Here is a 138,336-nt window from a genome sequence, read left to right as displayed (position 1 = left end):
CAAACACAAAACTCGTATTGATTCAGTTACAAAATGTCCCTTAAAGAAATAAATAAAATAAAAACAATCTAAATAGCCGTCAGTGTTCACAGCTAGGCTATACCAATTTAATAAAAATGACAATATTGCCAAAATTAATTTACACTTTTAATAATATATCAATCAAATTGCCAAGGGGATACTTACAGAACTTGATGAAGTAATAACAAAATTCATGTGGAAAAGAAAAGATCTGGAATATCAAGGAAAATGATGAAAAAAAGGTAAGACAAAAGGGGGAATAGCAGTTCCAGTCCTTAAACTATATTATAAAGTAGCAATAATCAAAATTATTTGGTATTTTTTTTAATAGAGAGATCAATGGAACAAGGAAAAATCAGAAACAATAGAATTTAATACCTGAGTAGTGGATAAAGTGGAAAACAAACTTCTGAGGAAAAAAATCCATATTTGATAAAAACTACTAGGAAAAACCTATGAAGCAGTTTGGTAGAAATTAGAATTAGACAAATACCATATATCACATTTTATAAAACATTTTAAACATATATATTACCTTCATATTAAAGATTATACTATTTAAAAATTAGAAGAGAAATCATAAATCTCTCATAGCTATGGTAGATATATTCTTTATGAAATAAGAGACAAAGTCAATTACAAAAGATAAAATAGATATCCTTGATTATTTTATGTCCTTTATTACATGATTAATGAAACTGAAAGATTTCTTCAGAGACAAAATTAATATTCTTAGGATAAAAAGGGAAGTGGTCAAATGAGAAAAAATATTTCATATCAGATTTCTCTGAAAAGAGTATGATATCAAAGATATATCAATATATATGTTATTATACATGTATATTATGGCTAATAACCATTCCCTAGTGGATAAGTAATCGAAGGATAGGAACAATTAGGTCTCAAAAGAAGAATTACAAAGTATTCATAACCATATTAAAGACTGCTTCTCATTTTGTAATTTGACAAAAATTACCAAAAAAGGAACAATAATTAATATTGGAAGGGGTTATAGAATGATAACTATACTACGACATTGTTAATAGTGCTGTGAAATGATTTAACTATTTTGAAAAGCAATGAAACATCCATAACTTTAAGCCAGAAATTCCATTATTGAGCTTAAACCCCAAGAAGTGTTTCATAAAAATATTCTAAAATATTTATAGCAGCATTTTATGTGATAGTTAGAAATCTGAAAACCAAGTAGATTCCTCCATCAATGGGGAAATGGTTAAACAAAATGAATGGGATGTAATACTGCTATGCTATAAGAAATGATGCATGTGATGAATACAGAGAAGCATGAAAGAATCATACAAATTAATGCAGAGTGAAGCAAGCCCAATCAAGAAAACAATATGCACAATAACTATAACAATGTAAATGGAAAGAATAACTATTTACCAAGAAATAAAAAATAAATATAACAAAATCATAAAGATCAAGCAGGACTGGAATGAAGAAACATAAGAGCACTCTTCTAACCTCATCACTTTTTGGAGATGAGAATCCACAGGTATTATATATTGTACATACTTTTGGAGTTTTTCTATTGATGAGTTGTGCTGATTGTTTTATCCTCTAAAAATACTGTTTTATATATGGAATAGCTCTCTTGGAGGAGAAGGAAGAGGGATTCTTGGGATAATTATTGTGATGTTAGAAATAGAAAATAGCGATAAAAACTTATTTAAAAAGAACAAAAACAGAAAAAGAAAATTAATGAGTCCAGTGATAGTATGCCTTGTTCAAGAAACAGCCAGAAGGCCAGTGTCATTAGATCATGGAGAACACAGAGGGGAATAATAATGTGTAAGAAGACTAGAAAGGTAAGAAAAGCTCAGATTATCAGCAGCATCTATTTAAAAGCATCAGTAAGCATCATATGTAATGGAGACAAACTGCAACCATTCCCAATAAGATCTGGAGTGAAACAAGGTTGCCCACTATCACCGTTACTATAATATTGTATTAGAAACGCTAGCTTTGGCAATAAGAGCTGAGAAAGAGATTAAAGGAATAAGAATAGGCAATGAGGAAACCAAATTATCACTCTTTGCCGATGACATGATGGTATACTTAGAGAACCCCAGAGATTCTACTAAAAAGTTATTAGAAATAATCCACAACTTTAGCAAAGTTGCTAGTTATAAAATAAACCCACATAAGTCATCAGCATTCTTATATATCACTAACAAAATCCAACAGTCAGAGTTACAAAGAGAAATTCCATTTAAAGTAACTACTGATAGTATAAAATATTTAGGAATCTATCTGCCAAGGGAAAATCAGAAACTTTATGAGCAAAACTACAAAACACTTTCCACACAAATTAAGTCTGATCTAACCAAATGGAAAAATATTAAATGCTCTTGGATTGGCTGAGCAAATATAATAAATATGACCATACTACTTAAACTAATCTATGCATTTAGCTCTATACCAATCAGACTCCTCAAAAACTATTTTGATGACCTAGAAAAAATAACAACAAAGTTCATATGGAAAAACAAAAGGTCAAGAATTTCAAGGGAATTAACGAAAAAAAAATCAAATGAAAGTGGCCTAGCTGTACCAGATCTAAAATTATATTATAAAGCAGCCATTACTAAAACCATCTGGTATTGGCTAAGAAATAGACTAGTTGATCAATGGAATAAGTTAGGTTCAAAGGACAAAAACAGCCAATAACTTTAATTATCTAGTGTTTGACAAACCCAAAGACCCCAGTTTTTGGGATAAGAATGCATTATTTGACAAAAATTGCTGGGAAAATTGGAAATTAGTATGGCAGAAACTAGGCATTGACCCACACTTAACACCATACACCAAGATAAGGTCAAAATGGGTTCATGATCTAGGCATAAAGAATGAGATTATAAATAAATTGGAAGAGCATAGGATAGTTTACCTCTCAGACCTGTGGAAGAGGAAGGAATTGATGACCAAAGAAGAACTAGAGATCACTATTGACTACAAAATAGAAAATTTTGATTATATCAAATTGAAAAGTTTTTGTACAAACAAAACTAATGCAGGCAAGATTAGAAGGGAAACAATAAACTGGGAAAACATTTTTACAGTCAAAGGTTCTGATAAAAGCCTCATTTCCAAAATATATAGAGAATTGACTCTAATTTATAAGAAATCAAGTCATTCTCCAATTGATAAATGATCAAAGGATATGAGCAGACAATTTTCAGATGATGAAATTGAAACTATGAAAGAGTGTTCCAAATCACTAATGATCAGAGAAATGCAAATTAAGACAACTCTGAGATACCACTACACACCTGTCAGATTGGCTAGAATGACAAGGAAAGATAACGCAGAATGTTGGAGGGGATGTGGGAAAACATGGACACTGATACATTGTTGGTGGAATTGTGAACACATCCAGCCATTCTGTAGAGCAATTTGGAACTATGCTCAAAAAGCTATCAAACTGTGCATACCCTTTGATCCAGCAGTGTTACTACTGGGTTTATATCCCAAAGAAGGGAAATGGACCTGTATGTGCTAAAATGTTTGTGGCAGCCCTCTTTGCAGTGGCTAGAAGCTGGAAACTGAGTGGATGCCCATCAATTGGAGTGGCTGAATAAATTGTGGTATATGAATATTATGGAATATTACTGTTCTGTAAGAAATGACCAACAGGATGATTTCAGAAAGGCCTGGAGAGACTTACACGAACTGATGCTGAGTGAAATGAGCAGGACCAGGAGATCATTATATACTTCAACAATACTATACGATGATCAGTTCTGATGGATCTGGCCATCCTCAGCAACGAGATCAACCAAATCATTTCCAATGGGAGCAGTAATGAACTGAACCAGCTACGCCCAGAGAAAGAACTCTGGGAGATGACTAAAAACTATTACATTGAATTCCCAATCCCTATATTTATGCCCACATGCATTTTTGATTTCCTTCACAAGCTAATTGTACAATATTTCAGAGTCTGATTCTTTTTGTACAGCAAAATAACATTTTGGTCATGTATACTTATTGTGTATCTAATTTATATTTTAATGTACTTAACGTCTACTGGTTATCCTGCCATCTGGGGGAGGGGGTGGGGGGTAAGAGGTGAAAAATTGGAACAAGAGGTTTGGCAATTGTTAATGCTGTAAAGTTACCCATGTATATATCCTGTAAATAAAAGGCTATTAAAAAAAAAAGAGAAAAGAAAAGCTCAGATTATGAAGGGCTTTGAAAACCAAAGATTTTAAACATAATATTAAAACTAATAGGGAACTATTGAAGTTGATTGAGTTTGGGGATAAAATGGTAAGATCTGTACTTTAGAAAGATGAGCGGAGGATAGATGGGAGTTAGAAAAAGATTTAAGACATAATCAACTAGCAACACTTCAAAAATGGCAAAGGCATCACATGGATAAATACTTATACTGGAGTAGCGACAATGTTAGTGGACAGAAGGGGGCATATATGAAAGGTATTGGGACTTAACAACAGATCATACAAGGAAGTGAGAATGAGTGAGGAATTGAGGATGACTTCTAGGTTGTGGTTCTGGGTGATTATGAGGATGGTTGTGCCTTCACAAAAGTAATAAGAATAAAATTAGGAAGAGGGGAGAGTTGGGAGGAGTTTAAGATGCCTGTGTTATTGCCACTTTGAGAGGTCCAATAAGTAATTGGAGATATGAGAGTAGAGCTTGTGAGAGAGGTTGGGGCCAGATAGGAAGATCTAGGAGATCATAATCAGAAAGATGATAGCTGCATCTACGGAAATTGATGAGATCATCAAGTAAATAGCATAGAAGGAGAAGATAAGAGGGTCCAGGAGAGACTTGCCTGGGGGACGCATGGTCAGTAGGAAGAAACTTTATGAGGATCCTGCAAAGAAGGTTGAGGAAGGATAAAAGTCACAAGAAAAGGAGAGAGAATTTTCATGAAAACCTAGAGAGAAGGAAGCTTCAAAAAGAAGAGGGTGATCTCTGGTATCAAGAGCTTTAGAAAAGTGAAAAAAGATGAGCATTAAGACATGACTTGAATCGGACAAGTGAATGATAAGTGGCAACTTTGGAGAGATCTGATTCAATTGAATCAGGCTATAGAAAATTAAGAGAGTGAGAAAATAAGAATTAGAACCACAAATTTTAAATGGTCTTCTCAAGGAATTTAGTCTCCAAAGGGAAGAGAGATATAGGACAATAGCTACTGGAGATGGATGAATGGATGGATGAAGTAATTCTTGAGAGAGGAGAAAAGATGGGTATGTTTATAAGCAGCAGGGGAAGCAGCCAATAGACAAGGAAGGATTGAAGATTAGTGAGAGAGTGGGGAAGATAGAGGGAGCAATCTGGTGGAGACAATGAAGTGGAATGTGATTGATTTATATATATATACATATATATAAATTTACATATATGTGTGTGTGTGCATGTGTATATATGTATATATATATGTATATATATATATATATATGATAGAAGACTTCTGAGTGATATGAATGAAAGCATGGGAAGAAGAGGAAGTTTTTAAGGAATAATGTCAATCTTTTCTGTGAAACAACAAGCAATGTTCTCAGCAGAGAGAGTAAGGAGATGATGAGACTTCTAAGACTTGCAGAGGAGTGAAAAGATTTGGAAAAGCCACAGTGGTGAGTGGGATAGCTCTGGGCTTCAAAATAGCTTTGCATAGACTTGGAGGTTGTAAAAGAGATTACCTTGATGTGCTGAGGACCCAGTTCAGATTATGAACACCAATTTTAGATGACTCAGTCAGCAAGGCTCGGTGTTTTTCTCCAGGTTCCTTCTGCAGTGTATGAATAGGAACAAATGTAGCGTGGGGTAAAAGGCTTCCAAAACCTGGGGATTGGGAGGGCAAGAGTAGAACAGAAGGATCCAATTTGACTGAGACCGACAACTTCAGACAGCTATTGGTAAATGCCACTGAGCAGCAGTCTCTACAGCAAAGGTGGGAAATGGATCTGAAGCTCTGGGATGGAGAGAATGCTAAAGATGGAGGAAGGACTTCAGGTAGGTTATCGGCACTCCCAGAGAGAAGTTTAGGCAGCCATGTGGAATGGGACAAACGTTGGAATTAGATTTTTTTTTAAAAGGGTAAATTTAGACAGAGATTATCATGCTATTTAGTATTCCTCTAAACTTATTTTTTCACACTCTGAGAGGTATTGCAGTGAAATTCAAATCCAGCCTCAGGCACTTGGTAGTTATGTGACACTCAGCAAGTCACTTAACTCCTGCTTCAGTTTCCTCTTCTCTAAAATGAGAATAATAATAAGACCTATGTCCCACGGTTGTTATAAGAATGAAATAAGATAATGCTTGCAAAGCAATTAACAGTTTCTGGTACTTTTTTTTTTCTTGCTTGCTTTTCCTTTCTCCTTCCCTCTCTCCCTCCTTTTCTTCCTCTTTTCCTCCTTCTCTCTCTTTTCCTTACTCCTTCCCTACCTCCCTCCCTTTCCTTCTTTCCTTCCTTTTCTTTCTTCCTTCCTCCTTCCTTCCTTTCTTTCTTTCCCTCCTTCCTTTGTTTCTTTCTTTGCTCCTTCCTTCCTTCCTTTGTAATGCTGGAGAAACTGAGCAAGATAGAGATTAGAGAGTATTTAATAATTTATTAAATGGAGAGATTTACTGGGATCAAATGAATCCATGATTTGGTCCCAGGGCTGAATGATTCTATCATCTTCAAGAATCCAGCAAACAATGTGAGTTCTCAATGACATATATACATGTGGCTCAGATTCAGGGGGTAGACTGAGGCAGGGGCAGAGTCAGGGTACTGAGATCTGGAACAGGATTCTGACAGGGTGGGGTGAGCCTCTGGAGAGGCGATGACATAATCAGGGGGAGACCTGGGAGACCAGGGAGAGGGACATGGACATGGAGAGAGGCATCTTGATAAGACAATATCTAATATTCTAATAGCTTGGGATGGGGAGAGGCATTCTGATATTCTAAAATGTAAGATCTTTTATCCTTATCAAGTATTCTGATAAAGAGGGAGGGGAGGTTTTGCAGAGCTGAGAAGCAGGGAAACAGAGGCAGGACTGAGTCAGGATAATTAAGGAAACTGAGTCAGGACAATAAAAGAGAACTATGGCCTAACACCTTCCTTCCTTCCTTCCTTCCTTCCTTCCTTCCTTCCTTCCTTTCCTTCCTTCCTTCCTTTCCTTCCTTCCTTCCTTCCCTTCCTTCCTTCCTTCCTTCCTTCCCTTCCTTCCTTTCCTTCCTTTCCTTCCTTCCTTCCTTTCTTTCCTTCCTTCCTTTCCTTCCTTCCTTCCTTCCTTTCCTTCTTTCCTTCCTTCCTTCCTTTCCTTCCTTCCTTCCTTTCCTTCCTTCCTTCCTTCCTTCCTTCCTTCCTTCCTTCCTTCCTTTCCTTCCTTCCTTCCTTTCCTTCCTTCCTTCCTTCCCTTCCTTCCTTCCTTCCTTCCTTCCCTTCCTTCCTTTCCTTCCTTTCCTTCCTTCCTTCCTTTCTTTCCTTTGTTTGGCAAGGAAATAATGAAACTCGGCAAGGTTGAAGAAGCAATTTGAAATCCAAGCTACTAAAGAGAAGATACCATGGAGCAAAAGGTTAAATTTCCCCCCTAGTCATTTATATAAGAAATTGGAATGGACAGTAAGAGTCCAATGCTTTCTCTCAGATAAGATAGAGATATTTAAGAGATTTGACAATGCCTGAAGCTTTACAAGGCCCCCAAAGCAGGTGCAACTGACTAATCAAAGCATCAGAGTGGGTTTGCAAAAGTGGAAAGATTTGATGTGAAGCCAAGATATTTTGATGCCCAGGGCACTGATAGCAGTACATTTACCCTGGAAGCCTTCTGATTCCAATGAAAAATTTAGGAGAGTAAAAATTTTCTACTTTACTCTATTAGACAAAATGATTAATAGTTGAAGTATGGTCAAAGTGCCAGTCTGTACATAGATATTTGTAGCTTTAAAATGTTCTATAATTTTATCTTTCAAAAAAATTATACAATGTGAAATTCTGTTAATGATTTATGTTCTTATTTTGAGTTCTATTTTATTTTCAAAATATAAATGAAATGAAAGCCTGTTTTGATCTTATCTTGCTCCTAAATTTATATATTTAAAAATGAAAATAGCCTTTGCTCCTATGCCCCCATCCCTTAAAATGCCTCAAATTAATTTAATATTTAGTTTCTAGGTTTGTAGATATAGTGCTTAGATAGGTTGAGGCTTTTTAAAGCCTGTTATTGCTTTTTAAAATTAATATATAATGGAAAACATTACAAAGAGGTAATATGTAAAACTCCTATTATTTTAGTAAAATTAATTGATAAGGTTGATTTTAATTACTAAACAGGGATTTGCAGAAATGAAACACATAAAAAATCATGCTTTAATAAGGAGACTTGGGGGAAGGAAGGGCCAAATGAAATATAGAGTTAGGAATCACTGTATAGCTAAGGGATAACCCTTGAGTGCTAGATTCTTGAATTGTAGGCTGTCAAAGAGAATGTTGAATGAAGCTAAAGGAAATAGCAAGAAAAGGGATAGAGTTGAAGACAAAAATTTCAATTTGGCCTGATTTGATTTATACCTACATAAATGAAAAACATCATAATCTATCTTAATTCTATAACTGAACTATAGCTTATTGTGACCTTTTATAAGTTTCAATGACTTGATAAGAATAAATATTATTAAAAGGTATTTATAGAGAGGGAATGCATGACATAGTGGGCAAAGAATTGACCTAGATAGGAGTCAGGAAGACTTCACTTCAGACCTCTGACACATATTGGTGATGTTACTTTGAGCTCATCACTTAGCCACTGAGTGCTTCAGTCAATTATCTCTAAAATTGTAAGTTGCAAAAAAACAGTTATCTATTTGCATTGATAGAGAACATTTCTTCCTTAAGAGTTCCCTTTGCCAGTGAATTCAAAAGTGTGGACAAAATAAAATATATATCATATGCAATGAGAAAGTTTCATTATTCACTATGCTGAAAAAATGAAATATCATTAAATATATTTTTCCCGATATTTTCATTTCCTGTTCCTCCTAAAAGGAAAAAAATCTAATTACTGAATCATTAATATTATTGCCTGTAAGGGGAACATAGCAACTCAATTAATATTCTTATACATACTTATTTTAAATTACCTCTTAACCTTTTGGAAGGATATAGTAATTTCAACAATTAATTGCTTTTTGCCTTCTAATTTTAGGGAAATTGCCCACTAAAGTGACAGATATTTCTTTGGATATATCCACTTATATACAGAATCTTTTAAAATAAATTAGGCATATGATACTTTCCCATTCTATTTGCTTTTTAAAAGATGAGTAAAGTACTGGCATCTGCACAGAGTTCATAAATAAATTTTATATACTGCAAAAGGTAGATGTTTGTATTATACATTAAATGAGATACATTAATTCAAAAACTTTGAAAAACCTACCTCCTATAATTCATTGTCTCAGATTTTTGCCTGTCATGGTGCCATGCTAGATTCTCATATATGGGTTTTAATATTAACAATGATTTCCTATCAGAGGTCTATGTTTTCTGGAATTCTTATTACTAATAGGTCTATCTGACTTTTTGCTGACCTAGTGATTATTTGAAACAGAAAAGTCACTATGGAATTATTATTACAGGAGAGGGAAAATTTCTCCTCAAACATAGGCACTCAGGTTTTTTCCTGGGTCAGAGAGCCTTAGAAAAAAAGGGCCTTTAGAAAGGTACATGGTGAGCAGTGCAAGCAATTAATTATTCTTATAATCATGGTATCCTATGTTTAGGCTGCCATTTCCCATGCCATTTTGTCAATGTTGAAGAGCTATAGTTTCTCTCACTCTTTCTCTTTGGTTTTCTGTCTCTGGGTCTCTTTCTGATTCCCTGTCTCTCTGTTTATGTTTTTTTTATAGGGCTTATCAGAATACTTTGAATTTTAAGGATTTTAATAAGTATACAATATATCTCCAATGTACTTATTCAGTCTCTTCTCATACTTCCCCTCCCAATCAAATTGTATTATTGTCCATGGCCTAATCTCATTCTTTTCCATCTTCATGTATTTTTTCCTTCCCATTCTAGCACCTAGCAGTATCTAGCACATAATAGGGGCTTAATAAATGGTAGCTAATTGACTGACTCTAGCTGATGTATCCAAAAAGAATTTCCTTCCACCCTTCAATACTCTCACTTTGTTTAAGATTCAACCTAGAGTTCAGCAGCAGAGGGCATAAAGTCCCATGAAATTTCCTCTGATCTCCCACTCAAAAGCAATCTCTTCCTCCTTAAGTATATCTTAGCTCTTTATCCAGATCTCTATTTTTCACTTATCTGATTCTTCTTTGCATCATAATTATTCATTAACTTGTTCTTCCTCTTTGTAGATGACAAACAACTTGAGAGCAGGGAATTTATCTTACTCATTTTTGTTTCCTCTGTATCTTGAAGAGTGCTGTCCTTTTGATAGTTGCATAATCTACATTATTTGAAATGAAAATAATGTTTTATTAGATTTTTGTTCTTGTCCTCTACTTGAGGTTCCATGAGATACAATCTATTAGATGGTCCCTCTGTTATCATTCTTATGTAGCCTTCTCAAGGTCTCTGTGCAGAATATGCTGCCTCCAATCAGAAATATAACTAGCAAAATTTGCATTTAGGAAAACATAAACTACAGATAGTGTAATGGAGGGAGGCTTGAGTTGATGCACTGAGGTCCCAAGCACGTGAGGCTAAATAGTAATTGGACTATACTCTATTAATATATATGCCTTTGCAGACATGGGGTACTGGGAATATGGAATAATGCATATCTTGTCAGATAATCTGTTTTGATTGGTTTTGTGAAATTGCTTTTTTATAGTTCCTTGAAAATTTTTATTACAAAGAATGCCTACTTAGGTAGGGGAGAAGAAAGAATATATATGGAAATGAATGTGATATGAAAACAAAAGGCATCAATAAAATTAACATCAAAGGGTAAAAATACAAGCTCCCACATTAAAAAAAAAAAGCTTAAGAATTTGTAAAAGTAAAATTAAAAAGTGATTTGGCAATCATCATCTTCCCCTGTCCCCTGAAACTGGACAGTTCTCAATACTTTCTATATCTACAAGGTCTGACTGCTAAGAAAATAAAATATGAACATTCCTATATTATAGAATATTGGAAAATAATAGAAAATAATAAATGAATTAAATATTCTCAGTGAATAAAGCAAATTAGAAAGCAACTACACAGTGTTGGGTTTCTAGCAATTTTAACTTTTTTTCAATTTTTTTCCCCCAGGTTTTCCCCCCACCTTTTTTTCTAAATGTCATTACCATACAATAGATGGCATTTTTATAGAGCTTTAAAAATTACAAAGCACTTTATATTCTCGTTTTTTAAAAATCTATTTGGCTTGTAATATTATTAATACAAAGATGAAAAAAAGAAGGGGTATGACAGGAACAAATGAGATTTATTTGAAACTATTAAGGGTTGAGACTTATAGCAGTCATATTTGGAATGCAAAAAAAAAAATGTAATCTTGGTTCAAAAAAGCTAAATATGGTGGTATAAAATATGAAGTTCATATATTTAAACGGTCACATTCTCTCCAAAGACTATTCAGCTTCTTCATCACCCAACAGATTAAGCATATATTCTACTCAGCTATATAATAATGTAAAAATATGCTAAACTACTAATAACACAGGACAGTTAGCCAACTATACAACTAGGCCCCATACACTGGACTTTAGCTTTAGGGAGCAGAGTTGTCTCAGTAATGTGTATATTCTGCTCATATTGTGTGGCCTGTGCTTAGTCCTTGAGGAGCAAGATCAGGTATGAAAATGAATTCTGAATTGGGGTCTCCAATACATTTTCTAGCAATCCAGAAGAAAGGCTTCTCAATGTTGTAATTAATTTTGGCTGAAATGTTTTGGAAATTTCTTCTTTTGGAAGACAATGGATTTTACCTTGATTTTCTGCCTTTCATATTTACTTTGTTCCTCATAGCATATAGCATAGGAATGTTAATATACATACTATATCTTTATGTCAGGTGAATTCTTATAATTAACTTTCAATATTATATTAAACATTGTAATGCCACATTGAACTTAAATATAATAATCATCTCCCAGAGCACCAAATTTCTGTTGGCCAGCTATATTCTTCTATATTCTATATTTAATAGGACCTCTGTTAGTATGGAACCTCAGCACCTAAAGTGTCTATTTACTTCTTAATTCACCAAATGATGTTTTACAAATGCAATTTTCTAATATTCCTATCACTCATTAACATGTGTTTGAACTTAAGATTCTTCATTGGTAGAAAATATGACTTATTCCAGAATGAATGAATGAGTAAAATAATATTGAGTTTTTGCTATTCACAAAGCAATGTATTAAGTTCTGGGAATACATATAGAAAACCAAAACAGTCTGCCCTCAAGGAGCTCACATTCTAATACATAATAGTTTTCACTTACAAGTCAACTGGGAAGGCCCTATATAGGCCTTAGGGTGCAGAAGCAAAGCAGGTTATGAATCTTTTAAAAAGTGTTATTTTAGTAATAGAATATTATTGTTCTATATTACATGATAAGCAGGCTGATTTCCGAAAAGTCTGGAAAGACTTACATGAACTGATGATGCTGTATGGAATCAAGAAAAAATTGTACATAATAACAGCAAAATTGTGTGATGATCAAGTGTGATGGACTTGGCTTTTCTCAGCAATGTAACGATTCAAGGCTATTCCAATAGACTTGGGATGAAAATATCATCTGCATCCAGTGAGAGAACTATGGAGACAGGATATGGATCAACATATACTATTTTTACCTTTTTTTTCTTGTGTTTTTTTTTTTTTTCCCTTTTGGTCTGTTTTTTTTTCTTGTGCAACATGACAAAGATGGAAATATGTTTTTAAAAATTGCACATATTTAACCTATATCAAAACTTGCTGTCTTGAAGAGGGAGAACAATTTGGATCACAGAGTCCTAGAAAAATGAATATTGAAAACTACCTTTACATGTAATTAGAAAAATAAAATACTGATGAAAACTCAAAAAAAATCATATTTGTTTTTCATAAAGAAGCACTTAATGGTGTCAAGGACTTTGTTGTGCTAATTTTATTTTCTAGATTTCAGTAGCTGTGGTTATGGAGGACAAAGGGGCGTAGCACAGCACGCCCAAAGGAGGTTCTAATTTGTTAGCTTTGGGGCCTGGTTTGGAAGCAGAACCAGTGATCTTGGGGGTGCTCAATTTACTTTAATGTAATTGCTAATGGCAGCAAATAGTTTAATTATAAACTGAAAAACTAAAAAACCCCACAAAAATATAACTCCAACAACCAATTATCCATAAAGAATGAAGCTATTTATCATTTACAAATATCTTCAAACTGCTGGTCAGTGGCGCATACTTTCTGTTAGCCCATCCTTACAGGAAGTATCTAAGATGTCTGGGTTCCAACCAGCTTGGATCCTCCTCTACTATTCCTTTGCCTTATTCCTTATATGGATAAAAACATAGAATCCCTGTTTAATATTATAGAATCAAATCAGTGAATACTCAGTTATTAATGCCTTGTTAATAATAGTGTTGCTGTGAATACATTAATCTCATTAACATTAATTTGTAGCTCTGTACTAATAGAAATTACTAACAACTAAGCTATACAATGGCAACTCATATATTGATTAACTAAATCATCAATCTGCATTCATGAAAGAATTAGCTTTACTCATCAGTATTCTAGAAATGTTACAATCATTCTAGGGTACTTGAAACCAATGTTAGAATCTAGTAGAATTTAGAAATGACTGCTGACATATTCTTTTCTTTCATATGACATAGTTATTGATTAGTTTTTCAATTTCTTAACAAGCAGACATTTTCCATCATAATGATTTTCTTTTATGCTATAAGGGTGACAGTGAGTTTCACAGTAACATCCTTACCTAAAGGCATTATCTAGTTAAAATCAATATTATCATAAAGAGTGATTTACTGAATAATTTGGGAGTTCATGGCCTCTGACTACATCCTTTGGAGAGATACTATCCATTGGAAATGAGCCAAAGGGAAGCAGAGGAGGTCATTTAATTTTTTTTCCGCAGTGGTGGTAAATGCTTTGCAAGTATTAATAAAGAGTGAAATTCCTTACTAGTTTGATTCAATTTAATTCCAAAAACATTTATGAAATTTCTTCTTCATTGCTTACACTGTATTAGGTACAGAATAGATAAGACATGGTTCCTCTCCCCTCCTCTCCCCCCCACACACACACAAAGAAAGAGAGAGAGAGACAGAGAGAGAGAGAGAGAGAGAGAGAGAGAGAGAGAGAGAGAGAGAGAGAGGATATGACAAACACAAACACAAGAGAGTAAGACTTTTAGGTCTCTTTTATGGGATCTTTGCTAAAAAACAGGCACTTCCTTTTAGGGAAATCAGGGAAAATTTTCAGGAAGAGATGATATTTGAATTGGGCTTTAAAAGATAATTACAAGTTCTACAAGCGAAGGGAACAAAAGGCAGGCAATGTAGTCATAGGAATTAGCTTAAGCAATGACTGAGTAGTATATTAAGCCATATAAATGACTTTGAGTTCAAGACTTTTCTGGCAATCTCATAATAGTGGTTTGGAGGAGGAAGAATGTCATTAATCATAACTTATTGATTCATATTGAGTTTGAGCAAAACTCTCACATTTAAAACAACAAAGATGAAATTAATTATAGAGAAACCAAACTACGATTTTTTTCCTGGAGAAAGTGTAATTAAAAATCATCATTCTTTTCAGTCTCTTTTAACCAGCCTAATTCTTGTAATTTGCAAAGAATAGAGGAAATCTTAACAGAATCCTCTTTGTTACAAGCTAGTCTTTTTTTTTTTCTTTAATTCTTCTTGATTAATGTTTTAATCCTCTTCCAGTTGCATTTCTTCCCAAATTTCTTTCCCTTTATGTCATTTACACACACACACACACACACACACACACACACACACACACTCAGATGAAGACCCTGGTTAATATTTCACAATAAAAACCAGAAGCATATTTCATAAACTTTTTCTCCCCAATTCCACACATCAAATCTCCACACCATCTCTCATTCTCTTTTCTCATCTCTGATAAAAAGAAATGGCATTCCTTCTTACTATAGTAAATCCATTTGCTTATTCCTTCAATCTTATCCACTGATTTCTCCTGCAAAATTGTTCCATCTTTTTCTCTCTATTCCTATTTCAATCTCTCTTTATTCACTGCCTCCTTTCCTTGCCTACTACTTATAAACACATCCTAATCTCATCTAAGATTAAGAAAACCTTCACTTGACTATACTCTCAAAGCATTATATGATAATTCTTTCTTTCACAGCCAAAAATGCTAGGAAATGGTATCTACATCTTTCACTCTTAGCTCCCATTCATTTCTCAAACTCTGGTAATACTGTTCATTGCAGACCCAAAAACTAATTTTTTTTTTTTACAGCCACCTGTGGACATTCTGTTTCAAAAGAAATTTTAAACTTTATGTGAAGGCTGATTTTTGCTGATAATCAGTTATATGTTAAGAAAAAAAAAAGCAGGAGTATGTCTATTATACTCCAGAAAATATATAAATGTTGAATTGCAAATAGCAAAGAAAGAAAGAAAGAAAGACAGAAAGAAAAGAAAAATAAATACCAATAGCAAAATCCATTTGGTATATGAACTCTAGAGCACAAAAACCTGAAAATAGAAAATAACACAGAGATTATAGATAGATACATGATATATACAGGGAAGGGAATAAGCTTTTATAAAGTGTCCATTATATGTCAGGTAATGTGCTAAGTGCTATAAAAATATTATCTCATTTGATCCTCACAACTCCCCTGGAAGGTTAGTACTATTATTATTTTCTCTTACAGTTGAAATTGTGATTTCATGTATAGAGAAATCTGAGATGAGGAGGCTTTCTCTACCAATGTAAGCTTGTACCTTCTCAACAGTGTATAATCTTAAAGAATTACCTAGAGCATTGAGAGGATGACACAAGCAGTCTGTCAGAGGTGGAACTTGAACCTAGACCTATTTAGTCTGTCTCTCTTCTGTCAATACTGGAACTAAGGGAAGTAACAGTAATAAAGAACTGTCCATTGGTTGTAATGTCCAGATATATGTTATAAACTGCTTATTTGTCTGATAGATAATGAATGTGGAGAGGTAATCAGTACAGACTTAAGAGAAGAACAATCTGCTTTCAAAGAAATGTGGCAGCAGCACTGGTGGATCACAGATTGAGGCAGAATCAAAGATAGGATACATGAAAATGTCTGGATAAAAAAGTTTTTATTTACTGAGAAATATACAATGCTTGAAAACAACAGAGTATTTCTAGACCACCACAGTAATCAATGAAAAATGTCTCACTCAATAATACCAGACTAGTTTAGTAAGTGACAAACTTTACTTTGGTGAAAATATAAAGATATCATATAACTCTAGAATAGTGACGAAGTAATCCTATCCATTCCAATTTAGGAAACAAATTAAAATGCAGCAGAATGTGGCTGCACAACTTACACTAGGGAATACAGTTAATAGTTAAATTTATATAGCTTACTATGTGATAAATACTTTGCCATTATTATCTCACTTGATCCTCCAAACAACCCTGGAATGTAGGTTCTATTATTTTCTTCATTTTACACAAGGATAAATTGGGGCAGAGATTAAGTGACTTGCCCATTGTCACACTAGCTGAAGTCATATTTGAATTTGAGTTTATCCTGACTCCAAGACCAGAGCTCTATCCACTGTGCCCGCTGTCTAAAATATCACATATCTGAAGATGACCTTACCAAAGAATAGTAGCCTAGTAGCCATCTTTTGTTGCTAAGCCAGGTGAAAGGCTTCGAGTATAAACATGAGGAATCACTTTTCATCCTCCAAAACGGGTAGGAAACCATCAAATCGAAAAATGTAGAAAAAAAGGATCTATCCAAACAGAGCTTGACTTTTGAAAATTGTAATCTGATCCAACAAAACAAAATGAAACTCACGAATGGGTACAAAGAGAAATTTAAAGCAGACATGAAGCAAAAGGAGATGTATACTGGTCGGTAGTTGGTAAAATGGATAGAACATTAGACCCAGAAATAGGAAGACCTAAATTAAAAATTAGCATTAGATGTCTGCTTGTGTGGCATCGAGCAAGTCATTGAACTTTTGCCTGTTCAGTTTATTCCAATGTAAAATGAAAATAGCAAAACCTTCTACCTCCTAGGATTGCTATGAGGATCAAATGAGATATTTGTAAAAAGCTCAGTATAGTGTAGTTACTTAATAATTCTTATTCCCTCTCCTTTCCCCTTTCACAGTGAGATTCATGGCCAAAAGATAAACCCAGGAATGTGATGAAGAACAGCCATATGTAACTTGGTCCATCTACCTTAAAAATAATTTTTTCAACTTTTTGGGTAACTAAAAATGACTTTTTCTGTGATTAAATATTCCATTTCTTAATTTTTAATATTTTGTTTTCTTATGTAAAAGTCTACATCCAGCTATACACATTTAGTATGTAATAGGGAATAAGGTCATGCCTACTATCTGTCAGGCACACTAATTGCTAAGGATACAAAAAGAGGCAAAAGACGGTGTCTTCCCTAAAAGAAGATTGTGAATCTAATGAAGGGGGTGAAGATCTAAATCTTTTGCCATATTACTTGCCAGTTTAAATTTTTTTTAATACATCTACTAAATAAGTTATTTTCTGTGTTCTCTAACATTGGTCTAATGATTTCCTAGCCATTCAAAAACAAACCAACATTATTTGTACAGTCTGTTCTATCCTGCAACTTTATATCACACTAAAGATTTAGTTTTAAAAAAAAAAAAAAAGGTGTGTGATTAGAAATTAACTAAACATGATACTTTTTAGAAACTACACTTGCTTCCTAGTCCCTACCCCATAGCTCTCTCAGTGAATGGACCGAATCTCCTACTTTGTTGAGCTTCAAGACATCAGAAATAGGGTATACATCTTGCTTTCTATCCCCCCAAACCTTTATTTTATGCAATTTCCTTCATCAACAAAGATTCTCCATTAGCTGGATCTAATCACTCCACCTAAACCCTTGATTTCATATTCTTCCATTTTCTCTGGAATTTTCTTCCATGAGTCCCGGCCATTGTTGTCTACTTGTTCTCGTTCTTCTCCTTCTCCTTCTCCCCCTCTGAAGCTTCATTCTCTTTCACTTTATTATACTAAAAAGGAAAAGCAACTTTATGTGACAAAGATTCAAAGTTTCACTTGCAATCTTTTTTTCCCCCTTTCCATTCTACTTTGTGTAAGAAAATATATATTTTACCTCTCTCTAAAGGCACCAATAAGCTCCTAACTGCCAAAACCAAAGAGCTATTGGGACAATGGAAAGAATTTCAGATTGGCAGCAGTAAGACTTAGGTGCAAAACCTGACTTAGTGGGCCCCTCACTACCTGTTGATTCAGACACTCACTAGAATGTCACATAAATCTGTTTATCTTAGTTTCCTCATCTGTAAAATGAGCTGGAGAAGGGAATGGAGAAAGGAAATTTGCCAAGAAGACCCCAAAGGGGGGCATGAAGAGTTGGACATGACTGAAACAACTAAACAACGACACTTGCTTCCTCCTCTAATAAGCAAAACTACAGGACCGCCCATCCTGGTGTGCCCTCATCAGAGGAGGAGGGGCTGTGCTCTGAGAGCCAAGCAGCCTTGAATTAAGTCAAAAGAAACATGATATGGGGAAGGCTGGAGAAGCCACCCCGGATGTTCAAACGGGCTATTTGTGAGTGACCTACGGCCCAGCATTCTGAGCTCCAATGGGCCTCATCAGCCACAGTCAGACGCGCCGTAGGTGGACTCTAACAGTGACGTCATTTTGTTCCGCTTCCAGAAGTGACGTCATTTTGTTCCTCTTCCAGAAGGAAGGGTAATAACCAAAGAGTGTAATCTTCCCCATTAGATTATGAGCTCCTCCAGGGCAGGGATTGTCTTTTGTACCCCCAGCTCCTGGCACATAATAGGTGCTTTATCGATGCTTATTGACATGATAAATAGGGAAATGTGTCTAGAAAAAGTGACGTTTAAGCTATGATGGATTACATGCTGCGTGGGGGGGATTTAGAACATAAGGTTTTGCAAAGGTAAATGTTGAAAACTATCTTTGCATGTATTTGAAAAAATAAAAATCTATTATTAAAAAATAGACGCTTTTTGACTAAAAGGAAGGAAAAGGAGCGGGACTAGATAAACCCTAAAGACCCTTTCAGCTTAAATTCTCACGTTTCTTATGCTTTTGACTCCCTTTTCCATCTTGAACTTTCTGACCCTTAGAATACCGTGACATCATCCCTTGTGCCTCGCTTCCTCTGATTACAGGGTTGCCTCTAAGACCCAGTGGAATAATTGTTCGGAGAACCTTCCCCTGAACACCCGGAACCTGCGCAAAGCCCCACGCTCCGCGCATGCGCGGGCAGCTCTGGTTCCCGGAGCTGTTCCCGACTTCCTAAGCGCTGAGGTGGCGGTTGCCGGGAGCGGGGTCGCCGAGATGACTGAGAGCGGCGGCACAGGGGAGATGGCCGCTTTGCCGGTATCCGGGCCTCCCAGCAGCCTCGGCAACGGGGCCGGTGGGGCTTCGGCTCAGAGTAATAACCCCCTGTCTCGGAAGCTGCACAAGATCCTGGAGACGAGGCTGGATAATGACAAGGTAACCAGAACCCCCCCCCGTGGGAGGGGCGCCGCGGAGGCGGGCCTGGAGGGGCGGGGATTAGGTGGGGGCGGGGCGGGGATTAGGTGGGGGCGGGGCGGGGATTAGGTGGGGGCGGGGCGGGGATTAGGTGGGGGCGGGGCGGGGTGGGGGCGGAGGGGACGGACATGGCGAGTGGGAAAGATTACCTGGGATCGGAGGAGAGAGAGAGAGAGAGAGAGAGGACTTTGCCGCGGATTCTAAAGAAAGTCGAACGGGAAAGGTTTCCAGGGATCTCCGCACCTGGTCATAACCTCGATCTAGAGCCAGGCCCCTTCAAAGCTTCCCTCTTGCCTCTCCACTGTGCTGAGCCTACCAGCCTCGCCTTTCCCAGTCTCTGCTGTTATGGGGCGGGGTTAAGGGTGGAGCCGGAGCTAGACCACGTGCGCTAAAGGGGCTGAAGGTGCTGTCTGGTCACTGACACTTCCTCCTTCCTTCCCTTTTTCTCTACTCTTCTCCTTCCTTTTTCTCTCCCTCTTTTTTTTTCTCTGTTCCTCTCTCTCTCCTTTCTTAACTTCTTTGGACTAAAAGAAATTGCTGATATGCTTAATAAGAATAAAGGTCCAAAATTATTTCATTACGCTAGAATTATTTAAATCTATTATATATATACATATTACATATATATAAATCTATTATATATATATCTTTTAAAGTGGAATTTAACCTGACTTAAGGGAAATATAATAATCCTCCCATTTCCATAATATTTTAATTAGATGATTGCTCTAAAACACCAATTTGACTGAATTATAATTAGCATTTATATAGCACCTCAAGGTTTTCAAAACAATTTGCATATTTTTCTCATTTATAAATTTGACTAACTTCTGTTTCCTTATGCTAGTAAGAGGAGCATTTTTCCTTTTTTTCTTTACATAACTATTATTTGAATCGGTTCATCAATCAATCCAGGATTGACTGTGTCTTCACGAATTCCCCTCAGCTCACTGGTTAAGACAGGGAAGGTAGAATATTCCTCACTCCAAATTAATAGTTACAAGTTTACCCCTGGAGATGGAGGTAGCTCCATCATTTAGTAATCCCTTCCTTTGAGGTTCAGGCTACTACCCAATCAAAATCCTGGTACCAGTTGTTTACTGACAAGGCCCCTTCCTTCCTCACTGATTCTGTATATGACTTAATTTTTCTCTCCTCTCAAACTACTGCCCTTATATTAGGGGATTTCAGCATATATATATTGATACCCTGACCACTCAATTCCTCAGATTATTCACTTCCTGGGAACTATTCCACCTGCTCCAGCCAAATAAAAAGACATACCCTTCATCTTGCAAATATGCCACCTTCATTTTAAGAATTTTGAAATCCCCGTATAAGAGACTTTCCCTTACAAAACTCTATTCTTTGTCCATGTTATGACCTCTAAACTCTAGACCCCTCAATTCTCTTTCAGGTTGTCTCCCCCATACTTGCCACTCTCTTCACTTTCTAGACTCCTTGGTGAACCAACTCTGTCCTGTCTTCTCTTAACATTCCATGCATCACATCTGCTAGCCTTTTAAGTACCCTTATTCTCTTCTACCTTCATTGCTATACACGTGCTGCAGAATGAAGATGAAGAAAATCATGCAGCTTTCTGAATGGGTCTACTACAAATATATAACCTTGACCAGGTCTTCACTGCTACTAGGGTATCCTACTATGCCTGCCTTATCAACTGATTATACCATCCTGTAGCAGCCCTTCTTAAACTATCCCTCTTCTTCAAACCTCCCATGGATCCTCCTTCCTCCATCCTTTTTGCCATGTCAGTTATAAGCAAAGTGCTTTGTAAAGTTTAGGACATTATGGACATTAGAGTTACTACACAAAATATATGTTTAAAAATATGGACAGGAAATTTTGAAATTTTCTAGTTCAATTTTTTTTTTTGGTAATTGAAAATAAATTCATCTTCCCTATCTGTTAGCCTGACTTAGAAAAAAAAAAGTTTAATTATTATGCTGTAAGTTACTCATCTTGTCAAACATTTAAAAAGTAATATAAATATTTAATTAATGCTACAGGATACAAGTACTCTTTTAGAGGCAGGGGGAGATTTGGATTATGATTTCATTGGTGTAACTCGCAATGAAGAAATGAACAATGAAGAAGTTGATTATAGAAAGGTCTGGAAAAATTTACATGAACTGATAATCAGTCTTAGACAGTTTCTAAAAACCTTAATAGTAACTCTCTATATGAAATTACTTATACTATTTATTTCCCTTCCCTGTTAAGTGTTTAAAAACATAAAATAAGTTATTTTGAGAATGTCTATGCTATGTTATTGAAACTGCAACAGCAAATCTTTTTTTTTTAATTGTGATAAGTTTATTTTTTAATACAGATAGCTTTATGAATCATGTTGAGAGAGAAAAATCAGAACAAAAGAGAACAACCATAGGAGAGGTAAAAAAAAAAAAAAAAAAAAAGCCAGAAAAAAGAAATGAATATAGCATGTGTTGACTTATATTCAGTCTCAGATCTTTTTCTGGGTACAGGTGGCATTTTCTATCCACAGTCTATGGGGATTGCTTCACATTCCTGAACCACTGAGAAGAACTAAGTCTATCACAGTTGATCATCACACATAATTGCTGTTATTGTGTATAACATATTCCTGGTTCTGCTTATTTTGCTCAGCATCAGTTCATGTAAATCTTTCCAGACCTTTCTATAATCAGCTTATTCATCATTTTTTACAGAACAATAACATTCCATTACCTTCACATACCACAATTTGAATCCCATTCCCCAGTTGATGGTCATCCACTCCTTTTCCAATTCTTTGTAACCACAAAAAAGACTGCTACAAATACTTTTGCATATATGACCTTCTTTTCCCTCCAGGATACAGATTCAGTAATGACATTGCTGGGTCAAAGGGCATGCACAGTTTGATAGCCCTTTGAGCATAGTTCCAAATTGCTCTCCAGAATGTTTAGATCCATTCACAATTCCACCAACAATGTATTAGTGTCCCAGTTTTCCCACATCCCCTCCAACATTCATCATTATCTTTTCCTGTGGTGTTAGCTACTCTGTGAGGTGATATCATAGAGTTCTTTTAATTTTCATTCACATATGGTTTCTTAATTGGGGGTATAGATAAGGGAGAGAACCTGGAACCCAAAAGGATTTATTAATAGAAATAAAGTATGCAAAATAAAGGAAATGATTACATATAGAATATTGTGTTACATTCTCAGTGCCCAAGGAAGAGCTTTGATAAATGAGTGTGTCCAGGTAAGACCATCAGAATATTGAGGAAAGTGAAAACCAAGCCATGTGAAGATTGGTTGAAGGAACTAAGGATATTCTGCCTGGAAAAGAGAAGAATTATTAGTTGTCTTCAAATCCTTGAAAGGTTGAAATATGGAAGATGTTATGTTTTTGTCTTCATGAAATTAGTTAACCTTTAATTGTTAAATCATTTGATAAATGCACTGATGGGTGAATATTTAAAGGGAGTGTAACAAAAATGGACATCATTTCATTATATTTTGGCTTGGCATTAGAAAAAAAAATTTTTTAATAAGTAGAATGATTTGGTGTGCTTATTATCCATTGTTTAGGAGATGCTAGAAGCTCTCAAGGCACTATCAACGTTCTTTGTGGAAAATAGCTTGCGTACTAGAAGAAATTTACGTGGAGATATTGAACGCAGAAGTTTAGCCATCAATGAAGAATTTGTGAGCATATTCAAGGAAGTAAAGGAGGTATTTTACTGGATTTGCTTAAAATATTTGTTATTTGCCATCTACTAAAATTTAAAACTTTTTTTCTTTTTTGAACCTGTGACAATATGTATTTGTAGTCTTTTGGTTTCTTTTATATTTAAAGATCTCTGGTTTTGATTGTTTTTTTAAATTTAGTTTAGGTAGTAAGAGATTTTCCTATGAATATATGCTCTAGCTGTGAGTATACTTCAGTGTTTTTTCAGAAAAAAAGAGTCCTAAAATTTAACATACTTTCCATATTGTAACTATTCTTGGCTCTCTGAAACCTAAATAATATCAGACTACCCAGGAAGTACTATTTTATCACACATAAATAGTCTGTTCACTGTGAGAAGAAACCAATTTTTACTTAATGTTTTGCATACCAGTATTTTGAAACGTTATAAGAAACATGACAATAAACAAGATTCTTATTCATCATGTTTACTTCCCAGGTTAATTACTGTAATATGTGCTTATATGTGGTTTCACTACAAAAAGGAAAAAGCCTTGTAAATACTTCAAAAAGTACATTGGTACTTGTCATAAAAATGAAATCCATCATAGTAAATTCAATTATAAACAAAGACAGAAGCAATATACTTACTTCTTTTACAAATTTGTTACTTTTGTGTGGAAATTCTACAATTTCTTGAGTTGTCCATAGGTGAAACTATAATTTGAACTTGCTTGTTAAGCAAAAAACAAAACAAAAAACAACAAACTTAATTTAAAAAAAAAGAATATTGTTAGCATTTGCTAACAAAAGACAATTTGGATTGTCTTTCTTTCATAGTTTTGCTTTATTAGATAAACTATGGCATTAAAAACAAATGTTAACACTAACTTGTTTAGATAGTTTGGAATGTTCTTCCATTGTTCCAGGTATTGGAACAATGCGTATTGACCAGTGGGCTGCAATTTGATAAATATTTTGAAAAAAATAGCAATTGATTAGTTCAGAGCAACTTCAGAACTTAATTTTAGGAATTGGAATAGCTTTGACATACAACAGAATATGGGAAGTGATATTTTTAGCGCTTAGGCTTATGAAATTTTCACAATCCAAGTTACATAGTAAAGAGAACATAAATTTCAGTTCTAGAATGGATTATGTAAGTTCCAATTGTTTATAAATGGATTACTTATTCTCAATAGTTGTGTAATTCTTTATATAAAACTAACTATCCCTTTTTTTGTAGCTTAGTCTGGATGTTTCATTGTTTCCCTTTCTGCTGGCCTATTTCAGTAAGAGTTTCAGAGGTAGGAAAGTTGGGTTATAAAATACCAAGAACCCTTTTCTACTGTTGGAATTCTTTTCTTTGCACTCTGATTTATTGGGAACTTGAATTCAAGAAAGGAATGAGATTTGGCAGTATAAAATTGGTAGGGCAGCAGTATTAAAATTATTAAGAGCAACTACGTTGTTTAGTAGCTGAATCCTGTTCTTAGAATCGGGAAGGTCTGATTCTAATTCAAATTCAGCCTCAGTTATTTATTTAGTTGCATGACCTTGGGCAAATCATTGAACCTTTGCCTGTTTCTTCCATAGTAAAATGTAACATTTACCTCTCAGGATTGTTGTAGAGTTCAAATGAGATAATTATTGCAAAAGGGTTTAGCAGAATGCCTGGCACATAATAAGTACTATGTCAATATTAACTATTATTATTATTCTTAGTAGTAGTCCCAGATATTCCAAATCATCCGTATTTGATCTTGACAGTAAGTATGACAAACTAAATTATTTAACATAAGTTAAAAGAATGCAAAAAACTTCTGCTTCTGTTCTTTGTCAAAAGTTAGTGGAAAGTTTTTCACAATGGAAGATTTCTGTGAACTGACACTAAGTGAAGTAAAAAAAAAAAATAGAAAGAAAATAAATACAATGAGTGACTGAAATGTTTTAAGAAAAAAACAATAAAGCATTAAAAGTGGTTGAACTTTTATTAGTTTCAATGATCATCCTAGTCCCAGAGAACAAATGATGAAATATCTTCTTCTTCCCTTTAGAGAGATGAGCAAGTATGAGTGTGGGATGTGGAATATGTTGTCAGATCCAATTGTGGTTGATTTTATTTAACTGTTTTTCTTCATTCTAAAGGAGGGATTAAGATTAGGTTTATTAAAAAAAATCACTGCTTTCAAAACAACAGGCATCAGTAACAACAACAAAAAAGAATAATTAACATTCATTAACAAATGAATGAAAAAAAGTATTAAATTAAGCTCTTCATATAGAAAAGCAAGATCTTGCTCAGAAGGAGCATCATATTATAACAGGAGAAGAAAAAAAACACGTAGGAGCCTTTAGCTACTAGTAAAATGGACAGACCTGCCTGTATAATGGCAAAACAAGTGATAATATATTTTATTCTGATTTCATTTTTATTGATAAAACAATATGTCTCATATTGCACATTTGACAGTACCAAGGACTATGGCAGCAAGAATGTTTTCTGATCCTTACCTAGTTGTTGCTCCTGAAGAAGTAGGAGCTATTTATTAAGTAAACACTTACTTCTTGCCTCCCAACTGGAGCAGAAAAGATTGTGGAATCATAGATGGAGTGTTAAGAAGGGACTTCAGAAACCACATGTATCATGTTGATTCATGAGAAAGCTGCCGTTGTGGATGAGTCAGTAAGTTGCCCAAGATCATATCTAGTGGTATCAGAGTTGAAATTTGAACTCATTTTCTCTTACTCTAGACCCAGTGCTTTTTCCTCTGTATTAAGGCCATCCATTTTTTTCTATTACTTGGGGCAAAACATTTTTTAAATGATATAAATATACCTAAACATCAGTATCAAAAATTTTGAGTGTTTTGATGGATAGTTTTTCTCTTTTCAAGAAAAGGGAAGTATATATTTCCTTGACAGTATGTGGATATATTAAAAAAAAAGTTTTCCCCCATTTCTTTTAGGAGCTTGAAAGCATAAATGAAGATGTACAAGCAATGAACAACTGTTGTCAAGACATGACAAGTCGCCTGAAGGTAGTGTAAGATTTTTAGATCTCTTTCAAGTCTAGCAAATGTATTATTTATTACATTTACATTGTGTGGCAAATTTCAATAATAATTCTCTCCTGTTTTTCAGATTATTAGAAATTTAAGTAAATGTTTCAGGCTCCTTTTTTATCCTAGGATTCCAACATGATTTTTAGATAAATCAAATATAGTAATGTTTTATAAACTTTAAAGCACTATTTAGCTCTATTATTAATATTAATAGGCAGCTATATGCTATGGTCTATATAGCACTAGTTTTGGAGTGAGATAAACCTGAGTTTAAATCATGCCTCAAACACTTAATAGCTTTAGGACCATGGGAAATCACTTAACCTCAATTTGCCTCAGTTTCCCCATTTGTAAAATGGGAACAATAACTGTATTGTGAGGAGAAAGTAAGTTAATGTTTATAAAGTTGAAGACTAAACAAAGAACTTCAGCCTCTGGTATCCTAGCTGTTTTTCTACTTGGGATGACAAAGCTAGACCAGCTATCTAAAACTTTGTTGCCTGAGCCAATTAAATCTCAAGAACAGTTTGTACCCCTTTAGAGGAAAACTTAGTCTAATCTGCCCAGGCTGAGGTCTTAAGCTTTCCACCCAAACGTTTTTTTCAAATCAGCAAATGCTGGCTGCTATTATTATTGCTATTGTCATCATCATCATAATCACCATTATCAATATCATTTATTCATCCAAAAGAAATCATATGTATGGAACAAATAAAAATTATCCTCATGTTTTGGTTCTCCGCCCTGACCAGACTAATCCAACTCTGATTAAGCCATTTGGATACTTTAGATTTGGAGTTGGAAGGCACTGAAATTCTCATCGTCCATCTAACAGTTAACAAAAGAGACTTACCTAGCTGTATCAGAAAAAACACTGTTAGATTAACAGAAGGAGGCTTACTTAGCCATAACAGAGAAAGACCTTTTGAGAACAGGCAAGTCTAACTTGGTTAGCCTGGGTTGAGTCTGTAAGATATTTCACCAGCAATATATTTTTATACTATATTTTATTTATTTTGTTAAATATTTCTTAATTACATTAAAAAAAAAAAACCTAATGATGATTTTTTAAAATTTTGGGTTCCAAATTCTCTCCCTCCTTCCTCTCTCCAAAAGACAAGAAATTTGATATTGATTATACTTGCAAAGTCATGCAAAATATATTTCCATATTGATCATATTGCAAAAGAAAAACAAAAAAAAAAAATGAAGTCAAATTACAATATGCCTCAATATTCATTCAGAGTTCTTTAGTTCTCTCTTTGCAGGTTGATAGGATTTTTCATCATGGAATTTTTAGGAATTGTCTTGAATCATTGCCTTGATCAGAGTTGCTAAATCTTTCAGAGTTGATCATCCTTATAATATTGCTCTTATTATATACAATTTTTCTTGCTTCTGATCACTCTACTTTGTATGAGTACATAGAAGTCTTCCCAGGTTTTTCTGAAACCAACTTTCATCATTTCTTATACCACAATAGTATTCCATCACATTCAAATATTACAACTCATTCAGGCATTCACCAATTAATAGGCATCCCTTCAGTTTCCAGTTCTTTCACACCACAAAAAGAGTTGCTACATGTAGGTCCTTTTCCTATTTATTTATTTACTTTTTTAATCTCAAAGATATAGACCTAGTAGTTGCCTTCTTAAACAGAGTAAGTTAAACATAATTTTCTTGCTGATTTAGACATCGCATTGATCATAAGTTATCCTGTACTAAAATATGGGATTGTTGAGATGTGTCCTATAGATCCTAGTGCTGAATGGTCCTAGAGTTTGGCTTTTCTGATTCTTGTGTCCACTGTTAAATGTTTATGTGTATGTCTTCCTTGTCACTTCTTGCTGCCTTGTATTTACCTGATATTAGAACAATCTGCAGCCCTTTCTTGTATGTTAACTTCTAGCCTGCTATAGGCTTGGAAGACAGGTAAATCTATCTTATTGTGGTATATTTAAAATGAGAAGCTGTGTACTTTACCTTAGAGCTTAAGGTTCTCTTATAAATTAATGTCCATAGGCTTGTCCAAAGTCACACAGCCAATATTTGAAGTAACATTTAAACCCAGGGATTCTAACAACACTCTACCACATTGCCTCCCATTATTCTCCTCTAAAAAGAGTAACAAGTATATAGTATGATGTTCTAACAAGACGAATTTTCTTTATAATTCTAGGCTGCAAAGGAGCAAACTCAAGATTTGATAGTAAAAACTACTAAACTTCAAGCAGAAAGGTATGTAGTGTTTTCTATTATTTTCCACATAGGTCATTGAGTTATTTAATGAATTAAATGTATGTATTTTGTAGCTATAGTAACTTATATTACATTGGTTATTGCTGCACTATAACTTATTAACCCAAAGAATCATAGATTTAGAGCTGAAAGGAGCATTTAAAGCCAATTAACCCAACCTGCTTATTTCACAGAGAAGGAAATTTTGGCAACAGAGGCTCATATATCAGGGTCACATATCAGGCAAGCGTTGAAGGAAGATTTTGAAATCACAGCTTCCTGACTTCCAAGTCTGACACTCCATCTACTACAACACTGCTTCATTAGCAGGGAAGTGTAGAAAAACAAAGTAGTAGTAGAAGAAACAATTTAGACTTTTTTCCTCACTCTGTTAAATTAGTTCATGATCTAGAGCCTCAGGGTTTCAGTTTCTAATTTTGCAAAGTGGGTACATCATCTCCCCAAAGACAAGTAGATAAACTTGTTGAGCTTTTGAGATTAATTCTAGTTTTAATGTCTACAAAAATATTCTTTGAGATTTGCTATGCCTTTTCTCCCACATAATATTGTCATTATTTAGGCTTCATCTAGATTATAATTTTCATATTTTATCAACACCCATCAGATCCTGCCTCCATTGCGTTATGAGAACATCTGGCTGAAATTTCTTTTTGTTTGCTAAAAAAAATGCTTTTGCTAGGAAGAATAATTTAATTTTTTGTAATTTGATTTGAAAAAGTGGTGCTTATACATAGTTTGTTTCAAGTTTATGCATGCTAATGTGTTGTATGATAAATTTGTTTATTTTACATATGTTCATTATCTCTAAAGTTTGTCTTAACTTGAATCATGGAAAAATAAGGAACTTGAAAGTTTTCTTGTTACAAGTAGTAAATTCTTCTCTGAATTCAGCTTTTTCTACAGTTTGTGATGTAGAACATTTTTCTCTCTCCTAATTGTTGTGGTAAGAAGTTTAATGTTTGGTTATCAGAAGGTTGGATAGGTAATAAAAGTGAAGGAAAGATAACCAAAAAAATAGATTTTATATATTGGAGTTTTTTTTGTTTTTTTTTTCCCAAAAGAACCATGGAACTTTGCTTTTTTATGACTCGTGTAACTAGCCTTAGTATTTTAATCTTATATAAGACGATTGTTTAAAAATTTCAATACTTTTAGGATCATTTCAGTTTTTCTTCAAAACAAATTTTTTTTGATTCTATACATTTATAATTTTTGGTAGGAGAGTTCCTTCAAGAACAAATTAGACTTGGTAATGATGAAAAAATTTTCCCCCATTGTGTTCTGAGTTTACAAATATAATTTTTTAAAGCTTTTTATTTTCAAAATATATGCATAGTTTGCAAAACCTTGTCTTCCACATTTTTCTTCCTCCTTTCCCCCTCCCCACTCTCTCCCTTAAATGGCAAGTAATCCAATATTTATAAAACATGTGCAATTCTTCTATACATATTTTTACAATTATCATGCTGCACAAGAAAAATCAGATCAAAAAGGAAAAATAATGGTAAAGAAAACAAAAAGCAAGCAAGCAACAAAAAAAGTGAAAATACTATGTTGTGATCCACACTCAGTCCCCACATTCCTCTCTCTGGTTGCAAATGGCTCTCTCCATCACAAGGCCATTGAAACTGGCCTGAATCAGCTCATTGTTGAAAAGAGCCATGCCCATCAGAATTAATCATTGTGATCTTCTTGTCTCTGTGTATAATGTTCCTTTGCTTCTACTCACTTCATTTAGCATCACTTCATATGTGTCTCTTCAGGCTAAAATCATCCCTGCTGATCGTTTTTGTAAATATAATTTGAAAGACATAGTAACATCAGTATTGTTATTATGAAAACACTCTTTTTGTACAAAGAAATACTTGAGAACACCAGCAGCATATGGAACTTGCTACCTTTTATTTAAGACATTCTTGTAAAAGTTTTGACAGTTTAAGATAACACATGAAAATGTAGAAACTTTAGTTATTTTTTTTAAAGAATAAATAAAATGAGAAGCATTTAACATAAATTCATAAGTTTTCCTTCAATTCCCTGTAGATAGTAATCAAAAGATGAAACAAGTTAAAATAAGAATTTTAAAATGGTTTTTTTTAAATGCAATTAGAATACTTGAGGGAAATGTATATTACAAAAGAAAGAATTGGAAAGGAAATTAACAACTTGGTACAAGAGATACAAAACCTTGCCCAAGCAACAAACTCCCTGAAAATTCAGATGCACTACATAGATTATGCCAGATTTGACCCAAGATTTTTCCTGCTTAGAAGCCAGTGATTCAGTGTTCTCTTTAAGGGGGAAAAAAAAAAAGCAAGTCTAGTAGACTTAAGAATTATTGATTAGGAATAGAGACTGAACTTCATTGCTATATGGAACTCTCAGGTGAAGAAACTCTTTCTACCAAAGCATCCCAGTTCCTTCTTTGTAATTTATAATCTAAGATGGTGCTTAGAATACTGAGAGGTAAAATTCCTTACCCAAGATTTTTAAACTGTGCCAGAGGAGAGACTTTGACCAAGGTCCTGCTTTAGAGACTAGCTCTCTAGCTAATATCATACTACCATTCTTATTCTTTAAATGTTTGATAAGTTAACTTAATCTACAGAAACCAAGATCAGTGACCCCCCTTTTACTTTGGGAGTTTATTTATGATTTCTTTTTTCCCCTGAGATTAAGTTTTTTAGATTCCTTTCTTTTTGATAAACACTTGCAGGATTGGCTCTCCACTTCAGGGTAAAGATTAATGAGTTAAAAGTACCACATCTTCCTTTTTGTTTTGGGTGAGACAAAGTAGGTCACAAAGGATGAGAAGCCTTTTATGGATTGTGATCTGCTGTGTAGGTCTCATTGTTACATTTTCTTCAAGTCTACTCCCTTTAAAACTTTCCTATGTATTTAGTTGTTACATTTCATTAATGTTGTCAAAAGATAATTTCTGAACTAAGAATTATTTTCATTGGCATTTTACACAAATACTTTATGCTTTACACAATCTTTATGCTTTTGGCAAAAAATTCTAGTGGGCTGCTGTTGCTTTAGTATAAAATACAAACTCCCTAGTCTAGGATTTAAAGCATTCCACAGTCTAACTCCATCCATCCTTTTTTTTTTTTTTTAATTTCTTCTCTCTCTCCTAGTCAAAATGGACTTCATGCAGGGCATCCTCTTTCCCTGAACTGTATACCTTTCTCTGATAAGCCTTGTAGATTTTCTTTTCCTTCAAGGTTCAGATTGAGTGCCACTGCCTCTATAAAGCTTTTAATTCTTCTCTGTCCTCCCTTCTTTTCCTAATGTAATTTATTCTTTACCTCTGTATGTCATGTCCTTTGTAGTAATTAATAATAATAATAATGAGCATTTATATAGTATTACTATGTACTAGGCCTGTAGTACTATTTTGGGAGGTAGATGCTTTCATTTTTATTATTTTTAATTTTTTTTTTTTTTAACTTTCAGAGAACTTGTAAGGAAGAGTCTCTGAGCCCCATTTAATATAAAGGAAGAGAATTGAGATATGATCTCTTATGGTCCTTTCTAACTCTAATATTCCTTTTCCTTTTAAAAATAAGTTTATATTGAAGTCTTCTCTTATATTATCCTGGTTGTCCTTATGGTACAGAGAGCTATTTGATATAACAATGAAGTCTTTTAAGAATAGTTTGGAAGTGGGAGAACTAGATGGCCAATAAGGATTCTATTCAGGCTTGTATTTCTTCATTTCACTTCATTGTTCTGTTTTTCAAAAGATAAATTAATTGATTGATGTTGGTAGAATCCATGTGCCTAGTCACTTTATATTAGCTCAGTTGGCCCTCGCAAACCCCCTGGGAAATAAGTCCTATTCCTCTTTTTTTCAGGTGAGAAAATTGAGACAAACAGTGCTCAAGTAACTTGCTTATGGTTACCTAGCTAGTGTTTTTTTTTTGTTGTTGTTTTTGTTTTTGTTTTTAAATAATTATACCTTTTTATTGACAGAGCCCATGCCTGGGTAATTTTTTACAACATTGTCCCTTGCACTCACTTCTGTTCCGACTTTTCCCCTCCCTCCCTCCACTCCCTGCCTCTTTCCACCCCCCACTCCCCCCAGATGCCAAGCAGTCCTATACATGTTAAATATGTCACAGTATATCCTAGATACAATATATGTGTGCAGAACCTAACAGTTCTCTTGTTGCACAGGAATAATTGGATTCAAAAGGTAAAAATAATCCGGGAAGAAGAACCAAAATGCCAACAGTTTACATTCATTTCCCAGTGTTCTTTCTTTGAGTATAGCTCTAGCTAGTGTTTTGAATCCAGATTTGAACTGAGGTTTTCTTGACTCCAGGCCTGGTGTTAGCTCCACCGTGCCACCTAGCTGTTCCTTGTAAAATATAAACTCCTTCCTCAGGAGTAGAAATAATATCATTAAAAAAAAAAAAAAAAAAAGTGTCCCCGGCATTTAACATTAGCGCCTTGGAAATAGTAGGAGAATAATAAATACTTTCTGAATTGAATTAATTTGAAATGGATGTCTCACTCAGAGTCTAGGTCAGAAAGGGAGGGCTAAAATAGAATAATTGAGTTAAGGATGCTTAATAAAGAGGTACTTGAGCTTCAGGGAAAGCAGAACAGCTATTACATACGAGTAGTACTCGTCTATTGTGCTGGCATAAGGGTAAATTCCCAAGGGCTAGTAAGTTCAGTGCAATATATATTGTTTATAGTCCTAGCAATAGACTAGGCAACTTCATAAACAAATTCTTTGGTAATGATATCATGAAATGAAGACAAATACATATTTGTCCTCAGTTCTACACACATCTTCTGTAGGGAAGAATTCTTAATTAGGTACAGGTTAGTTAATAGTAATAGTATTAATAGCTAGCATTTAAATAGCACTTTAAAGTTTATAAACTGCTTTCTAAAAGTCTTATTTGCAACAATCCTGAGAGGTAGATACTATTATTATTTTTAAATATTTTTAGCTTTCAGAAAGCCCATTGAGGAAGTCTCTGAATCCCATTTACTATTAAATGAAGAAAAATGAGCTAATAGTGCCCTCTACACTGACTCTAATATTCCGTATCCAATTTTTTAAATAAGTTTTTATTGATCTCTTCTGTTTGTTTTATTATCATGGTTATCATGGTACAGAGAGAGTCATTTGATATAACAATTAAGTCTATTAGGAATAGTTTGGAAACAGGAGAATTAGATGACCTTTTAAGGGTTCTATTTAGGCTCAGAATTCTTCATTTCATTGTGTCTGTTTTTCAAAAGATAAATTGATATTTATAGAGTGAAGATGGTAGAGTGAAATATAGCATTTTTGCTTGGGCTCTTCCACAGTGATTTAGAAAGTGTTCCAGATGGAATTTTGATTATGAAAGCGATGAAGAAGTCCCATTGAGCCATTTTTCCAGTCCATGGTAGCTTAAAAAGCTAGGTAGAGAATTCTGCAAACATTGGAGAGGGAGCTGGCCCAGAAGCTCAGTGGAGAAGTCGTGTGGCAGCAGGCAGAAGCATTAAATGTTCTATGACAGGCACAGCAGTAGCAGCAATGGAAAGTAGTCCAGCATTAAGGATGAGAAAGGAACTGAACTCTTGGGGATTCCAAGGTGTAGAGGACCTCAGATATTGGGGAACTCTGAGAAAAGTATACTTGAAGCAAAGATAACTCACATTAGGTTATTAACACAGTGTGATTAATGAGATGATCTTTCTTTAGTTCACTTAGTGTGCTGTATTGATGTAATCATACTGAAGTATTTAAGGGCTGAAAGGACTGGAAATGCGACATTCCATTTTTGACCATCCTCCTGGTGGCTCTCCTCCCTCCACTAAGATCAAGGCTGGTCCCTAGATCTTCCAGAGAGCTAGCCCAGACATTACACCAAGGGACCCTTTACTTTCTAGTAACTCTATTGCCCATTACCCAGTTTCAGGTAATTGTTCTAGGCAGAGATGAGTTGTTGTAGTTGAGCAGGGGCCTCTTCAGTATAAGGAAGAAGGAACAAGTTTCAGGACCATAGCAGTGACTCCCAAGTCCCAAGAGGAAAATGGAGACTCAGTTTTGACTTTTGACTTACAATTGAATAAACTGAGGCTGAAGATTAATCTAAGGGGGAGCTAATAATTCAATAACTCTGAATCTATCAAATCTAGAGAGTTGTAGTTGAGTGCAATAGCAGTCTATGGGAGCTCACATACACACAAAGCAGCAGACCTAAATTGAGTCCAGGAACTTGCCCAGTAAAGACCTGGAAAACAGTAAAGAGTCCTCATTCTGGATAACATTTTGTAGGCACTAAAAAATAACAGACTCCTACACAGAGATCTAAAAAGAACAGGGAGAACTAAAAGAATGAAGCTCAGGCCAGACATCCTCTTTAGAAGTAAGAGTTCAATACTAATCTAAAGCCCAATGTCAAGAAACAGGATGGAAAAATAAGCAAACAAAAATTAAAAAGAATCTGATCATTAAAAACAAAACAAAACAAAGACTAGTGTGGTGACAGGGAAATTTAAGATTCAAATTCAGAAGAAGACAATGAATTGAAAACTTTGAAAAACAAAGCCTCAAAGAAAAAATATTAATTAGACACAAGCCCAATAAGAATTCCTACATAAGTTAAAAAAAGATAAAAGAAAAAAAAAAGAGGGAGGGGGAATTTAAAAAGTAAAATAAAAATAATAAAGGAAAAATTGTATAGGGGAAGGGAATGAGAGCTGTGAAAGAAAACTATGAAAAGAGAATTAAAAGCTTTTAGGAGAGGTACAAAAATACTGAAGAAAGTAACTCTTTAAAATCAGAACTGGTGAAATGGAAACTAATGATACCAGGAGACATAAAAACTGGACCAAAAAAGGGGAGTGAGGTAGGGAAATGTGGAATATAGAAGAAACAACTGATCTGGAAAATATATCAATGAGAGATAATTTAAGAATCTTTGGATTACTTGAAAGCCATGTACAGCAACAACAACAGAGCCTAGTTATCACATTTATGAAGGAAAACAACTGAGAAATCTTAGAACCAGTAGGCAAAATAGAAATTGAAAGAAACTACAGATCACTTCCTGAAAGAAATCCTAAATGAAAACTCCCAGGAACTTTATAGCCCAAATCCAAAACTCTCAGATCATTTTAATATTACCATTAATATTTAAATTATAATTTTCTTTTTAAAAAAAGCAGCGGTTTAAATTTGTTCAGTGATTTACAATTTTATAATTTATATTTTATAACATAGTTATGTATTTATTTAGTGGATTTATGTGTGTAATAGCCCTTTTGGACTATTCCCCAAACTTTCATTTGCACTGGTAGGTTCAGGCCCCTGAATAGTTACTTCTACTTTTAAATACCCTTTGGCTTTATACTTTTACTATTTTGTGGCTTATGAATTTTCACCATTGTCTTTCCCTATAACAATGACTAGTAGGCATAAGTAGATCTTTATAGAGGCATTTACCGGTAGCATGGTAAGAATAATAGCTGTACTCCAAAAAAATCAAAGAAAGAAGAATTAGACCCATATGTTTAAAAAAAAAAAAAAAAAAGAGGGGGTGATCCTTATCAGTAAGGGAATGGTGAACAAATTATTATTTTTTAATAATAACTTTATTTTCAAAATATATGCAAAGATAGTTTTCAACATTCACCCTTGAAAACCTTATTTTCCAAATTTTTTCTCCCTCCTTTCCCTCCACTCCCTTTCCTAGACAGTAAGTAATCCAATATGTTAAACATGTGTAATTCTTTTATACATATTTCTACAATTATCATGCTGCACAAGAAAAATTAGATCAAAAAGAAAAAAATGAGAAACCAAAATGCAAGCATGCAACACTAAAAAAGGCAAAAATGCTATATTATGACCCACACAATTCCCATAGTCCTCTCTTGGGATGCAGATAACTCTGAGATTTCTTTGGGATATAAACATTGCTGGATCAAAAGGTATACACAGTTTGATATACTTTTGGACAGAATTCCAAATTGCTCTCCAGAATGGTTGGAGCAGTTCACAACTCAACCAACAATGTATTAAGTGTTCCAGTTTTCCCACATCCTCTCCAACATTGTTCATTATCTTTTTCTGTCATCTTAGCCAATATGACAGGTATGACATGGTACCTCCGAGTTATCTTAACTTGCATTTCTTTGATCACTAGTGATTTAGAACATTTTTTCATTTGACTAGAAATGATTTTAATTTCTTCATCTGAAAATTGTCTTCATATCCTTTGACCATTTTTCAGTTAGAGAATGGCTTGTATTCTTTAAAATTTGAGTCAATTCTCTATATATTTTAGAAATGAGGCCTTTATCAAAACCCTTGGATGTAAGACATTTTCCCCCCAGTTTATTGCTTCTCTTCTAATCTTGTTTGCATTGGTTTTGTTTGTACAAAAACTTTTAAACTTAACGTAGTCAAAATTATCAATTTTGTATTCCATAATGTACTCTAGTTCTTCTTTGGCTACAAAGTCCTTTCTTTTCCATAGTTCTAAATGGTAGACTATCCTTTGTTCCTCTAATTTGCTTATAGTATCCTTCTTTATGTCTAAATCATGAACCCATTTCGACCTTATCTTGGTATATGGTGTAAGATGTGGGTCAATGCCTAGTTTCTGCCACACTCATTTCCAATTTTCCCAGAAGTTTTTGTCAAATAGTGAATTCTTATCCTAAAATCTGGGGTCTTTGGGTTTGTCAAACACTGGGTTACTATAGTCATCCATGTTTGAAGGCAATCAATCTTATTTTAAGCAGTTTTTTACCCATAACATATTTAAGCTTTCTTTTAACATGCTTTGTTTTCCTCCATTTTTAGTTTTATGTTTTTTCCATGATATCTTAATCCTTTGGCAAAAGTAGTGTAATGTGAAATGTTACTCTTGATTTGTTTTGTTGCTTTATTCATATTTCATGGTTCTGTTGTGGTCTTAGATATAATTCTGTGGAAAAACTCATTTTGAAAACTGGTAATTCTTTAAAATAGTAAACTGAAATCTAGTTAGCAAAATTACTATTTAATCATAATTATAATACATATATACATATATACATATATTTATCTATAAAATAAAATAAAAAAAACATTGTAGGCTTAAAATGAAGAAATGAAAAGCAATGTTAGTTGGACTCTAAAAGGTTAATTCAATCCTCCTTTCTGTTTTAAAGTACCTGGGTGTTATTCTTACCAAATAGTTCACTTTTATGTTCAGTTCAAGGGAAAAGTGCATGGAGAGCATAATTTTCCAACAGTTCTCATTCTCTCTCAGGGCAACCCTGTCTCCATGGTAACATTTAAAACTTGGAAATTGGTCTCCCTTAAGAAGCCATTCTGTTAGAGCTTAAGGGTAACAGTTCTTGGCACTTTCTTCCCTTAGCATTGGTAGCATGTTCCCATGATCTGTTAGCTTGGCTTATTTATGCTGACTTGACTCTTGAATAGACTCTTTGTCTTCAGCCTTGTGGTTTCTTCATTCTCACCCTCCCCTTACCTCTCTTTCTTTTGGACTACAATGTACTGAATACACAGTTTCAGAATAATTCAAATGGCCTAGTTTGCTGTGATCAAAAATGGAGGATGAGATTCCTCTCATAGGATAACAATCAATAATTGATATGAGATGCTTCAGATTTCTAAATTTTTATTTCATTCAGATTTTCAAAATGACCTTTTTGGAAGCTTTTCCCATAGCTTCTGACATCTATTGTTTTGTTGCAGTGCACATAGAAACCAGAAAATATTGCAACTATTATTTTCAAGTAACTTTTAGATTTACAAATCACCCTAACATTTCTTTGGGGTGGTTAGTGGAAATACTTTAATCCTCATTATTACAGATGAGGAATTAAGAGTCAGGAAGATTAAGTGATTTGAGTTTATTGGTATTAATGCCTTCTTTTCAAGAAAAAACCCATCTATATTTTTGTATACAGTGGTATATGTATAGGAGCATCATGGTACTATGGAAAGAGTGCTGGAGATGGAAGAAGAGGGCCTACATTCAAAATCTTACTATTATTGTGTATATTTGTAACCTTAAGTATATCACTACCTTTTTAAACCTCAGCTTCTTCATCTGTAAATGGAGATATACCTCATAGTGTTTGGAAGCTTGGGTATGACAGTATGTATAATAATCCTTAAAACCTGGTCTGGAAAATGAGGTTAGTCTGGATGGTAGTAGTAGAGTAATAGTAATAATAGTATTTATAAAGCACTTTAAAATGTATAAAGCACTTTACATATATTAATTCATTGGATTCTTTCAGAATCTCTGTGATATTGGTGCTGTTATTATGCTCTCTAAAGCAGTGACCCTCTGATAAACAGGTCATACATTTGTGTAATATTCTAGTTTTTCAAAAATTTTCACATATATATATATATATATATAATCATTTGGGGGGAGTAGGGGAGGGTTGTATGTGTGGGTGTATGTATACATACACTTAACAATTTAAGATTTGTTAACATGCTTTGTCTTCCTCCATTTTTAGTTTTATAAAATTTTTTTCCATGATTTCTTAATCCTTTGGCAAAAGTAGTATAATGTGAAATGCTACTCTTGACCTCTAAATAGAGCCTTAGTGTTCAGCTAACTAAGCTCCATTCCTATCCTGGACTACAATGTGCTGAATGCACAGTTTAACTCAAATAGCCTTATTGAGATAAAAAAAAAAATATATGTGAAATGCTTTATGTCTTGTTGAGTGTGTGTGTGTGTGTGTGTGTGTGTACACACATGCATACACATATGTATATAAAACAGATATTATGCATTAAACCAATGACAGTATATATGTATGTATATATGTATTATATATGGCATATGTGTGTAACAAATGATTCCATAATATATTTGGAACCTATATTGTATAGGTACATACACATATTGAAATATATATACACTCACGAATATATGCATATAATCACATTTATTCAGTTGTGTCTGACCCTTTGTGGCCCCTTTTTTGAAATTTCTTTGGTAGTGGTTTGCCGTTTCTGGAATGGTTTGCCATTTCTTTTTCTAATTCATTTTACCAAGGAGGACCTAAGACAAACAATGTTGTGACATGCCTGAGGTAGCATAGCTAGTGTTATGAATGAGGCCTTATATGAATGCAGGTCTTCCTGACTCTGGGCCCAGACCTTTATCCATTGTACCATCTAACTGCTCCATATAATCACATATACATAAATATGTGAGTTATATATGTAAATAGTTGGTTGCTTTTCCAAAGAGACTTTAATTAGTTGCCCTATGAATTAATTTATATTAATACAGTACTAATTGATGCTTTAAGATAATAAAGTAAATAGCCTATGAACAAGGTTTGTTCTGTTTTTACATAAATCAATCCATAAAAGTTTAAAGATGTAAAAATTATTTAAGGACATAGATATTTAAAATTTTGAAGTTGACTTTGAGCTTAGTAGAACTTTGCTGCCACCTGGAGTCCATTGGTATATATAACATGATTCATAATGGATAGTTGATCATAGGATTTTAAAAGTCTTTTCTGAAGCAGTTATTTACCTACAAGTGAAGATGTATCATTGAAAACAAAATGAAATCTAACAATGCAGATTATGAGCATTTAGAATTGTGATTATTCACCTTTAATATTAAGAATCTGTGAAAGTTGCTGGGGAAATGTATAATTTTAGTAGTTAAAATATTTACACATATATGTATGCATGTGTGTGTGTGTATAAATAAACATTTCTAGGACCGACTGTCTTATATATTGAAATCTGAAAACTTTTGAGTATTAGTTGAGATCCAAAGCCAAAAGCTCCCTTCACTGATTTCTCAATCTCCTTAACTCCTTTTTACCTGACCCCACCTCTTGAATTGATTTCTATTTCTTAAAGTCCAATTTATATCACACCCCCTTATCTGTTAGTCATGACATTTCTTTGTCAAATCTAGCATAACACTTAGCTGTTTGATGCTTTTATTCAGTCAGTCGTTACATATTTATTAAGTACCTGTGGCGTACCTGGCACTCTGCTTGACACTGAGGTACAAAGAGACTGGCTACCTTCTGTCCCCCTGTCCACAAGGAGCTCACACTCTAATGGGGGAGACATGGACAGAAACAAGTTATATACAGGCTAAATAGGAAACAGTTAACAGGAGATGCTAGAATTAAGAGGGATCAGGAAAGGCTGCCTATAGAATGAGATTTTATTTTGGTTATTGAAAAAATCCAGGACCCAGAGGTAAAGAACATGGGAATAATCAGAGAAAATGCTGAGTGCAGAGAGGTGGAGTGTGGCATTTTTTAATGGGAAGGCAAGGAGGGTAAAGGGTCATAGAGAAGAGACTGGAGACCGGAAAGATGAGGGGAAGGAGGGCAGGATTATGAAGGGCTTTGGCTGCCAGAGAGGATTTGGCATTTGATCTTGGTAGGAAATTGCTGGAGTTATTGAAGCAGAGAAGTAACATGCTCTGGCCTGTCCTTTTACCATATATTATTTTGTATTTAAGTTATTTTTATGTCATGTCTGTCCACTTGATTCAGTGAGGATAGGAAAAATAGATTTTCCTATTATATCTTCTCTTTTCACCTAATATAGAACTTTCCCTACAGTAGATGCTAGCTAACTTGAATTTGTTCTGCTACAGTTCCCACCTATTTAAATAATATCTTTTGTGGTACCTGCTTAATTTTCCCCTATGTCTTTACCAATTATATACTACCTCTACTCTTAGGCTGCTTCTATCTGCAAAATATTCACAATGAATAGTGACTAGTATCTAGGTTCAGCTATAATCTGTTAAAATAAAGAGACAAATATATAAAAAGATAATAAGTAAAGTTGAGAAAATTGGCAGATCATTCATTGATCTGTATTTTTAATCTAGAATTGTAATTGTTTTCTTGAAGAAGAGATGAATGAATGATTTTGGTTATTCAGGTCTAGTATTCTTTATGTTCAAACTTAAATGACTGATATTTTAATGCTTACGAAAAAAAAATGGATTGAAAGCAACTATGTATTCCACTCTTCTGAAATAAAATTTGTGAGTTAATGAATACAAATATCAGTGGCAGAAATTTTTTTTAAATATTAGTTCACAGTAACTATTTAATGTGCTTTCAGATGACTAGTCAGCTCTTCTTCCTGCTTTATCAAGATAGCTGTGAAAATAACAAGAGTGCAGAAGGTTGCACTACTTTTGTGATGGTGAACTTCAAAATTCTTTGAGGGTAGAAAATAACTTAGAAATTCACTAGGCCTTTAAAAATTTTTTTATTATGCTTTTAATATTAATTTCATTATAAACTTATGGAAATAATTAACTTACTTGGCTTTTTTTAATTCCAGTCAAACATTAGAAATAAGAGCCCAAGTTGCAGATGCTTTCCTATCTAAATTCCAGTTGACTTCAGATGAAATGAGTCTTCTTCGAGGCACAAGAGAAGGACCTATTACTGAGGTAATCCCATTTCAGTGAATTAAAGCACAGTGGTGGTATCTAATAGAATAGAATATTTTTCTCAATTCATTGAAAAAATCTGGTGTTATATGTACTATTGCATATCTTATATCATGAACCTCTGCAAAAGAACAGCTGCCTTTGGAGGCAGCTGGGTAGCGTAGTGCATAGTTAGATCTGGAGTCATCATGTACTTGAGATCAAATCTGGCTTTAAATACTTATTAGTTAAATGACCCTGGGCAAATTACGTAACCTCTGATTACTTTAGTTTCCTCATCAAATGGAAGTATTAATAGCATCTATTTTCCATTGTTACAAGAATCAAATGAGAAAATATATGTAAAAATGCTTAACACGGCACTTGGCACAGAGTGGGCATTTGATAAATGCTGGTTCCCTTTTCTACCCTTCCCAATATAGTTTGTCTCTGAAGTTGGTTCCACATTTACTTTGTGTTATAGCCTACTTAATGTTACCTTTGTACAACATTTCATTGGCTGTCTCCATGCTTTTGCATAAACCATCATCCTCTGCCTAGCCTGTTCTCCCTGCTCATTTCTACTTCTTGGAATCCTATCTTATTTCAAGGCTCAGTTCAAGTGCTACTTCCTACATAAGGCCTTTCAGATCTCTCCATTCTTAGTCACACCTGAAATTATATCATAATTATTTTGTATTTATTTGTATTGATTTGTCTTTATAGCCATTGGTTTCTCTACCTGCTTCGTTTTTTTTTTTTTTTTTTGCTTTCTTGTCTGCCCAGTGTTTAACACTGCCTTCTGTAATAGGAGTACTATAAATATTTGTTAAATTTAATTGAATTTTATCAGGTAGATATCACCTGATATAATTGTATTTCATAATACAATTCAAGGTTCTTCAGTTTTTTGTGTGTCATTCATGCCTTTCATAATTGGTCTGAAGAGCCCTTCTCAGAATAATTTTTTAAGAGCATAAAATAAAATATATAGGATTAAAAAGGAAACCAGTTAAATTGAAATATTTTAATCAAAACTTTAAAAACAGCAATAGCCATAGTCACCGGCCTTAAGAATCAACCTTAAGTTACGAATCTATGAAAATTCATGTAGTATCCAAGGATATTTTGGCATATGAATAAATAGTATTTTAATTTATATAGTGATATTACCTTTTTTTTTTAACTCAGTAATTTTTTATCCTCACATTCTTTTCAGTCTCTTGATCTTTTTGCCATTTAGCCGCAGCTACCAGCTAGTGTTTTGTCTCCCATCTGCATGATTTATTTTAATTTTGAGTCCTGTTCTTTTCTCTTATATTCCCAAATATAATTTATGTGATCAAGGAATAGTGGATTTAGATTAGGAGTTTTAAACATGATCTAATCTAATCTCCACTGACTATAGATGAGAAAATTGAGGCCCAGAAGTATTCCTTGCCTAAGGTTTTGCTGATAGCAATGGTCGCTCAAGTACCCTTGAGTTTAAATCCAGAACCCTCTTCACTGAAATTGACTGCTTCTTGAGACACGGGTTTCTGTTCCTTTTAATGATTTCCTTTTGTGCCATGAAGTCCTATTTTTCCTCTCTTTGTGCTTTAGAAAATGCCAGTATAACCTAAACATTAAAGAAATTCTAAAATACAAAGTGAAGTCTAGAAACTCTTGGGTCCTTAAGACCCTTTCAAGGGTTCAGTCATGTAATGGGCTGAGGTTTGAGCTGATGCACTGAGGTCCCAAGTACATGAGGCTAGATAGTAATTGGGCTATACTCTATTAATATACATGATTGGATTAAGAATGGTCCCTGCCCACTCTCCTTGCAAGTCCTGATGTGTTGTATAGGAAATGACGATTTTGGTGGGTGGAGGCAGAGAGGGAAGAAGACAAGCTGGGAGAGATTGGGCTGAGTTCGAGACTCCGAGCTGCTGGTTGTGTGGCTGCTGGTCGAGCTAGCTTCTTGACTCAGCTGCACACATTGCTATCGCCGATTCTCTTCCACCTCCGATCCTTCTTCACTGAGAATAAAGACTGACAATTTTCCCCTAACCTGAATTCCTGTCTCCTGCTGATCTTAAAATACACGATCATAACACAGTCAGGTTAAAATATCTTCATAATATTAAGATTTTAAAAATTCATAACAAGGCAAATATTGATAGATGGTGACACAAACAAAAAAGCTCTTTGGAGGATACTCAATACCTATTACGAGTTTAAAGGGGTCCTGAGATGAAAAAGTTTTAAGAATCTCTATTATAACATATTAGCTAAGTGCTAATTTGTACAAATTTGTACAAACTATCTATTGAGGCTAGTACCAAAAACCCCCCAAAAATATTAAATAGTACCAAAGAAATTAGAGGATTTTCTTGATAGAAAATATCAACGATAAATTTGAAATTTTAAAAGTAAATTAGAAATGACATAATTGCCTCCTTTCAGTTTCTCCATCTTGTTAAACTAGTTATTCTTTTAAAATTAGTTTTTAAAGTATCAAGCATTTATTTTTTCTCCCTCCTACTTTGCCCTTCCCCAACAAAAATGAAAAACAACATTCTTGTAATAAATAAGCATAGTCAATCAAAGCCCAATATTAGTCATATTTAAAGATTAGTCATATTTCATTCTGCATATTAGTCTGTCACTTTTTCATGAGAAGGTGGTTAGTATTTTTCATTAGTGGTCTTTTGGAATCACAGATAGCTATTCTTTTTTTTTTTTTCTTTACCAAGAAAACCTTTTTTTTTTTTTTTTTTTAAATTTAATAGCCTTTTATTTACAGGTTATATGCATGGGTAACTTTACAGCATTAACAATTGCCAAACCTCTTGTTCCAATTTTTCACCTCTTACCCCCCACCCCCTCCCCCAGATGGCAGGATGACCAGTAGATGTTAAATATATTAAAATATAAATTAGATACACAATAAGTATACATGACCAAACCGTTATTTTTCTGTACAAAAAGAATCAGACTCTGAAATATTGTACAATTAGCTTGTGAAGGAAATCAAAAATGCAAGTGGGCATAAATATAGGGATTGGGAATTCAATGTAATGGTTTTTTCATCTCCCAGAGTTCTTTTTCTGGGTATAGCTAGTTCAGTTCATTCCTGCTCCATTGGAACTGATTTGGTTCATCTCATTGCTGAGGATGGACAGGTTCATCAGAATTGATCATCATATAGTATTGTTGTTGAAGTATATAATGATCTCCTGGCCCTGCTCGTTTCACTCAGCATCAGTTTGTGTAAATCTCTCCAGGCCTTTCTGAAATCATCCTGTTGGTCATTTCTTACAGAACAATAATATTCCATAATATTCATATACCACAATTTATTCAGCCATTCTCCAACTGATGGGCATCCATTCAGTTTCCAGTTTCTAGCCACTACAAAAAGGGCTGCCACAAACATTCGTGCACATACAGGTCCCTTTCCCTTCTTTATAATCTCTTTGGGATATAAGCCCAGTAATAACACTGCTGGATCAAAGGGTATGCACAGTTTGATAACTTTTTGAGCATAGTTCCAAACTACTCTCCAAAATGGTTGGATTCGTTCACAACTCCACCAACAATGCATCAATGTCCCAGTTTTCCCGCATCCCCTCCAACAATCATCATTATTTTTTCCTATCATCTTAGCCAATCTGACAGGTGTGTAGTGGTATCTTAGAGTTGTCTTAATTTGCATTTCTCTGATTAATAATGACTTGGAGCAACAGATAGCTATTCTTAAGAGGAACAACAAAAATGCAGAAAATCATTTTCTGAAATCTTATTTCAAGTAATAGTTCACATAGTTGAATTCCAATATAAAAAAAAAAGTTTTAGCGCACTCTTAAAATTTATTCTAAAATCTATTATAGATTTTAAAGTTAACTATCAGAATGCATCAAAACTAAAGAATCTTAGGTTACAGATAAGAAGTATTAAATTGGGGGGGATAGAGCTGGAATGACTCATGTGTGGCCTTTTCTTTCAGTTCCTTCTTCTTTTAGAGAAAAAATTAATCAGTCCTTTTTCTGATAAGGGACTATAAGGACATTAACTTTAAATTTGGATAAATTTCCATTTTTCCTATTGTAGATTTTTTTTTTTTTTTTTTTTTTTTGCATTATCCCTTCTTGTGAATAGAAAACAAATTGTTCAAACCCTGTTTCTACCATTAAAAATTTCTAGGCTCACTTTTAATTAGAGACAATTTTGATCTAGCTTTCTCATGAGTTATTTAGGTAAGAAAGAGCAAGTAAAATTACTTTTAAAGAAATTTAATTATAAACTCAATTATAACTTTTTCTTTCAAAAATGTTTTCTGTAATATTATTTCCTTGAACATAGGATCATTGAGCTAGAACTGGAAGAGATCTCAGTAGCCATCTAATCAAATCACTTCATTTTAATGAGGATAAGAAAATTCAGGCCAATGTCCAAGATCATACAGAATAATAAATATTAGAAACAGAATTTGAATCCAGGTCTTCTAACTCTAGAACCAGTGTTCTATGCTTTCTCTAGACTAGTGATTTTTAAAATTCCATTTATTTTTATTATCATTTTTAATTAATTAGTTAAGCTATTTCACTCCTCATTTTAAGTGATGCACTTAATGTATAACATTTGCAGCCCAAATTACGTTTCTTTTTTAATTTAAGAGACTTAAAAAACTGAGCAAAATTTTAAAAATTCTTCTGAAATCTTTTGTTAATATCATTTCATTTTATATACATTCTCCTATGATAATTTATGAATTTACTATGTACTGAATGATTTTTTGTTTTTGCTCTGACTGTAATTTTCTTATGCTATTTCCTCTATATTTTATTTGCTCAATTAGATTGTAAATTTCTTATGAGCAGAGGACTTTTCTAAATCCCTTATAGCAACCAAAATGGTGTTCTTTATCCAGTGTGGGACCATAATGCTCTTTAATTAATGATATACTGTTAATGTGAAAGAAAAAAAAAACATATCCTCTTGTATAGAATAAAGAGTTGGTCTTGAGTGTCAAGAGCACCCAAGTTTCAGATCTGTCTCTGATATCAGTAACCTGGTCAAGTCACTTACCTTCTCAATGTCCCAGGAAACTATTGAATTAGAATTGTTGCTTATCTACATTGGTTAAAGGAATTTATTCTCCATTAACTCCCTCATTAAATTATAGGTCTAAACAAACAAACAAAAAAATTTGCTGAATAATATTCTCCAAAAATCTTGGTATTATAAGAAAAACTATATAAATAGATGTCTTTATCCCATAGTTTTAACTTGATTATTATTGCTAAATGGGGCTTATGCAAAAGTCTTAAGTTTTATGGCATATATGAAGTATGAAACATCTTCTTTTCTCTGTTTAGTTGGAAGTTGGAGATGACATGCAGGCAATATAATGAGACAGTGATAAGAAAGGATAAAGGAAAAAAATATATCAAGTGCATTATGCCCTGGCAAATTATGTCATACTCACCCACTCACAAAGATTGTTATGCTTTTACTTGTGTTTGGGCATCTCTTTCATGTTGGGAGAAAGCCTAGATCTGAGTGATAGGTAGCTTTTAGTGCAGCTATGAATCATCACCAGGTTAAGACATTGAATTCATTCCAGTGCTACATTGCAGGAATAGCTTGTGGCTTTGGAGAAAATTAAAGTAAATTCTTTCCTATGTCCTGAAAAAGACAAACCCTAAACTGGTGTCTCTGCATTCCTATCAGCTTGGGGTGGCATGTGACCAGCGCACAATTCCTGAATTTTCTCTAGTCTCCGCTTGTATTTATAGAATCATAACTATTTAGAGGGGAAGGAAGATTTTTTTTTTTATTTTAATTGTGTTTTATTTTTCAAAATATATGCAAAGATAGTTTTCAACATTAAAACCTTGTGTTCCAAATTTTTCTTCCTCTCCTCTTCCCCTCCTCAAGATAGCAAGCAGTCCAACATAGGCTAGATATGTGCAGTTCTTTTAAACATATTTCCATATTTCATTTTGCTATACAGACACATACAAACACAAATCGGATAGAAATGGCTGGGGGAAGAGGGGGAGAGAGAAAGAAAGAAAAAAAAAACCAAGCAAATAACAACCACCAAAAAAAGGTGAAAATACTATGCTTTGATCTACCTTCAGTCTCCATAGTTCTCTCTCTGAAGGTGGATGACACTTTCCATTACAAATCTATTGGAATTGCCTTGAATTGTTTCATTGTTGAAAAAAGCCAAGTCCATCACAGTTGATCATCACATAATTTTGTTATTATGTACAGTGTTTTCTTGGTTCTATTCACTTCACATAGCATCAGTTCATGTAAATCTTTCCAGGCTTTTTTGAAATCAGCCTGCACACCATATGTTATAGAACTATCATATTCTATTATATTCATGTATCATAACTTATTCAGCCATTTCCTAAATGATAAGCATCCATTCAGTTTTCAGTTCCTTGCCACTACAAGAAGGGCTGCTACATTTGTTGGTGGAGTTGTGAAATGATCCAGACATTCTGGAAAGCAATTTGGAATTATGCTATATACCCTTTGATACAGCAGTGTTTGTAATTTGTCTGTATCCCAAAGAGATCATAAAAGAAGGAAAGAACCCATGTATAAAAAAATATTTGTAGCAGCCCTTTTTGTAATAGCAAGGAACTGAAAATTAAATGGATGCCCCCTAGTTGGAGATTGGCTGAATATGAATATGATGGAATATTATTGTTCTATAAGAAATGATGAGCAAGCTGATTTCAGAAAAGTCTGGAAAGACTGACATGAACTGCTGCTAAGTGCAGTGAAACCAGGAGAACATTGTATAAAAACAACACCAAAATTATGTAATGGTCAATTCTGATGGATGTGACTCTTTTCAATAGACTTGTGATGGAAAATGTCATCTATATTCAAAGAGAGAACTATGAAGAATGAATGTGAATCAAAGCATAGTTATTTTCAACTTATTGTTGTTTGCTTTTTTCCTTATGTTTTTTTTTTATCCCTTTTGATCTGATTTTTTTTTCTCAGCATGATGAATATGGAAATATGTTTAGAATAATTGCACAAAATTTAACCCATTTCAGATTGCTTGCTTGCTGTCTTGGGAAGAAGGAGGGGAAAGGAGAAGGAGAAAAATGTGAAGGTGGATGTTGAGAATTCTGCATGTATTTGGAAAAATAAAATACCATTTAAGAATTTCTTTTTAAAAAGGCTACTACAAACATTTTTGCTCATGTGGGTAGGGGAAGGAATTTTAATATATCACTCACACTTTTATAGCATCTTTGATAGGTGTGATCAAGCTTTTGCTTGAAAACCTCCAGTGATACACTGCTCACTACTTTGGCAGGCATCCTGGATGTTCTATGGTTTGACAACTCTTATTGTTAGAAAATTCTGACACATACTGAGTCAAAAGTTTGCTTCCCTCTAACTTCTGCTTTCTTGAGTAACAAAGATTAAGTCTACATACATACATACACAAACATATATATAATGAATATATGTGTGTGCATAAATATACATATGCATACTTTTTACATTACAATCCTTTGGCTATTTAAGGACCATTTATATGTTCTTTCTCCTTACTTCATCCTCCTCATCTTGATAGTATGTACCATCCCTGTCTTGGCTAAAAGTGAACCTGTCTCTTTGAAAAGGAGAACTAACTATATGAATTAAAATTTTACAAAAGCATTCTTTATTGAAATTCATAGTCTTCCTGTACTTTAGTGACATTTTCATTTTAGGGAATACTATGGCAGCTCAACTTCTTTGCTTCTTGGCAAGGAAAAGTTGAATGTTAGAGAAGAGAGAGCTACTAGTAGCACTCTTCAAAGAAAAATATTGTCTCTTTCTTCAGATTAAGGCACAAGACATTTCCAAAGAATGAAGAAATTTTGACTTAAGTAATCGGTCAAAAAAGGTCCTCTCTATCAAGGACCTGCTTTATGCCTAACACTGTGATTAGCAAGCATTCTGAAGCATACAGAGGAAAGAGAAAGCGTGATTATTGTCCTTGAGGAGCTTGGTTGGGGAAAAAATGGTAGACAGTGCAACAAAGTAGGTGCTAAATTGTAAGATAATAACTTTATTTCTGAGACTGCAATTTTCCAGAACTTAATAAAATTAGAACCATGCCATTCACGAACAGAACATATCCAGGTACTTGCTATCCGTAAAAGGGCTTACAAATAGGGATCAGTAATCTCTTTGGATTTTGTGTTGACCATATTCTGTAATGGTGTCAAACCATATTTGATAAACACCTTATTTGACTTTAACAGTCAGGTGAGAGAATAAAATTATTTCTGTTGTTATATGTTTCAAGGAATCATGATATTTACATGTGTGTGGTAGATCTTAAAAGAAAGCCTTTAAAGAAGGTAGATCATTTCTAAATAAGGACCAATAATCATTGAAAAAGTTCAGCTTTATCTCTCCTTCCTGAAAAATCACATGATACAGACTATAATAGACAACTGAGTAAACAAACCTATAGAGTTGATCTGATATTTGGAATGTTATCAGAGAGATGTATGACTAGAAATGAAGGTCAGTCATATGGCAAGAGTGACTATTATTAGCTAATCAACAGTGTATATAATTCCCTCTTATGCCTAGAGAAATCTTTCTGGGTTTTGGACCCTTATATGTAAAAACAGAGATTTCACAGGAAAACATGTACAAGAATCACAGGAGATTAAAAGGTTTAGATGGTTGCAATCTTCTTTGTTCAAAAGAATTATATACATTGACAAGATCACAGAACTATTGATATATATATATATATATATATATATATATATGTATAATAATTATATCTTTTAGAAATTCTTCAAGAAAAGATTGACCTTTGTTTGGTATGTTGTAGAGGGGAATTCTTTTTTGGTTATGGATAGAGTTAAATAGCTGTTGAGGCCCTTTCTAATTTTGAAATTCTTTGATTCTCTGAGTTCAGATGAGAAAGATATAAATTTTGTTTTGAATTAGAATGATTCCATGAAGAAGATGAAAGGATGTTTAAGTATGGTCTCTACAGTCACATTTTAGGTTGAGTATGTGAAATTTTAGCAAAAATTAGCATGCTTTAATCATATTATTTATTTTAAGGATTTTTTCAAGGCATTAGGAAGAGTAAAACAAATTCATAATGATGTCAAAGTCCTTTTGCGAACAAACCAACAAACCGCAGGGTAAGTAAATTTATAATAAAATACATTTACATTGCTTTTGACATTCTCCATTCATTCTTAATTCTTTAAAATTCTTTAAAAAATAATATTTGGGGGGCAGCTAGGTGGTGCAGTGGATAGAGTATCATTTCTGAAGTCAGGAGGACCTGAGTTCAAATGTCTCCTCAAATATTTAACACTTCCTAGTTGTATTAACCATGGCAAGTCACTTAATCCCAATTGACTCAGCAAGATAATAATAATAATAATAATAATAATGATATTTGATATAACACTGTGAGTGAGCATAGATAGAATTATTCTTGTTTATGGAGAGAGGAACCCAGTGTATTTTAGCTCTTGAAATGTTTAAGATTTCATTTTATTTGGGTAACAAAGTGACATTATATAATTGACAGTATTCAAGTGAGAATATTTTACACATAAAAATGTACTACCAGTCATACAAAGTGACATGGCTTTACTGAATTGCAATTAATTATCTTTTTAGTTAGATCTTTAAATGTTGCTATTGTCTCACACTTATGTAATCATAATGAATGTTTTAAATTTTTTAGTTTAGAAATTATGGAACAGATGGCCTTGCTGCAAGAAACTTCCTATGAACGACTTTACAGATGGGCTCAAAGTAAGTTACTTGTTTTTCAGATAGCCAAGGTTCATGAAAAATATTAAGTAATTTCTGACTACATTTATACTGAACTAAAAGTTATGTCTTAAGAATTTCTTTTTCTACAAAAAAAATAGTTTTAAAATATTGAATGTCATTGATCTTCAAGTTAGCCCAGTTTTGAAATTTAGTCATTTTTATTTTTGTAAAGATTTTATCTCATACCAGCTTCCTTTTTTTTTTTTTTTTTTTTTTTTTTTTTTTTGTGCTCAAGTATAATTAATGCTTTGTTTGCCAAATAGTCCAATGTTAGACCAGTAAGCTACTACCTGTGGCATGTTGCTATGACATAGATTGATAAATGTGACTAACTTTATTCATAAATGGCATTTTTGCCTTGCATGATGGCTATAAATCAAGTAGATTCATAGTATAACTGTATGCTAAAAATCAGTTTCTAATGTTGGAAGAGAAAAGTAGTCTTTTTTAATGCAGTGAACATTTATTAAGTTACATATATTATGTCAGATATAACTATTCAATTAAACAATATGAGTTTCATAATTCATTATTAAATGTTATCATGTACCAGATACTGTACAATTCAAGGCGGGAAATGAGGTTCATAAGACAAAATTTTAAAAGATTGAATTTTTATAATATAAAAAAAATATCACCTGTGAGGGAAAAATGAACATGCCAATATTCATAAAAATCATACTTTATGTTTGGGAATGAAATAAATTGATCATAACCTGAGATTGCTACAGGCAAATCTGAACAACTAATTCAGGGAAAACTGCCATGTGTCAGAATATTTGTTTTTCCAAAGACCCTTGCCCTTGTATTATCCACATGTAGAAACCAGTCTTTTGTGAGAGAGATAGATGATGGATAAGGTGCTAGAATTGAAGTCAAGAAACCCTGAGTTCAAATACTGTCTATGTTACTTATTTACTTTGAGGCCCTGACTCTGTCATTGACCCTCACTGTTTAGATAATTTCTTTATTAAGCCTGCAAATTCAGGTGAAGGAAGTTTTTACTGAATCCATCAAATGATTTAAATAATTGAAAACTCTTCCTCCTGTCTCTTACAATACATTGTCTTTCAGTGTTCACAGTGTTTATAATACCCTGTAAAGTAAAACCCTGATAAAGGGTTTAGGTTAACTTGCATTATTGCACCCAAGGATGGAAGCATTTTGGGAGCTTCCCAAAGTTTAATATTTGGATCAGACAACCACTGGCATACAGGATAGGGCTTGATATTAAGAGGACAGTACTTTCCATATGTGCCCTTGAAAATTTTCAATGACTGTGATATTTATAGTTTCCTCAGACTGAACAAGATGTTCCAAAGATCTGAGAACAATTGTAAATTGCTGAGGTAACCAAAGAATTATCTTATTTTGCTGGATTCTGTACTCCTTTGGTACTGACAGGGCCAGATTTGTTATCCCAGAACTTTTTTAAGTTGCCTAGTATACTATGCAGTCAGATGAGGATAGCTGGGAGATCCACCAGAGACCTAAATGATGGACTACAAGATGTGGAAATAGTCTGGCCCTAGACATAGAAGGGATAAATGACAAGTAATTAAGATTAGTTTAAGCAGAAATTCCATCTTCAGGAAGAAGTCTTTCCTGGTCTCCCTTAATACTAGTATCTTCCTTCTCAGATTATCCCTACTTTTTCCTTGTGTATATTTTTGTTGGTATATAATTGTCATATTGACTCCCCTATTAAATTATAAATTTCTTGAGGACAGAAAATGAGCTTGTCTTTTTTTGTATCCCCAGTGCTTGATCTAGTCACTGACACATGATAGGCATTTAATAAGTGCTTGTTAGGTCATGTTAAAAATCTAATATTGAAAAGTACATAGAGATAACTCTATAAATTTTATTGAATAGTTAATATAATTTGACCTGTATATATGGAGTTCAAACCCATTTTCTCTAATTCTTTAAATTTTGCAGAGGAAATGAAAGTATTTACCTACCTTTAATAGTTGTTGTGAAGCCCAAATGAAATTATGAAAACTTTAAAGCTCTATAAAATCCTATCATCATTAAGGAGGCACAGTGGTACAGGGAAATTAAGCCATGGATTTGAATTAGGGGACTTTGAGTTTAGTTCCTTGCTCTGCTAAATACTCTCTGAAGCTTTAGGCAAATCTCTTAATCTCTGAACTACAGAATCTCCATCTGTAAAAGAGGGGGTTGGATTAGATGGCATCTAGGATATCATCCAGTTTAAAGTGTATATCACCCTATGGTCCCATTTTCATTATACATTCAGAAAACTGAAGCATAGAGTGATAAAGTGATTTGCCTATGGTAACAGCTAATAACTGTTCAAACCTTTTATTATTGAACTTTTCATATGCCTGTGTTTAGATTTTGGACATTTCATGGGTGAGGCCATATCTTACATTTCTTTGTATACTCTGTCAATCAAACAAAAATCAGTTATCTGTTATTTTGTATCACACTGTTCTGGGAACAAATATTAAACTACCGTACATTCTTTTAAAGAAGCTACTCAGTAAATAATGGTTGCAGTAAATTGAATTAGAAAGAAAAAACATCATTTTTCTTTAAATTAAAGAGTAAAACAATTCAGCCTATTTTATAACCATGTTTTTAATTACCAGTTAGATGTGATTATTCACATATCTATTTAATCCATGTTGTTTTAAAGTTCTGTCTTCTGTTTGGCAGGCAGGACTTCAAGTCATTCATGCCATGCTAGCAAGACATTGTAATGCTTTGTAATTTCCACAATGCCTTGTCATCTGACAAACTTAGATTTGAAATTCCCCCATTTGACTAGCTTTCAAATGGAAGTTTGGAATATATTTCATCGCACATGTGTTAATCTAAACTTATGTAATAATTTGATATTGATCACAAGTTTGGAAGTTTAATTTAATTGAAAGTGTAGGTCTTAATCAATTTAGTAATCATTTGTAAAGTTTGAAATCTGACATCTAAAGTTATAGTATAATGTAGCATATTATTGAGTTCAACCTTTCTTCAAAATAGTTACTATATATGTTATTTATGGAGTTGATTGTTTTTAGGTGAATGCAGGACTTTGACACAAGAATCATGTGACATAGCTCCAGTACTTACCCAAGCAATGGAAGCCCTGCAGGACAGACCTGTATTATATAAGTGAGTGACATTTTCCTGACTTTCTTAAGTAGAGATTTTTTTTTTTTCCCTTTTGAAGAGCTTATTTTTTATTCTTATCACTGTCTACTACTAGACATCTCAATATTGGAAGATTTTGTAATTTTGTCACTATGGGTCCTTTTGCACTGATGTAAATGACATCTTTATAACTTAGGAAGTGATCTTTGAGAGTTACTGTTGCTGCAAAATTCATACCTCTGGTCCAGCTGGTAATGAGCCTGCCTGAACACAACTAAGCTGATCCCAAAATAGCTGAGATATAGAACTATAGATAGATTATCCCTGAACTCTGGTGAATAGTACCTGCCAAAACTTTTGTGAGCACCTCGCTACCATCAGGAGACATAGGAATTATTTCCATCCCAAATAATTTTGAATGCTAGAGTCTTAGAGTAATATTTCCTATTGTAGATGAGAATGTTTTATAAGGAAAGTATACCTGGGATGTGATATATCAGAAGCACCTTATTTTAATATTGTTTCACCTATATTATGAATCCATAACAACAGCTCTAAGGGTAACGATAATGAAGTATTCATGAATGTCAAGCTAATATACATTAATAATTAACACACTGATTGATAATTAATTTGGATGGCAATATCGATATCATTAGGACTTTTTAGTACATAAAACATATATTTCAATTTAGTAACACATATATATATATATAGTTAAGCTCATACAGGGTGTCCCAAAAGTTATATTACTATTTTAAACTAAAGCTTAAAATCAAACTGCTTAAGTTTAAAAGGTCACTAACACTTGTGAGACATATTGTATTTACTTTCTTATTCCTAGGCTAATTTATAAATCCTTGAAGTAGGGTGAAAAAGTCATAAAGAAGGCTGTGAGGAAACTTTGCTTCTAAGAAATAGATGGGGAAGAAAGGAGAGATGAGGTAATTTGAAGGATAGTATCATTTGAGCTAAGACAGGTTTTCAGAATAATATTTAACATAAAGATGCATAATGAAAGAAAAAGTCCTTCTTTTAGTGTATGCCTTATCATTCCAAAATGACATCTCTCTCAATGTCCTTGAACAATTTGGATATGTATAGATTGGTTTGATTTAGGTGGGCAGATTTGGAATACATATCCAGCTCCAGTCTTTCTCCTGAATCTGTTACCATACCTTCTTGTTTCTTCTTCTGTAAGATCTCTTGTATCATAGCCATTCTCTCTGCTCATATTACCACCACTTTAGATCATGCCCTCATCAATTTTTGCCTTGATTATTATAATGGTTTCCTAACTTATCTCCTCATCTCAAGTCTCTCACTATGACAGTCCATCATACACATTGCTGCTCACACAATTTTCCATAAGCTCTAACTATAACTCCCCTCCCCAACCAATTCCATTGTCTATTGCCTTTGGATAAAATATATAAACTCCTTGTTTAGCTTTTAAAGTTAAAGTCCCATATCTGACTCCTAATTTATTTCTCCATTCTCATTCAGTATTATTCTCTCTAATGTACATTTTACCTTTTAGCAATATAAGGAAACTTACCTTCTTTTTGTTCCTCACATGCAGTATTCCATCTGTTGTCTCTGGGTCCTCATACTTGTCATCTGCCCTGCCTGTAATACACTCCCTCTTTGCCTAATTGAGATCTTCTCTTTCTCAAACACATCTTCTGTGTAAAGCCTTTGCTGATTCCCCAACTGCTAATACCCTTTCGTCCCTAACTACCTTATATTTTAACTGCCTTGGGTATATATGTATTTATTAACTTTTGTTGTATGTATTTACATAAATACTTGTTTCCTCCATTAATAGCACCTAAAGATTACTTTCCCTAGGGCCTAACACAATGCCTACAATGTATACTTTTCAATTGATTTGAGTGACTGACCCCATGTGATAACTCAGGCTCTAGTGGAATGAGCTAGAGCTCTATCTACTTTGATCCTATCCCATTCAGTAGTTGTGTAATGATATGGAAATGGTTTAGATGTATCTCTCTTACCAAGCTCTTTTTAAAGTGGATTCATTTTCTATTATTTCTCTCTTTTTTATGAGTTACTGCTACTTCCGTCTTCCATCTTTCTCCCCTTTACAATTTAAAAGATGAGTTTTTCATTCAAGTTGCCTTGGCTGCCATCTCTTCTCCCTTGGAAAGTAAGTCAAGGGTTTAGTAAAAAAGTGATTTTTAGATTCTTGAAAGAGAATTAGTTTCAAAATTAGCTAGGGGAGTGAGCTGGATATTTTTAAGGAAATTGTAGAGATCCTTCATTGACCTCCAGATTTCTCTCAGACAATGCCCCCATCTTTTCAAAACCAATATTAACCAGACATTGTAGTATAGCTTCTTGTTATGGAACGTTATAATCTCTGAGAAATAAAAGGTATTACGCAAAGGGCAATAGAAAAGTAGGTAGTGGATATAAGAAGGTTTCAACATGTAACAAATAAAGTAATTTGGAGAATTAGAGTAAAGGATGTCTTCAGGGAAATTTAATAAAAAAGAAAATAGATTGGCCATGTGATAAAAGTAAATTTAGGTTTTCTACACTGGCAACTTTATGCTTTCAAAAGAAAGCAAGAAAGTCTTCAGGAACTGGGCGCAAGTCCCCGTGTGACAAACTGATAGAATATGGACAAGTCATATTGTCTTAGTAACAAATAAATAAATAAATAAAATTTTAGTGATATCTTGTATTTACATCACCTAAATTTCCCTTTGGCATTCAAGAACTGTCCTATATAGCAAAGAATATTTGAAAACTTTTATATATAGACATATAGCTATATAGTTATATTTTAGTGTCCACTTTAAAATTTTTGAATCCCAAATTCGCTCCTGCTTTCCAATCCCACTACCACCTATTGAGAAGACAAGCAATCTGATCATTATATATCTAAAACAAATTTCCACATTAGCCATGTTGCTTAAAAAAATAAAAGACAGGAAAAATAAAGTGAAAAAATATACTTCAATCTACACATAGGAGTTCGTCAGTTCTCTCTCTAGAGGTAGATAGCATTTTTTTCATCAAGTTCTTTGCAACTGACTTGGATCATTGTATTGATCAAAATACCTAGGTATTTCACAGTTGATCATTGTTACAATATTACTGTTACTGTGTACTTTGTTTTCCTATTTCTTCTCCCTTCACTCTGCATCACTTCATTTAAGTCTTCTCAGGTGTTTCTGAAACCATCCATCCCATAATTTCTTTAAAAAAATTTTATTTAATTTTTAATTTATAGAATAAAACAAACATTTCCATAATACAATAAAACAGAAAGATGATTGCAATTGAAACTGCAAATCTTTTATGTATAAGCTGCTTTTAAACACATACCACAGTAATAGTGTAAATTTATTTTTTTCCCCTTTTTTTCTTCCCTTCCCTCCCTAATTTTCTCTAACCCTGCCCTGATGATAACTACCATTATTACTGCACAATAGTATTCCATCACAATCATATACCATAACTTGTTCAGCCATTCTCCAATTGATAAGCATTCCTTAGTTTCTAATTCTTTGCCATGACAAAAAAAATGTTATAAATAATTTTATATACATGAGTTCTTTTTCTCTTCTTTTGATCTTTTTGGGATATAGATATAACAATGCATGCTCATAATGATATTACTGGATTGAGGGTATACACATTTTATAGGCTTTTGGATGTAGTCCCAAATTACTTTCCAGAATAGCTAGCTAGTTCACAATTCCATTTACAGAGTTTGTGTTCCAATTTTTCCACCTCACTTCTAGCAATTTTCATTTTCCTTTTCTATAATGTTAGTCAATCTAGTAGATGTGAGGTTGCTTTAATGTGCATTTTTCTAATTATTAGTGATTTAGAGTATTTTTTGTGTAATTATTGATAGTTTTGATTTCTTCTGAAAACTTCCTGTTTATATCATTTTAGTTATTAATTGGAAAATGTCTCTTGTTTTTATAAATTCGTTCAGTTCTATGAGACTTTTTATCAGGGAAACTTGCTGTAAATTTTTCCTCTTTTCCACTTTCCTTCAATTTTGAGTGTATTTGTTTTGTTTGTGTAAAACTTTTTAAATTTCATGTAATCAAAATTATCTTTTTTTTTTTTGGTTTGTTTTTTGCATCCTGTGGTCTTTGTTCAAAAATTCTTCCTTATCCATAGATTTGACAATTAATTTTTTCCCATGCTCCCTTAATTTGATTATGATATCCCCCTTTCTTTTTTTCTGCTTCAATTTTTACTGTTTATATAAGTAATCCTTTGCTTCTCTATATATGCATCAGTTTTTTTTTTTTTTAATGTTTCAGTAATGTTCTGTTTCTGCATCAACAATTTGCTTAGTTATTCCCAAATGGTTGGACATCTACTCTTTTCCGCAGTATTTTACTCAGGCTTAGCCCACGCATGCACACACACACACACACACACACACACACACATACACACCATTATATTTTTGTGTATGTAGGGACTTATTTTTAAAACCAAAGTAGTAGGATTTCTGAGAGTATAGATATTTTGATAATTTTTAACTGCTTAATTACAAAATGTTTTGCATAATGGTTGTCCTAATTCCACCAACAATGCACTATCATTATATATTCCCCGCAATCCCTCCAACATTGAGTCTTCCAAATTTTTGGTCATCTTTGCCAATTTGCATGGTAAAGGTAAAACTTCAGGGTTGTTTTGATTTGCACTTCCCTTATTATTAGCAATTTGGAACATTGTTTCATATAATTATTGATGGTTTGCAATTGTGAATTTGAAATTTTTTTGATTCACATCCTTTGACCACTTATTTATTAGGGAATGACTTTTTGTAGTCCTCATTATATAAGGGAGCAACCAAATTGATGAGATCACCGATCTGTTTGAGTATGGATGAAAACTTGTCTAATTTAAAATAATATAAAAGTATAGCAGATAGCTAGACTTGATAGAAATGAGATTCAAAAATATTTTGGCAGGTAGCAAAGTTCTAACTAATCAAAATACATTTAATATTGATAAATATAAAATCCTAAAATTGGATTTATAAATCATTTGTGCAAATACAAGATTAAGGAATGATGTGAAAGAAATTTATCTGACAAAGATTTGGATATTTTAGTCCACTATTTATTTGAGTATGAGTCAGCAGTATGATATAACAATCAAAAAAGTTAATTTCAGATTAAACTCCCCTGATAGAACGAACTAGTTATAGTTTTCTGAGATTGTTTCTCTTCAAACTAAAAGGAGAATTTCTCCTGCCTATTTTAATTTATTCATTTTTTGGCCATATTTTCCTAAATAAGGGTTCTTGTGACAAAAGTGTACTCTTTAATAAGGGGAAAAAGAGTCTGCATGTTTCCAAGTGAGATTTATTCTAAGATTCTTTAGAATTGATAAGGATTTTCTGAAAACTAGAGATAGGTAGTGGTAAGAGTTCTTAGCATATCTCTTGAGGTGGGTCTCTGTTAGCTATCTGAGCAACTTCAGTATTAGTTTGTGGAGGATTTAGGGAGCAGCCATAAGAATGGCTTCTTGGCTTTTTCTTTTTTTATATAGGAAAAATCCCCTCTACCACATCTATTAATTTTTCTTGGTTCTCTTGGTCATAGAGTAGTGATCATGTGAAGTTTGTTCTGCTTACAGATATGTATTTTGTGATCTTTGTGAATTATAATTCACTGAGCCCAATAATAAAAACTGTGTGGAGAGAGACATGGATCAAGTTCCTTCAAAGAACCAGTTTTTGATGGTGACAAGGTTATAACTTAGCTATACTCTTTTTTTTTTCACATTTTTTTTATTATTTTATTCACATGTATATTTTATATATTTATGAATACATTTAAATGGTATTTTATACATTTAATAATATTGCTGGTTAATGTTGATGTTTATTTTCTATTCATATTTATATACCTTCATGTCATTGACTTATGCCTTATGGTTTTACTTCTTTTTAGTGATTATTGACTTGCTTCTACTGTTGATATATCTTTTTACTGAATATTTGTGAATTATTGTCAATTTAGATTTTTTCATCAGATCATAGATTTACAGCTAGAAGGAACACTGGAAATCATATAATCCACCCCACTCTCCCATTGTTATAGAACTGGCACCAGAAGCCCATAAGATTGTGACTGCCTATGCATTCGAGGTGGGATTTAAACCTAGGTCCTCCAGCTCTAGTGACAGTTCTCTTTTTGTTGTACCATCCAGCCTAAATATTGATTTTGTTCTGTTGTGACTGCTAATAAAATGATCATTTTTTGTACCTTTTGGTCCCATATCTGTGCTTCAAGATCCTCAAGAATTGTATTTGGTTGAAAGGGCAAAGTAGGGAGACAAAGAATGAGAGAATCTGACTCACTCTATGGCTACTCTCAAAGAGATAAAGACCTTGGCTCTCCTGGCTTTGACTTGGAATCTGGGAAACATTCCCAGAGCCTAGGGGTTCCTGCCTCTGTACAAGTGATCATTAGTTCCTAATGGGCTTCATAACTGAACAAGGAATAAAGGTTTATCATTAAGTTTTTGGCTTGATTTTTTTATTTATTTTTTTACCTCTCCTGAGCCAATCTCTAGACCCTAAAGAGACCTAGAAAATATTCACTCAATGCTTATTGTTCAGTTGTTTTTCAGTAGTATCTGATTTCTTGTAATCCCAATTAGGATTTTTTTAGCAAAGATCCTAGAGTGGTTTACCCAAACTTCTCCATCTTATTTTACAGATGAGGTACCTGAGCCAAACTGGATTAAATGACTTGAACAAGATCACACAGCTAGTACATATTTAAGACTCAGTTTTTCTTTTACTAGGCCTGGTGCTCTGTTCAGTATTTCATGTAAGAGGGGGTAACAGGTATTTAATTATTTGTGTAAGTGTGTATGTATGTATATTTTTTCTACTATTGTCTGTCTAGCTTACATTCACAAAGGGAATATAAGTTACAGTTTAAAAAGTCCTACATTGCAAACATACAAACATTGCAAACCCTTCCTTTTAGGAAAGTGATTTCCATAAAACTTATTATAAAATGAATTATAAGAGCTGTAATTCGGATGTTCTACAAACATTTACTAGACTCTTACTATGGACCAGGTGCATGATAGGAACAAAGTGTCCAAACTGATAGAGGTATCACTTCACAGATCATGTCTTGAGAATTGTTCAGTCCTGAAGTTCAAATATTAGGAAGGACATTGTCAAACTAGAGTGCTCTCAGGGGAAGGATTCTATGAGAAGAAACTGACTGGGATGGGAGGGGATTGGAAACCTTGCCATACCTGTATTAATTGAAATACCCACAGCTATTTAACTGGAAGGGGAGCTGAGGCTATACCTCTCTATAAGTACTGGAAAACTATCACATGGAGATAGGGTTAAGCTTGTTGATTTGATTCCCCAGAGGACAGCTAAGAAAAAGAGATTGAATTTGTCGACAGGCAGCTTTGAGCTGAATATAAAATAAAAATTCCTTATAATTATTGCTTGCACATAAGTGGAATGGGGTGTCCCAAAAGAGAACCCATTTCTGCTCCCAGAGATCTTCAAGCTGAAACTGACATATATACTCGTCAGCTTAGTTGGTACAGTGAAAAGAATTGGCTTTGGAGTAAAAAGTGTTGGTTCTGGTGCTTATTAACTACTGATGTGACATTGGATAAGTAGTTTCTGCTTTCTGATCAAGCCTTCTCTGTAAACTAAGGGGGTTGAACCAGAGATGATCCATTTGGACCTTTTCAGCTGTAAATCCTATAATTTCCATGATCCCTTTGGCCCTTTCAAGTTGGAATTTTCTTTAGTAAGCATATTCCTTATTGTTAAATAAAACATAAGTGATAAGTGTTAAGGTAGCCACAAGATGGCGCTATTTGAACTTCATGTCCATATTCATTCCTATAATGGGAGAAATAAAATATTAATTTGTATAAAATTTTGCTGTTTAAGATTACATTTCTGTCAGACACATATATGTCATACATATCAGACAGTATTCAAATAAATAATAGTAAGTGTCAGAGTCCTAATTAAAAAATTTTTTTCAAGTCCTATATTCAGTTTTTTATAAGTTTTTTAAATGAAATTAATTTCAAATAGAAACATATTTTCTTTTCTTTAATAAGATACAATGCACAGATTTTTTTTTTATTAAAAAACCAAGATTTGATGTTTTGCATTTTTTTCTCTTTATTGTTTTCTAAAGGGAACTGTATATGCCATCCATTTTAAAAAATGTTAAGAAATATATTATCATTTATCAAATTTTATTTACATTTTGCCTTCATTATTATAAAAACATAGATATAAAATTGAAAGGAATCTTGGAACTTTATTATAAGAAAAACCACTGTCTTAAAAAAATTCTTAGTCTAAACATTTTAGAATCTAATAAAATTTCATCATATTCTACATGTTAAATGGAATTTTGTATATTTGATCTACACAAAGTCTCTATATTGGTTTTCTGCTGTCTATGGGAAAAGATATTTCAAATATCTTCCTATATTTTTAAAGGTTCATTGCAGTCTTAACTATTTTTGCTGCAAAAATGAATGGAGGTATCTATTTTTGCTGCAAAATTGGAAATCATAGAGAAAATTGTTAGTTTCCAGGAAAATAAAAGCTAAATGTTAATATAAGCTTTCTGTTGCTCTATCATAATATTTTACGGATTCAATCCTAGTTTTTGTTAGTTTCTTCATTATTTTTAAAGTAAATTTTCTAGAGAACCTAATAGTTTCACATATACTAGTTGCTCTTATTTGTGTAGAACTTAGTCACAGGAATCAGTATGTTTAGAAATAGAAATTTTAAATATATTTGTTTCCATTGCAAGCCATAAGCACTTGGCAGATGATTAATTTAATCAAGAAAAAAAGTTTTAAAAGTGAGATTGTTTGCCATTATCTATAATTAATCTTCCATACCAAAGATAAGTTTAAATTAGTTAATAGAATTGATTCATCTTTTAGAAAACTCATTTTGTATTTAGCTCTCATAATAATTACACGTACTTATATATGTACAGAGAAGAAAATAGAATTTAAACATTTGGTCCTCATGGTGCATTTTCAAGTAAAATATACCATTTCTGTAGTAGTATACAAAGAAATAAAACATACTTTGATGGTTGAGATAGACTTTCAATATTTTCAGGGATGTAAAAATGTATTGTTCCCAGAAATTCACTCCTTCTTCATTTTTAATTAAAAATGTACTTTCCTTCCTAGTTATCTTCTTTCTCTACAAGGTATAGCAAAGTCTATAACACTAAGGGACAGTACTTAGTACTTAGATAGTGTATATATAAGTACTATAGCACTAAGATTTTGGGGATACTCTTAAACAGATATATAGGTTTTTCAATTAGACAAAATAGAGTATTAAAAAGACTAGTTCTCTTTTTAAACTAACCAGAAAAATTTTGAAATGTTATCATTTTAACACTACTTCAGAAACACAGAGTTCATTATATTCCAAGCTCTGATCAGAGATGTGAAAATTTGTGTTCAGGTGCTATTGTTGTTGAATTTCTGTGATCACTAGAAATAATTTTGCCAGATTTATTCATAAAATGAACACATCTTGAAATATGACATACAAGTGTGGAATTGAGGGGAAAACTACATTTGACAGATTAGCCATTCTCAACAACTTCTAGTTATATTTCTCTTCCCTTTAGTACTTTTCCTCATATACTTTCCTTGAGAGATTAGGCTTTTCCAAGAAGTCTGGACATCTGCTGTTGTATTGGCCTTGGCATCACTAATAATTTTTCCATTATCAACTTCCTATGATGATCGCGTATTTTAAAATCAGCCAGAGTCAGGAATTCAGGTTAGGGGAAAATTGTCAATCTTTATTCTTAGCAGAGATGAAGAAAGATTGGAAGTAAAAGGGAATTGGCAATAGCAATATCAGTAGCTAAGTCAAGAAGGTAGCCAGACCAGAAGCCACGAGACCAGCAGCCACCAGAACTGAACCCAGCCAGCAATCTCTCTCAGCCTCTCTTCCTGTCTCTCTGCCTCCACCCACCAAAATCGTCATTTCCTATACAACACATAAGGACTTGCACAGAGAGTAGACAGGGGCCATTCTTTATCCAAGCATGTATGTTAATAGAGTATAGTCCAATTACTATTTAGCCTCACGTGCTTGAGACCTCAGTGCATCAACTCAAGTCTCAGCCTATTACACCTTCCCACTGTGTTGCAAACACTAGACATGTGTTTAGAAGAGAAAGGTGAGATTTGGAACATTTTAAACTTTTGTACCTCTAATTGATTAGTCAGTCTAATGGAGAAGTTCTTGCATTCTTACATATTTCTCATTTTTCTGAAATTATTTTCTCAATATTCTTTAAGGCAAGAAATATGTTTGTTATCTGCATGACCTGTGCCCAATTATTCATTTGCACTAATATTATCAGTTGATTATTATCTTTATCTGAAATGAAAAGAAAAAAGATCACATTTGTTTATCATTTATTAAATCAAATAGTCCCTAATTTGTGTAGGTTTTCGAACCAAGGGCCACACTTATGTCTTTTAAATTTTCATCTAGTTGGTTTCAGCCCTGCTTTCAAAAAACATTTTTAAAAAAAATTTTTATTATAGCTTTTTATTTACAAGATATATACATAAGTAATTTTACAGCATTGACAATTGCCAAATCTTTTGTTCCAATTTTCCCCCTCCTTCCCCCCATCCCCTCCCCTGATGGGAGGTTGACCCTATATATGTTAAGTATGTTAAAGCATGTATGTCCTAACAGTTATTTTGCTGTACAAAAAGAATCAGAGTTTGAAATAGTGTGTTATTAGCCTGTGAAGAAAATAATAAATGCAGACAGACAAAAATAGAGGGATTGGGAATTCTATGTAGTGGTTCATAGTCATCTCCCAGAGTTCTTTCGCTTGGTGTAACTGGTTCAGTTCATTACTACTCTATTGGAACTGATTTGGTTCATCTCATTACTGAAGATGGCCAGGTCCATCAGAATTGATTATCATATTGTATTGTTGTTGAAGTATATAATGATCTCCTGGTCCTGCTCATTTCACTCAGCATCAGTTCCTGTAAGTCTCTCCAGGCCTTTCTGAAATCCTTCTGCTGGTCATTTCTTTCCGAACAATAATATTCCATAATATTCATATATCACAATTTATTCAGCCATTCTCCAATTGATGGGCATCCACTCAGTTTCCAGTTTCTGGCCACTACAAAGAGACCTGCCACAAACATTCGTGCACATACAGGTCCCTTTCCCTTCTTTAAGATTTCTTTGGGATATAAGCCCAGTAGAAACCCTGCTGGATCAAAGGGTATGCACAGTTTGATAACTTTTTGAGCATAGTTCCAAATTGCTCTCCAGAATGGCTGGATGTATTCACAATTCCACCAACAATGTATTAGTGTCCCTGTTTTCTCACACCTCCTCCAACATTCTGCAATATCTTTCCCTGTCATTCTAGCCAATCTGACAGGTGTGTAGTGGTAAGAGTTCTTAATTTGCATTTCTTTGATTAATAATGACTTGGAGCATCTTTTCATATGGCTAGAAATAATTTCAATTTTTTCATCTGAGAATTGTCTGTTCATATCCGTTGACCATTTGTCAATTGGAGAATGGCTTGATTTCTTATAAATTAGAATCAATTCTCTATATATTTTGGAAATGAGGCCTTTATCAGAACCTTTGACTGTAAAAATTTTCCCCAATTTATCGCTTCCCCTTCTAATCTTGTCTGCATTAGTTTTGTTTGTACAAAAACTTTTCAATTTGATATAATCAAAATTTTCTATTTTGTGATCAATAATGATCTCTAGTTCTTCTTTGGTCATAAATTCCTTCCTCTTCCACAAGTCTGAGAGGTAAACTATTCTATGCTCTTCCAATTTATTTATAATCTCATTCTTTATGCCTAGGTCATGAACCCATTTTGACCTTATCTTGGTGTACAGTGTTAAGTGTGGGTCAATGCCTAGTTTCAAAGAACATTTTTATACTTGATCATAAAATTAGTAAATTCTCCCAACTTTGAGTCTATTTAAAATAAATTGGGGATTAGATATCCAGAGATTCTTAAGGTGCTTGTTGGGTTTTTAATAAATACTGAATGAAGATTAATATCTAGACCCATTTTTCTCTTAGATAGTAAAACATACCAGAAGCTTCAGCCTTGGTAGATAATGAAATATCTTTTGTCCTACATATAATGTGTTAAATCATTATTTCAGTGCTGTATTTCAACAGGCTTGTACCTAGTTTTGAATGAGTAGTTCTGTAGCTATATATTTATTTGTATATATAATTCATAATGTCATTTTAGCAAGATTTTTATTTTAGTACTTTTTCATATAATTTTTCATCTTAGTCTTCCAATATCATTATCTTTATATACCATAAAAGATTTAACTTAATAGCATAAGGTGTAGAGCTTGGAGAAGTTTGTTTTTAAAGAATGGAGGAGATTTGAACATGTTTGTAAACAATGAAAACAGTAGTTAGGAAGCGATTGAAAATAAATGAAAGAAAGTGGCAGTAATAGTGGGGACATTTGCTGGATAAAATGGGAAATGAAACTAAAAATGATGGTGGGAGAGGTTTGCCTTAACATGGAGAGGGGCCAATTTTCATTGTTTTTTATTTTTGAAGAAGACAAATGACATCATGTGGTGATGTCTTGATTTATGTACAAATTGTATTAAAGTAAAGTGGAATAGCACAATTACAAAATGATTGGCCCCAGATGTTTTCCAGTCATTGAAGTTCAATGGCAAGACAAAAATCAGGATGACTGGTGATGGCCCAGGATGCAGTGGATGACCTTGGCATCTTTGATGACTTACAAAGCTCTAAATTTCATCTGCCTTCATGGCCATTGGGACAAATTATTCTCATTTGTCCATTCCACCACATGTGTGTATTACAGACCCTCCTAACTCATCAGTGGGTTTGATTGCTGGTTACTGTCAACTTTGTTGAGCCTGTTTGCCAACACGGTTTTATCAGGGTATGGCTGCTGCACATACTACAGCTTCCTGGAACCACAGGAGAAAGTTGGGATTACCTTTTGGACACCAGAGCTGGATAAGCAGCCCTGAAAAGAGCTCAGCAAGCTCTCCCCATAGGTATTAGTCCTTTCTTGACTACCCATATACCCCATTTTTTCATTAGAGGTGAAGTAAAGGAGAAGAGAATGGGGAACGAATTCAAGGAATTGTAGTGAAAGGAAAGAAAACTAATAGTGAAAGGCTTTTGTTTTCTCAATTAAGGATGAGATGAAGACCTTAGTGATAAATACGAGGAGAAATGATATGAGGGGAGATTTGAGGAGAAGAGAAAGTATGAAACAGGAAGTGTGGGGAATGGGATAAAAATCAATTGGAGGAGAAAAGACATAAGAATTACCTTGCTGTGGTGAGTACTAAGTTGAGATTAAACTTTGGAAGCAGTCAGTACTGCTTTGTGACTTCCTCTGGCTCTATTCATTAAAATGAATAGCAAGGAGAAGGATGGGAAAAGTCATACAAGTTTAAGGTTTGGCAAGGTGTGAGCAACGGTAAAACAGGGGAACAAGAGATGGAAGAATAAAGGAAAATGTAGAATTGAACTAAAAGGTTGAAGTTGAGAAGGGAGGAAAATGAAACTAAAGCAGAATGATAGCCTATGAGAATTCTGTATGATAAAGAGATGATGTGAATGTCAATCCCTCCTCCATAGTGGAATACAGTGAATAGGATTAGAATAAATCATGATAAGAGATAGAGTACTAGGAGGTTATGATCTGATAGAGTACTTTCAGATTTTTTGACCTTCTTTATGAAAGAGTTGGTGACAAGATTCTGTTATCATGTTCTTAACCATGACTTACAGATATGTGTAGCTGAAGTGGAAGTGGAATGGTACTTTTGGGAGGTTGAAGAATTAGGAGGTTAAGGTATTTGAGAGAATATTAATATATACTGAAGTTCCATAATATAAAATTATGAGTTGGAGAGGAAGACAGTAAAATATGTTATTTTGATGGTAGTGAAGGTGAAGTCATTTAGTCATATCTGACTCTTCATAACCCTATTTGTGGGATTTTCTTGCCAAAGAAACTAGAGTGTTTAAACAGAGGTTAAGTAACTTGCCAGGATCATATAGCTGGTCAGTGTCTTGAGACTGAATTTGAACTCAAGTTCTCCTGAATCTTGGTCCAGAACTCTGTCCATTGTGCCACCTAGCTGTCTTTGGTAAAAACTAATATTGAACTTAAAAAATAGGGGTAATGATGTGAGGGAATCAATACATAATTGCCATTAGGGTATGGATTAGGTGATAATGTAGATAGAGTAAATACTAAAGGGATAGGAGTTATTGAATTATAATGGCAGAATTGTCTAGAAATGGTAATGGGGATCTCCTTTTTGTGAGAAGAAACTTCAAAAGTTGTTTTGATTGGGTCATGATTATTAGTGATTTCATAAAATCTTTTATGATGGCTAATAATTTATACATAGTTGACGATATTTTTGACTTTGCCATCATCCAGAAGCATTGTACTTCTGTATCCATGAACTTGAAGTTCCTTTGTCTGATAATAACATTCCTCTCATTCCATCTTTCCCTTTGCCTTTGAACTCCTAACCCTGTCTTTGTTCTTACAGTGACTTTGCATCCCTTCTATTTTGGCTGTGCTATTCTCTTTTCCTATCTTAGCTCCTTAATGACTCAATTCACTTAGCTCACTGTATCTCATGCTGTTTTGCCCTGTACATCACTCATAATCAGTCAAATCCAAATCTTGTTTATTTCCACCATCCATTGCCTTTGTTCCTACTCATGTGATGCTAAAGGAGGCTGGAGAACATCAGAAAACACTGTGACTAAGTCCACTTTACATTTGTTACATAATCCCAAAAGGACTATCCCTTCAGCAATAAGTTAGTATTGCTAACTCTTACTCATTGCAACAACTCTTTCAAATTCTCACTTTTCCTTAAACCTCAGTGGTAGATTCCCTCCAACAATTATCTCATCTAATGACCTCCCATACTTCCATGAAAAAAAATCACCAGTAAATCAGAAAAATTGAAGAACTTCATTGAGAGATCCTTCTTTTTCCCTCTTTTTTAATTCTCTTAACCTAGATAGCATTGCCTACTACCTTCTTCATTGTGACTTCTTAGAAAGAGATAATGCTCTTTGCCAAAGCATGTTCCCTGTACATGCATCTTTTTTTTTTAAATAGCTTTTTATTTGGAAAACATATTTATGGGTAATTTTTCAATGTTGACCCTTGTGAAACCTTCTGTTCCAAATTTTCCCCTCCTTTCCTAGATGGCAGGTAGTCCAATGCATGTTAAATAGTACATGCATCTTTGGTTTCATCTCTCTGCCTCTAATTTTCTCCCCACTTCAGTCCTTCTTCCCCTTGTTTATCAAAGTGATTTCCTTAAAGACCTGCTCGGAGGATTTCACTCCCATTAACTCAGTTCCAGTGGCTCCCTGTTACTGCCAGCATCAACTATGAAATTCTGTTTTTTTAATTTTTAAATCCCTTTATAGCCTAAACCAGTGGTCCTCAAAGTGTAATCCAAAGAATTGTTGGGGTCTCTGAAACTCTTTCAGAGGATCTACAAATTCAAAATTATTTTTTATTTCTAATATAGTAAATAGCTATAAATATAACCCATGTGAACAAAAACTCTTTGAATAGATCCTTGATAGTTTTTTTTTTTTTTTAACAACATGAAGATACTGAGAACAAAGGTTTGAGAACCACTGGCCTAAACCTTTCCTGTATTTCTACAATTAAGTCTTCCTCTTCACTTCCTTCCATGTACTTTACAAGTTATGATTCTCCAGTATTCTTTTTAATGTCTCAATTCAAAGATGCTATAAGCTTTTCACACCCTAAATTTTTTAACAGTTTGTTCAGTTTCATATTCCCCTTTTTGTTATAGTTTTTGGCTAATTTTTTCTAAATTTCTGAGAAGAACATTAAAGCCTTCTAAAGATTTAATATTACTTATATGCATCTTTTTGCAATTCAATTGACCTAACATATATGAATTTAGACATCTTAAATTCCATGTGTCCAAACTTGAATGGTAAATGGTCAAAGGATATGAATAGGTAGTTTCCAGACAAAGTAATCAAACCTATCTATAATCATAAGAAAAAATACTTTAAATCACTATTAATGAGAGAAATGCAAATCAAAATAACTCTGGGCTGCCACCTCATACCATGTAGATTGGCTAATGTGAAAGAAAAAGTGAATGATGAATGTTGGAGGGGATGTGGAAAAATTAAAACAGTAATAATTGTATATTGACTCAACCATTCTGGAGAGCAATTTGAAATTATGTCTGAAAAGCTATAAAACTATGAATATTCTTTGACCAAGCAATAACATTACTAAGTCCATATCCCAAAGAGATAAAAAACAAAAAGAGAAAGGACCTCTGTGTGCAAAAGTTTTTACAGTACTTCTTTCTGGCAAAGAACTGGAAATTGAGAGTATGTTCATCACTTAGGCTTAACTATAAGTAACTTAGCTTATATAATAGCAGTATAATAATCCAAGACAATTTTGTTGAACTTATTATGAGAGGTGCTGTTCAACTCTAGAGAAAGAACTGATAGAGTCTGAATGCAGATCAAAGATACGTTTTCTTTCCTTTATTTTTCTTGAGTTGTTTTTTTCCCACATAACATGTTTTCCTTCGTGGAATGACTTACATGGAAATATATTTAACATGACTCTCTCTCTCTCTATCTCTGTCTCTCTCTCCATACACACACACACACACACAAAACCTGTCTCAAATTGTTTGCTTTCTCAATGAAAGGGGAGGACTAGGACTAGGAAGAATTGAAATTCAAAATATTTTTTAAAAAGACTATTAAATTGTTTTTGCATGTAATTGGGAAAAAATAAACTATTAAATAAGATTTTAAAAAAGAAGTTTACATTCTAGTGAGGGAAACAATACATATAGAGTAGTAGGGGCTAGGAAAGAGTGTGTTAATCTAGGAAGTCACAGATGTAGGACATGGAAACAGCAGGGCTATTGATTAACACACTTTTTTGAAAAGTAACGGTAGTATTAATTTGCTTGCAGTTACATAGAAAGTGATGGCAATATTGAAACACAGCTGGAGCTCTAGGCTGGTTGATTGAGTTCTGGTCTCAACGGTCCCAAGGCAGTAGTTCTGAAGCCTAAAGGCTTAAGAATTAATTCTGAACTTAAGGGTCTGAGAGTGCAGCAACAACATTAGTGACAGGGTGACATGAAAGAAAGATAGTAGAGCACAGTAAGATTGGAGTTCTGGGGCTGAATACAGAGAGGAGATTTTCAAGATAGCACATCCCCAAACTGTATGCATAAATGAGTGACTTAGCCCTTCTAGGACTTGGTATCGGGTGTTCAAATTCAGAATTTTCCTTTAATCTTTAGCTCCTTAGATCTCTTTTGTCCCTTTATGATTTTTCTTTGTTCTTTTGTCCCTTGATACTCTTTTCTTTGCTGTTTTTTTTTTATTTGATCCATCACTTCAATTTATTAAAAAAAAAAAAAACTGTACACAAGAACTTTTTTCTTGACTCTTTAAAAAACATATAATGATTGTACTTTTCTTGTATTTGTGTAGTTTGGAGTATTTGGAAGTGGAACAATCTGCTCCTCTCCCTTTTTTTTTATTAGGAAAAGAACAAAAACAAGAAAGTCTCAAGTTTCTCCTTTGTTCAAGGTCCAACGTTTTTCCGTTGCTACTTGGCTTATATTTGTAGGAGACTTATTTTCAGTTGTAGATTAAGAACTTTTACTTTTTGTAACATAGGATTACACTCTTTGATTTCTGGGGGGTAAAGAGTAATCCTGGTTTATCAATTGGGATTTTGTCACAGTTGAATGTCTGTTCTGGCTGCTTGTAAAGTTTGTTTATTACTGAAACTGCGAATCATAACTACTATATATCATAGTTTCCATGGAGGTTTTCTTCTGAAATGACTGTAGATTTGATTGGTTTTTGTACTGCTATATGTAGATTTGATTTTGTACTCTGTGGGGTTTTTCTTCTTTAAAATATAATAATATGGTTCTCTCTGGGAGCAGGTTTCTTGGGGAGGTTTTCTGGAGGCAGCCTTAGTTTCAGTTGAAAGTAAAAATCACCTCAAAATGTAGGCAGTTGATAAAATGCAAACGTTTATTTTCTCCTTCCAAGTCTTGTCTCTTTTCTTGGGCCTGGATAGCTAGATTCTTAGAGGCCTATCTCTCTGCTTGGTTCCAAGAGCTCTTTTTGCTAACCGTTTGCTTTTGCCTCGGCCTCAACTCCGACTTGTGGCAATCTTCCATCTGATGTTCCTCCACTCTGCATCTTTTCCATTGAACTCACTTTACTAGGCCTCTGTCTGCTTCTTATATATGATCTCCTCTGAGAGAGTGGGATGGGTTTCCTCCCAGAGTGCTCTCTGACTCTAAGAGCTTCAAGGGAGGTGTGAATTCTGATATCTCATACTAACCCCTGAAATCTCCCAAATGTGTGAACTCCAGTGAGTGCTTATATACTTCTTGCTTATATGAGCTCTCTAAAAGTGTGAACACAAGCATTGTTTCTATCAGTTGTACTTAGTAGCTTCTTTCTTCTGGCCTATGACATCTCCTTGTATAAGATCAAATCAATCATACTGAACCATGCTAAATTAGATAATTATTGTCTCTATCAACTCTAATGACTTAACAGTTTGTAAAGATTCTAACAGTACTCAAAAGTCTGGATAGTTTTCTTGTATTATTTCCAGCAGTATGTTATTCATATTTTTGTTTTCATTAATTTTTAATTGATCATGTTCTTATGGGAGTTCCAAGGTCTTTAAGTTGTACCTTCAAGGACAACTAGTTTGATTTGTATAGAATTATGGCTTCAATTAGAGTTGCCGCCTTTTGTTTTTCTACTGCCCATCTTCTTACTTTACATTTTTTTCCCAGTTCAGTAATTTTTCTCTTTTAGAGTCTCAGCTTCTTTGGATTCATTCTATAGAATATCTACTTTTTTCTCTTATTATCTTTTTAAAATATACATTGGTAATTCTGATTTCCAATTTAATTTCATTCCCAATATACTCATGTATCACAGAATCTTACTTTTTATTTGGGAATTTGAGACTTATTTTTCTTTATATTATAATTATTGTTTTTCTGACCTCCCTTTCAATCTCTATTCTTCTATCTGTGTTTCTCTCTTGATTTATCTGATTTTTGATGCAGTTTTCTGCCAGGACTTTCCTCTTGTCTTCCCAGTCATTTGTCTTTGATTTATCTTCACTTTTTGATGCTTCTGCATTCCAGAATCCTAAGGAGGGGCATCCTTAGCCACCTGAGGATGTTGTTGGAGAGAGACATCCCATGGTCTTCCTCAAACCCCCGTCTCCAGAGCAAATGTCATGTGGAAAGATTTAAGTGATCACCTTGTCCATTTCCTTTTCTTTGGACATTTAAGCTTTACCCAGAGTCTCTTCTCTGTCTGGCTTCCACCCCTCTCTTCCAGTTGCTCCTCCTTTCTTCTCTGTGGTTCTACAGAATATTCAAGTCAGTACCTATAACCTCTTTTGGACAGTGTGACATAGGGCTTCAGGTGAGTTCTTGCAGCACTGGTCAGTGTTGCAGTTGGTTCCAGATCCCCTAACTAGATCCTACAGCACAGCTGCCAGTCTGTCTCTTCTGCTGAGTGCAGTTTATAGTGGTGGATGAGGATGTTGCATGAAAGGTAAAAGGGCTGGAGTGGTCTGATGTTATTCTATGAGGTTTTTACTTTTTGTGATATTTCTATTTTCTTTTCTTCTGCATGGCCTTTATTCATTCCACCTTATTCGACATCTGACCCATAATTTTTTTCTTGTTGAGGTTTTTTTTATTGAGAACTTATAGGAAAAATTTTCCCCTTTTCTTTCTTCAGTTCACCCTCTAACTTTTTTAATTCCATTGAAGATGCCACCATACCTTCAGTTACTCAAGAATACAGGGTACTCCAGACAAGTCCCTTAATTTCATTGAAGCTCAGTTTCCTCAAGTAGTCTTAAGTTTTTTTCACATGATGTCTGTGAACTTTTTTTTTTAAATATTTTAATAACCATTGCATTTATTTCTTTCATGATCCTATGTGGTTTTTAATAGACAGAAGTGAATCTGTTAACAGATTAGTGAATAGATAATGATAACTAAGTTCAGATAGCAAGTTTATCAGTTACTTAGTTGAATGTTATACTTAAGAAAGATTATTTAAATATTAAATTTAAATCAAGATTTAAATTTCAACACTTGAGGGAGCACAAATTTAAAAGTAATACTTGTGTAAATTGAAATGTATTTAAAGTAGATTACCTTTAAAACTGAAGTGAGGGAGGGAAGAAAATAATTGGGGGGGAATTTATATAACTTTATTGTGTATTTAAAGGAATAGCAAGTTGAACATAGTTGCATTTTGTTGGACAATCATCTTTTTTATGCTATAGAAATGTTTGTTTTATTCCATTATTATTAAATTTTAAAAATTTAAATTAAATTTAAAAAATAATAATTTAAGTAAAACAACTGCTACAGAAGGATGACTTACTTACCACTTCCTATATCAACTTTGTTATATTAAACTTTACTATTCTGCAATTATATCTTCCCCCCAATAACATATATCTTCTCTAAACTTTTTTTATTATTATTGGGAACACTCTTTGGTGTCTTGTTGGTGTCATCTTTGATTATTCATACTCTATATATTATAATCTAGCATATTGTCAAATCTTGTTCTTTTGTTTTTTTTTTTTATTTCTGCAACATTACTCACATATGCCCCCTTTCTCTATATTCACATGGCCACTGCTCTAGATCAGGTCTTCATTAACTCTCAGTTGAGCTATTGTATTCTCCTTCTAATTGGTCTCCAGTTCTCAACTTTTTCCTCACTCGAATCCATCTTTCACATAGTGGTCAAAATGATTTCTAAAAGTATAGATCTGATCAGATCATCTTGCCTACAGTAAACTTTAATGGTTCTTTATTATAACCTCCAGGATCAACCAAATTAATTAAATTTTCAATCAAAAAGTTGTTTATAATGCAAAAGATTGAAACTACATAGTTTGTTAGATGTCTCTTTATATGTTTATTTATATGTTAGATGTCTATATATTTATATTTGTAACAAAGACTAGAGCAACTGGAGTTACATTAACAAAAAGAAATTATGACATATTACCATATTTCCAGGATGCAATAATATCTTGATGAATTAAATTGATAAACCAGAAAATTACTTCTTGTGGAGAAGATTGGGCATGTAATTTCTTCAAAGTATAGGTGGTAAGCCAGCTAATTCAGATACTCTATATAAGTGAGAGGGGAAATGCAGTAATTTATCAGGAAGAAAAGATTCTTTCTAAAAATGTATATTGAATTGAATTTGAATCTCCTTAGTGTATCATATACAGGCAGGAAAAAAATGCTTTTGGAATGATACCATTAAGAAATTTTAAAATTTAAAATGATTTGTTTAATTAAATAAAAAATTTTATAATATAATTGAAATGATTTACACTAAGATTTACAAAAAAAAAAAGAATAAGTTTTGGTTATTGATGTGAACAGGATGTTAAAATGAAGAAACATTTTAATATTTTATGCCCCAAGCAATTGTTTTCTTATATGATGGCAGTTTTTCATGTGGACTCTATAATGCATATTGATTATAGTATATTTAAGGTAATTAATTTTTTATGGTATTTTGTTAATTCGAGAGTGCTAATACTGTTTATCTTGTAAAAACAAAAATAACATGTCTGGATTGTTCCTGATTAGAAAGTATTAATATAGGCAACTATTTTCTTAATTTCTGACTTGGTGTGTCACTTTCACTGCTCTCTTACATTCTTTTTTCTCATAACAAACAAAATTGTCTGCATATTTTGAAACTGCACAGTGATAATAATCTTATAAATAAATTTCATTTTTTAAAAATGCTATTGAGAAGTAGCTAGGTGGCGTGGTGGATAGAGCACTAGCCCTGAAGTCTGGAGGACCTGAGATCAAATCTGTGCTTAGACACTTAACACTTCCTAGCAGTGTGACCCAGGGCAAGTCACTTAATGCCAATTGCCTTAGCCAAAAATAAAAAAATGTTATTGATTTTTACAGAGTACCAAATCAACAATGACATAAACAGTAATATATGATGAGTAAAATAAAACATTTTTTACAAGTTGGTCTTGATATTTCTCTATTTCTAGGTATACCTTAGATGAATTTGGGACAGCTCGAAGAAGTACAGTTGTTCGTGGATTTATTGATGCTCTTACAAGAGGTGGTCCAGGAGGAACCCCTCGACCTATTGAAATGCACTCTCATGATCCTTTGAGGTACAATGACAGTAAAGCAGAACAAATGCTTTTTTTCTCCTGCATTTTTGTAGGAGGGATCTTTAATTATAAATGTTTTTATTAGGTATGTGGGAGACATGTTGGCTTGGCTCCATCAAGCTACTGCTTCTGAAAAAGAACACCTTGAGGCATTATTAAAAATGGTAACCATACAAGGTAATGTCACAGATACTCATACATTGATTAGTTGTAAATGTGAGTATTATTAAGTTCCTGTCTATTGCCATTATAAACACCCTAGTAAAATCGTCTTTCATTACTTATGAAAATAGCTTCTTAACTAATCTTTCTGCCTCCATTTAAAAAAAAAATTTCATCCTCTGCTTTTATCTACTTGGAGACTAATCTTATAATTTTGGTTTTATGTCATTTCCCTGGTTAAAAACATAGTGTTTCCCCATTTCCTATTGCCTTTCAGATTGATTTCAATTTGCTCTCTATGCCTTTTGATGTCTTCCATAACCTAGCCTTATTTTACAAAAAAAAAAATTATTTCTCATAATTCCTTGACTTCTATCATTTATTCCAGTTTTTCTATTTCTTCAATGTCTTTTATGCTTCACATGCTCATTCCCATATCTCTATTTTTGTTAACATTGTTTTTCCAAATTGCTAAGTTTTTTTTAGTCTTCTCTTTCAATTCAAATCCTTTCTTTTTTATTTTTCTACCCAGATCTCCCCATTCTCTTTGAACTCCTCTTTTGATAGTTTCTAGTAATAGATGAACACAGTGCTTAATATAATTGATTATTAAATATCTCCTTTTATATGTATCACTGTATGTTTGCAAATAGAAAATAGTAATAGATAAGGGAATTGAGGTCAAGTAGCCTGTCTAAAGGCCTTCAATGAATTATTATTATAGCACTAAAAATGTTACTCCCTTGATTTTAATAGCACATATGTAGTTGATTTAAAGGAATTTTGAAACAAGTTTTATTTCCTAAAGGAAATACTTAAAAGTTTTGTATTCTAAGAACATATAAAATGTTCCTTACTTTTCTGATTATAATTCTAAGCTTTATCAAATGAAAACTTTTAAAATAATCATACAGTATCTATATTAGCTTAATATTTTATTTCAAACTGTTTGTTTATTCTTTTTCTTTCCTCTCACAAAAAAAAATGTACATAAGTTTGAACTCATCAATCACATAATACAGAGATATAAATTAGGAAGAATACACAGATACAAGATCTGAAACAAATTAAGATATCCAAATACTTGAGAATTTAATAAAAATAAATATGATAACTTTAGGTGCTTGATAGTGGCATCAGTCAGTTGGGTTAGTTCTGTATTTTTGCAAGTGTTTCAATACATTTGAAAATTTTAGAAAAATTTTGGCATCACATATAAAGTACTTGCATATAAAGAAGCAAATATCACTGATGGCTTCTCCTCTACAACTATAGGTGTAGAAGAAAACATTCAAGAAATAGTTGGACATATCACTGAAGGAGTCTGCAGACCGCTAAAGGTAATTTTTTTCATGTACTTTTGGATCAGGACAGTAGATTAGATTTCACTTAATTGATAGCTTTGTTTCAGTTGATTTAATTTTAATTCCATAATTTAAATTTTGTAAAAACCAGTTTCATTAAATAAGAATATATATGTAGCAAAAAATAACAATGCATTTTTGTAATTGTTTATTTTCTCCTTGGAAGGGAAAGGAGAAATTTTCCTAACTTGAATATTTAAAATGTTGAACTTAATAAATTACTATTTTTGTTATATTCAGAGTGATATTGAGGGTTGGGAAAATGCAACTATTTTTGAGACCACTAATACTGTCTGTTAAAGTTTAAGAAATTTTCTGGGAACCTTGGCTCCATTCCTTTATATTTACATGACCTTAGACAAGTTAGATCTATGTTTTCTTTGTGAAAATATTCTAAGGTCAAATTCATCTCCTATGCCATTTACCTTTTTAATTCTATTTTCATTAAAACAGAGATAGATTATGTTCCTATTTGTACATATTTATCATGAGTTTAAATGATCAGTCCAAATGTAAAATGATTTCATTTGGCTGGTAACATTTAATCATGCTTTGCATTCTTTGATTTTTTTTTTTTTTTTTGCTTGATTATGTCTTCTCATTTTATACATAGAAAGGTAGAAATTCAGAGTCTGTTCATGATAACCTTGGCAGCAATTATTTAAAAAATTAATTTCTGTAATTCTCTGCCTTTTCCTATAGTTTTGAGATAGCAGTAGTGCTATTTTCTTTTTTGATAATTGTCTCATAATATACTTTACAACAGCTGAATATTTATATATATATATATATATATATTAGAAATAAAAGGATGATTAAATATATGATCATTTGGCTAGCATGCAGTTATTACATTATAGTTTGATTTTCATATATCTCATGGCCCTAATAAATATTGCTTTCTGTGTTCCCTCCAGTGGTCATCTGAACAATAAAAGATAAGAAAAAGATAGGAAAAATGTAATTTTAAAAAATCTCTTTTGTTTATAATTTAAACATTTTCTTAGTTCTCTGTTCCCTATTAAGTGCTAGTTTCTTCATCTATGTTGACTTAAATGAATTGGATTAAATAACATTTTCTAATTATTATCAAATAAGACTTTTAGTTATTGGAGTTAATAAGTAATATATTACCTTATTCATTTGGATTTCCATTTTAAAGGCTTGTTGTGAATCCTTCTAAACACTTTGAATAAAGAAATGTAGTGAAACAATGAAAGGTCTTATTAATGTTAAGCACGTATAAAGTAACTGATACTACTTAAATAAAAAATTGCACCCCGGAGCCTTCAGTTTAAAAATATATTTAAATACTTGCATTCCACTTTATCCTTTTTGAGTTTCTAAATCTGGATATCTACTTATGCAGATGTCAGATGTCACAATGTCTCCTCAGGAAATTTTAATATATCGTGTTAAAAGGTTACATAGACAGTAAAAAATACATTCTATTATAAAATGAAAAAAGAGCTACTCCTCTTATTTCCCTATTTGAGGAGATTTTTCAGAGGAGAAAGAACTTTAAATCTTTCCATGTGACATTATGGCATTTCTTACATACTCTAGAGGATATCCAGCAGATGTTTGCAGAAGTTTACTTCAAATTAAATTGTTTATTATATATTTAGTGACCTAAAAATTATTATATCCTTCATTCCTATATGATGCTCATAGATTGTATTGCCTTCCTTATTTTAGGAACTTTTTTATACTGCATTATCATATGTGAATTTCTAATACTATCAGTGTACTATCTCAACCAGTTGAAATAAAAGTAATATCTTCTTTTTCTTTTAATGTATTTAGTCCTTAATCATTTATCCCAGTTTATATTGATAGTAATTTTTCTATTTTCATAGTATTTTTTGTACTTTAAAATTCTCTATATTTATTAAACTTGCAATTCCATGATGTATGAGTGATTCAATTTTAGATAAATTTGATGAATATTTCACTTTAGTAATGTGAAAATGCTCTTCATCCGTGAAGATTGTAACCTACCCATACCTTCTCATTCTATACAAATTCTTGAATACATTTTTCCATAAATTCTTTACAGAACACCAAAATATTGAGAACGTTTCTCTAAATATCTTAATCTGTTGAAATTCAGTGGGATTAATTTATCATATCTCTGTATTGTCATATCTGGATTTAATAAGGGCTGGGAAAACATTAAGGCATTGATGTATAGTCAAAGAATATGAATAGCTTTTTAGAAGAATTGCATATATTATGTATATATATATTTAGAAGAATTGCATATATTATGATTATATAGAAATATAACCTATCCCACTAATATTTAAAGAAATGCAGATTAAAACAAATCTGAGTTTTCACCTTACACTTCCCGTTTTATCAGAGACAACAATAAGTAAATCATTGTTGAAGGGGCTATGGGAAAACAGGCACACTTATGTACTGTTGGTGCAATTATTAATTACTCAAACATTATTCTAGAATTATTCATGATTGACATTTAGAATTATTCACTAAAAACCAAAATGTTCATGGCAGCATGTTTTGAGGAGGTCAAAGAATTAGAACCAATATATATATATATATATATATATATATATATATATATATATATATATAATGATTAGAGAATATTTAGAAAATCCTTGATATATTAATGTAGTGGAATATTACTGTGTGTAAAGAAATGAAAAGAATAAACAGGTATGAATGGGATGCAGTCTATCATTGGAAGGAACTTTCTAATCAATTAACTCAAAACTATTTAAGTAAGAAACAAAGGACAATATAACACAAAAACTACACTTGTATAAAAATTAACAAGTCACTCAAAAGAAGTTAAACTCTGAACAATTGAAAAACAGCAATGGTCTATAGCTAGGTCTGAATATATTGATAATATTTTGTTAGATGTAATGATTGTATTGGATATTTTTGCTTAACCTCTTTCTTTGTTAAAAGGTTAAGTACAAAGTGGGGTAGAGTTAGGGACAAGAGCAGGAAATTCTGAGATGATTTTGATATAAAAACAAAGCCTCAATTAAACTTTTAAAAAATAATAAATCAAAAATTAAAATTTGGGGTACATATCCTATGAAAAACAAAACAAAAGCAGGAAATCAAAATGTTGACGACACAGGGAATTATCTTGAGAAACTATATTAGAATAAAGTCAAGAAAAGCCAACTCATTTACTTATCAGAGAAAAGCAGTTTTTCTACTTGGTAATAAGAAGAGCAAATACAAAGTAAACAAGATATTCCTAAGATCTTTCCAACTTCATAAACAATTTTATCACTAAGAATTCTGTAATATAACATGATGGTGACTTGTCTCCCAAGAATAGTATGCGTGTGTGTGTGTGTGTGTGTGTGTGTGTGTGTGTGTGTGTTATTGTTTCTTTGTTGAGAGATCTGTGACTCAGCCTATCACAGCTTCTTTTGTCTACTGATCTTTGTTTCTTATCTCTACTGAAAACTACTGTCTTATCTCTATTGCTTATTGTTCCTAGTGACCCCCTTAGTTTCTAATCTCCACTGTTCTTCCCGCAGTTTTTTTTTTTTTTTAACTTTTCCTTTTTATTCTCTCTTTTGCATGAAAGGCTGGATGTATACAGATTTCAGCAGCCAGAACCTCCTTTCATGTAGTAGACTAACCAATTTTAGGTAGGGTGAACTCTCACTTGTGCAGTTGATCTGAACCCAGAAGTCCTGGTTTGAATCCCAGCTCTATCGATTATTGTTTTGTGACCTTGGACAAGTCACCTTACCATTTTCAGCTTTAGATTCCTTGTTTCTTAGAGGTGGTGTTTAACCAGGAAATCATCAAGCTTACTTCCATCTCTAAATCCTATAAAATCCTCTGAGGCAGCCAAAGTACCATAGCACATTAGGTTTGATTTTTTTAATTATCACAGTATATTCATTGTTGCTGTGTGCTTTTCTTTGCCATCAAAAACTTGGCAAGAAGGAGTGGGGTTTGGGGAAGTTGTGGGATACTAGTTCCAGTTTAGAAGTGTTTAGAAATCTTAAGAATTCTGGTTTTCACATAGCCAGATTCTTACTATAAACTTGCTAGGCCAAATTGTACTTGTGAACATTAACATAATACTGGTTGTGAGCTTGAATATAACAGACCAAACTTTAAAATATCACTTTTCTAAAATGTATCACAGTGTAAATCAGTCATGAATATCAGTACAGACACTTAGCCACGGTTTCTAAGAGAAATTAGTTTAGGTTTAAACTATGGAAAGAATGATTTTAAAAATTAAAATGCATCTTATTACCCCAGCCTTTCTATGATGCTTATTTATGTTACAATTGCATATTACCAGTAGTAAATGTATCAATCCTATGACCTCATTAATATGAGTTAGTAGCATTTCCCTAACAAATAATTTTGAGCTATCTCTTTGTATAAGATCATAAATACATATATGACATTTAACTTTAAGTGATCTCTTTTTGTTTAGAGTATGACATGTACTCTGACAGTTACCTAATATTATATGCATTTCAACATCTGTTAGCATTTGCTAAATATTTTGTGCTTAAAACTCTTAATATGTGATATATGTAAAAATACATACACAAGTATATGTATCCATACATATGGATATATGTGTATAAATATATATATGTATTTATGTAAATGTCCTAGAATTTATTATCTTGTTAGGAAGACAAAGCACAACCATATAGGAAACTATATAATAATGACAAATAAACCAGCACGTGATACTAGTATAAATTTATCTGGTATAGATTTTACTCAAAATTTGAAGAAATGAAATATAAGGAAAAGAACATTATGGATTAGAATTCTAGAGGAGGTCAGAGACAACTTCTTGATACAGAGGTAAATTTTGACCTGTCTTAATTTATATCGATAATCCTACAATTATTGGGAAAATAATGTTGCTAATTTCAGGTACATGCATTTCCCTAATCTCTGATTAGTCATTATTAACAGGAAGAAGGAAGGAATCAGGTGTAATAATTACAGGGCAAAAATATTTTCATAATTTCCAGATATTTGGAGTCACTGTAATGTATTGCCAATGATCATCTGTTGTAGTTTAGGGATTTAGCAGCTGCTTTTGCTATTCACTGTTGAATTGAAATCCAGTGTGTTCTGGTGCTAATCCATGAAATGATCTCATTGTATTGCTATTTCTAGCAACAACAGTCTCACACCAAATTCTGTAGAGAATGCAATCATTATGAAGTACACCTGCTTTTTTTCCCTTCTTCATACCTTAGTATCCTCCAAATTATTTCAAGTTTCCATTCTATTTCTACAACTTTAAAATATGACATTCACTTTTCTCAATGTTATTTTATAATGTAAATTATTAAGGATATAAAGTTGTATCTTTAGAAAACATGCACCTTTCTGCTCTTTTAATATTTCAACAGGTCCGAATTGAACAAGTAATAGTTGCTGAGCCTGGGGCAGTTTTATTATATAAAATTTCCAATCTTCTTAAATTTTATCACCATACAATTAGGTAAGTAAAATCACTGTACTTTGTAACTATTGAAATATGCCTGTAATTGTCATCAACATGGGTATTTCTTCCATTAGCACATATCCCATGTATCTCATGTATGTAGTGGCCTTTGTCACCTTGTATAATTCTTGACTAGCAGGTTCTCCTGTAGGTCTTTAAAAAAGGATCCATCTAACACAATGTTGGGATCTCTTCATTACTCCATTTACACATTGAAGATAAGAGTGGAACTTAATGATTATGCATTTATAATATTTCACTTGCATTACCTGACCATGATTTCCCAATAACACATTTCCTTAACAATATCTCTTGTACTACTTCTTGAATGTAATTAGATCACTTACAATTTGGATTAAATCCCCCCTTTACATAAAATTTAAGTTCTAATACCATATAAATTTATATTTTCAAATTGGTGAAATCAACCACATGATAATAATAAGTAAAATTAATATGATATTTTACAAAACTCTTTATATATTATATAGCAGGACACCTTTATAATGTTTTGGTTTTGTTTTTAAATGTCAGGTTATATTTTTGTCTTAATCTAAAATTCAGCCCATCTAATTTGTCATAAAGAATTAAATGTTACACATAAATATTATGCTAGAATGGTGAAACAAATAATTGTAATTTCTTAAATAATCAGATATTGATAGCCAACGAAGTTGTTTGAACCTTCAAATGTCAATACAAAGGGTATATTCTTAAAGATTAAAAATATTGTTGTTTTAAAGGCTATTACCTTTATGTATAGAAGAAAAGAAATTGCTGAACATGCCAGTAGTAGTGCAGGAATATGGAACCTAACCTTCCCTTTGCTTAACTAGCTCATTTTTCCTTAAACCAAATAACCATGAACTGTCTCCAGTTTTAGAGTACTGTGGTAAAGTGTCAGAGATTTAGAGTTTTGTTATGGATGGATAGTTAGTCCACTCTTAATGCTCTAAAATAGTGAAGTCACTATATCTTATCAATACTTAGTGAGTGCATTTATTCATTGATAACTAAAAATGAAAAATGTGTCATTTTAACAGCTTTGCTTTTTTAAACTTAGAGCAAGTAATATTCTCTGGAATTGCAGGGTATACTGTACCCCTAAAATGCAAAAAGTTTGATGCTTAGTAGTATTTTTTTTCCTATTTTTTGACAAAGCTCCAATTGTCTTTTTTTTTTAATTTTTGATAAATTAAGGAGTTAAAGGATATACACAATTTTTTTTTTTTTGCATAAAGGATAATATAAAATATTTAAGGCCTTTTTTGATAAAATATTTAAGGAAAGTGATCACCATAGTTTTAGTCATCTTTAAATAATAAAAAAAGTCTTTCCTTGATTTTTTACTCTGCATTCCTAGTTTTTACATCTTTATTATATTATATACAATTAAAAAAAAAATTGCATCTGATATTCTGATAGCTGAACATTGTCCATCACTACTTTGTGAAAATGACTAAATACTCTGCTTTTCAGTGGTATTGTAGGAAACAGTGCAACCACATTATTGACCACCATTGAAGAAATGCATTTGCTAAGCAAAAAAATATTCTTCAATAGCTTGAGTCTTCATGCAAGTAAACTAATGGATAAGGTATGTCTTTGAATTATTGATTTAAATGTGTCAATATGTTATTTATGTAATACATGAATTGTCTTATTTGAATTTTTTAGAAGAATTTTTTTTTTTTTTTTTTTTTTGCTAAGGCAATTAGGGTCAAGTGACTTGCCCAGGGTCACATAGCTACGAAGCTGTTAACACTAGGGAGTGTTAAGTGTCTGAGGTCAAATTTAAACTCAGATCCTCCTGACTTCAGGGCTGGTGCTCTATCCACTGTGATACCTAGCTGCCCCAATGAAATCTTTTAAAACTTCTAATTTGAGACGTTCACTAGGCATTTTGAGATATGATATGATATGAGCTCAAAGTGGCATTAGGGCTACATAAGTAGATCTCAAGATGATCAGCAGTTAACAGTTTAATTCATGAGACATAATGAGATCAAGTGAAATAGTATGGAGGGGGAAGAGAAGAGGCCCCAAGACAGAGCCCTGAGGGACAGCCAGGATTAGTGGGATGTAGATCTAGCAAAGTAGACTAAGAAGTAGTAGTCAGAAAAGTGGGAGGGAAATCAGGAGAGAGTTTAATGAAAACCTTGATATGAGTGAGAATCAAGGAGAAGAGTATGATAAAATTGTCAAAGGCTACCAAGAGAACAAAAAGAGTGAAGATGATAAAGGTTGTTAGGTTTAACAATTAAAAGATTACTGGTAAGTTTGGAGAGAACAACTTCAGTTGAATGATAAGGTGAGGAACTCAAAATATAGAGTTAAGAGAATAAGGGAAAAGGAAATTGGGGCACCAATAATAGGTAAACTTCTCAAGAAATTTGGCCACAAAAAAGAGGTGAGATAAGCGACAATAGTTCAAAAGTGAGAGTTTTTTTCGGTGAGTGGTTGACCATGGTTTGTATGCAATAGGGGAGAAGCCATTAGATAGAGAGATTGAAATTATAATGCAAGAGTGGGATGATAGGGAAATCTGTAAGAGAAGATGGGATAGACTGAAGTCATTGTGTTGAAAGAAGGTTAACTTTGACAAAGAGAAGAATTGGTCACTTCTTCATGGCAGAGATGGTGATAGAAAGGATCTGAGTTATGAGACGATAAGAAGGGGAGAAATAGAAACTCTTCTGGGAGAAGGGAGGAAGGAAATAAAACATTTATGTAGTACCTGCTTTGCACCAAGCACTGGGCTAAGCACTTTACAAAAATAATCTGATTTGTTCCTCATAATAGCCCTGAGAGGTAGTTGCAGCTATTATCTCTATTCTATTGTTAAGGAAACTGAGACAAAAAAAGTTATGTGATACAACTAAGTATTTGTAGCTGGATCTAAACTTAAGATTTCTGCACTCCAGGGCCAGTGTTTTATCTATTGTGTCACCTAATAGCCCAACTGAATTCTTGATGAATGGCCTGAATTTTTTCTATAAAGCAGAGTTCTTAGCATAGAGAATGGTAAAGTAGGGACCTTGGGAGGTTTGAGGAGTAATGAAAAGCATTAGAAAGGCTGCTGTAGTGAAGGTTAAAGAATTGATCAAATTAGATTAAAAGATTGTGTAATGATATAAATTTGTAGTGGGCCCATTAGCATGGATTTATGATTTTCTCTAGGTTTGTCCATGAGTAGGAGTGAAAACAGGAAGCTGAAAGTTAGCCAAGACTGTGGCTTGGCTCAAAGCAAGATTGGCAGTAGTATAGAAGAATGAGGGACTAGAGAGATGGAACCGATGTCCCAAAGGTTCGGTATGGGCAGGGGGGGAGAATATAGCCAGGGCAGCAGTGATGGTGTGGGGAAAGAACTTGGAGGTAGAGGGATTCGAAGGCCCAGGGAGCAAAAAGAACAGGATTTAGGATTGTAAGACAGAAGGAAAGATGGAATGAAAACAGATTATGTTAACATAAGGAAACTTCAGAGTTCCTTGATATTGTCATCACCCATGTGTTCAGTTCTACACTGTCACCTTGAGTTCCTTATCTTCTCTGTGTGTAGCTGAGGTGAAGTGGAGGAATATGCTATGAGAAATGAGTAAGTTGAGGAATTGTGAAATGAAGGTATTTGAAAGGGTGTCAGCATGCATGTTGATGTTCCAAGTGTGGCTTCAGGAGAAGGAAAACACAGAAAAACCAGGAGACAGGCACTGAACTCATTGAGGTACCCTGGAGAACTATAGATAACAGCTACCAGAATCTTGATCAAGTATTAAATATAGAGCGAATAAGTCTCAAATGAGGAGAAAATACTGAATGTTGAAGGGAGAGAAGGAGCCTGAAAGAAGAATGAGGATCAAGAAGTTTTCCAATGTATATCTAGAACTGGAAAGGGTGTTCAGAGAAGTTTTGTCATTAGGAGGGAGCCAGGTTTCAGCGAGTGAAAGATTATAGTAGTGGAAAGGTAAAAAAAGTTCCATCCCTCAAATTCATATCCTTTCATTTTTTTATCATCTTTAAGACTCAGCTCTAGGGCTACCTTTTATATGGAGCTCTCCTGATTACCCTCAACTGCTACCTCTCCCCAAATCATCTTTTATCTATCATGTGTCTCCCCAGTGAAAATGGAAGCTCCTTGAAGGGAAGGACTGTTTTTTCTTTGCCTTTTTGTCCTTACAATGTAGAATAGTGGTTGTACATAAATGCTTGTTGGTTGATTTGCACGCTGATTTAACGTCAGTTTCAGAAGTCATTTCCTGTCACAGATACATAAATTTAACATCTCTTTTTAGCAGATGGCCAAAGATGAATAGTAACATAGTAACAAGGTAAATAGTAAATGGTAACAGTAGTTCTTTTTTTAAAAAAAAATCATCCCTGTATGTTTCCCCAAAGTCATTGATAGCTTTAATATAAAAAATATTTGATAAACTTTAAGAATTCTTCCAAAAAGTTTATCACAAGTACCTTTCTTTTTTTTCCTTGGTCTGTCTTTGAACATTCACACGCTAGGTGTCTTTTTTTTTTTTTTTTTTTTTTTAATAACTTTTTATTGACAGAACCCATGCCAGGGTAATTTTTTACAACATTATCCCTTGCACTCACTTCTGTTCCGATTTTTCCCCTCCCTCCTTCCACTCTCCCCAAGATGGCAAGCAGTCCTATACATGTTAAATAGATTACAGTAGATCTTGGATACAATATATGTGTGCAGAACCGAACAGTTTTCTTGTTGCTCAGGGAGAATTGGATTCAGAAGGTATAAATAACCTGGGAAGAAGAATAAAAATTGCAAGCAGTTTACATTCATTTCCTAGTGTTCTTTCTTTGGGTGTAGCTGCTTCTGTCCATCCTTGATCAATTGAAACTAAATTAGATCTTGTCTTTGTTGAAGAAATCCACTTCCTTCAGAATACATCCTCATACAGTATCGCTGCTGAGGTATATAATGATCTCCTGGTTCTGCTCATTTCGCTCAGCATCAGTTTATGTAAGTCTCGCCAATCCTCTCTGTATTCGTCCTGCTGGTCATTTCTTACAGAACAATAATATTCCATAACATTCATATACCACAATTTACTCAACCATTCTCCAGTTGATGGGCATCTATTCATTTTCCAGCTTTTGGCCACTACAAACAGGGCTGCCACAAACATTTTGGCACATACAGGTCCCTTTCCCTTTTTTAGTACCTCTTTGGGGTATAAGCCCAGTAGAGACACTGCTGGATCAAAGGGTATGCACAGTTTGATAACTTTTTGGGCATAGTTCCAAATTGCTCTCCAGAATGGCTGGATGTATTCACAATTCCACCAACAATGTATCAGTGTCCCTGTTTTCCCACATCCCCTCCAACATTCCGTGTTATCGTTCCCTGTCATTCTAGCCAATCTGACAGGTGTGTAGTGGTATCTCAGAGTTGTCTTAATTTGCATTTCTCTGATCAATAGTGATTTGGAACACTTTCATATGAGTAGTAATAATTTTAATTTCATCATCTGAAAATTGTCTGTTCATATCCTTTGACCATTTATCAATTAGAGAATGGCTTGATTTCTTATAAATTAGAGGCAATTCTCTATATATTTTGGAAATGAGTCCTTTATCAGAACCTTTGACTGTAAAAATGTTTTCCCAGTTTATTGTTTCCCTTCTAATCTTGCCTGCATTAGTTTTGTTTGTACAAAAACTTTTCAATTTGATATAATCAAAATTTTCAATTTTGTAGTCAATAGTGATCTCTGGTTCTTCTTTGGTCATAAATTCCTTCCTCTTCCACAGGTCTGAGAGATAAACTATCCTATGCTCTTCCAATTTATTTATGATCTCATTCTTTATACCTAGATCATGAACTCATTTTGACCTTGTCTTGGTGTACGGTGTTAAGTGTGGGTCAATGCCTAGTTTCTGCCATACTAATTTCCAATTTTCCCAGCAATTTTTGTCAAATAATGCATTCTTATCCCAAAAACTGGGGTCTTTGGGTTTGTCAAACCTAGATAATTAAAGTTATTGGCTGTTTTGTCCTTTGAACCTAACCTATTCCATTGATCAACTAGTCTATTTCTTAGCCAGTACCAGATAGTTTTAGTAACCGCTGCCTTACAATATAATTTTAGATCTGGTACAGCTAGGCCTCTAGGTGTCCTTTTTATTTACAAGGCTGACATCTTGACATCTTATAGACAATCAAATTTAAAATTGGGTTCAATTTAACTGTAAATGAAGTACTAAAAGATAAAGATTAAAATTAGGTGCAGTGTACCATTGAAACTTTTGCAATGAAGTATAGACATGGAATCTCATAGTTGCTGCAAAATCAAAAGCAAATGACTTGCCTATTCTTTGTTTTTAAATTCCTAAGTAGGATTTTGACTTAGATATCCAAGTTCATCTGTGAACTGTTTGTTGTTGGTATTCCCTCCAACAATGCAATTTACAATCCTTGAATTTGCTTGACAATTATGTATGATTCTGGTCCATGTCCTTGGATTAATTCTTGTGAGAACATATAATGAATTTACCGAATCTTTCTCTCTTTCACCTGATGCTTACGATATATTTTAGCCTGTCATTGCTTATCCTTCAGCCTTTCCACATAAATAATCCATTTCCCTTTTCTTTTGTATGCTTCTTTGATACATCTTTGATAAGATATTTTATAATAACTTTTCATTTATTGATGATAATTATATTACTGTATAAACTCTGTAGGATTGTCCCATTTTATTGAACATCAGAATGTGAACAATAGTAATTCTTTGTTCATTTTGTTTTTCCTTTGTGGATAGTTTAGCAAAACTTTTTTTAGTCAATCAATCATTAAGCATTTAGTAAGAGTCTCTTATGTTCTAGCAGAGCAACTCAAACATTGGGTATAGTCAACAAAAGGAACAGAGGTGTTACATCTTTAAACCAACTTTTTGGTAAATAAGATTGTGGAATATTCTTTATAAAAGTCTTACTTGTTCTAATCAGATATAACTTTTGTTCATATACCTTATTCTCATAAAAATTATGTATAGATGGGAAATTAGCACATGATTTAGTAGTTACTGATATTCTTTTGGCTGCTTTTGTTTAAAATAATAAAGTCCTAGATGTGTTTTCATGCCTTTTAGTATTTTTAGGTTCCTCAGAATTTGACCTTTCTACACTCACAATTACATCACCTCTAACACAGATTTCCTCTATGTGTACTTTTTCCATCTTTGTCCTCTCAGAATTAAATCTTCTTCTCATAACTAAATCTTAGACAGATATTGGTGTTCAAATGTGGTAACTCTGCTATCCTTGAAAGTTTTTTAAGTTTGATATGAAAATCTTTGCAGATTTGTTTTCTTCTTCCATTTGTTGTCATATTTCTACTTTCCTCTGTAAATGCTCTTAAGATAATTACTTAGTTGGAGCTTTTAACAAGTTTTCTTTGCATTAAGAGTTTTACCTGCCACTCTTTTTCCATTTTATGAGATATTATTCATAACTTTCCACTTTCCTTTTCTGTAAGATTTTACAAACAAATTTATATCATAAACTGTTTTTGTCCAAGGATGTAGCCATACTTTCCACTCAGCAAGTAAATCAGGTATTTCCTAACAAAAGCATTTTTGTATGTCCTTTATGTCTTGGACTTATTGATTTATTTCCATTAAATTCTCTGTGAAATTATAATAAATTGGTACTTATCTTATTTTTAGCATCAATAGCTTGTTTTATTAGGTCAAGTCACTTTTTTTCCCCCCATTTTTATTCTTCTAGTTTTGTATCAGTTTTGATCTTCTACTAAGTTGGTGATCTATACAGATTGCTAGCTGATTTGGGAATGACAACTCTATCATCATTTTCCTCTTTGTTGAAATATTATTTAATTTTTTAAAATATTATTCAATGTTCATCATATTTAGTGCCACCTAATTCTTTTCATAATGGAAATATTGATGATATGTAGGTGGAAGAGTGTGTAGTCAATAAGTCTTTGGCCTCTCATTCCTCATTCCTTATCTATATTTTCCTTCTCCTCCTCCTCCCTCATTCCCTTCCTTTGAAACAGATGTTGGTGCATAAGCTACAATTATTTTAATGATCTTTTTGCAAATACTTATCATGAGAACGGCAACACCAGATGATCAAATGACTCAGGAAATGATGAAACAATGTTTCTTGTTGCTTTCTGAATAGATGCTAAAATTTATTTATCTTTCGCAAGGAGAACCTGTGAGTGATCTTTCCATTTAGTCACAACTTCCTTCTTTCTTCTAGTTTCATTTATAATGAAAATGTCAGGGTTAATATGGTACACTTCCTTCAGTGCTATATTTATTTGTTGTGTGGACAATGGATAAAAATCTCATAGATATCAGTAGCCAAATTAATGTGTTAAGTGATTGAAAACTATAATTCTTAATACCTTTTGCTATTTGTTGAACCTAATTTTATCTATGTGATGTAGACCTACCTTACAAATAATAAGGACATCTGATCATTCTATAAGATAAACAAACAAAAAGGAAATGAAGAGTATATTTATTTTAATGTGGAAGAAAAAGCAGGGATAAAACATTTCCAACTTTTATTAAAGGTTTCTCTTAAACCTACCATACCATGGTACTAATTTTAACACTATACTAAATTTGGAGGGAAGAAAAGCAGACATTTATGGGTTGGTTTTTTTTCCCTTTCACATATGGTAATAATCTAAGTGAATCAAGACTTTCATTTTGCTTTAACTTTTCATATAATTTGTAATGAAGTTTAATCTTTTGCATTTTATCAGGCAACTGCTACAAAAATGTGCTATAAATTCAGAATTAATATTTTGCTCTTAAATCAAATGAAAATATAATCTTTACAAGACCTTGCCCAAATTCAGGCATTTGGATAATTTCCAAATATAGTTTTTTTTTTTTTTTAAAAAAAAGACTAAATATTCCTCAACTGTTTTCATTAGTTAATAGATAGTGAAAGAAAATAAGTAATAAACTTTATAGTTTAATAATAAGAATATGAAAATGAACATGTTCTTTCATAACACTCCATTTGTTTCTTTGTGTGTATATAAGCTTTACTACTAAGATGAGTAATATCTAATATTGCTGGCATTTTAACAAATGTAATGTACTATTGCCATCTCTGCTATTCATAAACAAAATAACCATATATTCATTAATCTATAGATTATAGATTTATGAAGTGTTTAGAATTCTTTGACCATTTTATAAATGAGAAAACTGAACCACAAAATGTTTATTTAAGTAACTTTTATTCTACTCTAAATTGTACATTCTGGATCCTGTAATCTCGTTTAAAAATACAGTGTGGTGCTATATGCCCAAAAACATTATTCATAAGTGTTTCTCCACAGTCCTGTTATGGTGAGATATCTCAGTAGAGGTGTTTGGAGGGAAAGAATTGTAAAGACTCCAGAAGCATAGAAACCCAATGTTAGCTAATTCTGCATTCACCTCCTGCTGCAAATTTTAGTGTCTTTTTTCTTAAATTTCTCCTTGATTACCTGTATAAAGACTTTCCAACTCCATAGTACTATCTGTGGCAATTTTCTGTGCATTAATTATTATTTTTTTTAAATAACTTTTTGTTGACAGAACCCATGCCAGGGTAATTTTTTTTACAACATTATCCCTTGCACTCACTTCTGTTCCGATTTTTCCCCTTTCTCCCTCCACCCCCTCCCCCAGATGGCAAGCAGTCCTATACATGTTAAATAGGTTACAGTATATCCTAGACATAATATATGTATGCAGAACCGAACAGTTCTCTTGTTGCACAGGGAGAATTGGATTCAGAAGGTATAAATAACCCGGGAAAGAAAAACAAAAATGTAAGCAGTTTACATTCATTTCTCAGTGTTCTTTCTTTGGGTGTAGCTGCTTCTGTCCATCCTTGATCATTTGAAACTGAGTTAGATCTTCTTTTTGTAGAAGAAATCCACTTCCATCAGAATATATCCTCATACAGTATCGTTGTTGAGGTATATATAGTGATCTCCTGGTTCTGCTCATTTCACTTAGCATCAGTTCATGTAAGTCTCCTGTGAATTAATTTTAAGCTTCTAGTATTAATCTGTTAATTAAAGAGTAATACCCACTTAAGATTATTGTTTATATTATTTTAATGTAGTATAATTAAAAGATTAAAAATAAAATTGGATGTGAAATTTCCTATTTTTTTATTTAGAACATTTTTTAATAAAAATCAGAAAAGAAATTTTGACTCTAGAATATATTATTCTATTCAAGATCCAGTTCAGTTTCACTAAACTTACTCTTGCTCCATAAAGGCAATGAAACTCACAACAGCCACATAGTAGGTGTTCATCATTTGTTGAATTGCATTAACCTGATATAAACTTAGATTTTCACCTCCTCTCATATTCCTCTGTTCTTTTCATGGACTTCAGACCCTTAGCAAGACTGAACTGCCTATACCTCTTCTGAGATGCACTCCGCTTTCCTGTGCTCATGCTTTACCTTAATCAACTCTGATTTTTAAAATTCTGTCCATCTGGCAAGATTTATACCAAATGATGTATTTCCCTGATTTCTGTCCCCCCAGAATTATTCTCTCCTAAACTGTCACAGCACTCTGTATCTTCTTTATATCCTTATATCTCATTCTCACTTTGCTCTCCTGACTTGGAAGGTTTGTAAAAGGCAGGCTTTTTATCCTTTTTACCTTTGTTTTCCCCACAGCAGCTAATAAAGTGTTTTGAACATAATGGGCTGACAAATATTTTTTACATGCATTATTTGAATGAAGCAGAAAGATACAGAGAAAAAGAACAGCAATTTAAAGTAAATATTTATTCAGGATTAATTAGTATCACAACTTAGGGCAGTATATGAAAATGAATAGGAAATGATTTATTAGGAATATTAATTATATTGTAAACAGCCTGCTCTTGGTTGAATTAAACTCATTTGTAGGATATTTTGATTTTAATTTGATAAAAGATAGATTATAATGTTTTCATTCAAATACATATGGAGGTCATGTCCACAATACTTTCAAATACTTTACCAATTTTTTCTTTTGTTTCTCCAGATCTTGATATTCTCATTTTCCAAATTATCTGCAGCTTTCTCTTTTACCCTGTTTTTTTTTTTCCATATTGAATCCACAGACAAAAAAAAAAAAATCCCTACACTTAGTTTGGATTTCCTTCAAGTCATCCTCGAGACTATCTGTGCCTCTTTGTTTTTTTCTTTGTTTTATTTAAAACTTTTTTTATTTTCAAAACATGTGCATTGATACTTTTCAAAACCTTGTGTTTAATTTTTTTTCTTCCTCCCTTCCTTCTATCTCCTCCCCTAAACAACAAGTAATCCAATATATGTTAAACATGTGCACTTCTTCTATACCTATTCCCATAATTATGTTGCACAAGAAAAGCTAGATCCAAAAGGAAAAATAATGAGAAAGAAAACACAATGCAAGTAAACAACAACAAAAAAAGTGAAAATACTGTGTTATGATCTACACTCAGTCCTTTTCCCCTGTTTCTTGTGAATGACTTTAATTCCTCTTCCAAAATTCTAGCTTTATTAAGTATCAAAAAATGTAATTTATTACAGGCAAACAAATTTTAGTTCTCACAAATGGAAAAAAAGGTGTTTTTGATATCTATAATTTTTAATTAGGTTGAGAAGTACCAAAAAGAATAGCCTTTAAAAAATAAAAATTTTGACAGAAAACGATTTCTTCTTAGAAAATGTATCTTCTCCTTTATGTGTTCATTAAAAAGTTTGCATTAATACAGAATTTCCCATTTGATACATGTGCTCTGTGTTAAGGCCAATTCTGGTCCAGTAATTGTCTGGCCCTGAGCAAATGTTAATCTTTTTACTGTCTTGATTAAGAGTTTGGAGATTGATTCAGGAAAGTTGAGGTAAATCACAAATTCAGGTTATAAGCAAGCTTTGTTTTTATCAGCCAATGGCCACCTGTGAAGAAGAGTGAGTTCCTGGGCTTTAGGATAGTCTTTTAGAGTCCAGTCAGGGCCTTGAGAGTAGGACCCTGTCTCTAGAAGAGCTTGTCTAATACATTTATCAAATGAGCCATGGGGTGAGCCAGGCTCATTCTGCTCTTTTTTCCTTCAAGTATTAACCATATTCAAATAACCTAAAACATAACTGAATACAGAGGTAACAGGAGTTTTCCTCCCTACCTACCAGTGCCTCATAAAAAATGAAAAGCAAGTACAGCTAATGAAAACAAATCCATACTTGTTGGAAATACGGCTTTTCAAATATAGAAAGGGGAATCTAGTAAGCTGTCTTTATTATTGTTTTTACACACACACACACACTCATGCATACATATGCACCTAGATGTACAAACAATGACTGTAGGTCCAGTTTAAGATGTAAGTTTGAAAACTTATCACTTATCATCTCTAACTCTTCTAAAGTCTCAGTCAGATATTCATAGCATTGATTTTTGTATCAGCAGTGTACTCGAAGCAATATTAGTACTCATTGGTTAGAAAATGGATAAAGAAATTGTGCTGAGTGCAATGGAAGGTTCAGACTAATGTGACATAATTTATATGAAGTGAATTAGAGAGAAGTAAGCAGAATGAGGGAAACAATATGTTCTATATACACAATTATATAAACAGGAATAGTAGGACAAAACTGAATTTGGCATTATTGTAATGGCCAACTTTTTCTCTATAGAAGGGATAGAGAAAAATACAATTCTCTTGTTTGGAGTAGTGGGCTATGGGTATAGAATATTACATATAACATTAAGCTAGTTAGTATGTCAATTTAACATTTTTTTTCCCTTTGTTACAATAGTAGTATCAGTGAAAGGAAGCATGTGGGGAGAGGTATATCTAGAAATACTAATATAAAGCCAAAAAACATCATTAGAATTTAGAACTTTTAAAAATTTTTCTAAGGAACCTTATTCTATATAGTAAATGCATCTTAGTAGTACCATGCACATGGAAATAACAGTGGGGGAGTTGTTTATTATAATTATTATTATTCTTAAAAGCATACTATATCCTCTCTTTTCTACACATATTCCCTCCCCAACTCAAGAAACAGCAACTCATTTAGAACCCTGATTTCTTTAGTCATATCCATCCCTTTCCTTCTTGTTGGAATTGAATTTTAAGATTTACAAAGCATTTTCTTCAAAATAACACCATGAAGTACATTTTTGAAGTATTAATAAACCTGTTTTACAGATGTTAAAACCAAAAAGTAAATTGTACAAGGTCTCTATCCTGCGGTGTCGGAGCCAGGATATAAAACCAGTATAGACTGGGTTCTGAGAATAAGCCTCTTTCTACTCTGCTGTTGTTCAATTGTTGTCTCTTTGTGACCTATAGCACCTAGCCCTTAGCACACCAGTCCTTCTCTTCTCACTTAGATGTTGGACACCTTCTAACCTAAGGAGCTTATCTTCCAGTATCATATCTTTTAGCAGTTTAATGCTGTCCATGGAGTTTTCTTAGCAAAGCTGCTGGTGTGATTTGCCATTTCCTTCTCCAGTGGATCATCTTTTATCATAACTCATAGTTTTCATTGAGCTATGGAAGCCTCTCTGTCACAACAAGTCAGCGATCCAGGAAGAGAATTCCAATATGTCATGCATCAAAGAGCCATTTCAAATGCCACCATTCCTACCATGTACATTTTTGATTCCTCATTTATTAATTCAGTTAATATTTATTAATTTCCTATGTTGTAAAGAGTACTGATATTATAATAATACCTAGCATTTGTTGTATAGTACTTTAAAGTTTTCATTATTTTTCAAATATTACCTTACTTGATCATCCCATAGTTGTTGGGCTGCAGCATGTGTTATTAGTACTCCCATTTTATAAATGAGGAAACATAGGCAGACAGATATTGAGTGAATTGCCCAGAATCATAGAATTAGGAGGTATATGAAGTTGGATTTGGATTCAAGTCTTCTTGTCTATGGATGGGTCCAGAGCTCTATCCACTGAACCACCTGGTTGCAAAGTTAGAATTTAGAAAAGACTGTCCCCAAATATTAATATAAAGAATGTTAAGTCACAGATATTGGTACTGGTAATATAAAATGGTACATAATAAGTGCATATGACTATAGAAGGAATCTGTAGAATGACAGTTTATTGGATGAGCTTCATTCAAATAGCAGTTATCTTCCAGATCATTTACACAATGCTTTTACTTTGGTAAGATTTTTTTTTTCACATTTTCATTTTAAGTCAAGGAATAAAATGAAATTCCATTATACTTTCCTTTTCCTACTCTACAAAATTTCTATGATTATTCTCTTTTGATTAATAATGGAAAATTTAGATATAAATGGAGATAGGGATGAGTTTTTGGTTTCCAAGTACCAGTATTTTACATCTTGTAGCTTAGAAGAATAGGAAAATTACAGACTAAATTTTTTATCTTAATTGCTGAAATTATGTCATTATAACAGATTTTAACTATATTACCCATCTATTCTCCTTAGTATTAATCTAGATGATAAGCTTTCATTTATTAAAAGTTGTGGAGAAGCAGTACTAACAAAGTGTGTGTGTGTGTGTGTGTGTGTGTGTGTTTCAGTATATATTTTGTCATATAAAGCCAATATTATAAATCTTCCTGTTGTCTCCTGCCAGGGATCAACATTACTTATGAGTAAATTTCTTTGAGGGATTACTTATGTATCACTTTTTTAATACCCAAATTACATCATTAACTTAGATTCTTTTAGGGTTTCTTTATATGCCTAATCTTGTAAAATATATATTCTTATACTACCAGGAACAAAGTTGTTAACTTCTATTGACACATCTAAGATCTCAATTTTAGCTAGTTCCAAAGTCTGGATTCTATTATACTGATGACATTACACAATTAATATTCATCTTTTTAATGTATTCTTATTTCCTTCCTAAAGAGCATTAGAATATCTGCCAGCTAGAAAGTGCTTGTATTCATTGGACATGGCTTGCATTTATATCTTAACTGTGTCTTCCTGTGCCATACCTTATATTCTCTGTGAATGAGTATTTTGGGATAAAATGAGGAAAGGAATATATCCCAGCCTGATGATCATTGATTGGCTTTTGCACTTGGCTTTCCCACTTATCAAACGACCTGCTGTGTTTCCTTATGCTTTGTGCTGAGTGAAAAAAAAAAATAGCACACCATTTCATTTCCCATGAAAACAGAAATAAAATGTTAGCCTGCAATTCATAGAAATTTTCTTCATCATATCTTTTGTTTTCTGGAACTTAATGGTTTGTTTTATTCTTTTAACAAATAGACGGAACTGCTTTTAATTTAATTTAAAATATTTTTATTATGTCTAATAGTACTCAAAACTTTTACTTTGTAAAAGTACAAAAAGTACAAAACGAATCTGTGATCCCATTAAGTTGGGCATTCCCTCTAATGATGAAGATTGCAACTCATTCATTTTCACCTATCTTGTATGACTTTCATCTCTGTCTTTCTTCTTCCTAGGAGTTCATCAAAGGAGTCCATCTAAAAACAGTAGAGGCCTTCCTTATTATTCCCTAATATCACAAAAGTACTGGCAAGTCACTAATGTCTTCCATGAATCATTCCCCACACTTGTCATGTCACCAGTTCTTTTTCTGGAATGGGGTATTTAATGTCCTTTGATGACTTCCTTTACCCTTTTCTCCTTCAGAGTTCTTTCTATGTTGATCAAATTGCCTAGCAAACAGACTGAATCAGTTTTTTTTTTCTTTTTTTTTTTTAATTATAGCCCATGGGTAATTTTACAGCATTGACAATTGCCAAACCTTTTGTTCCAATTTTTCCTCTCCTTCCCGCCATCCCCTCTCCCCGATGGCAGGTTGACCAATACATGTTAAATATCTTAAAGTATAAATTAAATACAATATAAGGATACATGTCTTAATAGTTATTTTGCTGTACAAAAAAATCGGACTTTGAAATAGTGTACTATTAGCCTGTGAAAGAAATCAAAAATGCAGGCGGACAAAAATAGAGGGAGTGGGAATTCTATGTAATGGTTCATAGTCATCTCCCAGAGTTCTTTCTCTGGGTATAGCTGGTTCAATTCATTCCTGCTCGATTGGAACTAATTTGGTTCATCTCATTGTTGAAGAGGGCCACGTCCATCAGAATTGATCATCATTTAGTATTGTTGTTGAAGTATATAATGATCTCCTGGTCCTTCTCATTTCACTCAGCATCAGCTGAATCAGTTTTCTGAGCATAAGCATAACCACTCATGGAGAGACATATCACCAGTAGGCTGAGTGATAATGAACCTTTTTTGGCTATGGTAACCTATAAAAAATTGATATCTAAAAGTTGTCATTTTAATTGTTGGAAATTTCAAAACAAAATGTGTGGCTTTGATAAAATTTTAGATAACATAATTGATATGTTAAGATTGTGAATCTTAAACATGCTAATCTAAAATCTAAAAAAATCCATTTTTATCATGAGCTAACATCTTTTTGTATTCATTAAAGTTTACTGAATAAATATAAATAATGATGAGCAATTTATGTTTCAGGTTGAACTCCCACCACCTGATCTTGGACCAAGCTCTGCACTAAGTCAGACACTTGCATTATTACGTGAAGTTTTGGCATCTCATGATTCTTCAGTTGTGCCATTAGATGCTCGTCAAGCAGATTTTGTTCAGGTGTGCTGTCAATTCTTTTTAATTATTAATTTTGCACTTCTATTGCATATTCTCTTTACAATTTAATGGCATGTATATAACAAAAGACTTTTTAATAGCACCTTTTTATCATTTGGTTTTCCCTAAAATAAGTCAATTTGTTGTCACTAAAAAGATAAGTTTATTCAATAACCATACAATTATTTAACTTTTAAAAATATTGAGTTTTATATGTCATATCTTTGGAAGTTTTCCTTCCAAACTTATATAATTTCCATTCTCTGTTTATTGATACTGAAATACTGTTTCTGTAGTCCCACAGCCTAGGATCATAGAAACTTGCTTGTGAACTAAACAATTCTCAAATATATTTCCTTTTCAATTTTTAGGTTTTATCATGTGTTTTAGATCCTTTGCTCCAGATGTGTACTGTATCAGCAAGTAATTTAGGCACAGCTGACATGGCCACTTTTATGGTCAACTCCTTGTATATGATGAAGACAACATTAGCACTTTTTGAATTTACTGATAAACGTCTAGAAATGCTGCAATTTCAGGTAAAATTAATGTTAACATTACTTCTTTTTTTTTTTTTTTTTTAATAACTTTTTATTGACAGAACCCATGCCAGGGTAATTTTTTTTACAACATTATCCCTTGCACTTACTTCTGTTCCAATTTTTTCCCTCCCTCCCTCCACCCTCTCTTCCATATGGCAAGCAGTCCTATACATGTTAAATAGGTTACAGTATATTCTAGACACAATATATGTGTGCAGAACCGAACACTCTCTTGTTGCACAGGGAGAATTGGATTCAGAAGGTATAAATAACCCGGGGAAGAAAAACAAAAATGCAAGCAGTTTACATTCATTTCCCAGTGTTCTTTCTTTGGGTGTAGCTGCTTCTGTCCATCCTTGATCAATTGAAACTGAGTTAGATCTTCTCTTTGTCAAAGAAATCCACTTCCATCAGAATACATCCTCATACAGTATCGTTGTTGAGGTATATAATGATCTCCTGGTTCTGCTCATTTCACTTAGCATCAGTCATGTAAGTCTTGCCAATTCTCTCTGTATTCATCCTGCTGGTCATTTCTTACAGAAAAATAATATTCCATAACATTCATATACCACAATTTACTCAGCCATTCTCCAATTGATGGGCATCCATTCATTTTCTAGCTTCTAGCCACTACAAACGTGGCTGCCACAAACTTTTTGGCACATACAGGTCCTTTTCCTTCTTTATGATCTCTTTGGGATATAAGCCCAGTAGTAGCACTTCTGGGTCAAAGGATATGCACAGTTTGATAATTTTTTGAGCATAGTTCCAGATTGCTCTCCAGAATGGCTGGATGTGTTCACAATTCCATCAACAATGTATCAGTGTCCCTGTTTTCCCACATCCTCTCCAACATTCCGCGTTATCGTTCCCTGTCATTCTAGCCAATCTGACAGATATATAGTGGTATCTCAGAGTTGTCTTAATTTGTATTTCTCTGATTAATAATGATTTGGAGCATCTTTTCATATGGCTAGAAATAATTTTAATTTCTTCGTCTGAGAATTGCCTTTGACCATTTATCAATTGGAGAATGGCTTGATGTCTTATAAATTAGAGTCAGCTCTCTATATATTTTGGAAATGAGTCCTTTATCAGGCTGTAAAAATGTTTTCCCAGTTTATTGTTTCCCTTCTCATCTTGTCTGAATTAGTTTTGTTTGTACAAAAACTTTTCAATTTGATATAATCAAAATTTTCTATTTTGTAGTCAATAGTGATCTCTAGTACTTCTTTGGTCATAAATTCCTTCCTCTTCCACAGGTCTGAGAGGTAAACTATCCTATGCTCTTCCAATTTATTTATAATCTCATTCTTTATGCCTAGGTCATGAACTCATTTTGATCTTATTTTGGTGTACGGTGTTAAGTGTGGGTCAATGCCTAGTTTCTGCCATACTAATTTCCAATTTTCCCAGCAATTTTTATCAAATAATGCATTCTTATCCCAAAAACTGCGGTCTTTGGGTTTGTCAAACACTAGATTATTGGCTGTTTTGTCCTGTTAACCTAACCTATTCCATTGATCAACTAGTCTATTTCTTAACCAATACCAGATGGTTTTAGTAACCCCTGCTTTATAATATAATTTTAGATTTGGTACAGCTAAGCCACCGTCATTTGATTTTTTTTTCATTAATTCCCTTGAAATTTTTGATCTTTTGTTTTTCCATATCAACTTTGTTGTTATTTTTTCTAGGTCATCAAAATAGTTTTTTGGGAGTCTGATTGGTATAGCACTAAATAGATTAGTTTAGGTAATATTGTCATCTCTATTATATTAGCTCACCCAATCCAAGAGCATTTAATATTTTTCCAGTTGGTTAGATCAGACTTAATTTGTGTGGAAACTGTTTTGTAGTTTTGCTCCTAAAGTTTCTGATTTTCCCTTGGCAGATAGATTCCTAAATATTTTATACAATCAGTAGTTACTTTATTTATTTATTTTTTTTTTTATAGTTAAAAGAGCTCTGCCTTTAGAATCTTTTTTTTTTTTTTTTTTATTTAATAGCCTTTTATTTACAGGATATATACATGGGTAACTTTACAGCATTAACAATTGCCAAACCTCTTGTTCCAATTTTTCACCTCTTACCCCCCCCCCACCCCCTCCCCTAAATGGCAGGATGTCCAGTAGATGTTAAATATATTAAAATATAACTTAGATACACAATAAGTATACATGACCAAAACGTTATTTTGCTGTACAAAAAGAATCAGACTCTGAAATATTGTACAATTAGCTTGTGAAGGAAATCAAAAATGCAGGTGTGCATAAATATAGGGATTGGGAATTCAATGTAATGGTTTTTAGTCATCTCCCAGAGTTCTTTTTCTGGGTATAGCTAGTTCAGTTCATTACTGCTCCATTAGAAATGATTTGGTTGATCTCAGTAGTTACTTTAAATGGAATTTATCTTTGTAACTCTAACTGTTCAGTTTTGTTAGTGATATATAAGAATGCTGATGACTTATGTGGGTTTATTTTGTATCCTGCAACTTTACTAAAGATGTGGATTATTTCTAATAACTTTTTAGTAGAATCTCTGGGGTTCTCTAAGTATACTATCATATCATCAGCAAAGAGTGATAATTTGGTTTCCTCAACATTACTTCTTAATGTAATGGAAATTGTTTCTCCCAATTAGAGTTTTTAAATACTTTAAAGATTAAAATAAAATCTTTTTTTCTGATACAAACATAGAGATAGGTAGATTAAAAAAGTATTTTCCACATTTGATCGGAATTTTACTATGAAAAACGGAACAGAACTTCTCTGATTGCACAGAGATAATCAGTATGTAGATTTCAGTCTCTGAACTGTAAATAATGTGATGTACTTCTCAAGATCTGGAGCTAGTACAGGAGGTGTTAGAGAGAGCAGATATATTTTTATCTAAGTGTAAACTAGTGTTAGGCAAAACATTAGAAATTATTATACCATTCACACTAGTTCTACAGACCAAATGGTTATCACTTAAGCTTTTCTATGACGTCTAAATTAAATAAAATAATAAAATGTAGTTATAAAACTAATTAGAAATAGTGGTTTTTGATGGTAGTTAATAGAGTTTTAAGGAATTGACTGTTATAAGAGTTATAAATATTTATTCAGATAATTTAAGGGATAAGATTTAGAGTTTATTATTTTAGATTTGATAGTCCTTTATGGTTTTCATGTGTTAATTTTTTTAATTCCATTTTTATTCAATTTTTAAAAATATTCGGGTACTTCTATGTGTATATGTATTAATATGAATAGAAATCTTCAAATGAGATAGGTATAACCAAACATGGAATGCCAGATTTTATAAGTTATATTTACTAAAGGATGCCCTAATTTTTATTCTTTCTCAAACATGTTACTCTGATGTGCTTTCATACCAGACACAGATTGTTTATGATTTGATCATAAATTCTCAGCAGCTTAGAATTGAAAGGAACCTTATAGATTACCCAGTCCACTCTCCTATCTAATGCTAGAATCACTTGAGAGGTGGCCATCTAGTTTTTACCTAGGCAAACTTTTGAGACATTCTTTTCCTTTGTTGAAATTTTCTATTAGAAAGTTTATATTGAGCCGGAATTTTCTTGTCACTCCCACCCATTGTGTTACTGAAGAAATCAAACTCTTCTTCCACATGACATCTTTTTACATATTTAAGTACTGCTATTATGTTACATTTTAGGGGATCTTCTATCAAGAGTGAAATATCTCTAGTTCCTTCAAGTAATCTTCATATTTTCTTTTCTTTTGTCATAACTAATAAGAAAGAAGCTAACTCTAACCCCACCCTCCACCCCCAGCTACTGCCTACTTTTAAAGAAGGGAAATTAGACCATTCCCAATAAAATCCAATCACCCATCACAGTGTTTGGTTCTTTATCTTTTCATTAATTTTTTTTCCTTCTCTAATAAGAACCCAACCAAAAATTATTAAGCACCAGTAATAAGAATCTAAATCCAGATAGTTGTACTGGACATAGAAGGGAGGAGACTTATGGGAGAGATTGTCTAGGGTTGGAAGCAATTGATAGTTGTTTGTCCATAATACTTGAAGAGGGAAAAAAGAACAGTTGATGATCAGCTGTAATAAACCTGGCTCTTTTCAACAAAGCTGATTCAGGCCAATTTCATTAGACTTATTATAGAAAGAGCCATCTGCATCCAGAGAGAAGACTATAGAGACTGAATGTGGATCATAACACTGTATTTTCACTTTTTGTTGTTATTTGTATGCTTGTTTTTTCTTTCTTACTTTTCCCCTTTTGATATGATTTTTCTTGTGCAGAATGATAAATGTGGAAATATGTGTAGAAGAATTGCACATGTTTAGAATATATTGGATTACATGTGTAGGGGAATGGAGAAAAATTTGGAACATAGGCTTTTGCAAGGGTGAATGCTGAAAAATATCTTTGCATGTATTTTGAAAAATAAAAAACTATTATTAAAAAAAAAAAAAAGGAAAAAAGAATCAGATAATGTTAAAGAAAACACCTGGATAGTTCCATCAGTAGGAGCAGAGAGGTTATGAGGAGGGACAGGTTTTGGGAAGATGTATTGCTTCATATTGGGAACACAAGAGCTGACTATAAGTAGCCTCAACAAATTTTTGTTGAATTTGAAAGGTCAGAGAATATCCAGTTGGAGAAATCCAACAAGTTGATCATTGCTGTAGAATGTCCAACCAAGACTTTCCTCTAGCACACAAATTTCCACTACACTTCAGTGTAACAATATTTCCACCTGTCCTTTAGGAAGACTGACTTTTCTATTACCTATTTTTACCCTGTAGACATATTAGTGACAAATAACTGGGATTGAATCACAGTCAAGAAAATTACCATCAAAGCCCATACTCCTTTAAATGTGTCCTCTATGTTCTATTCCAGATTGAAGCACATTTGGATACACTGATAAATGAGCAGGCATCTTATGTATTAACCCGAGCAGGTCTGAGTTATATCTATAATACTACACAGCAACATAAACCAGAGCAGGTAAGAACATAATTATTAAACAACCATTAATTTTTTTGAAAGCAGTGGGTCTTTGAATTTCATAATTATAGAGATTTTTTTTTTATTATTTTACCATGTTAGAATTGTGGGAACTGAGATTCAGATACATTAAATGCAATTTGACTTGGACTCTGTAGTGTATCCCTATGACAATGAATCTAGAATTTCTCTGTCATACTCTAAAAACTTCTTTTTTAAAAATCTGAAAGCAAAGAAGAATTAAAAGTAGTGTGGTAAAATAGATCAGGAACTAGAATATTGGTTAGAAGGTCTGAGTTCTAGATTTGTATCTCCAACTTCCTAACTTGTGTGATTTTTGCAATTCACATGTGGGAAGCAGTAAGTAGGAAGGTTTGATTGAGAATAGAATTCATGACAGGGAGTAATATAGAATCAGCTTCAAGAGATAGACTGATCTTCTTGGAGAGGACTTTAAATGCCAGACTGATAATTTTGTGTTCTATTTTTGAGGCTCTGTCAGTCAGTTAATCATCAGATACTATGAGCTAGCTATGTGTCAAGCATTGCACTAAGCACTACAAAGGAAAACTGAAATACAGTTCCTGCCTTTAGAATGCTCACATTCTAAAGAGGAAGATGATATACAACTAGCTGTTTAAATATAAGATATGTGCAGTATCAATAGAAAGTAATCCTAGGGGAAAGACATTAGCAGTTTGGAGAAGAGGAAAAGGACTCTTACAGAAAGTGGGATTTGAGCTGACACTTCAAAGAAGCATGGGAGGTAGAGGTGAAGAGAGAAAACATTGTAGGAACTGGAGACAGCCAATATATTTAGGAATGGAATCAGGAGATGGAGTTTCATGTTTGAGGAACATGAAGTAAACCAGTATACTGATACATGGTATATACACCTAGAGGAGAATAAGTGCAAGAAGACTAGGAAGGTAAGAGAGGGCTCAGTATAAAGCACTTAGAAATGCCAAAGGATTTGAGCTGCTCGAGTTTACTGAGTGGGGCAGCTCAAGGGAGTGGAGGAGAGAATGTGGGGAGACACACACATGGTTAGGCTTGTACTTTGGCAAGAAGATTGTTTTGGCTCATGAGTAGAGAATGGACTGGAAGGCAGGGGGACCAATCAGGAGGTTATTGCAGAAGCCCAGCCATGACAGGATAAGGCTGTCCAGTAGGATTTGACTTTGAGTGAAGAGAAGGGGGTCATAAAAGAGAAATATTGGGAAGGAGGAAATGGCAATATAAAAATTAAATGGATCATGCAAGACACCAGGAAAGTATGACAACAAGTTTGTAAGATGCTTGCTTGGCCACAGTCATGTCTTCAGTAGTAAATAATAGGAAAGTTGGAGACGATTTGGAGGAAAACTGCGGTCTGTATTGGACATATTGAGTTTTAGTTTATCTACAAAGCACCCAATTTGAGATAAAGAAGAATCAATGAGGTTAGAGCTCAAGAGATAGCTATATCAGTATCTAAATCTGGGAATTATCTACATAGAGATGATAACTGAATCCTTTGGAATTGCTAAATTCAACAAAGCCTGTAATAGAAAGGGAGAAAGAAAGAACCTTAGCAGTGTATCAGAGTGAATAGAATTCTGTTCTTGAAGAGACCTGTGTTTAAATCCTGCTTCTGCCAGTTACCAACTCTATGATAATGGGACATTTAATCTATATGAACTTAAATTTTTTCATCTATGAAATGGGGCTTATTTCTAAGACCTAATTAGCACACCTCTTTTGAAGTGACAATAACATTATGTACACAAATTGCTTTTCAGACAATAAAGCCCCAAACATATGTTAATAGCGCAGCAGTAGTAGTTGTTGCTGATGTCAGTATACCCTGCATGTGGAGTACAACTCTTACTTTTCAGTTTCTGAGTCCCTGGAAACAAAAAAAATTTAAAACCACTGTAACCTTGAGACTCAGAATATTTGATGGATTTGATTCTTCTTTTGGATAGTATCTCATCTGGCTCAATTAACTAGTGATAAAAATGATAAGAAAATCAGCCAGTCAACCAATTCATTTTTTTTTAAATTTTTTTTAATTTTATTTTTTTATTTAATAGCCTTTTATTTACAGGTTATATGCATGGGTAACTTTACAGCATTAACAATTGCCAAACCTCTTGTTCCAATTTTTCACCTCTTACCCTTCCACCCCCTCCCCTAGATGGCAGGATGACCAGTAGATGTTAAATACGTTAAAATATAAATTAGATACACAATAAGTATACATGACCAAAACGTTATTTTGCTGTACAAAAAGAATCAGACTTTGAAATATTGTACAATTAGCTTGTGAAGGAAATCAAAAATGCAGGTCCGCATAAATATAGGGATTGGGAATTCAATGTAATGGTTTTTAGTCATCTCCCAGAGTTCTTTCTCTGAGCGTAGCTGGTTCAGTTCATTACTGCTCCATTGGAAATGATTTGGTTGATCTCGTTGCTGAGGATGGCCAGGTCCATCAGAACTCGTCATCATATAATATTGTTGTTGAAGTATATAATGATCTCCTGGTCCTGCTCATTTCACTCAGCATCAGTTCGTGTAAGTCTCTCCAGGCCTTTCTGAAATCATCCTGCAGTCAACCAATTCATAACAATTGTGTAGAATATCTACTTTGTTGGATTCCAATTAAGTTGGATTCCAATCCTAATCTCTTCACCAAAAGTTTGTGTCCCTTTCATTGGATTTTTTTTTCATAGAAACAATTCTGTAATACAAATGAACAAAAAAATAGAATTTGATATATGAAATTTTGTTTTAAGACTACACGGAGTTCACAAATCAAATAAAGTCTATTGGAATTTGCATTATTTAAATCTTTAAAATGCATGATTATTATAACTTGGCCTAAGAGTGGGTGTTATGAAACACTTTTTTCTTTAGCTTTAGTGATCTTCCAAGATGTTATGTTTTGTATTCTTTCTGGTAATAAATATAAGCTTTTCTTCAGTTTTTCATGGAAAATGTTGTAAAAGTTCCTAATCCTTTCTAAAATCAAGTGTACTGCATAATAGAGTAGAATCAGATTGATTCTGTGAGGTTCTACCTTTTTAGTTGAGATGCAGAAATATTTTCTGTGACATAGACTCTTTGCCAAAGTCTCATTCAGTAAAAAAGCACTTTGTTTAGAGATAGAGGTCCTACATTTAGATTCCCAGTTACATTATTATCACCTATTATTGGCCAAGTCACTTCACTTCTAATCCTTAAAATTAGAGGATTGAAATAAATGAACTCCAACGTCCTTTTCAGCTTTAGTTCTGTGAATCTATGATCCACATTCTCTGAACTCTTACGTCATTTATAATCTATATGATACAATTTAGCATTTAATTTCATATTGTTGTGCATTGTTCACTTTTATTTAGGCCCATTATTTTATCCCCAGCAAAAACATAAAGGTCTTTCTAGACAGTTTTATTAACTTTTCCTATCTCCCTTGGTGCTGAAAACGTAGTACTCAATAAATGTTTTTTGGCTGATGACTGATGGATTGACTGATTATAAATGATTGTTATTTTACTAAAGGTAACTAGTTCAGAGTTTCTTTAAATAGGAGCCTCACCAGTGCATTTTAGTATTCACTTAGAAACCATTAACTTCTTAATAGAGAGTTTGAGGACATAAACATTTAATAAAACTAATTTAATAAAGCTACATCTAATTGAAAATCAGAAATAAAAGTAAAAACAACTCTGAAATAATATAAACTGGACAATAATAATGATTTATAAAACATTTTAATAACAACTTTTTGGGAACATTTATTAAATTAATTGAAGTACATTTGTAATAGTCTTAAATTATAGTTTCAACAAATATACCTAAATGCTTCGTTTTTTAATAGTTTCCTCATATTCTTTGTTTCCTTTGAATTACTCATTTAAATCCATTTTTCATTATTTTAAACAAGTGGCACTTTCTGACAGCATATATGTAATAAAATAGAATCATGGGATGTAGATTATTTGTCCTATAACAGATACTTTATTTGGTTAAATATAGCTATTCTAAGATATTAATTAAATAGATAAACCAGTTCTATAATATAAATTATACTTACTAACATATGACTTGCTTTAATAATTACCAAAAGTACAAAATAAATGAAGGAATCAAGTCAGATTATACATGTATAAGTGGGATTGTGTATTTCTGGCACCTTACTAGTCTTTTATTAAAATACACTATTTCTTCTTTCTCATTTTACATTTTTATCTATTTAATGTTGAATCTAAATGAATTCAAGCCTATATTCTATTCCAGGTGTTCTAACTTATACTCTAGTTCAGGGATTCTTAATTTTTTTTAATGTTATGGACCCTGGACCCTTTTGGCAGTCTGGTGCATATGGACTTCTCCTTTCTTAAAAATTTCAATAGTATTTTGTTTTTCCATTATCTGTGAAGATAGTTTTCAACATTCATTTTTCTAAGATTTTGAGTTCTAATTTTTTTTCTCCCTCTCTTCCTTACCTCCTCCTTTCTCCAAGACAGCAAGCAATATAACATAGGTTAAACATGTACGGTCCCTCTAAACATATTTCCATATGTCATGTTGTAAAAGAAATATCAGAGCAAAAAAGGAAAAACCACAGGGGAAAAAAAAAAGCAAACAACAACACTAAAAAAGTGCAAATATGCTTCAGTCCACATTTCCATAGTTATCTTTCTGGCTATGGATGGCATTTTCAATCCCAGATGTACTGGAATTGTCCTGGAATACTGCTGAGAAGAGCTAAATCTATTATAGGTGACCATCACATAATCTTGCCCTTACTATGTACAATGTTCTTTTGGTTCTGCCCACTTTACTTAAATCAGTTCATATAAGTCTTTCCAGGTTTTTCTGAAATCAGCCTGCTCATCATTTCTTTTAGAAAAATATTATTACATTACCTTAATGTACCATAACTTATTCAGCCATTCCACAACTGATGGGCATCCTCCCAGTTTTCAGTTTCTTGCCACCACAAAAAGGGCTACTACAAACATTTTTGTACTTTTCCTTGAGTCCTTTTCCCCTTTTTTATGATTTGTTTGGAATACTGGACTGCTGGATCAAAGGATATAGCCCTTTGAGCATAGTTCCAGATTGCTCTCCAGAATGGCTGGATCATCTATGGACCACTTTTGAGAAGAATTTTTTAGTGCCCAAAATAATATGCAAAAGAATAAAAAAACCCAATTATTTTGAAATATAGTCTATAAATGAGAAGATCACAATCACATATGATGCATTGACAGGTCTAATAACTACAAAAATTTTATAGTGATGAGTATAAATGACATTTTGTAACATTCAAAATTGCAAAGTTATATGAAAACACTTTTTTATTTCTGTTGGTAACAAAATTATAAGAATTGTGGCTTATTTGTACATGCATAAGGGACAGAAATGTTAAATTCCTGTTGGCTTCTGTTTGGAATCAAATTTTTTTTTTCCTCATCCAAGTTTACAGACCAATCTGGCTGTGGACCCCAGATTAAGAACCCCTACTTCATACCAAAGGTGTCTAAATTCCCTAAGTTCAAAATGATATTTGAGTATGTGGCGTTATAGATGGCCTACTTTTTGACAAACTTGAATAAAGCCCAACCTGCTGCTAACCCCACACTCCTACTGTGGCCTGGAACTACGAAGTCAAGGAGTTGAGGAAGTAATACATTCCAGATTGGGGATGCTAAGGAAGTAATACATTCCAGATTGGGGGAGACACTCATACATAGATATGGGAAGAAAGAGAAGGAATTGGTGAGTGCAGGATCAGCTACTAAACCAGTTTGATATGAGACAAAGAGCAAAGGAAGGGAAGTAATATGAAATCAGACTGGCAAGGTAGGTAGTAGCTAGATTGTAGAGAGTTTTTAAGATTTGGCAATGTAAATTGTGTTTAAATATAAATTTATTCTAGGGACAACTGGGAACCATTGAAGATCTTTGAGTAAGGGGAGGTGATATGGCAAAAATCTGTTATTTGTAATGCTTCTAATCATTTAAACCTGGGCAAATTACTTTTTTCAGACATTTGAAAATAGAGACTTGCAAATGGCAAGAGTTCCAAACAATACTTTTTTTTTTTAATTTAACAAAACCTGTGATTTCATCAGCATGAGGAGCTCCAGTTGAGAAATTTCCCATAGCATTGAAGATTGGCAACTTGTCTTCAATTCAGTCTTAGAGAGGAAGTTAAATCATTTGCCCAGAACCAAACATCTATTATGTGTCTTAGGTAGGGCTTGAACCCAGGTCCCCCTGGATGTTGGGCTACTATTTCTTTTTTCTTATACCATGGTGCCTCTGGTTTATATCACTATATCATTATCTTTGCTTGCCTTTTTTTTAGGGTCCCTTAGCTAACTTGCCAAGCTTGGATTCAGTCTCACTGAAGGCAGCAATGGTAAGGAAATCATGAATTCATATCAAATCATTATTATTTGTGTTTCTTAAGGCTTTTCTCTTTAATGATGCTTCCCTTATAGATATAATTTGTTTCATATGAAATTTTTTTATCTTCCCTGATAACATATAACATTTATATTGGTCTAAGAATAGTTATATAGCTGATATTTCATTGACTTGGACATTTTTATACTTTTATATATTACACAAACTGAAACATCTGCAATGTTCTGATATAACAGCACACTATGTTTTTTAGATAGCATTCTACTTCTTTTTTTTTTTTCTTTTTATTATAATAACTTTTTATTGACAGAACTCATACCAGGGTAGTTTTTTACAACATTATTCCTTGCACTCACTCCTGTTCCGATTTTTCCCCTCTCTCGCTCCACCCCTTCCCCTAGATGGCAATCAGTCCTATATATGTTGAATATGTCGCAGTATATCCTAGATACAATATATGTGTGCAGAATCAAACAGTTCTCTTGTTGCACAGGGAGAATTGGATTCAGAAGGTAGAAATAACCTGGGAAGAAAAACAAAAATGCAAACAGTTTACATTCATTTCCCAGCTGCTTCTGTCCATCATTGATCAATTGAAACTGAGTTAGATCTTCTCTTTGTCAAAGAAATCCACTTCCATCAGAATACATCCTCATACAGTATCGTTGTTGAAGTATATAATGATCTCCTGGTTCTGCTCATTTCACTTAGCATCAGTTCATATAAGTCTCTCCAAGCCTCTCTTCATCCTGCTGGTCATTTCTTACAGAACAATAATATTCCATAACATTCATATACCACAATTTAAGAAGGAAGAAAGAAAAAAAAAAGAGGGAGGAAGGAAGGAAGGAAGGAAGGAAGGAAGGAAGGAAGGAAGGAAGGAAGGAAGGAAGGAAGGAAGGAAGGAAGGAAGGAAGGAAGGAAGGAAGGGAGGGAGGGAGGAAAAGGAAGGAAAAGGAAGTTGTTGGGCATCCATTCATTTTCCAATTTCTAGCCACTACAAACAGGGCTGCCACAAACATTTTGGTACATACGGGTCCCTTTCCCTTCTTTAGTATCTCTTTGGGGTATAAGCCCAGTAGCAGCACTGCTGGGTCAAAGGGTATGCAGTTTGATAATATTTTGGGCATAATTCCAGATTGCTCTCCAGAATAGCATTCAATTTCTAAAGAGAATATATTTAGCCCTAAACATAGCCCTAAAACAAAAATGATCTCTAAGACACCAATATTCAGATATCTATCTATCTATCTAGATAGATACATATACATACATACATACATACATACACACACACACACACACACACACACACACAATACAGACTTATATACTAACAATTGTAATGACATAGTAGATAGTGCACTGGCCCTGAAGTCAGGAGAACCTTAATTCAAATCTGGCCTCATACACCTAATACTTACTAGCTGTGTGTCTCTGGACAAATCACTTAACCCCAATTGTCTTGCAAAAAAATTAAATTAAAAAAAATAAAAGGGGGAGGGAGAAAGAGCCTATTTGTACAAAAATATTTATAGCGACTCTTTAGTAGTTTATAGAATTGGAAAATGAGGAGATGCCTATCAATTGAGGAATTATGGAACAAATTATGATATAATATAATGGAATATTATTACAGTTAAGAAATGAGAAGCAGGAGGATTTCAGAAAAACTGGAACTTATAAAGACTGATACAAAGTGAAGTGAGCAGAACTAAGAGATTGTACAATGATCGTCTGTGATTGACTTAGCTATTTTCATCAATATCATGATCCAAGACATCTCTAGAGAAAGAACTCATTGAGTCTGAATATAGACTGAAGCATACTACTTTTCACTTTCCTTCTTTCTTTCTTTCTTTCCTTCCTTCCATCCTTCCTTCCTTCCTTCCTTCCTTCCTTCCTTCCTTCCTTCCTTCTTCTTCCTTCCTTCCTTCCTTCCTTCCTTCCTTCCTTCCTTCCTTCCTTCCTTCCTTCCTTCCTTCCTTCCTTCCTTCCTTCCTTTTTTCCTTCCTCTCTTTTCTTTTCTTTCTTCCTTCTTTCTTGTGCAAAACAACTAATAATAGGAAATGTTTTACATGATTACTCATGTATAATCTATATCAGGGGAGCAGAGTAAGGGAAGGTAGAATTTGGAACGTAAAACTTTTTTTAAAAAAATAATGTGTATAAAAATATTTACATGTAATTGGAGAAAAAATAAAATATTTTGAAAAATGAATTGAAGTAGGGTTTTTAATTCTCTTATTTTGATGAGGTTTATAAAATGGAGATTCAAACAAATATAATAAATATTGAGAGATTCTTATAATAGGAGAAAAAGCTTATTTAGAGTAGAGGATTTCATTTCCAAATTCTTTAAAAAAGATATTCATATTTGGAGCATTTCATAAGAGATACATATTATCATTTATCTTTTTTCTTTTCTTTTCAGGTTCAGTTTGATCGCTATCTCTCTGCCCCAGATAACTTATTAATGCCACAGCTGAATTTCCTTCTAAGTGCCACAGTAAAGTAAGTATTTTATACTTAAGTAAGTTGGCCCAAATTAATTTATACTTCAGCATAATTTCTACCAAAATTGCCAGAAATTTAACATTATGGATATTACAGAATGAATTTTAATATCATGTCATAGATTTAATCTTAGAAATAATCTTATGAGTTATACAGTCACCCTTCACTTTATAGAGAGGAAATTGAGATTCAGAAAGATTATATTTCTTGTCCATGGTCATATATGTAGTAATAGGACTGGGAACTGAATTATGCTACAAATCTATGCTTATTCCATTGCACCATTCTGCTTCTTTTACCTTGGATTGGACTCCAAGTACTCTCTCTGTTTGAAAGTTGGATGGGTGGATGGATGGATGGATAGATAAATAGATAGACAGATGATAAATAGAAAGATCAGTAAATACATATATTTTTGCTAAGGCCATGGTTCCAAATTCTCATGCATAAGCAGATTGTAATGGAATGTAATGAATTTTGACTTGAATCATGTAAATCATATATTCATACTAGAATAGTCTTTTATGGTATTTTGGTTGTATGGATCTCAATAGCCACTGTAGTACCTCATTATAAAATATTTTAATATTATGTGATTTAGATATTTTATAGACTGAAAATATTCACCTAAAGGAGAGGTATGTTATTCCATCTGTACTTTGCATTGATAACATCTGTATTACTGTGTTTGTCTTTGGGAATCACACTTTCAAAAAGGCACTGATATTCCCAGAAAAGATAATCAGAATAGTAACAGGCCAAAACCCCACTATGAATAATCTTCTTACACTGAAACAATGAAATATGCTAACTTGATAAGCAGAGTTGCTAAAGACTGAAAATACTCAGAGGCTGAATATCCTTCTATTCAGAGTATTCTTTTGTTAGCTTGATGAATATTCTATATGACCTATTGTATCTCTTCTAACCCCTAAGATTCTGTGATCCAAAATACATTAACTACATCCAGTTACATCTGATAAAACATGGCACCACCTACAAAGAACCATAGTTTATCTATTGATTCCAGAGTTTTTAATTAGTTAAACAATATTTACCAAATACCTATATTACTTGTTTGATTTAAAATCATGTTTGAAAACTGAGGGCCAGAATGTATTAATTTATAGTTTTACTTTGACTGTATTAATATGAGAAGATTCACAAAATGGTATGATTTGGGATGGGGAAAATCAAATATGTTTTAGAATATTTAGATTTCCACTTTGAATGATTTGTTATATGAAGGCTTATTAAAATGATGTTTAACAGGAGAATATTGTTGTGATTGGTGAAATCTATTGATTTGGAGTTTGGCTTTATATAAATTTATTTTAAAGTGATTATAATTGTTAAATTGCTATAACCACACAACAGAATAGTTTTTTTGTCTTGCTACCTAAATAAAAAGAATGAATTCTTCCTCTGATTAGAATGATTAATGCTTAAATGTAAATTAAAGAGACTAGTAATAGTATGGGACATTTTAAGTGGTGTTATTTCTTTCTTTAACCTCTGGATCCTCATTAAGATTGGCTTAAAGCCCAAACAGTTCCCATTCTGACAGGCTTTTGGCATTTCTAAAAGTTACATCTTTGCCAAAATTCTGTGAGTTATTGTCATCTGAGAAAAATATTTTACATTGGTCAGACTGTACCTGGACTGTTTAGTTCTGAGTATTACATTTTGTGAGAGAAATTAAGCAAGATAATGTAGGCACAGATGAAGTTAGTGAGGAGATTCAAAAGCATGTCACATGGGGGTCTAGTTTGCCAAATGAAGCTTAGAGTGAATGTATTCTATAAAAATAATATATTATCCCTTTATTATTTAGAGAAGACATTTATGTTTCCCATTTATAAGTTAAAATTAATAATTTCTGATGATCATAAAATATTTTTATAATTTTGAAATTCTTAGTTTTGTAGACTTGTACTTTGCTAATATATTTTAATGCTGCTATCATAATAGATGATATAAATTAAAATTCATTAACAAAATCAAAGTGTATTGATTCCTCTAAAATTTTAAATAAGCTGACCTATTTTCTTCATATAGAAAAATTAAATGTCATCTGGAAAAGTGTTCTAAAATGAAATTTAATTAATAACTCTGGCCTCTACTTTTTTGCCTAAATGAACAAAAACTGGAATAATTACTTTAGAAAAATATTGAGAAATTCAGGGTTTATTTTGATACATGAAATATTTTAGAAACAAATATTTTAATCAGAATTTTTTATACCTGTTTTCTAATAATATATTTTAATAATACATTCCTACTTTGAAAAAACAATTGTCCTTATTTTCATAAGTTCAGGGTGTATTTTATTTGCACAGTATATTAAACAAAAGGAAAGAAAGTTTATTTTAATTGAAAAATAATAGTTTAAATTATTTCTCAATGACAAAATGAAAATTAGTTTTATATGTTTTCATATACTATATATTATTTCCTTTCCTTCTAATGATATTTTAAGTAGAAATTGAATACATATATATGTGTATTTGTGTGTGTGTGTGTATATATATATATATATATATATATATATATATATACACATAAGTATATATTATTTATATGGACTTAAAAGGGTTTTATAAGTGCTAGATATATTGCTTTATACTTAATAGTGCTTTAAGATTTGCAAAGTGTTTTCTGCTTATTATGTCTTTTGATCTTTAGAACAATCCATAAGATAGATACTGTTATTCCCATTTTAAAGATGAGAGAAATAAGCCTTTAGAGAAATTAAGTGCCTTGCCCAATTATACAGCTAGTGAGTGTCTAAGGTAGGATTTAGATCTAGATCTTCTTTACTCCTAATCTAGGAAAAATGTACTCTTTAAAATTGAGCATGCTGGTCTACAGGATGATGTGTGTTTCTATAGTTTTAATTCTTCTTGGATATCATCCCTCTATCTTTTTTTTTTCTTTTTTTGATTGCTGTATAATAGCTATCATTGATGCCATGCCTGACAGTCAGTATCAAGTAAATGGGATAGACATTATTCAAAGTTGTAGAAATAGGAGTAGAAAGAGGGAAAATTGACTTTTAAAATTCCATAATTTGGTAGACTAGGATTAATCCAAGGTCCTGGACCTGTGATTGCATTGGCATAGGAAGCAAAGCTAAAAGGCACCTTCTCTGAAATTTATAGTCTTAAAAAGTTGCCTCAAGCACCGACAGACTCATAATTGACTGTTTAATTGCAACTAGGATGTGTCAGAACCAAAGCTTGAATCTAGGTCTTCTTGACACCGTGGCCAGTTCTTCATCCACTAGATCCACTAGACTTTTTTTTACTAGGATTCGGTAGAATAAAAACCTAAGTTATTTAATATCCTCTAAATATGTAAAGGAAATACAAACTTTCTCAGTCAGTTTGCCACGATAAGAATGCCTTCCCTTTCTCATACTATTCTTGCATTATTATTTCCATCAGAAATTGAACCTACTTTCTTCATTTTCATTTTCAAGGGAAGGTAAATTTATTCATTTACAACTTTCTTCCCTTTCTACCTTTGCTGTTTCTTTTATCACCTCCCTATTTGCATGGACTATCCAGAGAATTTGTAAAGGAAAGTAAAAAAGATGGAAAGTCCTAGATAGCAAATTACATGAACAAATCTTCTAATGTGTTATCTTTTGTGTAAGAATCATTCTATCCCTTTAAAAAGTATACTTCGCTTTATTAAAGAAAAAAAGATTGTACAGCCTTATTATAAACTTATATATTTACATATAAAATTAGAGAATTGGATTAGATGACTTCTCAGGTTCCTTCTAGTTAAGATCCTACAATCTTTTTATGTGTAGTTCTGTCTTTTTCATCTTATTCCTTGAGGACAGTCATCCCACTGGCAGACTGAGCACCCTTGGAACAAATGGACCAAGAAGTATCAGTAATGAGAATGGAGGGAAGTAGGAAATGGACCTGAGTTCTGGACAGACCACGCCCTCCCCTCATCTCAGCTTCTTTTGTTCCTCAGACTCACAGACTTGGCGCTAACTTATCTAGCCTCATTGTCACCCTTGTGTGCAACCTGTTGGCAGGTCCTTCTGTTTCATCCTTCATCATGTCTTGGCTTCTGCCAGGCTGGACCAGGCATTACCTCACACCTCAGACTGTGAGGGTCTTCTGCTTGGCCTTTCTGCCTTAAATCTCTGGAAAATGAGTGTAGCTCTGACTTTGTCCTTCTCTTCCTTAGTCAATTTCAATGGCTTCCAGTTAACTCTAGGATCAAATTTTAAATCCCCTCACAACCTGGCCTCTTTTTCATTCTCTAATATTCTTACAATTTATTCTTTTTTTTTTTTTTTAACATATTCTACAATCTAGTAACAATTCTACAAAGAACTTCTTGTTTTTCACACATTGCATCTTCCGACACTTAGTAAATGCTTAGTGATTGTTGATTTAAATTGACTTGATATCCTTGACTTGAATCCAGATAGGCAAGCAAAGTTCAGATTCAATGAAGACCAATAAAGATAGGGAGGAGCAAGTTAGCTTATCCAGAAAAATGCTAGTGAATAAATGATTCCAAATCCTCAGGGAAAATCCTTATATTTTTCACAAGTTTTATACCCTCACTTTTAAGTGAGTGGACAAGATCTCTTAAGGCCTGTATTTGGGGCGGGGGGGGGGGGGGGGAAGATCTCCATTTAAAGCTAGAATGCTAAGTTGTCCCTGATTCCATCAAGGACTTTATTTTCCTTCCTTTTCTTTCACATTATTTAGTATTCAATGTTTAATAGACAATATTTTAATAAAGGTAAGTGAGAGATGTTGAGAATATGACTTGATGTTAATATCATAGAAGGCATTTGACAAAGTCTCCCCAAAAAAACTTCTCTTTGCTCATTGAAAAGATGGAAGAATAGGTTGAATGAAGTTCTGGTTTAACCCAGTATAATCATTTTAATATTCATTTTTATATTATAATAAAAAAAGAAGTAAAATGTGTCCTATGTAACCAGAGACTTTGTAAACAACATATTTAACATTCATAGGGTGCTTCATAAAGTAGTGAGTACCCTATGGCTCTTAACTTTAGATAGCATTAACCATCAGGAATGTTACCCAGATGGGACTTCAGTATCACCTTAAGCAAACCTCCCAGATTTGTCTCCTTCATTCTATACCTCATCTCTATATTAAAACATTTTAAAATATTGTAGTTGTTGGTCATTTAGGAGGATAGAATTGAGCACTAGAAGAAACCTTAAGATATAATTTAGTCTATTCTCATTTTAGAGACGAAGAAAAACACTGAGGCCCAGAGACACAAAAAAGTAAATGACATAGCCTAGATTTGAACCAGAATTTTGACTTCATTTCCTTCTCATTAGCATTAAGTTGCCCTCTTAACTGTGATTCTGTAATAAACTCTTTTTCAAATCACAGAAACTGAATGTTGAAATAAACTATTTTTAGAAATGTTAGATTTATGGTAATGGTAAAGATTGTATCATGTTGCTATGGCAACTGAATGCTAAAGTACTGATTAATGACAAGTACACTAGTTCTAGAAGTGAGAGTTCATTTCTCATCACAGCTCGATGCTTTAAAAATTAATTTAAAATAAAATAATTTCTGTGTAGTATATTTTAAGTATGAATAATATCTGCCTTTCAGCTTCATACTAATCATTGCATAAAATGTTTAACAGTTTTCTTAATAATGTAACTGAATATTTTTTCTGATACATTTTTATATCTATGTCTTTTTAACTACATGAATATATAAATTTATCTACCAACCCTATTCTGGGATTTACTCGTAATGGATTGAATAATTTTTCATTTTGTTAATGTGCAATGGCAACTGATCTGCCTTTTCAAAGGTTTTTTTCCCTTTCTCAAACAGTGAATCAACTAAAGTAGCTCTATACCAAATAACATAAGGACATTTTAGCCACTCCTTCTGGAGAGTAAGGAGATCATATGACAAAATATGAGTATCAAAGAGTATTTTAATAGTAGCAAAAAGGTACAGAAATGCCAACATACCTCTAGGATACTTTGCTATTTCTACCGAAGCTTTTTGAATAAAATATCACCATTGGAGACACAGCAACCTTCACTTAAAATTCCAGGCACAGACCCAGAGTGCTCAGGGCAGAAAAATACAGTGTTGAGCTATATTTGCCTTCTGGCTTGTGACCTAATAGGAGATTTACAAGCAGGTTGGTATCATTACCACTTCTCAGGGAAAACTACTTAACTAACATGTATTATCCTCTGCCCATCCATTAGGTGACAAGAGGACAGATGTACTCCCTCTTTTTAGAAACACATGACTAAGCTAAGGCGTCTGTTTGCTGCTAGTTGTCAGATCAGATTTTAATTATGAGAATAACCTGACAATAAAAACTATAGAATCTTTATTAATTCTATTTATTAGAAACAATGAATAATTTATAATATCAGTTTACTTCTTGAAACTTTATAGATATTACAAAGGTGAATTTTATCTAGGCCCAGGATTATAAATTGCTATTTTTTTATGTTGTAATAACACTTGTATTCTCATCCATTAAATAAGTCTGGTTTTCCATAAAGACTTATTATAATATTTCTTTAATTTAGTTCTTCTTAACCTATATTTGCATATATAGCCCTTGACATACAACCAAGTGTCACAAGCTACTTTAAAGTCAAAAAGTACATCATTTAAATACATTAATGACATTGTTGATTCCATGTGCTGTTTTGATGATGTGGGAGAATGTGCCTGTCCTAATTATCTAGAAAGTACTGCCTCAACATCTGTATATACAGCCTTAGAAACTTCCCAGGCCAGGATGTACCTAGAAAGAAATTCCCCAGATCTGGACTTTAGGTGATTCTTGAGCTACAGGAAGAGCGTACCAACCTCCTTGCTACTTAGCAATTAGATAGGACTGCTCTCCTTCGAAACCAGAGAATTTTTATTCCTTCCAAGGGCATTTGGATATTTATAAAATCATTGGAGACCACACAAAATTATCAACTTAAAGAACTCAAGCAATGGGAGTTAGTTATTGCTTGTGGTTGCCTTGGCAGGGCCAAATCAAATGATTTCATGGGCCTTATACACATAGCCTACAGACTGAATGTTCCTCATCCTTGTTTTAAACAGTGTGACTATTACCCTTCCATTTCTTTTCTTTTCTTTTCTTTTCTTTTCTTTTCTTTTCTTTTCTTTTCTTTTCTTTTCTTTTCTCCTTTCACCATCCTAAGACATTCATATAAATTTGCCTTTGGTTACCTTATCCATATTACTTAATTCTTACATACCTTCCCTTTCAGACTATGTGGAAACAGAAATTTTAATCAAAGGCTAAACTTTTGTTTTTTTTTCTCACTACTCTAGTTCCCCTCCCCTGATCAGAAACAAAATTTCATAGTGAAGTGAAACAATCCTCCCATGAGGACCTATCAAAGAGAAGGTTTTCTATTTAATTTTAATGGTAATGGGTTTACTAACCTAGTAGAGGGTTTGACTGGCATAGTAATTCTATAGACCTAAATGGCTTTCTTCTGCTCATTTTTTGGGGAAGAGAGGAAGCCAGAAATAAAAGTTAAGTATCAAAAACAAGAAGAAATTACATTTATGCAGGTTTTGTATTTTCATTCATATTAGTTCATTTGATCCTCACAGTTTTACAGATGAGGAAACTAAGGCTCACGGATATTAATTACATGTCCAATGTGCTACAGCCTATTAAATGAGAACCTTAGAACTTGAATCTAGATCTTTTTTTGTGATATCTGTATTGCATCTTATAAAATGGAAGAAGTCAAAAAAGGAAGAGGCATAATAAGGGCTGTGATAGAGAATATAGGCTAATACACATAAGTGGGGAACTCACATGTGCTAAAGTATCATCATTGAAAATTAATTTTAAAAAATTTTACTTGCCTCATTAGGCAGTTTAATGTATTGTAGTAGCCAAAAAAAAAAAAAAAGTCCTTAGTGATATTAGAATAATGAACCTCTTTACAATTAGCCATATCTAACACTTTTCCCATTTGATAGACTACTTACCAGAGTATGTATTCTGATGGCATTGCCTTCAAGAACCAAGGCTTAACTGTATGTATAGCTGAACTCAACCTTATTATATTTTTGTTTTGTTTAACTGTTAAATATTAAATTGTGATTATTTCTTACTATGTCTTTTTACCTATATTATGCATTACATAGCCTTTTATATGCTAGTTTGGTAAGCCACCATATAAGATGGCATAGTAAAGAGAGCACTGGTATTGGAATCCAGAGTACCTGAGTTCAAAGGAGCCACCTACTAGCCATGTGACTCTAAACAAGTTATTTAATTCCTGTTTGCTTCCATTTCCTCATCTGTAAAATGGAGAACTTTACCTCTCAGGTTCTCAGGATTAAATAAAATAAAATTTGTTAAGTACTTTTTACAGTATCGGGCACGTAGAAGGTGGTATTACAGAAAAATGATCATGGTCAAGTCATTTGACTGTTGAGGGCCACAGTTTCTTTATTGGAAACATGAAGAGTTTTAACTAACTCCCACCCAGTTTTACATTCTGTGCCTCTGTATTCCAAATAATATGTTTACAAAATTCTAGAACATTCTTAATTGGGGATTTCCTATTATTAAAATTTAAATTTGTTTTAAATGTTATAATCTCAGTATTTATGGAATGAATTCATTCTTTTAAAAAATTACTAGCAAGTCCTGTATTAGAATACATTAATAATTCAGTCCTATTGTTATATGGCTTTTGTTTACTGGATGATCACAGTTTTCTATCTCAGTATCATTAATTTAATTCTATTGTGTTCAAATTACTGGGTTTGAACATAACTGGATCTTGGGCGAAAATTCAAATCTGGCCCTACCTCCCAGAAAAATAACTTAAGTTTTGTCTTTCACTAATAATAAATAAATCAGTAACACTTCCTTGGTCTATAAAGATTTGCTCAAGACTATTGTTACACATGAAAGTTCTCATATCTTATGGACAAGGTTTCTGGTTACCCCAGCCTAGACCATTTGAACTTGCCTAACTCTCTAAGGGAAAAGGTACAGGTTAAAAAAAAATACCTAATAATGTACTTATGATAATGAATGGTGAATTATATGCCCAAGGAATCAGAACAAGACTACTAAAATTGATGATATACTCAGCCTCTACTCCTTTGGTTGATTTTTAAGGAAATTAGAAGCTTGTTTTGTTGCTTGATTAATTGAGTGGCAGGAAATGATAATTGATAGGAATAAGGGAAAAGGGAAAAGAAGAAATATCTTTAATAAAGATGGGAGAGTTGATACGCGTTTTGAACAAATCTAAGTTTTTCCAGTTGAATATATACTTTTAACTACTTGAAGGATTATAATAACAACCTAAAAGGAAGGCAGAAAATTCTGTCTGACGTTCCTTTTCTTATTTTGTCAATTTTTTTAGAAATGTGTTTTTGCAAGTGAATTATTTGTTTCACACAGGTATTAAGTTTATTTTAGTTAGTTATTACAGAGAGGAACAGAAGAAGCAAGAGATAGTGGTTGTGACTCTTTGGATCATTGTTGACTATGCATTCACTAATGCAAATATGTCTACCTCATGAAAACATTGGCATTTAGGAAATGTTAGATCTTAATATTGATTCATTATAAGTTACTGTTGTGTAGATAGCCACACTACTGTTTCTGTGTGCTTATACCATATTATGATCATAAGACCACAAAATTGGAATCATATCAATTGTAGTCTAACATTCCTTACTTTATAGATTAGAAAACAGGCCTAGAGAGATGACTTGATTTGCCCAAGGTTACATAAATATTAAGTAGCAAAATTAGAATTAAATTTAAATCTTTTCATTCCAAGCCCTATATACTATCCACTGTACTATTTTGTATAATATATATTCTGATAATTATACATTCTTTTATAGTTGTGAATATATAAATATACATTAATTTACAATTGCTTTAATGTGTCATAGATAAAAATATAGAGTATGTTTCATGATAGAATATTTGTATTTTCTGGAGTTTTATAAATTCACTATTGCCCATGATACTTTAAATATTTTTATTAAACTGAATTATGTGCATGTGACTCAAGATTACATAAAAGTTTTAATGTTTATTCATATATTGTTTGTTTATTTATAGAGAGCAAATCATAAAACAGTCTACAGAATTAGTTTGCAGAGCCTATAGTGAGCTATATACAGCTGTGATGAATCCAGTCAATGAATACAAAGATCCAGAGACTATTCTGCATCGATCTCCTCAGCAAGTACAGACTCTTCTCTCCTGACTGGATTGTTTGAATAATTTGGCAGCATTTTTTATTAGGCTAATATTAAAGGTTTCTTTGTTTTCAGTCTAATGTGATTCTTTTCTGTCCTCTGAACTTTGTTGATTTGAATATTCCTTAAAATCTCGGAGAGTGGTTCTCCATGACACTTCAGCTAATGCCATTACAACATTCAAAGTGAATATGCTTACTGCACTTTGGTTGTTAATATTGAGTCTATCCTTGCATAGTTAGAGAAAGATATTCCATGTACCTATTGTTCTAAATTCTTAGCTGAGATGGAAGTGAGTTTGTAGGCCTTGTTTTCAACCATCCTCATATCCCTCCCATTCAAAGTTATTGAATCTCTAAGACCCAATAGAGGAGGGATATTAACCTCAGTGAGGCTTTATTGTGGTTTTTCATCATTTTCTATTATAAATTTAAAAATAACCTCAACAAACCTTTCCTCCTCAAATGATCTTGTTTTTCTGTTTATCTGCTTGTATTCTGCTGTGAAATGTAACCTACTGAGAGCAAAGACTTTTGTATCTTTCATGTCTAATACAGTGCCTTACAGTTAATAGATATTTAATAAATTCTTATTGAATTGAACGAAGAAAATGAGGAAGCAGATTTCCCTCTAATTATGAAATGAAAATAGTTTATGTTTTGATAAAAATAATATATAAACTTTGAGGAGAATAATAATACTGACAGTTTATTCTCTGAACCTTCTAAGCTATTTCTTGATCTATGTACAAATAAATTTTTGTTGCTAATGTTATTTTTTATACAGTCACAGAATGTAGATATCATTCTTCTAATTATTTTCTTTACATTGCTGTATTAAAAAAATTTCCATACCTTGTAATCTTAATATTTGTCATTTTAAGAATATAATAATATTCTAACTCATTGATAAGCTAGTTTTTAAAAATTCATTTCCCCCTTATTATAGAATGCTTCCAATTTTTAATTATTTGAAATAAAACATCTATGAATATTTTTTTAAAAGATGAGTTTTTTCCACCTTATTATAGTCTTAGAAAGAAATGGATAAAAAGCATTGCGTCAAAGGGTATTATTAGGATTTTAATTATTATATTTTTAGATTTCTGTATTATTTTCAAAGACTATACCAATAAAGTGTCCATTCAGCAATATAGTAATATTAGTAATAATACTCAGAAGACTAGTTCAAAGGAAGCCCCAAGTTAAATTCTACAAGAAAGGTCATGGTCAGGCTTCAGAAATAAATGGTTAAATAAATATTGTAGGCAGCCCAAAAAAACATTCACATGCCAAGAAAATCAACCAATAATAATAGCTAAAATTTATATGGTGCAAATTATGTAAAGTGTTTTACCTCATTTGATCCTCACAACCATCATGTGATATAGATGCTATAATCCTATTTTACAGATAAAGAAATTAAGACCAAAAAAGTTAAATGACTTGTTCCTAGTCATAAAGCTTGTAAGTGTCTGAAAGCATATTTGAACTTGTCTTCCTGACTTTAGGCACAACATTGTGTCCATTGTACTATCCAGCTACCTAAGGACGTACCATAGAGGACAACTACTAGTTTATGAGAAATCATTGGAAAATTTGCAATATACTATTCAAAAAAATAGCTTATACCCCTAAAATAACAGCTAAAATAATCACTAATGAAAAAGGTAAAATTTTAAAGGAAAGAAATCAAGTCATTGCTTCAAAAGAAACCTGAGGTAAGCAGGGGATATGAGTATTTGAATTCATTGCTCAAATAAAAATAAATCAGTTCATGAATAAGCAAGAAAATCTTAAGAAAATGCATCCTTTCACACAAATGAAGCAAGATGAAACTACAAAGTTTTTTTGTAATTAAAAAGTTATATTTATAAAAAATAACGAGAGAACAAAAGAGGAATTCTAAGAAAACATTGAAAGAACAAAGAGGAAAAAATACCTGTGAACAAAAAGCCAAAGATCTATATTTTTAAAATCCCCTAATTACCAAAATAATATTTTTGATGGTGCAATAATAAACAGAAAAAAGATATCTGAAGAGGAAGATAGAAGAGAGATAGGGGATAACTTGAAAAAGTGCTACAGTCTAGCCAGGCTTCAAGATGGATGTGAAGTTTAATTTATTTTTTACCCTACCTTAAGTTTTGAGGAAGTTTTGATGGCTCTTTGGGGCAAGGTATGTTGCAATAGATAAGAGTGCTGGACGATAGTCAGGAAGTTTATATATTATTTTTAATCTGGCCTCAGACAAGTTGTGCAACCTTGGGTAAATCACTTAATCTCTCTTTGCCTTAGTTTCCTCAAATGTAGAAAGGTGATCATAATTGCACCTCCTCACAGGATTGTTGTAAGGCTCAGATGAGTTATTTGTAAAGTGCTTAGCACATTTCCTGGCATATAACAAGCACAACATAAATGCTTATCCCTCCCCACCCCCTTTTGGAAGGCAGATAACAAAGAGAAAAAGGATTTTGCTAATAGTGGCTGAGAGAAGGCAAGAGGTAGGTACTACTACAGTGGATTGAGCGTCAGACCTGAAGTCAGGAAGATATATACAAGTATATGTATTTATATGGTGTTTCAAAAATCTTGGTGCAGTTTTAAATTTGTATGCATATGTGTGTGTATTTGTATGTATGTATAGTAAATAATGTCCTAGATTCTATTTCCTAGAAAGGAAAATAATGGTTAAAACTAAAACAGCATTTAATGAAAAGGCGCACTAAAACTAAGTGGTCATTGAAATTAGAATGGATTGGGTAGGAAAGAACAGGTTTGATTGTATTTTTCAGTCTAATCTGAGATAAGAAGGAGAAAGTTTTTTTTTTTAAGAAAGCATGAGAATAACAAGAAAATTGAAGGAATTTTTCTATTGAACTTGGTAAAGGGAATGGAATGGAGTCAATTATATTATTAAAAACAAAGCAAATCAGAAACTAAATGCTAATTTAAAAGGGGAAAATATGTTTAATGAAGGAACACAAATTTTAAAATTGCAATATAAATATAAACAGTAAATCCTCCAATGAAAAGAAGGATAATGTAGGAGTGAACCAAAGAATAAAACTCATTTTTTTTTTTTTTTTTTTTTTGCACACAACATACTTAAAGCATACAGAAATGCAGTGAAAAGGAGGAATTGGTTCAAAATTCATTATACTTCATGGTACTAAAAGAGTGGCTATCATAATTTCACATAAGGCAATAATACAAATCAATAATATTAAGAGAGACAGACAGTAGAGAAACGCTAGAAATCCTGAAAGTGCCATGGACAGTTAAACTGTCTGTTGATCTGTCATGGCATAGTATCTTAAATTATGAAAGGAGAAATTATCTAACTATAAAAACACTGTCAGTAACAATTAGGGGCTCATAGTCTCATGTCTCATAGTAGTAAGGAGCTAGATTTCTATTTAGAAAGTCCTGTACTCAAATCTCACCTCTGACATTACTTTGGTGATCATGGGTATGTCTTTTAATATCTCTTTACCTCAGTTTCTCCATCTGTAAAGTAAGAAGGTTGAATTAATTGGCTCTTAAGGTAATAAGGTTCTTCTAGTTTTACATCTAGGATCTTCTCGAAGCTAAATCAATCTCAGAAAAATATAAAACAAGGAAACAGCTGAACAGATGATTTAAATTACATTTAAAAGATTGAAATTTCTGAATGGGAATCTTAAAAATTAACTTTTCTCACAAGCACATGATAAATTGACAAATTGATAATGTATGAAGACTTAAAAGAAATAATAAATGCAAAAAGGCAGAAATAAACACATTCTCTTCCAAATATAATCAATGAAGGATAGATGATTAAAATTGCAGATTTAATAGGAAATAAGTACAGGAATGTGAAGTGAATGGGCCAAGGAAGAAATCACAGAATCATAAAATGCATGTATTCAAATTATGACAATGAGTCAACATTCCAAAATGTATAGGCTACAGTGAAAATTGTCCCTAAAGAAAATTTGTATTTTTGAAAGCATAAAATTATTCTAGCGGAACAGAAGATCAAAAATCTCAAGGGAAATAATGAAGGAAAATAGGAATAAATGAACAAAGCATTACTAGATTTCACACTATTATTTTCAAGTGATAATTATCAAAACAATGGAGCTGAATTAAAATTAAAAACATTGATCAGTGGACCCAGCAAAGCCCCAAAACAATCAGACTTAGTAGTATAAGATTTGATAAATTTAGGAATTCAAATGACCAAGGCAAAGACTTTCTACTTGACAAAATTTGCTGGGAAAAATTAAAGGTTAACAAAAATATTGAAACCAGTAGTGTATATAACATATACTACAATAAGTTCCAAATCACTAGAAAAGGTCACATCATAAAATAATGGCAGTATGGAAAGTTCTTTGAAAACTATAGCTAAGAAGAAGGTATTTATATAATTCTGATTACAAAAGATAAAAATAGAAAATTAGAAAAATTATATAAAATTAGAAAATTTTGGCATAAGCAAAATCTTTGTAGCTAGGTAAGTGAATGCTATGAGTTTTGGAGGAAAATTGTTTTCACATCAAGTAGTTCTGATGAAAGTTTGATCAAGGTCTTTGGGGCACAAGTTACTACCTAGTAACTGGTCAAATAACAAAAAGTTTCCAAAAAAAAGTGTAGACTGTCAATAATAATTTAAAAGAATATTCTAAATCATGAATATGAGAAATAAAATAAATTCCATAGCAATCTGTAACTTTATACCCATGAGAGTGGCAAAATAGCTAGTTTATGTAGCATTTGAAGGTTGGCAAAGCATTTTATATATGAAGATAAAATTGTAAAAGTTGGAAAAATTGAGAAGTCACCTTTAGACTTATGATTTGGTCTATATGGTCTGAATAAAAAAAAAATGTAACTTTACTAGAGCAATCACTACATACTCTTACATATATATGCATACAGTTCATACTGTCACTGAATCACAATACTGGGAATATATGCCAGGGAGATCAAAGACAGATAAAAGTCCCATAAATGCAAAAATACTTATAGCAGCATTTTGAGGGAGGAAAACACTGGAATGATTATGGATGTCCATAAATTTTGGAAATGGCTAGACTTTCTGTAGTATATGAATGCAATGGAATATTTATACAACATAAGAAATATGAAGAATATAGAGAAAATTTTTAAAAGACTCATATGACCTGATAGAAACAAGAGAACAATCCATGCAATTTAGGTGGTGCAATGGATAATGCACCCACTAGTGCCACAATCAGGAGAACCTGAGTTCAAATATAGCCTTAGATACCTACTACTCTAGGCAAGTCACCTCCCCCTTTTTGCCTCAATTCCTCATTTGTAAAATGAACTGGTGAAGGAACTGGAAAAGTACTCCAGTATCTTTGCCCAGAAAATCCCAAAATGGGTTCATGAAAGTCAGATGCTTTAACTGACTCAACAACAAAAATCCCAAAAGTGTAAAAGAAAATAACATTGAAATCAATTTCAAGATATACAAGATCAATTGACTTAAAGGAGTGTAGTGAAATATACTTATCCTCTTCTTGCAAAGAAGTGAAAGACAATAAGGGAGAATAATGTATATATCTTGTCAAAGATGACAAATGAATTTGTTTAATTCAGTTCATTATATTTCCTTTTTACAAGGGAATTGGCATTGTTTATTGGGAAATAATAGGAATGTGAAGAAAAATATCTCAGCAAAATTAAAAACAGAGACTTAATTTTTTTTAAAAGATAGAAAATCAGTGTCAACCCTCCTAAAACAAGTATAGAAGGATAATTATTACAAAAGATGAGAAATGGATAAAATTTGGTGGAAAAATTATAGAAATGAATAATAGAACCAATCCTATTCAACCAATAAAAAGAAAAATCAAGTGAATTTAAAAAAAAAAACTGAGAAAGAAAGTTTCATAATGAAAAAAGGATTAAGAAAGCTTGGAAAGTATGCTTTAATTATATTCACAATATAAATTGAGAATTCAAAAGAGAGCTCTGTCAATCAATACGCATTTATTAACTGCTAAATATGTGTCAAGCCCTGTGTTAAGCACATCCCCTGCTTTCAAGGAAATCACATTCTAATAAGAGAAACAACATGCAAAAAACTATGTACATACAAGATAGATACAGTGTAAATGATAAGTAAGCTTGGAAGGAAGGCTCTAGATGTTGGGATATATGGGCAAACTGGGAAAAGCCTCTTGTAGAAGGATTGAACTGAGTACTGATGGAAGCCAAGGGCACCAGAAAGTGGAGGCAGGGAAGGAAAGCATTCAATATGTTGGACATAGCTAAGGGACTAAGAAGAGAAAATAGCAAACTGGGTTGTAGAGTGTATGAAAGAAAGTTTAATGTAAGAAAGATGGAAAGATAGAAAAGGGACAGGCTGTGAAGAATGTTATGACTTGAGGTCTTGAATTTGAGGATGGATACTCAATTGTCAGAGATGGTATAAAGGGCATTCAGATTCAGATACAAATTGGTACAAATATGATTGCCTTGAAAGGGCCTTAGTCTGAAATAGTGCTATTCTCTTTGGTTTGGAAAAACAATTAAATGGTAGTATATTTTAAAACATATATATATATACTTTTTTATATTCCGTTCCAAATGAGTCCAAATGAGCTTCCAAAATAAAGTTTTGTTGTCTTAAAAAAAAAGAAAAAAAAAAGGTTTGGGCTAGATTTATACTCAGAATCAAGTGCACAAGATGATTTTTGAATCCACAACAACTGATGATATTACCAAGTAAAATTGTATGGGGAGAGAATTGGGAGGATCCAGGACAGAGCTTGGAAGAACAATCACAGTCTGTGGGCATGACCCTATGGAAGATCCAGAAAAAAATGGGAAGAAAGAAGGGTCACAAAGTTGGAAGTAGAACTGAGGCAGAGTAAGATCATAGAAAACTATGGGAAAATGGGATCCAAGAGTAGATCAGTGACAATGTCAAAAGCTACAGACAGGACAAGAAGGATTAAGAAAAGATCATTAAATATGACAATTAGAAGGTCATAGGCAACTTCAGAGAGAGTAGGTTAGTTGAATAAGTCAGAAGCCCAGAGAAAGGAAGTGGAAATTCTGATTGCAGATAGCTTTCTCAAGTTTACTTCTAAAAGGGAGGAGATAGAAGATAAAAACTAGTAGATGGTCAGATCAAGTAAGGATATTTTAATGATGGTGGAGATATGGGAGTGTTTTGTAGGCAAGGATCCAGGACATGGGCAGGGACTGAAAATTAGGGAGATTGGAGATGATAGAGTAGGCAGTTCTTTGGGAAAGACAGAATGAAATGGGATCAAAGTGAATTGAGATATCTTTCCCAACTTGTAAGAAGGACCACCTCTTCCTCTGAGATAGGTGAAGTAAAAAATAGTTGAGGAAAATTGTAAAAGACTGGAAGTCTGAAAAGGTATACTTAAGACACTGACAGCAGGGTGCTTCTAGTTAAGCATTTACTCTGTGGTTGATGAGATGATTCTCTAGTTAAGCACATACTTAGTGTGATGTAATGATGTAATAGCTCTCCTAACAGTTGGCACATGCTCAGAATGCTGAAAGAGCTGAAAGGGCTTCAGAAGGGCTGAAAGACACAAATGAGGACACAGAGGACACACAGAAGAGTCTCAAACACGGACATAGAGAAGATTCAGGACTCCATCCTTTACCAGCCTTGTGGTGGCTCTCCTGCCTTCATCACTTCTTCATCTAAAGATCAAGGCCTGTCCAGAGACCCTTCAGAGAGCTACCCTGGACATTATATTTTGGTGCCTAAACACGGGGTCCCAGAAATGCAGGGCCTTGCACAGCAGGGCACAAATCAGTTCAACTGACAAGATTATATGCTCAGTGGAGAAGTCCCTGTGATCCAGAAATAGGTGACTATAAAAATAGACAAGCAGGAAACTTTGGTAAGGGCTAAACTGGCCACTTTGGTTTTTTCAGCTGAAATGGGGCAAATACTAAGAAAAAAGCCTCCCCCATCCCGAGGGGAGTCTGTAGCATGCATAGTTAGGTGCATAGTTAGGTTAATAAAGAAGCACATCTCTTTGGCTCTCTAAGGAAGAAAAATTAAAGCCAGATATGTGGGAAATAATGGGAGAGCAACTAATTGAATATTACAAAGCTATGGGTCCTGATTCAATTCCTGAAGAAACATTCCTTATGTACAATATAATACAATTGGCTTTAAAGAATCCCATAAGTTCTTAAAAAAAAAAAAAAAAAAATTAGTGCAAAATTTTAATGATGTCTAATCCAATAATAAATACAAGTAGGAAGCTTTGTCAATACCATTCCCCTCCTGCTCTTTCTCCTTATACTTCCTTATCTGGTAGTCCACCTTAAAACTTTTCCTTTTTTTTTTTTTTAATTTAATAGCCTTTATTTACAGGATATATGCATGGGTAACTTTACAGCATTAACAATTGCCAAACCTCTTGTTCCAATTTTTCACCTCTTACCCCCCCACCCCCTCCCCTAGATGGCAGGATGACCAGTAGATGTTAAATATATTAAAATATAAATTAGATACACAATAAGTATACGTGACCAAACCGTTATTTTGCTGTACAAAAAGAATCAGACTCTGAAATATTGTACAATTAGCTTGTGAAGGAAATCAAAAATGCAGGTAGCACTAATAAACTTAAGGGATGTGATACTTCTCACTTTCACAGCTCACTAACACCTGAGCAGGGGCCCTTAGGGTATTCCCCATCTCCTGACCCTCCTCCCTCAATTTCACCTTTTGGATGGAGGAGGAGGAGTGGGAGGGGCAATGATACCATCAGCACCACCCATGCAGCAGCTTTGCCCACCCCCTATGACACAATTACAAAAGCTAAAGCTAAAGAGGAAGGACAGGATACATCTGATTTGAGAATAGCAGCATACCTTGTGATTGAAGTGTTTGATTCTTCAGGTCAAGAAAAAAGAAGATACACTCCTTTTAATCTGGAAATTATCAAAGATCTGAAAAAGGCTTGCACACTTTATGGGTCTACATCAGGGGTCCTCAAACTACAGCCCACAGGCCAGATGCAGCAGCTGAGGATGATTATCCCCCTCACCCAGGGCCCTGAAGTTTCTTTATTTAAAGGCCCCCAAAACAAAGTTTTTGTTTTTACTATAGTCTGAAAGACAGTGAACTGGCCCCCTATTTAAAAAAGTTTGAGGATCACTGGTCTATATCATCTTATGTTAAGATATTATTAGAGAATTTGGCTTTTGAAATTTTAACCCCTAGTGATTGGAAATCCATAGCAAGGACATGTTTAGAACCTGGACAAAACTTGTGCCTTTCTGAGTATGGTGAACTCTGTAGAATACAAGACCAATGAAACAGGCAAACTAAAGTTAATGTACAAATCACCTCTGACCAACTAGTAGATATAAGTCCTTATGCAGACACTTTAGCACAGATTAATTACCCTAGAGAAGCATATGACCAAATTGTTGCTGCTGCTATCAAAGCATGGGGCACCCTCCCAGGAAAACAAAATAGAAGGGAAACCTTCACAAAAATAGAACAAGGTCCATATGAATCCTTTGCTGATTTCGTGGGATGTCTGCAGACAGCTGTCATATGAACTATTGGTGAAAATGCAGTAACAGAAATTATGATAAGACAACATGTTAAAGAAAATGCTAATGAAGTTTGTAAAAGAATTATTTTGGGACTATACAAGGATATTCCTTTAGAGATCATAAGACGCTATGCCACAGTGGGCACAAATACCTTTTATACCCAAGCTGTTTTATACAGAACATGGGAAGACAGGGTCCCTTTTGACAAGGGACTTCCAGAGAGACTTGTCAATGCTTTCAATGTGGTAAGGCAGGATATCTGAAAGCTCGATGTTGGTATAAAGACAGAGTGAAAAAAACAGGGTAGGAGAAGAAGACCTAAAACCCCATGTCCAAAATGCAACAGAGGCTTCCATTGGCCATCAGAATGTAGACTGATTCAGGGAAATGAGAAGCAAGGCCCAGCCCCAGGGCCCCAGGAAAAAACATTAGGGGAATGATGGCAGCCTTGCTACACCAAGAGAGTCTTTAGAAGTTCAGTACTCAGACATGATCAATCAACCAAGAAGCAATCTGATGGGAGAAAGGGATTACAATTGGGGAGAATAGAACTATATGCAGCTGGGAATACTGAGATACCCTCTGGAGAGGTGAAATCTGTCCCTGTCCAACCTATGGATCCCTTGCCTCCAGGCACAGTAGGCTTGACCATTTCACCTCCTGAGAATGCTTTCAAAACAGTGTTCATCCATACACTGATGTGGGAAACTAGGGAATGTGTAGATAATATCCCAGTCACTAATAATCACAGATAATTCCCAGGTAGACTATGTGTGATTTATCACCCAGGAGAAGTAGTAGCATCAGGTTTACTGATACAGACTCCTAATAAGCAATCTGGTGATAGTCACCCAGATTCTAACTCCAAGCAACAGAATCCAGGAATAAACTGGACAGCAGCTATGACAGTTGACCGACTTATGCTCACAATCTATATAAATGGCATATCATTAGAAGGATTGGTAGACACAGGTGCAGATTGTACAGTCATTAGAGGTGTCAACTGGCCCAGTCACTGGCCCAAGATTAAGGCAGACACCTACATGTCTGGCATAGGAGGATCGATAGCAGCTGAAGTTAGTGCAGGTGAAACAGGAGTTTTTACTCCTTTTGTAGTAAATAAAATCCCCATCAATCTGCGAGAAAGAGACATTTTACAACAGTTAGGATTAAAAATGAGTACTTGGGTTTTTTAGGCAGGGCTCCTGTTGAAGACCTATCGACACTTTTACCTGTTCCTATTCAATGGAAAACTGATACACCAGTGTGGATAGAACAGTGGTCTTTGGCTAGTGATAAAAGTCAGGCTTTATTAGATATAGTACAGGAGCAATTTGACTAAGGACTACTTATAACCTTTTCTAATCCTCAGAATTCCCCAGTATTTGTTGTAAGAGAGAAATCTGGAAAATGGAGGATTTTGACTGATTTAAGAAAAGTAACTGAACAGATGAAAACTATGGGAACTCTTCAGCCTGGACTTCCATCTCCTACTCAGTTGCCTAGAGAATGGCCTTTTTGAGTTATAGACATTAAGAATTGTTTCTATTTTATCCCTCTAGATAAGGAGGATATGAAAAGATTTGCCTTTTCAACGTTAATTTAGCTGAGCCTTATAAAAGATATGAATGGACAGTTTTGCTACAGGGAATGAAAAATAGCCCTACTATGTGCCAAATGTATGTGGCTGCTGCTCTTAGTTCAGTAAGAAATGCATTTCCAAAAGTTATGTTATTACATTATATGGATGATATATTGGGATGTGCACTTGAGGAACAAATGTTAGAAGCATGTCTACAAAAGACCATAGAAACACTAAGGTACTACAAATTGTACATAGCTCCAGAAAAAATTCAAAGACGTGCTCCTTTTCAATATTTAGTCTATGAAATATACCCTAAGGTGCTTACAGTACAAAAATTTTCCTTAAAAACAGAGAAGCTAAACACCTTAAATGACTTTCAGAAATCGATAGGAGATATCCAATGGATGTGACCAGTGTTAGGCTTAACTATCAATTACAAACATTATATGACATTTAAAGGGGAGAGAGTGCTTTAAACTCACCATGCCAAAAGAAACTCAAGAGGCTTTGAGAGAAGTTAGAACTGGCTTTCTCCAATGTGGTTGAAAAAGTCACTCAAAAACCCTTGGAAATAATCAGTTTTTCCTACAAAAGAGGCACCCACATCAGTCCTTTATCAAGGAGACAGTGTGATAGAGTGGGTGAAACCTCCTGGCACAACCAGAACAAAGCCTTATTCCTTCTCCAGTGCTTGTGGCTAAAATTTTATTAAAGACCATTAAGCGAGCAGTACAATTATCTGTGATAAGACCTGACAAGATATACACCTTTTATACTAATGCACAAATTAATTTATGATGTGAAACCATCCCAGAGTGGCAAATTTTGTTGGCCACTGCTCCAAATTTTACACACAGGTCTCCATTAAAGATAACCCAACTATTACATAATTGGTGATGGATTCTCAAAGAAAAGGTTTCTAAGGTTCCTCTTAAAGGACCAACTATCTTTACAGATGCATCCAAACATAATATTTGTCCTGTATACTCTCGTGACTTAAATATAAAGAGAGTAGTCAGAACTCCTTTTCAGTCCACTTAGCAGAATGTATGCAATTATTCTAGCTCTTGCTTATTTTCCAGGACACATAAATATAATATCTTATTC

At 33.2% G+C, this 138,336-nt stretch overlaps 1 protein-coding gene across 2 annotated transcripts; it reads left to right on the top strand.

The window, feature by feature from the left end:
• Positions 1-19,485: 19,485 nt before the first annotated feature.
• On the top strand, positions 19,486-126,134 carry COG6 (component of oligomeric golgi complex 6). Of its 2 annotated transcripts, XM_031961975.1 has the most exons (20): positions 19,486-19,750; positions 23,371-23,514; positions 26,440-26,511; positions 28,718-28,776; positions 42,140-42,251; positions 51,333-51,415; positions 51,973-52,043; positions 55,112-55,205; positions 77,465-77,593; positions 77,679-77,770; positions 79,031-79,095; positions 84,522-84,613; positions 86,096-86,213; positions 101,156-101,287; positions 101,656-101,823; positions 106,724-106,831; positions 113,196-113,249; positions 115,692-115,771; positions 123,802-123,858; positions 125,921-126,006. In XM_031961975.1, exons 1-19 carry the CDS (start codon positions 19,592-19,594, stop codon positions 123,854-123,856), a joined length of 1,887 nt encoding a protein of 628 aa, XP_031817835.1. In that variant the 5' UTR covers positions 19,486-19,591; the 3' UTR covers positions 123,857-123,858; positions 125,921-126,006. The 2 variants fall into 2 exon arrangements, with proteins under 2 accessions (XP_031817835.1, XP_031817834.1); XM_031961974.1 differs by lacking the exon at positions 123,802-123,858 and having other exon boundaries at positions 19,487-19,750; positions 125,921-126,134.
• Positions 126,135-138,336: the final 12,202 nt, after the last annotated feature.

Source organism: Sarcophilus harrisii, chromosome 3, assembly GCF_902635505.1.
Source record: "Sarcophilus harrisii chromosome 3, mSarHar1.11, whole genome shotgun sequence".
In the NCBI taxonomy this organism is placed as follows: Eukaryota; Metazoa; Chordata; class Mammalia; order Dasyuromorphia; family Dasyuridae; genus Sarcophilus; species Sarcophilus harrisii.
This window is presented reverse-complemented; position numbering and strand designations above follow the sequence as displayed.

Bases quoted from the DNA above. Each gene is read 5' to 3' on its own strand.
- COG6 (XM_031961974.1), top strand. From the start codon at position 19,592: ATGACTGAGAGCGGCGGCACAGGGGAGATGGCCGCTTTGCCGGTATCC. The intron at 84,614-86,095 runs GTAAGTAAAATC...TCTGCTTTTCAG, and splicing joins TTTTATCACCATACAATTAG to TGGTATTGTAGGAAACAGTG. The intron at 113,250-115,691 runs GTAAGGAAATCA...TTTTCTTTTCAG, and splicing joins TCTCACTGAAGGCAGCAATG to GTTCAGTTTGATCGCTATCT.